The sequence below is a fragment of the Scatophagus argus genome, chromosome 1 (assembly GCF_020382885.2).
Source record: "Scatophagus argus isolate fScaArg1 chromosome 1, fScaArg1.pri, whole genome shotgun sequence".
Taxonomy (NCBI): domain Eukaryota; kingdom Metazoa; phylum Chordata; class Actinopteri; family Scatophagidae; genus Scatophagus; species Scatophagus argus.
Genome location: NC_058493.1, coordinates 18,668,336 through 18,795,314, shown reverse-complemented (window position 1 = coordinate 18,795,314; position 126,979 = coordinate 18,668,336). Strand labels below are relative to the sequence as shown.

The window sequence follows — 126,979 nt, the reverse complement described above, 5'->3', positions numbered from 1 at the left end:
TGAATATGTTTCTCTAGACTGAGGGAATAAAATAAGAGCAAATCAGTCACAAAAATAAACCAGGAGAACCAGCACGGGATGCTGGCTGGAGCAAAACTCAATTCAGCATCCTCCCTACAAGGTGATCTATGGCATCTCTGACCAGGACTTTGTCTCCAGGGATGACAAAGACAATAGGGTACAGGCCGGGACAGGATGGACATGAAGTGACGGAGGAAGGCGGGCATCAGCCGGCATCCACCGCCAAAGGGCTGAGCTATCATAACCACCTTGAGAGGTACAAAGCAGTGTTATGAGACAGGAAGGGCTAACTTCAGTAGATATCACTACAGCACTATGTAAAACATTTAGGTATAGGATATATGTGAAATATCACCCATAATTTTCTGAAAAGCCCATGAGAAGCTCAGTGTTGCTCTGGCGGTCGCCATCTTGGCAGTGTCTGACTCTGCCTAACTCCTGGCTAATCTGAAAATGGGGGAAAGGTAGAACACAGATTTTTTGGACCGTCTGTTAGTACAATTAACCACATGCTAAGCCATATTATTTATTATTATTTGTCTGATATTTGTTTGAAAAATTCTCCAAAGGGCACCAACAGCACAAACACGCCCGAGAGGTCAAGGATTGTCTTAGCCGAGGTGACGCACAGACCCATGTAAACATGTTTATTTGTTTTGTGACCAGAGGTTGCTGCTTGAACTCAACACGTAGATGTCTTGGACATCTGGACATTTCTGCATGTTCTGCTGGTAATTTTAGTTAAATTTGAATGCTTGAATCTAAAACTTTGACTCTGAAATGTTTGCCACGCATAGCGGGGAAAGACAGCCATGTTTCTGGGATAACGATCACTTGTTCATCGACCTCTGCAGATGAGCGGCATGAGTGGCAGACTCAGACAAGAGAAGCAGAAATGCGCACTCAAGTTTGCGACTTGAGCTGACTTGAGACTTGACCTCAAGAGATTCAAGACTTGACTTGAATTTGAGATGTGGGACTCGTGAACAACCTTGATTTTAATTTCTGGAAATGAGCTGAATGTCACTCCCTCCTGTATTATGTGAAAGTTGACGCGAATCTGTTAGCTTGCTACGAGCAGCGAGGGAAGTCAACTTGATCAGACTGACCTTTGCTGAATATTTTGAAAATATAAGGGTGCGTTTGTTGCTCTTGTTCGCACAGAGTGTTGACTGTGTCTCCCTGCTCTTCCATTCACTTGTATCTGCAGGATCTCCCGTTTTATGACTCACTCTGCACTGAGGTGTTTTGTCAGAGTGATTGATATCAGGTACTTTGGTTGAGTGCTCTTCCTCTTGCCTGTCTGCACATGGAGAGCTGCCTTTTCCCCCATTCTGCTCCCCACTGGACTGTTACAGTGTGTAAAGCTTAGTGTCTGCTTTCTCACAGCAGTGGACTTCATTTGCTCCCATTTCCCAGTCTTCGTATATTTATTTAGCTAAATATTCAACTGTGCTGTGCAGCTGGGATGCATGTGGAGTTCTGCAGTGCACCATTATGACACAGTGATTGAGCATAATTTTAAATTGCATTTCAACAGCCATATTAAAGTGATCATATAACAAACAACTAATTGATGCTTATACTGATGCTAATAGTTGATGCAGGGATGATAATACAGTACATGCTTTAAATTCCTTAGAAATTATAACAATTAGAGACTCGAAACTTGACTTGGACTTACAAAAATGAGCATCTTGGATTTTAAGTGCTTTTGTGCTACGCAGACTCCTGCGTGAAGTCTGACCTGCTGATTCTAGGCTGTAGACAAAGTCTGTCTTTATGAAACTGAACTTGAAACTGAGACAAAAACACACAACATTAATAACTATTATGCCAGTCACTCAAGTGAATCACATAATCGTTAGACCATGTCTCATCTGCCCTTTCACCGTGTTAATTAATTTTAATGTGTAATTTTATTGAAAAACTTATTTGTTCAACGATGTGCAAAACACTCCGAGATACACTTTGTGTGAAAATGGTCCAGTGTCAGCATTGACAGCTAATACTTCTCTTGCTCATTAATATGTTGATTACTGCTGCCAAGATGATGTGGACGGTAATTACACTACCTCAAAAGAATTATGTGGGTTTTTTTTTTTTCTTTTTTAATAGTAGCAGAAATCAGCTTCAGGGCCTCAATCAATCAGGTAGCCATCAGCTAACCCCAATATTCTTACCTCCTGTATGTGTGTGTGTGTGTGTGTGTGTGTGTGTGTGGTGCAGTCCCAGGTGTGGCTGCTGGTTCATTTGCGGTCTTCTCCCAGGGGACGAGTCCCTCATGTCACCATGTCTATCAGACCCTCCCCTCTTCCTCCGTCGGTACACTTCCCTGCTCATTTGCACGGGTTAACATTCAGCTATCTCACTTCATGTAACATGTATATAAGATAAAATATTCCAGTTTTCTATTAGAAAATAAATAACTAAATAAAAAAGACAAAATATTCGTATACATGAAACGCATTGTGCCACTTGAGTAAACTGTTGCTTCACAGAAGCTTCTGAGTCAGTGAATATGAGTCACATCCCGTCTGCTCCCCTCTGTGAGAGGCAAAGTGCCTTTGAGCAGGTACGGTTTGGCGGACATACTGATGAAGTTTTAAAGAGCTGTTAAACCAATTTAATAGTGACTCAGAAGAGAGAGTTAATAAATATGCCCTCAGTGTGTGGAGCGCAGCCTGGATTGTAAAAGGAAGCCAGACAAAACAATCAGGTATGCAGGTTTTTTAATGTTCTTTTCACAAGGCACAACTTTATGTATAATGTTGGTGGTGTTATTTGTTTGTTTTATGATCAAGAAGGCCCACAAACCAGACCAAAGCAAACAATGACAGCCTTCTAAGTGTCCATAGAGTTCATTCCTCAGTGCTTGCTAGAATCTACAGTGGCCAGCTGTTTTTCAAGATTTACATCATTAGGAATGAATATGTTGGGGTCAAAAATGATTGGGAGCTTTTTGTCGGTAATAACAAACAGCCTCATCCATTCAAGCAATAGTTTGACAAAACGCTCTCATTCACTTTTTGAATTAGATGAGAAGCTTGACACCCCTCTGAAATCTCAATCTTAACACAAAGGCTGAAAACAGGGAAATAAATCTGTCAGTCTGAAGGTAAGCAGCATTTATAAAGCTCACTAATTAACATTTTATATCTCATGTGTTCATCTATCTGGTTATGTGCCGGACTCCATCTTGGCTGGTAGCCAACAGTAGCTCACAGGAGCCTCCTGCTCTAAGGCGGAATAGACTGGTGCAAAATCTTCATTTTTTTAACACATCTTAACCAATGAGAGATAATGTGTTGAGTGGTGGGCTGTATTGTAGTTTGTAGGCAGATTTTGTTACTTATAGACAGCTGTTGTCCCCCGTTTCCATTCTTTATGCTATGCTAAGTTAAGTTCAGCTGTTGGCTGTAGTCTTATACTGAACAGACAAACATGAGGATGAATTTTAATAGCTAATTTTCAGGGAGAAAGGGAACAAGTGTATATTCCAAAATGTTAAATATATTTAACAATTCACCTACAGTTTCTGGGATGTGTGTGTTTTAAAGCTCTTTATGTTGATGGACACAGTCAAGTCAGTGAAAACCTGTCTCCACCCTCCTTGTTAAACAACATGCTGACATGGACTCTTGTATTTTAACAGGAGGTGTGTCTGGCAGTGAGAAAATGATTGAATTAAAACAATGTCTCTGCTACATGATGTGGATCAGCACACATGACAGATGGCATCTCAGGTTGCCAAGACAACCGAACCCTAATCCGCCTCCCTCTTATCCCCCCTGCGATGGTGGTGGTGGGTTGGGGGTGGCGGCGTTGATAATTCAACACAGGGCACCATGTGCTGTGTACCACTCAAATTGGTCCCCTGGGTCAAGAGGACCTGAGGCCCATCAGATGGGGACACACTTATTAGAGACTCACAAGTGTTTTATCATTCTGTCAGATTAAAGCGGATCTCATTTTGAGGTGGAATGAGCTGCTTTCATGAAAGTGAATAAATTTGTGTGTGTGCGTGTGTGTGTGTGTGTGTGTGCTGTTGGCTGGATATGTGCATGTGTCCAGTGTCTGTTCAGGGTTTGAAAACTTTCCAGCTGTGTCTTAGAAAAATGTGAAAACTGAGATGTGTATATTTTAGCGCAAAGCTAATTTTTTATATTTTACACACTTTTTCACCTGACAATACTTGTTTTACATAAAATTAAAGGGGAATTTTAAGAGGTTTACATTGTCGTTTTGTTGCACTTAACTTATTTAGGCTTGTATTCAAATCACTGAACAAGTCAGGGGTGTGGGTAGTGATACAGAGGTATGAAACCAGGTTACAGTTTTCAAATCACTTATGACTTTCTCATACAAAACATTTAAAATGTGTTAATATTCTTATTGTTAATACCAACAACAACAGTCGTTTCTAGACCCTCTGTCTTGCATAAAATGGATTCTGATCTGACAGAAATTCAATAAAATGTGATTTAAAAGCATTCAAAGAGGCAAAGGGAGTTCCTTAAAATTTACATGTACTTTCTGTTTTGTAAAATGTGATACAATTATCATATCATGTCTGATGAATAAACATGTCTTTTTCTTCATCTCAGAGGAATTTATTTAAATCATGCCACTGCATCACCTAATTACCACGGATTATTCCTGCAAAGCATTAAGCCTGTCTCACTGTCATAGCCTGTTGGTGGCTGTGAGGTGTTCATATAAATGACTAATAAATAATATGTCAGGCAGTCCTCCACATGACAAATGAGCTCTGGTTACCTCGGCTCAGACTGGCAGGCCAGGGGGTGAGTAGCTGCAGGGCAGACCTTTACTTTAATTAAACTACCAGTCACACTGAGTGTCAAAATGTGGAGCTTGTCTGAAATCAGGGTGAGGAAATTACTCTACTTACCTCCAAGTCTGCGGCAAGAACATGGAAATAAAGACATCTATAACTATTTAATTTACACAAATGTTTTGTTTTGTTTTGTCTTACAGTTTGTTACACAATATAAAGCAAACCAACATCCAATAACAGAGCAACGTGACTTGCATGGAGTGTGAACAAATGACCACTAGAGGGCAGCAAAGTAACTCAGTCGCCAGCTCTTGCTTGGTGGTACTAAACTGAGAAAGGGACAAGAGGAGCCATTTTTTCTTATAATGGAGTGCGGTGCAGCTATTGTGTAGTGAATTCATGCATCTGCTTTTACAGAAGAAAAAGAAAGAAAATAAATAAATCCAGCAATGTTCAGGTCCTTCACCTCATCCAAAAACAGCAAACAGGAAATGGACAGACCTTCTACGGGATCCAAAAGGGAATACCTGCATTTTAAAGTTCATTTCAGCACCTGTGTGCCCGCGCAGCTCCATGGTTACCTGACAAAAGCTTAATGCACTTCAGTCAGACGTGCAGAGGACTCGGCTCTCTAGACCACCGCCGCCGCCGCCTCACTGTCATTCGTCTCTCTGTCACTGTGATCCCAATCACTGAGATTTTAACAAGATTACTGGGAGCAAGTGGACGCAGTGGAGTACCAGTGTAATGTAATTATCAGGTGATGGAGTGCCTGAAACGGCTGTATTATCGTCGGCCAGGCGCTTAACTCTTGTCAACACGTTAGAGATCGCATCCCCTCACTGCCTGTGTGATGATGAACACAGGTTTATCAGCCTAAATGACTATTTTCATGTGTTACTGCAAAACGCAAAAAACAGAAAGCTGGATGGGTGGATGTCTACCACTGGCTTTTTATCTTTTTTGATTGAGGGAAATAATGAAATGAAAAAACAGAGCAGCAAGAAATATAATGCAGTTCACTTTGGAGAAAACCTGAATCGGGTAGACACACGCACACACACATATGCACACATACTGTGCAGGCACACTCTTTCAGCTTCAACCTCATGGTCCTAGAGTGTCTCCTGACAACCACAGTTCTCTCTTTTGCCATTTCCTTTTTACACAAGTATCCCTGTCTCCATAGCAACTCGTCTCAGTTTTAGAAAGATGGACAAAAGACACACACACACACAAAAAAAAAAGAAAAATAGGCAAGGACATACACAAATAATACATGTAGACGCACATTAATCAATAGAGCATCTACACAATTGCACACTCACATACTCCAGAAGACACACACACACACACACACACAGGTGTGCATGAGCAGAGATGCAGAGACACACACTGAGAAAGGATTGAAAAACACTGGCACAGTGTAGTTGTTGAGTTGAGTTGATTTAACGGTGCTCTAAAACATTGTCTTTTCTCTCGGATATTGGCAAATAATGTTGTGATTTCATTTCCTCGGTCACAAAGGGATCTAATATCAACGTCGACGAGACATTTGATCGTCATGATGGCATCACTCCAGCCTGAAAGCACACTGATGAAATGACTTTGCCTCTGTGTGCCTTTCTCATAAAGATGCTGTGTCACATCAGCTGCTTGACTTGTCTCTGTTCCTGTGAAAGTTAAAAAACCTTTGAGTCATTTCTTTATTCCTCTTTCTGCGGTCGCCATTCAACTCTTTCAGATGTTCTGTGACGGGGTGTGGAGCCACATCCACGATCAGACGTCATGCATGTGAACCTCTGAGATCTCATTCACCTTCACTTTGTGTTTTTAACACACTAAAATGTAGTTACAAGCATATAAGGACATTTTAAGTCTTAATTTATGGTATTTCTCAACAAGTACGACTTCTCTTATACAGACATATTTTACATTATTACTTCTGTGTTTTAAAACATTAATTCATAAAAAGTTGCCATTCAATGTTTTATGTGATTGAAGGTAATTTTGACAGCTTTATCAACTGATGTGTAAATCTATACCAAGGCATAATATTTTACAATTTCATCATATGTTCTGTGGGTAAAACTTAATACAGAAAAGTAACTGCAGCTGTCAAACAAATGCGGTGAAATAAAGAAAATACATTATTTCTGTAGCGCAGAAGAAGTTAAAAAGCAGCGGATTTTCATAAGAAAATGTTCTTATTTACTTTCCTCCACTGCTTGCAGGCTGTTGCTGAGCTTGACTGACTTGTTGAAGCCTCTGAAGCAAAGGTTTTGCATGTTTCTCCTGATTGTGTGTCTGTCAGGGCAGACTGTAGGGCGCAGAACTGGTTTAAAACTCACGTAGCAAATCGAGGAACTAAGTCTCCATCTGAGCAGAGGAGAGAAGGACTGACAGATGGACAGACGAAGAAAAACGTTGCCCCTCTGTGGAGCAGTGGATTGACAGGTTCACTGAGTGTGTACACATTCAGCAGCGGTCAGGGCAGTGTGAAGGCAACGCCATTAAAATCAGCTTGTTTGTTAAGTCAGGAGTGTAGGAGCAGAGGGGAGAAATAAACTGTTTGATACGTCCATCACCGCAGCTCACAGTGTGTTAAGTCAAATCCGCCAGAATCAGTCTGTCAGAGGTTACAAGCCCGCCAATGTGCCAATGTGCCTCTGTGCGTGTGTGTGTTTGTGCAGAAAAAATAAAATGTAAAGATGGACAGTGTCCGACTGGTGTGTGACTCATCTGATATATCATTCAGATGTGGCATCTCTGCAGTGTGTGAGTCACCATGCAGCAGCAGCAGCAGCAGCAGCAGCGACAGGGTGAGGAAGAGCAGCAGGGAGGGGGAGACAGAGAGACAGAAAGGAAAAGAGCAGATAACAAAAGGAGGCTGATATGATGAAAGAAAGATCATGACATTATCTTATCCTTTTCATCTGACTCTTTTCTGCAGCCTTTGCTTAGCTTACTTTAGTCTGTCACAGGAGTTATCCAGCTGTAGGACTCATATCATGTCAGCCTAAAGCTCACAGGATGTGCAGCCTTTGATGTTTTCAGATTTTTAAAACTGAACGAGAATGGTCAGCATCTGGTTTAAATACTGCGTATGTGTTTGTTAGGGGAAATGGGATCAGTGGACAGCTGAATATTTCTACAAAAATGCCAAGTTTTTTGCTTGGCTGATGAGCATTTTTACAAGTTTGTATGACTTAAATTAATTTTATATGAGCTAAGTGTCTGGTGATAACTGTGTCACTCAATAAAAAATGTAATATAATAGAATTAACCAGTCCTGGGCTAATTCTGCCAGTTAGGATATATTTGAAGCTCTTAGCTCTGTGTTTTCATGTAAAACATCATCTTTCCAAAGCAAATGTCAGAGGCAGCGTCTCCTGTGTGTTTGCCGCTATTTGCTTATTGTCTGTCCCTTTTCTCCCACACACCCGTCCCAAGGTGTCGCCTCTCACAGACTCGGCTCTTAAAGGCACCGTGCATCAATAGTTTATCACTGCAGTGACACAAAATGAGATCCATTACCTGAATGCAAATACGCGTCGTTAAGTTCTTGTTAAAAATGGCTGCGGGAAGTCAGTGACAAAGACTGAAATGAATTCAGTGGTCGTTTTCAATTGAGGAGCAATAGTGTGTAGTTGCTGCCACTGATGCGGAGTAATTGTCTGCAATTGTAAAGCAATTTCTAACCTTAATGGGTAAATTGCAGGGTGTTAAAAGGGGGCTTGGTGTTGTGCCTTTCTTAACGGCGATTACAACAAGCAGGTTATCATGTGATGATAAAGGGTCTGTTGTGAAGATTGAGATTGTTTAATGATGGTTTATTGAGCCTGTTTTACCAGGGTTGTCATTTTATGACACAACTCAAAGCTGTAGAGAATTGAGATTCATCTCGGCCAGCCGTGGCAGTGAGGAGTGTGTAATGAGTCACGTCTCTAATGGCAGAACAAAAGGGCAGACGGTGATAGTGTCGTCCTGGTCGTTATCCCTCCACTTAGACAGCTCTCTATCAGTGTCACCTTAAATAATGAAATCCCATGGATGAGTATTGATGGCAGCATAAAAACAATAAGGTATCAGAAATGTAGGAGAGTGTGTTATTTACCTCCTCAACATGAGTCTGTGTAATGTTGGTTTTCCTTGTTCTATCAGTATTAACACCATGTTGTGACTGTAACAACAGCAAGGTCAGTGTAGTCGTACTTATTACTGGATTTTAAATGCTCATATAACACAACAATTTTTGTATCAAGTTGGACTGTAATATGCTTCCTCCAGTCCCATTAGACATTAAAAGCCCTCCCCCTCATCTCTCACTTTTTAATGAGATTTGGAGTGTGTGTGTCACCCCACTGTGAAGCCATCAGTGACAGGCAAGAGGACAAAAGGAGGCCTGATGCTTTGGCTTTGGGAAATACCCCCCACCCCTCCTAATGAGACACACACACACATACACACACACACACACACGTCTACCATCAGCTCCCATCTGGTTATTGGACATTAGGCGATGAGCTATTGGCACACAAGGATGCATGTCCATGCACAGTCATACATGCACACATTTCAGTCGTGTGCCTCCCTCTTCTTCCTGCCTGTGTTCCCTGTGTTCCTGCTTTCTATTCACCAACACCTTAAACTGCAAAACCCTGTTCACTGGCTTTTGTTTCTATCCATGTGTCCAGTTACTAAAGCACAACAATTAGAATTTTAGCTGAAGGAGATAATATAAAGCAACTCCTGATTTTTTGTTTATATTAGAAAAAAAGACCAAACAAGGAAATATTCTTCAATTTGAAATCCCGGGAAGCAGAGACTAGCAAGACTATTTATAACAAGAGGTTAAGGATCTTCTGTGAAAAACACACCTATGAGTGTACTTTCACTGTTAAAAAGAAATTACTTTTTTGCATCCTTCCAAGATATCAAATGCGTGTTTTACTGGACATATTTATGATCAAATCAGCAGCATCAGTGTAGTATTTTAGGATGACCTTGGGCTTGTGATTCACCCACTTGAAAAAAAAAAAAATTATTTTTATTTTTTCTCCCTGTTTTGTCCTGGAATTTCATCATTTCGAGACAAAGAAGATAAGCACGATTATCATGTCTGTCTGCACATGAACTGTACATACACGTATCTGATGTCTCAGCTCCATGCAGACACTCTTGCATCATATCAAGTGTCTTTCTCTGCATGTGTGTGTCTGTTTGTTTGTGATGTTAAAGGAGGCCTGGTGAAGGAGAGTTTCTCACTTCATAATATTGGAGTGCCTCGCCCCAGAGGCTCCCCCTTGACAAGCCTATGACGCACTTCCTGGCAGGGCAGTGGAAGGCTGAATATGAGGAGGGCGTGTGTGTGTGTGCTAAATATACACCAGCTGTGGTGATAGTGCTGAAGGCTGGCATGTGTAACCAATCATGCCTCCTCACTCATGCAAGAGGAGGATCCTGCTGCTGTTTTCAGAGCCAATGGCCACTGCTTCTGTGCCTGTTTTTTGGGGATGGGGGGTGTTGATAAACTGGCATTCCCATAGAAGTGCAATGTATAGAATAGGATCTTTTAAGGTCTTGAACACCACAATGCAATGCTGTATTTTATCTGCACTCCGCATATCTATGTGCAGCTCGGTGAGCGATCCCATGACCGTGGTACGCAGTGATCCTTCACTGAGCACCACGGACAGCTCACGTGTGGATGTGTGTGACTGCAGACAGCAAGAGAGGCTGCATAAAATTCCAATTACTTTTTAAAACCCAAAACAAAGAGTTTTCTATGTCATTTTTACTGATGCGACTCTTGATAATGGAAATGATTCAGAAAATCCCTAATAGTTCATACAGCAGTAAATGCTTTTTTTTTTTTTTTTTTTTGTTATTTTGGGGAAGATAATTAGTCATACCTAAAGTGGTCTTCATGTGTCCTGCCTGATCTTAAGTCAATATCCCATCTAAAGACACAGGCTTTCTCATTATTGTGTGGCTCGATCAGAAGTGCTGCAAGCACATTGTGCAAATCAGGAACTTATTTATGAGCCACATAGGATCTCAGGGGCCCGAGCACAACATGAGCACAGCCCCCGAGTCATTAAAGAGTGATTTTGGCATCCACTTCCCCTCCTCTCGCAGCCACCCCTCAGCTCCCTTGAGGCTGAAGCAGCACCTGCCCCCCACCCACTTCTGAACAGTCATTTAAGATGCTGAACATATGCGCACGCATTCTCTCCATTTAGCATCCATGCTGTCAAACACACACGCCCACATGCTATATTTGTGTATGTGATGCAAATGAAAACACTGAAACTCAAGAGAACATTTAAAGAACTGCTGGATGACGTGCTTTTGCACAAAGACTCAGTACGCAGACACCAAGGCTCATGTTACCCTGATTTTTTTTTTAACCCTTTCAGTGTGAAGAGGCTGCAGCAAGATTTGTGTTCTTAGGCAGATTGTTGGTCACAAAGGGTTATGGGTCACCTCCCTCACTTGCACTGGGACAGGATGATGGTTCTGGCTGGTTGACTGTGAGAAAATACCATTTAGGAGTGGCTGGTGACACGTTTATTGAGCCTGTCAAATTAACAAAAGCAATGAGCTGAGACGGGACAAGGGTCACAATAACACACACACACACACACACACACACAAAAGGTACGGGAACGCTTTTAATATCGCCTTATCCTGGAGTTGTGTATCAGTCAAACACTGATCTCTGTGTCACCTTGGGCTTTTCACAGCTCCTGCAGAGTTGTTTGACGTCAGTGATGTTAGGAAAGCGAATGTGGCCTGAATTTGACTTAACTAATTCTGCTCTACAAAGAGCAGGAACCCATACAAAATGACTTTAAAAACAGACACACAGATTAATCTACATAGGAAAGAGATAAAGAGACACACAGATAGTTCTTAGAATTTAAAAGTTTAACTATCTGCTGTGCATGCTGGGCTGCATCTTGTATTATTTGATTTTTAATTTGTTAAAACTTATTAAAATTGCATCCACGCTTTCTTCCTCCTTACAAAATCTGGAATGTATGAATATACACATATTTTAAATTGAAAGTCGCCTAGAGTCGCCTACACGACTGTAAAGTCCGTTTTCACAGTTTGTGCCCTTCCAGATTCAACTTTCCACCTCACACTTACGTCAGCTGAATGTTGGATCAGGGTTGGCCACCAGACTATTGATGTCATAAATTCTTGTTCGTGACTACATATCATCTTTGACTCAGATTTAAGGTGAGCATCAAGAAACTTTCCACCTTCAGCAGATTAAAGGGAACATAGCCGGCTGATGTCAGCGTCGGAACGTACGTCATCCTGAGGCAACAAGTGAAGTGAACTCAGTGAGACATTAGAAGCTTAACTAAGAGCTGCTGCCTTCTTTGTCAAGTCTTTCTCTTTAACCCTTTGCCTGTTTTCTCAGCCGTTTGGTGAAACACATTGTGAGTTGTGACATCTCGTATATTTAAATCAGTTGTACACACCCTGACTGAACCATCTCTAAAACATCAGAGTGCTGTTGATGTTTGACATTGCCGGGGTGCACTCAGGAAGTTAGAAAAGTTGCTCTTCTTGCTGTTGTGTGTGAGTTTTGTTAATGTTGTAAAAACTTAATATTGTCATTCAGACAATACAAACTCTTTGCTTGTGTGCCACTGATAAGTTCCATTGTGTAGTAGCTGAAGGTCCAGTCTCATTCCAGCATTTGAGCTGCTTTTTTTTTATGTTTTCAACAAAAACATCATCATCAACAACATCAATCATTAATTGGGCAAATACACAGAGATACTGATAGTATTGGTTAATAATCAAACCAAATGCAATCACAATAACAATCTGGACATTAATTAAACTCACTCTTTCCATTCCTATTGCTCATATCTCATATAAATATCTTACTGCATACTGTGTGTTTTATGACTGCTGTCATTTTGTTTAGTCATCTTTGAAAAAATGACTCAGGGTTGTTACATGTAAAATGTGTTATCTCCTGCTTTTACAGATTGGTCTTGTCCATAAAAAAGATGAATTAATGTGTACTGGAAAATGAATTTCACTGTGAAGAAAAAGTAAATGTTCTCCCTGAGAACAAAAGCAAAGAAATACATTTTGTATTGTTTTTTTTTTTCCTGGTTATTAAAACTTAAAAGAATTGGATTGAAGAATTTGAGGATTTGAATCTCATTTACCTGAAAAGAAACAAAGGTCACGTATCTCCACTCGGGCTCAAATGTTCTGTTTTGTTTCGTTGTGCAGTATCTACTCCGCTGATCGTCTGTCAGAACTATGCGCCGAAGCCTTGCTGGTGCAGGAAGGTCTCGGCTCCTCAATCGAAATAACACCTCCAAATGGCTCAATAAGTGCTCCTCCTCCCTCTCATCTCCATTAAGAGGTTAGAACAGTCAATAGGTCCAGCCGAACACTGGGGACTGACCCCATTGATTTCACCCATGGGGGAAGGAGGACAGCCATTAACTGTGCACTTCCTGTGGCCTCGGTAGAACAGCTAAAATTCACTCTGCTGAAAACCTGTACTGTATTACCCACTGATCCTATGATTGTTGAAGTAAACTGAATTTGTTTCATTGATCATTCCTTACACTCAAATATATTTAATCCATAAAACAGAGATGATCTAAAACAATGCATACTATCATGACTGTTATAAATCAAAGCTCTTAAAGGTGCATAAAAAGGATGCATGCATCATTTTCATGTTCTTATTCTGTTTATATTGTCAAAATTTTAGTACAGGGGGGAAATGTAGAGAAGTTTTGGCTGTGGCCTGGCTGCACTGCAGATGTTCTTCGGACTTCAGATTCACAGCGAAGCCCTTTTAATTTTTCACCAGCAATCAGTCAACTCATTATCTGCTGGTGCACCAAGTGACCACAAGTAGTCAGAGATCTCCTCAGACCAGCCTCACTAAAACCCTCCCACAACATCAATTCCATTAAGTCTGTCATATAAAACAAGAATTTAAAATAACGTTCAATGGGTCTGAACACTCTTTGACAGTGGCGCCTCTCTTGTTGCCCGGCGGGATGTCTGGCCAGCCTCAGCAGGTGACTGGCTGACGTGAGAGGGTTGTCAGCTGATCTACTTCACCTGAGCCTTCCAGCCTGTACAAGCTGACTCAGATGCTCGCTTTGTCTGTCTGCCTGGTCACAGTTGACATTCACGCTACATCGCTTTTGTACTTTCAACGCCTCCACAGCATACATGCCACACGAAGCCCTGAAAACTCATCACGGTGGCTTCTGGCTCCAGAGGTTGAGATGTCCTGTTGACAAATTCATGTTTGGCCTTATGTCCCAGTGTCTGACGCTTTCTGAAGACAGCGGGTGTTGAGCATGTGTCTTCTTCAGGTGCTATCAATAGGTGGTGCTTTATTTGAAAACAGGAAAGTGAAATGGTTTCACTTTAGGTAGGTAGATTCCTGTTTTATTTTGTAGTTTTTCCTCCTCGTGTCTTTAACTTTGCATTTCCTGTCTTTGTCTGTTTTCCCTCCTTTTTTGATTGTTTGCTCCTCCCCTAATTACTTTCACCTGTGTGCTTTTACCTCCCCTATATATATACCTGTGCTCTCCTAGTGTCTGTTGTCAGTTTGTCTGTCTCTGTCCCTTGTGTTCACAGCACTTTTTGGATTATTCTTTGCTCAGACTTGGGCTTCCAGCTGCTTTTAGTTTGTTGTCCTGCCTTCTTCAGCTTGTTTTTTGAGTAAGTTAACTAAATTCTGTCTTTTCAGTTTTCACCTCATGTCCAAGTCTGTGTTTTGGGTCATCCATTTTGTGACTAACAGTACAACGTTAACACTAACAGAATGCCATTAGATGTCTCCCTGTGTTATTATCTCTCTTGCAAAAAATCCACTGTTTCTTTCTGGTGAATGTGTGGTTGAAGGCTGTTTATATTTCATTTGTTAAGAAGGGGAATTTTATTTTTCTTAGTCAAAACACAAAAATTCCATATGTTCCCAGCATTTCTCCCCCCTAATAACTGAATTTGTATGTAATGCCATTCCATGAATGAGCCACTGATGATAATCACTGACTGTTCTGTTGCTCCACTTGGAGAAAAAACATTTGATAGATCATTTAGCAGCTTTAGAGCCAGACATTACCAACACGTGGGAGACGGAGCTAAAACAGTGTGAGTGAGATGCCCAGAAATGCAACACCAAATGAATAATAGTGTTGGTAGTAACTGCTGGATGTGTGTAAGCATGATTTGTAATATCAGTTATTGTAGGTTTAATGTGTTATTAGTGACATGTGAGTATAGGATAAGTTTGAAAGTGTAGCAATGGTCAAATAGGTTTCTAAAGGAATTGCAAAGTTGAGTGTAAGCGTTCTTTAGTACTGTCTGACTTGTTCTCATATGATATAAATACAAATACTCGAGACAGTCTTGTTTGCTTTTTGTTTTTATCAAAAAGGATATAGAGTATTTCATTTTGACATCAACAAACCTCTCAATTTACACAGCAACAGAAGCCATAGAATCACACTGTAACTTCAGAGGCACAAAACAGGAAACTTTTAACTACTTCAGGCTGCACATTTGTCATTTTTGAAAACATAGAATCGCCTGTTTAGGCTTCATCTTTAATCTTGATGAATATTGTGACAATGAAATCAGGGTTGTAAGGAGCGAGGAGGACATACATGTGGTTACGTAGTGAAACGAGGGGTCCAGCCACTGAAATTAGAACATTAATCAAAGTCAAAACTGAGAAGGCAGGGAGGAAACAACAGCACACAGTCCATGTGGACCACACCTAAACAGAAACGGAAACATGAAGACGAGCGTCCGCTTCTCTAACGGAGCTCGTTTTATCATTCTCATCTGGTGAGCAGCCCCGTCACAAACTCCTTGCACTTCCTTGTTGTCAAAGACGTTTGTGCTGGACTCTATTACTATTGTTTCGTACATATATAGCTAAGTTTATTTTCTTTACAAGTGTTTATTTTCTACATTTTTTTTCCTTTTTATCACAAAAAACACGACTTTTAAACAAATGCATAAAAAACGGTTACATAATGACTGTTCATGATGTTTGACCAGAACTGTTACTATGGATTTATTGCTTTGTACACTGAGTAATGTTTGGTGCCACCTGCACACTGGGGGGTCCGTATGCTGGAGCCTCGTTGCTGCTGATGGTCTGTACTCCCTTTTAAAAATGTTTGATTTCCAGCTAAAACCCAGCTCTGCTCTTCACCTTTGGTTAATTGTGCAAAGAAATTGAAGCATCAGTAACAGTTTCTGAGACAAAGACGAAAAAGGTTGAAAGGAAAGGCAAAAAAAGAAGAAAACGACATACTACAAATTTCACTTTGTTCCATGCATAAATACACATCCACACACATCAGTATTGTGAAGTGCTTACTCAAGGTTTCCATAGACAATGACAAATGAAACAAAATTGGCCCCGTTTCAGACCAGTGCAGAATGAGGACATAACAGCTTTTGGAGGCTTGTTTGTGGTTTGCCTACAACACTTTGCATGACCAGACTCCCAAAGGTAACGACAGCTCATTACATTACACATTAATTCATAAAATGTCTCGTATCGCCTCCATTCTGTAAAGGAAATGGACAAATGTCAGTCCAAAATTGCACACCTTTTGTTATTGCCCCTCCTGTCTTCATCGTCTTTCTAAATGAAAATGAAAATCTCCCGTTTTGGTGAACTTTTTGTTAAGGATAGATACACGTAAACATTCAAATACTTGTTTAGGAATGTTCACTTTAACTTCTGTTATGTCATTTGACATTTTAAACATATTCTCTCAATCAGCTTCTCACTTTCTGCATGAATGCTTAGATCTTGATTGTGATTATTTGACGCAACAGATTTTTTTTTCAGTATTTAATTTTTTTTTTCTGCACTGGAAAAAGGTGATTTTGAGTTTAGCAACAAATCAGAACCATTTGACAGTTGTTTGTCAAACTGTATCCAAACAGTCCTGATGAAGCAGATAAACTTTCTGAGCTTAAAACTCTTAATAATACGTGAAGAAGCTTTGTTAAAACTTTGATTGTTTTAAGTCATAAATATTTGTTATAGAGAAATTACTCACTTATCCATTTTATTATATAGATATTTATTTCATACTATTTTAGTTATTCCTGTCTCTCTAAATATTATTAGTTCTGTTGCCCTAATATATCAAGACTCTTATACTGATTTTGGCTTCTATCCCAAAAGTCTTTGCATTGCACAAACCCTTCATAAGTTTGTGTACGAACATGAATCTCTTGGTTCTGACGAGGTCTGGATTTAATCTATAAGCTCTTATATGTTTTTACTCTCTACTTATCTCTGTTATATGTTCTATTTAAGACAAATCTTTGAAAAATGCATTGGTACAACTAGACATTTACTGGCTTGACAGTTGTGTGGAATATAATCATAAAAATGGCTTCAGTCCGGCACTACACTGCAGAGATGCGACAGGTTTCGAAAGCTAAAATCAAACTGCAGAGGTACTGAGTTATAAAATGGATCATGTGTACAAAACATTTGACAGACATTATTAACTTTTATGCAAGTGTAACCAGTCATCACAAGTCAATATATATCACTCGTCAAACCAAGTCGTTTACATGTTAGACTTTTACACACACACGCGCGCGCACACACACACAGAAGCCAGTGATAAGAAAACAAAAGTCATATTGTGCATTAAAAGGACACACTACTCTGAGTGCATTCAGGAGAGATACAGTACAATCTATATCAACAGAGTGTCTAGTTTCTGTTTAACAACGCTGTGCAGTGACATATTTATACACTGTAATGGCTGGCTTGTAGGACGTCGTACTGCGATAAATAAGGGGTCATTTCTGATAGGCAGCTTCTATGTAACCCTACGCTTCAGTGTAGTCAGGAAGCCTCTGCTGATGGGATGAGAATGTTCACGTTTATACACAATTGCACTCCAAATAAATATATCTATTATCAATATGCATAATAATACATTTACAGACTGCCAATTTGATATGTGTTACACCTCTATCAATTGAATATCTTGAAATTTTTTATTTTGGTTTACACATTTTAGTGATTTTTACATTGAGTTTGTACTTTTTTAATTCATTTTTAGGATTTGTGCAAACAATACAACAATGGATTGTAGTTTTTCTTGTTTCTCATGTGTTTAGATTTTTCTTTTTTCTGACTAAACTGACACACACTCAGAAAAATAAGTCTGCTCATGTGTTGGTGGTTGTGTGTTTGGTCTAGGAGTAGCCCTCATCCTGCCTGTATCCATAGCTGGCTCTCTGCGCTTCTTCCTGGACGTACTCCTCCGTCTTCTCCCAGCCCGAAGCCCAGCCTCCATTCACCTGTGTGGTCGCACCGTACGACTTGGCCGGACCTCCAAAGGCACCATAATTTTGAGTGATGTCACCCGTCTCCTCTGCCAGCTCGTCTTCGTCTATGAAGCCACACTTCTCCTCACTAGTCAGTTCTGGGTCAGCCCACGGCTGTTTTTCTCCCGAAGCAAAGAGCCCATAGAAGACCACGCCGCCGTAATGCACCAAGGAGGCGATTAGGAATACGTACTGCCACTCCTCTCGAGTCTGAACAGGAAGGTAAGAGGCAAGGAACACAAAAAAGCTGTTTCTAGCACCTCCTCTTGTCATCCAATTCCCATGAAAATATAACAATAATTATATGAACAAATGAATGAATACAAATAATTGTTCAACTGTTATCCAAAATATATCAAAAAAGATAAACCTTAAGCATGCTATATACCATACTCATTACCACAGCAAATGTGTATTAATCTGCAGATGAAAGCAGTCCCCAACAAAAGCGTGATTTACTCCCATTTAAGTAACGTTTGCTAAAAACTGGAGTGGCCGACTCTTTTATGGCCAGAGAATAATGACACAATAAGCATTTTGACTGATTCCCCGTAATCTCACTTTCACTATACAGTTTTGTATGCCATCAATCACAAATTTCCTGGGAAAATGAATGCCGACTGGAGATCCAGGCAGGCTGTGTGAAACAATACAGTATATTTGTGACCCCAGCTGAATTTTGGGTAAATCTGTATTGTATCCATTAAAAACGTCTTTGCTTTGAACATTGTATCCTCTGTGAATATCGTACTGTACTGTAGTTTAGCACGAAGCTTCAAGATCAAGCGGATACAGAATATATATGATACACATATACATATTTCTTATATATAATCAACCAAAGCTATAAGGTCTTTTATATATATGATATTTGGCAGATTGAACTTCTCCAGTAACATATTTCAAATTATTAGAATTGTTTCACTATATGGTCATTCATTATCTGTTCATACACCAGCCTCCAATCAGTTTTTGGCCCTTTTTAAAACTTACTGCACACATGAAGTGAGAGGATTAAACACTACCATGTTTGGTGGCTGAAGGGAGAAGCTCTCACCTTGTTCTTTGTCATTGTACCAACAATCAGTGGGCACACCATCCCAGACAGGGTACCCACACCATTAGAGATGCCCATTAGAATACTGGCATAGCGTGGAGCGATGTCCAGGTGATTAACATTAAAGCCTGAAGGGGAAAAAATACATAAAATGAAAACATTGTTGATTTTTCTTTTTTTAGTTTTTTTTTTTACACCAGGAAAATGTAAAATTGGAGTGAATATTGTGACAGTATGTATGATGTAATAAAAGCAGCAGAAGCAGGACAGAGCTGTAAATAAAAGCAGCACAAATGGTGACCATCTTATTGTAGAAATAGGCAGCAACTCGCCTCACGTTCTCCTCCTCCCCCCACTCTGACTGGCTGAATGACTAAGTGTCCTCGCGAGCTGCCTGCTTGGCTAATCCCCCCGAGACAGCTAGCACTGAATTATTAAACACTCCAGGAGAAACCTCAGGAACAACAGGCCAGAAACTGATTTTGCACACAGACCTTTGCATCCTCTAAAATTAAACGCAAACATGAGAAGATCTGTTGAATGAATGGCTGGGGAAAAAAAAGACAAACGGTTCATTTTGGCAGTCAGTGGAAATGTGTTGCAAACGATATCTGGGGTCTGATGCTCTGACTAAGTGTTTCAGCATGTGGCTGGTATTGATTAAGCTCAATGGTGGTATATACATTCTACATTTGCAGTGGTATGTTTGATATTATCCGATAATGTTGCATTATCTGCAACATTATCTGATAATATCAAACAAACATTTGTTTGTTATTGTATGTGTTTAAATACATGTCAGTGACGTTTGTAGTAATATTATATGCAGTTATCCCCACAGTCATAGTTAATATGTCTCTGGACATATGAGTCTGGACCAAAAACACACACAAACTATAAGTCTTATCTTAAGTCTTATTATCACTTCTACTCTAAGTTTGTACAGAAAACACACAACACAGTTTGGGTTTCCCATACTGCTGTGTTGATTTATTTTATTCTTTTGTTCTTCAAATGAAGAATAAAATAAAGTAAAATAAAAACACTACAGTTTCTCATTACTCCCAATTTCAATGGTGAGGGATTTATTCTCTTCTTTGCAAAACGTTAGATAAGATGGATACCACTCTCTCATCTGTATTGTAAATATGAAGCTACAGTCAGGAAATGGTTAGCTTAAATAAACATTAAGACTGGGAGCACAACAGCTGGCTTTTTCCAAGCGTCCAGATGTCTTCTTGGATGTCAGCTCTCCCTTAATTAAACGAGACATAACATGTTAATCATGAGCTTTAGAGGCGCGAGTTGTTAAATTTGGTCACCTTCAGACTAAGCTAGCCCTTTTCTGTCTTTATGTTAAGCTACACAAATGCTCTGATGGTGGCGTGACAGCTGCCAAGCAGGAGACCACCGTTCCAGATCACTTCAACCAACAAACCTTTTCATTTTAGAGACTGCTGGCACATTTCGGGGCAAAAGCAGATATTTTGAAGACCCTTTGGTAGATTTTCCTGCTGTATTTGTGGCAACTAATGCAAATATTTTAAACATCAGGAGAGTTTCCTGCTGTTTTTGATCGAAACAAAACCAAGCCAAAGTAAAATGTGATCTTTTCTTTTCTTTAACCCTAACCGAGCGTTTCTGTGCCTTATCTAACCAGACTTTAAGTACAGCATAAAACACAAAATTTAAAATGTTAAGTTTCAACATATGAAATGTAATTTTTGAACATATCCCTGGTTTACAGACAACCAACATGTATTTTGGCGATTGGGATGTATTTAGCATACACATATAGAGTCAAATCAATCTTGTCATGTAGCGCTCAGCTAATAAACAAGATAAGCTATTCCACCTAAAGTCATTGTTCACTTTCTTCACAAAGTGTTGCTGTATTTTAAAGATTAGGGAAAGACAGAGTACCCTTACACTGACAGTAACTGTTCTGAAAGTTATCCTAAATATTCAAATATTTATCTTCTCACAGACTCTCCAGATCTTCTGCTGTGAAAGCCACGCAACATTTGATCCACTAAAACACTTCCCCAACAGTAATCATAGAATTTTTAACTCAGTGCATTATATCCTAAATGGTATCTAAATAATTACAATCTGATGAAGGTGCTAACCTGATATGGCAAATCCACTGAAGCCCACTGCCAGAACCAGGAAGGAGATGGCCACCCCTTTGCTGTGGGAATATCCTACCACCAGCAGCAATGTGGCTTCCATGCCAAATCCTAACAGAGACAGACAGCAGGTCACACACACGCACAAAGAGAAACACACAAAGCCCACGGGCTGTTGGTCATCACAGTGCCAATTGAATTAAGCGTGATACATGGTCTGCACTCAATTACGTAAGTGACAGATAGAAAATCAATGCACAGTGAAAATCAGTGAGTCCACTGTGTGTCTGAGCTTCAAACAGATAGACTTTTGCAAAAACATAAACACAACCATCTCTTAAACCTATCTAAGAAGAGAGCAATATGGATCTAACACCATGAAAGCAACACCCTGTAGCTGTGCAGAGAGAGGTGTGGAAAATGATATTTCAGCCTCGGTTCAGACTTCTCACCTCCACAGTTCATGATTTTCCTGACAGTGGTGGTTGACAGGATGTTCCTGCTGCGTAGGTAGTCGGCCAGCTGGCCACCAATGGGCACGATGATGGTCATCACCAAATGAGGCAGGGCAGACAGTATGCCAACCTTCAAGCATATACAGAAAATCAAGCCAATCAGCTGCCGTACAACAGGGCATCACAATACGCCTTTCTCGCTAACTGCTGGTTTGTTAGTCAAAAGGAGCGTCCATTCTGTTGACACATCTTTTTTTGTTTGTTTGTTTTTCATTTTGAATTCACTCAAAATGAGCATGTCACAAAGATTAGCTGAATTTTCAAGCATTAATCTCTTAATAATAACCAAAGATGCCCTATCCCCCCAACCCCCTTTAACTTTGCTTTTTTGCTTATTTGGTCATGAATATTGAAGATCATAAATACTGAAGCTATGAAATCAAATTTTTAGGGACTTCTTAGGATTTTGTGTGCAGCATTAGACACAAAAGTTGCCATTAGGTGCAGTGTTGGCATTAAGTTTAAAGCTTACAATTTTAACAACAGTTACATTCATTTTAGAAACTCTATGAGTCATTTATTCCATGGTTATTTATTTTTCAAATTCAGATTTTACAGGCAACCAAGGCCATTTAACTTTCACTTTAACATCCTTTTACTTCTATTGTTAACCGATGCTACCACTGACATTGATTCTGATTGTGACTCATTCCGAGATTGCAAGGTCACATGCTCAGCTCTAACACACTGATGTTGTGAATCTATCACATATTGATCACACAGTTTGAGCTCCACGTTGGCTACTCATCCACAGACTTGTGTCGTATAGGCTCACCTTGCTTATCTCAAAGCCAAACACCTCCTCAAAGTACGCAGGCTGGCTAATCAGCAGCAGGTAAAAAGTCCAGCTCCTGCAGAAGTTGGCCACAATAATTGCATAGACGGGCATAGAGGTGAAGAATTTCCTCCAAGGGGTCTTGAATTTCTGGAATAGATTGTCACAATGAATTTACTTTTACACGTAAATATATATAACCCGTTTGATAGCATCTCACTGGCAAAAGACATTGGGTGATGGCAGTCGCTTATGAAACTACAACCTTTTACAACACAAACATTGAAATTGATTGAAAACTGGGTGGACTAAATTACTGTCTTTTATTAAGGGTGGAGGTAAGGGGTATTTTATGGAGGGTGTCCCCTCACCTCAGCAGGACCCATTAGCTTGGCACTCTCTCCAATGCTCTCCTCTATGTAGCAGCGTTCCTCATCGGTGATGGTAGGATGTTCAGCAGGGCTCTCGTAAGACACAAGGACCCAGAACATATACCAGACGATACCAAAACATCCTGCATGTTACAGACGGATAACATGTCAGAACTTCAGATGGTCACAGATAAAACACTGCAGCTAAATTTGCCCTCAGCAGTAAGTACAGTTGGGCAGCCTGATCTTTCCAAAATGCCCGAGAGAATTAAACCCAGACAGGAAAGCTAACTGTATTCTGTCCAAAGGGAGGGAGATGGGGGGGTTATTTATTGACACACCCAAACATTGCAGGGAGGAAATCAATACTCTCTACCCGCTAGTCTGCCTAGAAAAATCCATATGACTTTCACTGGACTCTCTGAGTGTCAAACTCTTAAGGTTTCTACAGGGCTTAAAAACACTGTATCCAAACACACACGCAGGTCTTACCATAAACGTAGAACACTGAGGACCAGCCAGAGTACTGAACCAGAACCCCAGCCAGAGGCATTGCTATCACAGCACCAGCATAAGAGCCTGACAGGAAGTGAGAGGAGAGGATCAAAGCTCAGAGGAATTCTTAACCAATATATGCAACACATCAATATAGATGTGTGTGTAATAGAAATATTTTATTATTTTGTTAATTATTATTATTATTGTTTTTTTTTTCCTTTACCACAGAATGAGATGGTGGCCAGACGACTCCTCTCCAGCGGAGGAGCCCACTTACTCCAGATACCATGACAGGCAGGGTAAGTGACTCCCTAAACACACCACACAGAATTCATAGAAAGAGTTAGCAGCCCACCGGGACTCCATATTCTGATACAAACATAAATGTTTATGGAAATGTATGAATTGAATGAGACTGGTCGATGCTCCATGTCAGCCATTTTCCCATGAAGCTGCAGTGTGTGCAAGCACAGTGATTTAAATCCAACCAGTGTATGTGTTATAAATATTTGCACAATTAACAAATTAAAGGCAGCATGTATTAATTAGTTTGCACCAATTCTAATGGCTCTAACACAATATTATTCCAGTAAATAATAGACTTGAAATCCATACGTGAAGAGAAAAAAATTGTTCCATTTTACCCATCCATTTTGAACATAATGAAGGCATTATATTGCTTTACCTTTCTGTTGTTTTTCTGGATCATTTAAATATAGGATATGCAAACAGTCTTTGAAGGGAATATCCTTTTAAATATGAACATAAACCAAAAGATATCTAACTATTATTGCTAGCAACAATTAACTTTTCCACCCCTGTAATTAACATGAACAAACTGCACGTGGCCATGAGCAGGGAGGACCTGATGAGCTGTTCATGGAGCAAAGCAGCCCTGCAGCTATTAAATGTTCATCAGCTGCTAATTTGAACAAACTGTGTTGGCGTAGAAAAAAAAAATACAATCTGCATGGACTTTCTGAAGAGGGCTGTGCATTGCCTCCAATAGAGAATAGAAAGAAAGGAATATTCGGTTATAATATTAGCTTGTTTTTATTTATTCTCCACAAAACTATCATTTACCCAGCAAAGATGTGCTGCAACATAAAAAAAAAAAGATCTCCTATTGATACAAGCGATGACCACAAACAACTTTATCTTCACATTTCATATGTAAGAACTGTAATTTCTTTAGGCTGTAGGCTTTCTATATTTTTCAATCAACAATCAAATTTCATCAGTGTGCCAGATATTTACTACACAGCGAGCAGATACCTGTGTCACATTTCACTACAAAGCCAGAGGATTTCCATGCTTTCGCTTATCAGCAGTTTGCTTTTCATCTCATTCCCGTCACCAGTACTTTGTTGTTGTGTTACACATCCAGGATACAAAATGTGTCAGTGAAAAGAAAAAAAACAAAAAGAAAAGGAGGTGGACTATCCCACAAACACTCAGCTGTAGTGGACTGGATCAATGCAGCTCCTCTCACATTTCTTCTGGTTGAATATCTAATTGACAGTATACTCCTTCCTTTGCTTTCTCGTATAGTAAAATTTGCAGGAATTCTCTTTGTATAGTGTTTTATTGTAAACCTACATCAGACACATATAATCTGTTATTAGTGAGACAATATTCAGTGCATCAAACACACTATGATTTTTATCGAAGGGAAAAAAAGATTTTAAAAAGATTTAATATACTTTTGGATATTCTCTTACCTCCACCAGACCTTGTAATATCCTCACAAAAATGACACACCCATAATGCACTCGGGCAGCCGAGGGAATGAACATGTTGAGGGTGGAAGTCAGGACAATGGCTGCACCGAACACCCTGAAAATGACAGGTGAAAAGGATAGAAATGTTTTAAATGTGGCATTTTATACACAGCAACTCCCTCATAGTTAACTCACTTGAACCTAATGTGTGTAATTTAGCTTAGTTCTACTGTGAACCGAAATATAACATAAGATTAACTACTCCCTAATTACTTTCAGGTCTGTCGGTCTTGATTTTTTTTAATCACAAGTTGCACAAAAAATGTCCATGAAACACAGTCGATTTATATTTTTACCAACAAAGGCCGTTTTAATCAATTTGTCTTTATTTCCTCGTTGGAAAAAGAGGATAAATCTGTCACGTTCAAACCCTGGTGCGTTATTATTGCACGCAACGCGCTTCGAACGTTGTGTCCTCGGTTCTGATTGGCCCTGCAACCGCACGCGCTCATCTGACGTCGGTGAACTAAATATTTCAAACGACTACGCCCCATTTACTGTAACATCGTTACGTCTATGTCGCTTAGCAACCGTTTTCACTTTGTTCAAGAAATATGGTTTGTGTTTTACGCGTGACGTTTTAGTTTGACGTTTAAACCGACGCAAACAGACATTGTATTGATAACTAGTTTTAGAACATTTGCTTAGACTATTATGACTTTACATTATCATTAAAATCCCAAGCCAGGTTTTCCCTTTTCATCGATAAAGGTAAGAGAAGGGAAGGACGTTATGTTTTGTTTCGAGGCAGCAGCTGAGTTGAAGCCAGGCGCAGGGGACGACCAGGCCGTCCATAAACACGGAGCTATTTCTCATTTATGTCACGTCGTCCTGTCCCCCTCATCTGCGCGCGGGGCGCGAGCCCCTAATCCGGTTGAGACTACCGCTGGGCACCAGACCAATTGATTCGATTACATCCTGGCGTCAATCAACAGAACGGGGGACAGACAACCGGGAAAACAAACATTTACAGAAAGAAAAGGGCCTGCATTAACATTAGGCTATAGCAGGTGGATTTAGTGGCTGGAATTATTATTAGCCTATTATGTAGTATTTGTTCGCTTTCTAATTTATATACGTCCATTATCATACTTTATTAAGGTCTCTGGTGTCGAGCCACAAGCGGAAACATTTTGCCTTTTTGTGGTTATAGGCCTACGTCGACATTCAGTCCCTAAAATGTGCGTATGTTATATTGTCTGTATAGCCCGGGCTAATCGTGATGGGTGACGCATTGGCAGTGCTCATGTGAATTAAAGCCTCTGGCGACAAGACAAGGTCTGGTGTCCATGCCCTGAGAGAGCGACAGATTAGACCCGGCTCCCCCCAGGGAGCTCATTAACAGGTGGCGGAGAGCCCTGACACCGGGAGCTGCAGGCTCGGTGCCCTGCCCGCAGCTCTGCATCACTTCAGAGCAGATGACTCTCTGCTGCCTTTATTGTACTCAGCCTATAACTGTGACCTGTTCATTCAGTACATAATAAGAATTATTCTTATTCTTGTGTGTGTGTGCGTGTCAGGCCTTGGTGGGTTTGGGATTTGAATTTGTTTCTTTTCTTTTTTGTAGGCTGAACTTATTCCAGTGCTCGTGTTTTCATTTTCGTTTCCTACGAATTTTAAGAATAACAAAGACGGAAAACGATAAAGAAATTGAGTGGGAGGAAGGCAGAGCCACGCCAAACTGTTCGATCGGTTCTTTTAAAAATAATAACGAACAGTCATAATGCTTCATCTGCCAGATGAACGTGACTGTGATTCACGGTGATTCGCGGGGTGTGCCGCCTACCTGTTTGCTGCCAGCCTCGAGGATATGTATCCTCCCGGGATTTGTGTCACGATGTAGCCCCAGAAAAAAGAGCCGTGAATCAGCCCCACCGTCTCTGGATCCCAGTTGAACTTGGCTTTCTGGTGGATGATATGGAAAACAAACTCGCTAAAAATAAAACACACACACACTGGGGTTAAATATTATTAAATGACCTCAGCTGGGGGCTATTACATTTTCAGCCAATCATTAAAAGAATAGTATTTAATAACATTTTATTCTGTGAATGACTTGATCTAAAGCTTTGTTTGTTTCGACGGTTTGTTTCGATCAGATGACATATTGTCCTCATCACCAAAATCGTTCATGTGTCCTGCACAGAAAAAAACTACCCAGAAGCTGAAGCGTGTAACAGCTGATTTGATTAATATTTGGCCTAAGCGCAGAAATCTGAAAATATGCTTCCGTTTTACCCGCATTTTGATATCACACAGGCCGAGGCTGTAGTGGATTCACATCCCGAGACATATCTTTAAACGCATGTGCCTCTTTTTTTTTTAAGTTTGCACATATTTGCCCTTTAGTAATCTGACGCAGTCCGGGGAAATTAGCTTTGTAAATAACGCGATATTAACGGTGATTAATTTCATTGCCTTCACACACATTACAGAGGTGACTTTGATCTTCTTAAAACTGCACCATATCGAAAAGCTACAGCTGACTTGAAACAGGACCGCGTCTATGGCGCATGAATGATCTAGGCATTTTAAATATATATATATATGTGTGTGTAAATATATCGTTGGCCTTTGCTTATCAGATGATATCTTACGCACAAATATCCACTAAATCTTTCTTTTTTAAAAAGCTGATCAGACCTTATTAGTGGGGGCATTTAAGGTTTAAGGCTTTTGGATTTGTGGCCTAACATCACAGCAGGCCTTAACATATCTTATAGGCCCGCGTCATGTGGATGAATCCATTTTTCTCCTGCTTCCTTTCCTTTTCTTCCTTTAAAATAAGACTCGGGCGTCTTGTGCCTTTACGCTCTTTTCACGTCAGGACGGCTTGGCGCCTTTGCCACACCTCTTTGATGATGATCTTGCCGTTCTGGTGGATGGTGCTGTTGTTGACCATGCCCACTATGGCCACGCCCAAGTTACACCGGATACCGAAGGAGATGCAGAAGCCCAGGCCGCTCAGGATGGCGATGATGTAGCGGCGGGGCAGACCGAAGCACTTGCAGTCGCACAGCGGGGGTTTCTTCTCCGCGGCCTCCCGGGGCCGCCCATCCTCTGTCAGCTCGATCACCTCCCCGGTTTTCTGTCTCTTTTCCATCACCCTGCAACAGCCAGGTGGGGACAGTGTCTAGCAAGTGTGTGTGTCCACCGACACCCAAATAAAGTTATCATCACATGAGATGATCTAAGAGAGATCTAAAATCCCTCACACAATGGAAAATCTATCCAAGAAGGCCAATTTTTTTTAAATTTATGTTTTGCGTGAATATTTGTTGTATGGATACTCGGGAGCTTTGGGTGTGCCTATCAGAGATTTCTTGTCATCTCCGTGGAAGAAATGCATGAATCACCACAATGAGCCAGCTGCGTGGACGCTGAGGCCTCCATCCTGTATTTTCCTTTTGACAGGAGAAGATTTTTTTTTTCTGTCAAGCTAAAATGAGCGTGATGAGGCTCACGTCAGATAACCCGAGAGAGACGGACAACCAGTTAAAACCACATATGTGTGTGAGTTAAAGAAATGAGATGAAATGAAAAGAATAACAACAGATCTCGCCCGTGGAGCTCGCAGCAGGCGAACATGACCCTGACTGTACCGCATTGCAGCAGCCCCCCTCACTTCCACTCTCATTAACATTCACGGGACCGAGCAGCAGCTCCAGCCTTCTGACACACGGCCGTGGGCTTTCCTCAACCTCCCTCTCCCTTCCTCTTTCTTTTTCTTTTTCTCCAGGAAAGCCACATTTACTCGCAATACGCGTTTCATTTCCAAATGCAAAAATGAAGAAAAAAAGATATTTAAATCCCTGTGTCTCGGAAAGGATGAAAAGAATCCGGGCTAATTAATAATAAAAGAAAAAGAAACGAATAAAATGCAGATTAATGTATGGCTTGTAGTGAAATTCACGGCCTGATTTATGTGTACTCAGAAAAAACAGGACAAACGAAAGCCAAACTTCAGCTCATCAGTAAATTTGCGTTACTTTTCATTTATTTCTCCTTCAGAGCTGAAGGTACTGTGCCCCCAAATATGCTTAAAAAGACACTACAGGCGAATTCACAAGGCAACAATAAATCTAACTGGCTGTCTACGCTTTTATTTCCTCGATCACAAATGCAGAAACACGCCTTGAAGAAACTCCAGCTCAATCCAGATGGCTTCCAGATCACGCTGTTAAAGATGTTATGAGATGCACTGCAAATTATGAATGAAACCACGAAATAATTCACTCGTGGCCTGCACGTCCTGTATAACCTGCCTGCTAATGAGATTCACGTACAGGCCCCGCATCGGATAGTGTGCACGCTGTCATTCAGACACACACACGCACACACACACACACACTTGATTGCATAATTTCTTCTCACTTCTAGAGGCGTGACAAGAGATCCCCGTCGGTTGTAAAACAATATTCGGTGTCCTGCAAACCCACACACTATCCTGACTCGTGTGTGGTTAAAATCACTTTCACAAATTGTTAAGCGCCAATCAAGATGATTAAATATATATATATATATATAAATAAATATATGTCTGTCCTTACCTCTGCATATGACCCAGGGCCTTCCCCGCAAATTCCTTCACCCCCGCCGTGGCTCTCATCTTCACAGCCTCCATATCCAGTTTGTGTCTGTGGGCCTATTTCTCAATACTCTCGTTGTTATTTTAGTTGTTATTTACTGCTTATTCGTCATGTTACGGCGCAGGATGGCCGACCGCAGCGGCTACGAGGAAAACAACAAACCAAGTTAAAATAAATCTGAGTCCAGCGAGGCGACGATCCAGAAGGACGAACCAAATTTTCACAATGAGAAAACACCTCCGTGCAAAGCGGGGCAATCAAACGAGCCGTGCGCCTTCATCCACCACCAACTCATCTCCTGCCTGGCGTACAGTAGCCGCGCCGAGTGCCATCACGACGACAACGAAAGCCAGCGTCGTAGAGCGGGATGGACCCCCAGCAACAAGGAGGGGAAAAAAAGGGCGAGAGAGAGAGAGAGATGGGGAGAGGAGGGAGGGGGGTGAATGGAAAAATAAAAAGCTCAAAGTTTAGAAAGCAGAAGTGGCTGTTTGGAGTGGCTTGAGTAAATCAAAGAGGGAGTGAGGCTGTTATCGTGTCTCCTGTGGTGAGCGCAGGTTCATCTGACGTCGTGTTCAGCACCGAGGTCAGCGGCAGCAGCTCCGCGTCCAACATCTGGCCAGCTGCACGGCGCTAATAACCCAAGGCTGGAGTAGAAATGTAACATGCTAGTGTACATGTACAGTATGGGTACGTTTCTGTGGGTGATTTTACTGAGATTAGGGAGGGGAAGAGGAGGGCATGTTTTATAGTTCTGCTCTGTCGCTTTTTTATCTCAGCTTTTAATAATATTAAGATTTAATACAACTCGCTTTAGTTTGCATGTTTTTATATGGCGGTTTTTTATGCTTAGAGAGTACATATACTTGTTTATAACAAAACAAAAACAAGGACTGTCAACCCCATGTATGAAAGCTGCAGGTCTCCGGAGGGCGGTGCTATGGAAACCAAATGAGCACTGGAGGATGCCCCCACCCCCCCCACCCCACCCAGCTCCTCTCCTCATCGTAGGAATCCATCAATAATTTAAGTGTCTCCTATATTTCCATGAAGCACATCTTCCCAAAGAGGCATGATGATTAACATTTCCCCCTTTTCCCCAAGCATTTTTGTCCCTCTTGAATAGGTTGGTTCATAAGATTTCCACCGATGATACGTGTCCGTCTGAAGGTTTTGAAGACCAAATTTAGCCAAATAATAAGAAGGCTACACCTAGACTTATAATTCACATAATCAAAAAATAAGATAAGATAAGATAATGATAATAATAACAGTTTAGAAGTTTAAGTGGACAAAAGCCAAAGGAGAAAAGCGATGTTTCTTTCTTGCCATTTGTTGGTATTGGGCGCCACCTGGTGGTGAGAGTGTTGGTGCTGAATTCATTTCGAGCCCGTTATCGTCGTTTATTTACTTTTTACATATTTTTGTGAAGCCATCTTTTATGAAGTAGTTATGTTTATTTTCGTCTAAAAGCCCCCTTTCACTCAATATGTTCTGCTTCTTGTTGTTTCACTCGGATGTTTGAACTTGGTGTATGTGAAGAGTTTGACACTTTAGCTCTTTTCACATCCACCTGTTTAAGGATGAATGTGAAAGTTACTCAGTGTGAGTTTAAGCTGACAAGAATAAGACTGTGTGACATATTAGTCTAGTAAACAACTCGTGTGGCTTTGGAAATGCTGAGATAGGACTTTTCAGTGAAGTAGGAAACTCCTCGTGTCCAGAAGTTAAACTTTTGAAATTAATATTTAATTTTCTTTTTCTTTTTTTTATTGAGGAAGGAGTATGTGTGATTTTATGAATCTATTATTCATAGTATTTCTTCTTTCATAGAGGGGATCTTTGTTCACCTCACCTGAATATCTGTTTTACTTTGTCTGGCAGGAGGGATGGGACCCAAATGCAGACAGCTTACTGGTGTAGATAGCAAGTTTGAACTGACCCAGCTGGAACTGGACAGGTTACAAAGTGCAGGAAGACAATGGAAGACATGGAAGTGACGTGAGCCAGATTAAATCCAGGGTATATGGTGGACAGGTGGAGAATGGCAATAAAGAATAATAGAAGTGCAAGGGCTCGAGAAAGTGGGAATGTGGCCTAAAGAATCCAGATTAATTTAACTGCTTTTACCCTGCACAAAATTGTATAATGAATCCTTACAGTTCCCTGAGCTACACTTTAAAAACAACAGACTATTTAAACCAGTGAATAAATAATAATGTCACAAAAGTAAACTTTTCAGAGGTGGAGTGCGGAGGATGAGTTCAGGAGTTCTCAGCCAATGATGTTCTGGTTGGTTTTAATCATCCGCTATAGAGACTTCCTGTCCTGGGCCCTGCACAAACCCACACCAGTTTGTGACGTCTCAAGTCAAGATGCTTTTTATTTTGCCTCTGTTAAAGCTAACAGGAAATCAGCACAGGTCCCAAGTTTCCCTAAGAAGTACAGTCGTTTCTGGACTTTCGTGGTGGAGATGTGTGACTTTCGTGGATGTCAGGCGTCCCTGTTCTCTGTGACTCTCAGCAGCCTAGATTTGTCCACCTGCTCCACCTGTTCTGTCGTTATAGACGGGTGTGAGTCTTTCCTTCCCTTTCTTTTTCTAAAATCAACAATCGACTGCCTTGTGTTATCTGCATTAAGCAGCAGGTTGTTGCCAGACGGCTGATTTCCTCCCAAAGTGAACTCCCATTATTATTTGTAATCTGTCCGATGATGACGGGAAAGAGAGGCGGAAAGGGCAAGAATAAACACAACTGAGGCAGATCTGGTTTTTTTTGTGCTATTACGAGCTATGTGCAAATAAAACTCCCATTAAAACTAGTTATTTCTCCGTTTATTGTGAATATTAACAGCTTTGTTCAATTTCCGGCAACCATGTAACTGCCAAAATATTTACAAGACAGAAATTCATGCACACCAAACCGGACAAAACAAATACTATGCAAAGACTAGCAGCAGCGACCAATGATATGAAACAGGTTTGATATTCAGATAGGAAACTTTGTCATTATAAAATCATACAAAAACAATAAACACAGACATTTTAAGGCATCTGTTTGTTGGGAAATGCATCATGCACCTCGCAGGATCGTGCTCTCATCCCCGCCCTGCACACCTCATCAACAAGTGAGGCTCAACGAACACTAGCCGATGTTTAATCCTGAGACTGGAGTAAGACATGCTGAGATTTTTAACTGTCAAATACAATCTACTGATAACTGCATCATTTTGCTGTGTAGATTACAAAGAGATTTCAGTATAAACACATAAAAATCCAAATGCACGTTAATCTCAAGAAGACAAAAAGCTGTACCATATCTGATAAAGGACTATTTTACTGAAAAGAAATAAAATTTTTGTAGCTAATCTACTAGTATGATAACTTGACAAAGTAGTAATTTTAGAGAATAACGTACTTGAAGAAATGCCTGCGTTTGCGCTGCTTGATGAGCATTTAAGAGGTGATGAGTAGTACAAAAGAAGAAACCAAATGCTGCAAGTAAAGTAATAAATAATAATTAAGATCTTTAAAAAGAGGATTATGAAGTAACTCTAACCACAAATGCTTCAGGCTACAGAACAGAAGCAGATCAATAAATTAATTGCACTACAGCCCATTTAAATAGATAAAATATTTTATCTACAACAAAAGTAAATGGCTACAAGTTTTTTTTTCCACTCAAATCTTCACTTCTTTGTCTCTCCCTTTTCTCTGATATGAAGCCTACAACTGATTATGGCTGCACAATATGGAGACACCAGTAACGTGAAATCTGAAAAACAGATGCATAGGCCTTTTTTTTTTTTTTATCATGCACACAAACTGATTGTATTAAAACACAGGATCTGCCAAGAGATCTTCCATCATCACCATCTTCTTCATGTAGCCTTTTCTTCAGATAGAAATCTTATAATTGGTCCCGTAGCAAGCTGCAAATACACGAGCCAGCAGCTGCTGTCTCGACATATCAGCATGGCAGCCTTAAGTCGGGGTGGAATGAATGGAATAACAGCACACGACTGATCTCACTGCAGTATGATGGAGGTACTTGGTTCTCAAATGCACAGCTTTTAAGAGCTTTTCTCTAAACATGAAAGACTCAAATGAAAAAACTGACCATCTCGTAGCCGACTATAAATTAGTACGTAGCTACCAATTTTTAAAAATGATTTCAAATGAAACATGGAATAAGCACCACCTATTTTTTTTTTTATTTTTTAAATTTGTGTTTCATATTGGATATATTCAAAATTGCCGAGAAGTTGATTTTTTTCCTACATTCATAGTTAAATATATGGCAGAAAACGGATACGTGACGTACAACATCCATCCCTGAAATGATTTAATCACAACTGCCATTCAAACATTTTTACAACTCGCACATATCTTCATGTTTAAACATCCGAGGGTTTTATCTTATTGGAAGTATCACATGCGGAAAATTAGATGGATCATATAGGTAGCTCTTTAAAGGGTAATTACACCTAATGTCACACATTCAAAACCACAAACTTTAAACCTGGAGTGCTGTGTGACCTTTTTCAGATAAATCACTGTCCATTAACTTCATGCCCAAACAAACAGACACCACCACCTGTATTTTGCAGTAATCTGGAGTTTTTAATTCTAGTGGCTGTGGGAAATTTCTAAGTTTTCCAGTCCTCCAATGCAGATTTAACTCTATAAGCTTGGTTTTATGTTTTCAGACATGACAAATGGAGAGTTTGAAGGCAGTACATGGGGAATGGTACAAGTGGCAGTCACAATCTTTTGCAGTTCTTTTCTATCCTAGCATCCTCCAGCAAAATATTTATGGCACAGAAAAACTTCCTCTACTCAGGAAGCTGATTTTTTTTGCTAGATTTTTTTTTCTGATGCCTCTTCTACACAGATCCTAATATAGGAATCTTTTCAGCAAGAGAGGATAATAGAATTTTTATCCCAAAGACAGAAGCCCCACTGGATGTTCTCAGTGAGGAAAAAACTCATTGACGAGTCCATCCTTGGCTTGGTGTTAGTTGGAGGTGTAGAAGCTATAGGCACTCAGACAACACTTCATGCTTGTCTGTCATCGAGGACATTTCTGACTGTGGCTCCGTGATGAAGCTGGCACTCAGCTGGAGTTTGAGCCTCTCCACCTCGTAGTTATACAGGTACTCTTGCATCAGGTAGCGTTCTCGCTTAATCCGCGCCTTCACATCCGACGGGACGTCGGGGATCATCCAGGCCACAAAGAACTTCACCACAAAGACCACATGCTGCACAGGAAGAATTAGTTGTAGCAAAGTTATAATCAGTCTCCTGTAATAACTCTGAGTGGTAAACAGTAAGAAGTGTGGGGAGAAAGCCATGTTCTCTTACTTCCATGATAATAATGAAGGCCATTTTGGCTGCCAGGATGTGCCAGAACTGCATGGTGTGAGTGTACTTCCTCTCATGACCTGGAGGGTAACGGTAGTCCCGATACCTGTACAAACCCACAAGCACAGGGGCCTCATACTATTAGCAATCTTTTAGTTGTGTCATCATTAAACAACCCGCACACACCAGCAAATACTGTAGGACAATATGTATGTGATGGCTCAAACAAAAAATAAAAACACTTGAATTAAAGCAAAAGACATTCATTCAGATGAGAAGTTGTACTTTATGTAAATCAAATGTAAATCTAAATCTTGTAAATGAAGGTCTGCGAGCTCCAATACCTGCAGGTGGTAGTCGAGTTATCGAACCAGTAGACTTGTTCCTCCGGCATGTTTTCCTCAAGTATCTGTGAGATGTTGTAAACTGACAGACTGTTGTTAACGTAGCCCATCATGCTGCCCTCTTTACTGTAGGCATACAGGTAGACCATACGGGGGATCATGTCAGAGGTGAATGCCATAATGAAAGCCTGGAACAAATAAACACAAAAGACTCTCAATGAAATGATTAACTCTGAACTGAAACTGCTGTGGGGTAAAAAAAAATTAGCACGTTCACCTTACATGAAAATGCAGAAATGGAATACAGAAAAAAACCTTAATGTTAACAGAAAACATACACACTCACATTGGTAACGACAGACAAAATGGCCACCGCATTAAGGATTTCCTGCCACGCTCCGATGTTTCGAGCCTTGGATGCCACCGGTCGCCTGAACTGGGTGGTGAACTTCCAGGCGTCCACCCTGATCTCCAAGATGTTATTGAACAGAGCCAGGAGTGGAGCCAAGGGGAAAGAGGCCACAAACAAAGTGATGAAACCAAACTGGACCACTGAAACGACAGAGCAGAGAGACTTAGCGATGAAAAGAAGACGAGAAGAGAGTGGAAAACGGGGAAACGTAATCTCGGAACAGAAAGAAAAAAGACAGCTGTTGTCCTGTCCGGTGAACTGTGCTTTGTGAACAACAAAGTCACTCACCCATTTCCAGGTACTCGTAGAACAATCCCAGCTGGCTGAAGTTCTGTAGGACGTGGTCCTGCTCCCAGCGGCTGTAATGGTTCTCAGGATGGTGCCGTCCCTTTCTGCCACTCCACCAGTTACGTATCACCCTATTAAGAAGCCCGTGAAGAAGAAACACGTCATAGACCTAAGAGAGGACTTTGCACAAAGCTACTAAGCATTTTTAATGATATATCTTCTATCTAATCCTTCTATAAAGCATCCCTTTATAACTTTTAGGTCACTGCTTGTCTGATATGTTTTTGACACATACGGCCTTCTGTGAAATTGTTGCCATGTGTAAAAATCTAACCTGAAAAGTTTCCTCATGACCACGCAAATGACGGCAGGTGAAGTCAGACATTCTCTAAATCCGCGTATCTTTTCCTTGTGTAAACCTGGCTTTTAACATCACAGCGTTTTTGAGTTACGTTTGTTGTATGAGATTCTGAGGCGAAGATAAAACTTGACAAATTTGAATTGGTGCCCTTTTTGATGAGGGTGTTTTACGAGAAATTACATTTACTGACAATGATTCTACTTGCACTCGCTTGAACGTGTGCACCCAACATGCCGATCTTGTAAAAATAGCAAATTAAATGAACGCATTAGAAATCACCAAGGTGCTAAATGTTACATAAAAACCGCTACTGAAAACTATCTTGTTGATAGGTGAAGGACTGGGCGGAGGACAGGGACAGATGGACTCACGGCAGCAGGGCTTCCTGGATGTTCCCCCACAGTTGTTTTCCTGCCATAACAATCACCAGCTGTGTGGTCAGCTCAATCAGACAGCCTCCTGGGTCACACTGGGACAGCAAGAGTTGTTTTTTAGCTTAAATAACACACTTTTATTTGATGCAGTTACAGTTGACAGCACCAGATTACAAAGCGGTCCTGAAAAAAAAAAAAAAAAAAAAAAAGGAAACTAAAAGGAAAGGACAAGGAAACTCACCTCCTCATTCCTCAGTTTGTTCCTTTTGCCAAACATATATGTGTATTCACCAGGATAACCCACAAATTTGCCTTTGAAGAAGGCCACATAGAAGCAGGAGGAGTAGTAGTTGACAAACTGGAACAGGTACATCTTCATGGTCAACCTGTTCTCATACTCCAGGTGGGTCTTTGGTATTTCTGCAGCATGCAAACAGATAATAAGATAATAATGAGATAAGATGTCCTCAGGTTACAATCAACACCAGATACGCTCTACCGTAACACCCCTGTCCTGTCACTTGTGTTCAGGCTCTCGGTTGTTCTCTCTGATTCAGCAGATGTCAGATTAAATCCATTTACCCATGTCAGTGATCCAAACGGCCACCCGCTCGTAAAAGAAGTTGAGGATCATGATGATGACAAAGTTGATGCAGGATGCGGTGACAGAAGTCGCCAGCTGCGGTGTGATGAATCTGCCCACCAACTGGATCTTCCTCATAGGGTCTTTAATGATACTTGCGAAGGCAGCATACACGGCCAGCCTGTATGCTATGACCCCGATGATACAGGCCACTATCAGTGAAATCTGTGGAGGAGCACGAGCACATTTAAAGCTGTTGATGTTATGTGATTAGGAGGGGAAAATGACTATGTACTGCGTGTACAGCGCACACCCACGTCCACAACATTCAGTTACCCAGAATAAAACGGTGGCTCCTGAGAGGCAGAAGCGAGCACACTTGCTGGTCACAGGGAGGTACGGCTCCATTTCCTGAAAGAGTCGTCATCGGTATCGTTATTATTTATAGTATTTCATGTTACTGCTCGAGAAGCACAGAGTACATAGTACTCGTCATGCTTATTTTCAAATGTAGGATTTGAAGCACCTGAGTGATCTTGTTGAGTCTCCTGTTAGTGCACTGGATCTCAAACTCGGGCCGGATTTGAAGCTGTTGTTGCTCCTCCTCAAAATCCACCAAGTCCCACTCGTACTCCAGCCGAGCTTGACGCCGTTTCCAGAACTCCAAAAAAAGAGTTACTGGCGAACAGATTTTAAGAATATAAGATCCTAGTTTGGGAGCCACCTCTAAAAAATACATTTTGCTGTACAATAAGAACTTCTGAATCTTTGTGCAGTTTTTAGACCTTTATGAGCTTCATCATCACAACTATAAACAAAGAGTCCCTGCGTTGGGAGTGTAATGTGTTTCAGCAGTGCCATGACTCTTGGCCTACAGTGTGCTGGGCAAGCTATTCGACTGCTTCATACATAACAACTTGATTGTGCTGGCATGTTGCAGGCTGGAACAGTATGGATAAAGACTGGTGCTTCAGTGTGAAAAGGCTTCTACTGTGAAAATCTGTCTCACATGAGGGGGAGTAAATAAGATCTGTAGCACCAGGTTAAACACAGGAAGGGCGGCATTCACTGAGACTTACCCCAGATCCCCATAAATATGGCAAAGAACACCGTTCCCTCATTATCAAACAGATGGGATTGCTGGAAGACAGAATGTGGAAAGGAATAAGTTCCTCAGAGAAGCAGGAGAACAAACTGGGCATAAACAGGGGTGACATACTGCTGACTCAGCAGGATACAATCTACAGCAGATATTTGTTACACATGGTTTTAAAATGGTGCTAAATTAAGTGCAGTCTTTTACCCAGGATGAGAGACATGTAGAGTTGAGCCTCCAGAAAGGACACTTTTTATCGCAAAGCGGACACATCATAATGCTGCCTCCAATACTGGCATCGCATATTTCTTTGCTAGAAGGAGGGGAAAACAAAGGGAATTTAAAAAGAATAAAAGTATACCAGTAGTTTTTTTTTTTTTTTTTTTTTTTTTTTTAACACAGTTTCATACTGTGTGTAAGTGCACAGCAGTATTTCTCAAAAGTGGGCTGTTTAGAACATTAATCAAAATCTAGCACCCATCATCATATTGGAAACTCACATGCTTTGGTGCATGAGGCTGATTTCTTGGTATTTGTACCAATAGTGTGAGTAAAACTTTGTGGTCAGAGATTGGGGGAGGTCCTTTCCTGTTTCAGTACAACGATGCACCATGAATAAAGAAAGACCCACAAAGACAGGCCAGCACGGAGCCCTGCCCTCAACCTCATCCAACACTTTCTGGATGAATTGGAATGAAGATTGTGAGTCACTGTTGATGTCACATGTTTCTCTTTCCCACATTGGGAAGTTGTTTTTCCGACTTCGGTGCACTCATGAGCTTTTAATAACTAATAAACAATGTGAAACCCACATGAACCCTACCAAGAATATGTTGTATCTAATAGGGTTACTGCTAATAGATAACTTTTCCAACAGCAACTAATGGTTGCAACCTAATAACAAAATAAAAATAGCGTTAGAAAAAAATCTAACAAAAAGTTTCTGATTGCCAAAGTCGACGAATCCAAAGCTTTCTGAAGTGTTATGACTTTGTGTGAACTTTACTTGTCAGGAAGCCATTTTTTTGATAATTACGACACCACATCAAAGTGCCATCAGGCCTTATTGCCATCACATTAGCAGTCAATCGCACTCATGCTCTGGTAGGCCAATGGGTACATATGGGTGTAGTGGTTGGACGTCCATATATTTTTGGCCACATGATTATCAGTTCCTTGATGCCTTCTTGTAATGGTACTAACCTTGATATGTTGTCATCATAACTGAGCACTCCGTAGGTGAAACATATAACACCCATGACGGCTGCGAAGAACAGCATCTCTGTGTAGAAGCCCAGCCAGGCAAAGTAGATCCCAATCTTTTCCCCATAGTACTTCCTACAACCACAAAATTCAGCATTTAATTCAGCAGTGGCATTTTAAGATTTCCACTAAAACAAGCTCCAGTGAAAGAAATGTTATATTCTGTGTGACAACAAAAGACGACAGCCTTCAGATGTTGCTTGGTTACCTGATGAGGTTAAGAGGCTGCTCTTTGTAAAAGCAGAGAAATCTGGCCCAGTGCCTGTACAAATTGTAGCGCTCACTATCACATTCAGCATTTCTCGCCTTTTTCCAGTATCGACACTGAAAGGAGGAGGAAGAAAGCGGCACGAACTGCTGAGTGAAACATCCATGCAGATAAAACAAAATGTTCTCGGAAGGACAGCGAGTAAGCATGTTCCAAACCCCTCCCCTCAAAATGCAACTATTTCTTTAGCTCTGAACATTTTTAAAACAGTTTCATCAACTTCACTGAGGTGGAAAAGATAAAAACGATAAAGATAAAAACCTCTATGCCCTTTTAAGTTGCCACTATGCTGATTAAAATATTAGTGTTTCGGAACAATTCATACAAATGTGCTTCAAATAAACAAATATCAATGTTTTGTAGGCCAAACCACTACAGAACCACTTACTTATTAAAGAGTACCACTAATTGTAGTAGTAAAAGAAGCATTAACAGTAAAATAAAGTCATTCTACGGAATTAGTGCGTTAAATAAAAATGTACAAGCAGAATTTTAATATGTGAGAACTAGGAAGCATCACTTTTTAGTACTTAAAGTTTGGTTGGATTACTTATCGGATGGTAACTTATCGTATCATAAGTCTTTCGTGTTGACTCTGAGCCAATAGTACAGTACAGTAGCTGAACACTTTTTGTCCCTTTTTAATGAAGTACATCCAAAAAGTCTCACTTTGTACTTGTGTAAATGTACTCTGATATGTTTGACCTGTGCATATTTATGTTCTTTCTTCCATGCGTCTTACATCATGCAGTGGAAAGGCTGCTGTATATGTCCCATTGCTGAGTAGTCGCTTGATTCCCGTCTTGTCTTTCTCTTGCAGTTCCTCTTTGTGGTAAGGGCAACGAGCCAGGATGTAGAACACCTGTGAACAAGAGAGGGGATTTAACAAGAGATTAAAGGATTTGGATTTGTAGGAACTTTGCAGCTAAATGCATTTTACATTTTGCTTTGTTGTTGCGCAAGCATTTTCAAAAGCTGCAAAGTGACCCAAGAGAAGTTATGAATGTCATAAGTGAATACTTGTTTTAGATCAGACACACTCACAATTCTGTTTCTTGTGGAAGGTGGGAAGAAAGTATCCTTGTCAGTGATGAGGAAGAAGTCGGTCTTGGTATTGTCGAAGGGGTAGGTAAAGTAGTCAGGTTTAGGGCGCATGATGTGTTCTGGCAGGCGGAAAGGCCGTGAGAGCCATTCCAGTGGGACATCCTGACCATGCGGGATATCACTCTCCTTGAAGGGAACTTTGATCTTTAAGATGTCAGCATATTTGGCCAGTACCTCCCACGGAGCGTGAATCTTCAAGAAATACGTCTTTTGGTCTTTAGATTCCTGATACAAGTAGAGAGAAGAGAGGACAAAAAATATATAAACTTCACTAGAACTGTTTTCGAACGGTTGCAGTAGTGTAATGTGTGTAATACTGGCTCATCCCTTTAAGACGTTTTTTTCTGCACAATATGATGTGCCTGAGCAAAATATCCACTAGGTGGCGCAAGTGCTCAAAGGTAAAATCTCTTACTGATTTGTCATCCATCTCCAGCTGTAGTCCTGCTTTCTCAAGGTTGGCCTCAAACTCTCTCCTCCTTTCCTGTGAATAAATACACAAACCGAAAAAAGCACGAGACACCGAGACTCAGTTTTAACACGTGTTTACCCATAAAGACATTTATCAAAGCCTCTTTCTGAGATTCACCTGAGAAAAGTTGTCTCTTTTAAGATAGCCAATTCGCTTTGCGGCTGTGGTTAAATCTTAAATGCTTACAAATGAGATCCTGGTCACACTGGAGGAATTTAGCAGGTATGATAATGGACGTGGCTTCTCACACTATGGTTACAGAAACAAGCTGCTGCTTTTAAATGGATTTATTAAACACAGGAAGAGGCAAACCCTCAATAACTAACCTAGTTAAATATTAAACAGAAAACACTGTAGAATATTATACATATTAGTGATATGGATGTTTTAGATGTGACATGGACAGAATAAATATAATAAATATTTAGATTAGTAGCTGGATGAAAAAATGTTCTCTTGGCTGGACACATGATAATGACTGTACCAAATATTGGCCCATTTTTATACATTCAATTCATATTTAACAAAGTAAAAGATGTCAAACAAAAACATTAAACTGAAATTAAAAACTGTCTCATGATAACAAAGAAACAAAATGACAGACAAGCTAAATACTTCTGTATACTAAATACTTGTGTTGTGTGGAGCTTCCAGGTGTGAATGTGAGTGTGAACAGTTCATCCCTGAAAAAGAGCTCTTAATGAAATCTCCCTGGATAAATAAAAGCTGAAAATGTTGCCCATATGTCAGCCCAGACTTCTACTAGTGAAGTCTATGTGCTTTGACCTTTTCAAGAAGCTGACTGATGATGATGATAGCTATAACATGCTCAGAAAACGGAAGGATTCACTATGTAAGTCAGGCCTCAGCTGCGCAGAGAGCTAAACGCACTTCCACTAAGCATTAAAGACAAGGAGTCGGCCATTGAGGACTTGAGCAAACTGTAACGAAAAAGAATTGAAATTATAGAGAGAAGAATAAAATTACAGAGACCAAATCAGAAAATGATGAGATTACTTAAACAAAAGTTATGATTGTAGAAAACATAACTTTTGAAACTAGATTCACAGAACTACAGAGCAGCAAACTGTCTCATTAGTCATGATGTGATTCATACTAGGAAGCCCACAAGAGTAACAGTTGAGAATAAGGGATGCTTCACTCAAGTTTTTTGGCTCCTTTAATGTAACGTATATGTCAGTAACAAATATTACCCGATGCTTATATTTGCCAAAATGTTAATTTACACATAGAGGACTTACAGAGCAACATTGTCATTGATTTCAGCTTAACAATGAGCTGAAACTCGCTGTTAAAGTCCATAAGACTGAGGGAAGCTGCATATTCAGGTGATAATTCTCTGTATGTTCATCACTACGTGTTGAATTGTCTATACATTCTCATTCTCAACATTTTAAAATGTAATGGTATTAAGTTATCTTGGCCAACCAGTCTTCACCTTCGTCCTCCACTGACAATTAAATGTGTGCATTTACAATGTTCCTACTAAACGCTCTCTAAGTTACGAACAGCAAAACACTTTAAAAGCCAGTAATTCCAGTAATTGCTTCAGGCCAACAATGTCATGTGTCTATGGAAAATACATCATGTGAAACTCACTTCCTTTTTGTAGTATCACGTTTTTCTCTTCTGGATATAAATTGCGTAACTGTGTAAAATGCTGAGTAGTCAACTAAAGGCAACTTGTCACTTGTCCGTCACATTTACCTGTTTCTTTTCTCCATCTTTGTCGTCTACATAAGACAGCACAAAGTCTATTCTTCGAACTCCGTCCCTGAAGAACACGGTGTCTTTGTTTGGTTGTAGTTTGTCTGTCTGAAGGAAAAACAACAGGCACAAATTAAGACTTTTAGCTTTCAGCCAGAAGGGGAAGTGAAAGCAAAAACACACATCACAAAGCAACGCGTAACAATAAATAAATAAATAAATAAACAATCAATGCAAGAAGACCAAAAGCTGGTTGGTAAACAGGAGACAGACAGAGATGTAAAGCTATATGTTGAAAAGCACGTTGTGTACCAGAATAATACATGTAATTTAGGTTACTGCATGGCACTGATTGGGATGATATGACATTCACTTGTTAGTGCATGTGATAGTATTGAAAAGTATTTCCAGAGAATGTTGTCTCTTTTGGAGAAAAATTTCAAGGGAGGCCGTGATGACTGCAGAAAACCACATAAAACATGAAATTATGGACACTGTGCAATCCCAGCCTGTCATTATTCAAAAATAGCTGATGGTGAAGGAGAAACGGGCTCCACATGTTCTATAACGTGTACTTCAGTCTTCGTCTCAACTCCCGAACTTCTTTGGTGTTATGTTTTATTGTCCGTTCATTTGTGCGATGTAGTGTCTACAATACGATACAGCATGTGTTTGTTATGCTGTTACAATAGTGTGGATCGATACATCATTATGTGTTTCGCAACCTTTAACCAAACTCTAATTTAAGATACCACCATTTTTTTTTAAGACTGATGGGAACTTTTGTCAAACTAAAATAATATTTATTTGTCCACACCGTCAAATGTTCTGATTCTAACTATTACTTTAAATCTGCATTACATTTAGTTCTATGAAAATAGGCAAAATAAAGTCATTTAGTTAACTGAATTCACATCAGTGCATGCTTCATGTTAAATGACATTAACTTTCAGTTTTCCAGTTGGATTTATGCTGTGTGTGTTCCCAGTCCAAAAAAAAAAAACAATCATCGGAAGAACAACAACTTGTTTAATGTTTAGTGGTGATAGCTTTCTCTTGAACGCCAAAGCAGACTTAGAGAGAGCTGTGAAGGCTTATCCAAGCATGGAGGATAAACATGTTCAACAGTTTACTGTTGCTACTTTACCCCACCCAGTCTTTTTATCAGATCCTCACATCCACTGACAGACCTTCCTGTCACTGGATCTTCCTGGGTTGTGGATACTGCTCGTTATATTGTTATTTAATTATGTTTTGACCTCAGGGGAACTTTAGAAAGTGATTGATAGATTAAAACTGATAAGATATAATCACTGTTAGGGATTAAGGTGAGTAGACCATCTGTTCGTTGGCCTCTCTGTATCAACTGACTACAGGTTCCTGTTTAAGCAACAACAGTTTTTCTCAAAGAGGTCCTGTGACTCAGCAGAGGGTGTGATTCAACACAAGGCCACTTGTTTAAGCCTGTAAAATTGCATTAACATAAACATCTCATTGCTGTATGCAGAAAATAAAACAGGCTTTGAAAGTATAACAAAAGCCATGTATGTGAGTTAGCTTCATATGTACCATATAGTAAAGACAGTGAGATCAATAGTCTCATCTGACTCTTGACCAGAAAATGAATAAGCTTATTTCCCAGAAAGTCAAACCTCTTCCTTAACAATCTGTGAGTACTCTGAAACATCTTAACTTACTTCTGCATGTCCAGGAAGCGTCGACCTTTCAGATAATGAAACACCATTTCCACCATTTTCATCTGTGGAAGAAATTAATACAACAAAAAATAAAATAATGGTAAAAAAATAATAATGATGATAATAGTTCAAGAAAAAAAACCACACAGAATACATGGATACATAAAATATGTAAAGGGTGTTATGTTTAGTGTGTATGTGTCTTATAAACAGATGTTTTCTGGGGAAATTTTACATTTGAGTGGCATCAAATTTACCAAATCCATGTCAAACTAAACCATGTAGCAATGTATGTATTATAAAGTTGCAGAATTTATGCCACAATCCTCTGCGTTGAGGAAAAAGGTTGACTTCTCAACGATTCAACATCAGATTTTCATAGACCTTAAATAAAATGTTCATGCTAGTCTAACAAGTAGACAGTACAGTAATAAACCTTTGAAGCAATGAAGTAGGTGTTATTCTCTACTCTTCCCACTGACAATTTATCCGATTTAAGTTAAGCTCTATTTATGTCGAAGCAAAACATGTGGTATGCAGTATAATAATAGCAACAGTATAATAATATGGTTCACTCAAAGCTAAACTATCCCTTTAAGAGTAATCAGCTGACCAATAAGTGTTAAGCATGCAGATCACACAAACTCAATCTAACAAGGGCCCCATAAAAATCCTACAGTCTGCTGGCAGCATCAGCAAATGTAGACTCTTGCCATAGTGGTAAGAATTTATAGGAGATGAAAGACAGAGATGAGCAACACAAAGGCAGCAGCGAATACACACACAAACACACCCCTCTTCATCTCTAACACGACGACACACAGCATTACAGCAGTGCCTCCCTCTCCCTGCGTGGCAGACTCTGGCAGAGGGAATGTGCTCATGTAGCACTGCTCTGCTCGCTGCCTGCTACCGTTAATCCTGAGTGGTGGGAAAGCAGCACTTCCTGTGGGGGGAACTGCATGAAGACATCAGCGAGGGGGAGGGGGCCCGGGGATCCGGGGTCGCGGTTGTACCAGAGGCCTTGCCTCCCCCTGAATGAAACACAGTCAGCACACAAAGGACACAAAGTTCTCCAGCCTCCTTCAGCTTCATGTGAGCCACACAGGCAGCCACCTCTGATTAGACACAATGATCTGACGAACAGCAAAGTGAGCCAATGGCAGAAGGACTGCAGTGTCTCCATGTGGAAGCCCAACGACTCACCAGAAAGGAATGGAAATATGCCATATCAGTTAGAACGTAGGAATCCCTGAGCACAAAGGTCAAATGACACTGTGATTTTTCCACTGGGCTCGTGGGAAGAGTCAGTGACTCTGTAGCTGAATTTTTCATCATTCTCAGCAGCTTTTTTTCTTCCCTTTCCTTTTTTGTCTCACTGTTTTTGGTCTTCGTCCAACTGTGAACAGCCAGTTATCAGAGACAGACTTGAGCAAACAGAAGCAAAGGGCCAGCAGTGTGTTTTAACTGCTTCCACAGAGAGACAAATAAATGGCGAACGGGGTCATGCATGCAGAGCAGCTCTTTGATTGACTATTCAATTCAATTCAGTTTTATTTAAAGCGCCAATTTATAACACAGTTATCTCAAGACACTTTACAGGTGTGTAAACAACACATTCAAAAAAAAAAAAAAAAAAAAAAAAGAGAGAAAAGAAGAGAATCAGAAAGAAACAGGTCCCTGGACAAAACCCTACACTGAGTAAGCATTTGGCGACAGTGGTGAGGAAAAACTTCCTTTTAACAGGCAGAAACCCTGAGCAGAACCAGACAGCACAGATGAAGTGAAACAGTCATCAATGTTCTTTCACAAAAAAAAAAAAAAAATCAACCAAATTTCTTCTATGTTTTCTTTAACACACTTTCCACCCAAGCGACCCAATTACACTTGAGCTTCTGTCTATTTACAGTAACTTAGATATTCTGGCGTGAACAGGCCCACCGGCAGAATGCCAACTTTGAGAAGAAATATGCCAACAGCCTCTAGTGGACTCTGAAACACGTTTAACCTCGACCTAAGAGGGAGCTAGTGTCCCAAATGTTCAGCAGGAATGAATAAGCACCAGATTCTATGAGTAGCATCAAGTGAACCTCTTTCTCTTTGCATCACCAAACTGATGTCTTACTTAAATTTGTATCCATCTTCCTGCCACCAGTAGCATAAAACCATTTCCTCAGACACAGACAGGCTGATGAGTGACTTCAACCACCTTCTGTGTGTGAACCTTTGATTCCATTGCACCTTTTAAAACAACAATTAAATATTGAATAATTTGGGATGGTGGATGACACTCTCACTAGTAGAAAGGTGGAACAGAAATGGATGAAGCTTCAGGTGTATTATCAACAAATGGAAGAGTTAACAATTTCTTTTAATGAGCAGGTTAGAAATGCAAAACTATGTCAACTATATCTTTTATTTCATACTAATAAGCGCAGGGCATCTTTCAACACTGTTCACCGTCTGTGCATTTCAATCACTCGTCAGTCATCCAGTGAGAAGTTTGAACCCTTTTTAATGACAAAATCAGTGAGATACAATCCAAAAATCTTTACTATTGATTCTTCATCTCTTTTACTCTTTAAATAAGCTCTTGATCACAGTAGCACACCTCAATCGCTCCTCAAGCACTGAGGATGTAATTCTTGCCAAATATCTCTGTCACACAATGGCTGTGACTGCCCCTTGGTCGCTCTTAATAATTAACAGTTCTTCACATTTAGGCAGAATACTTGAGGACTGTTTGTGTGCAACCGCTCATTAAAATAAATCTGTCCTTGACCCATAAGAATGCAGTAATAACAAACCCATGTCAAAATTTATGTTTACTGCTAAAATCCTCGAGAAGATTGTCTCCATGCAGCAGAAGAACTGAGACAAGTCAGGTTGTAGACAACATCACCATACTGACACTGTGATTATTAGTGAAACAAATAATCTTTTAAGAATAGCTGATACTGATGAATCCTTTGTTTCTATTGGTGAGCATGTCTGGCCTCACTCCTTACTAAACTGCGGAGCTCCACAGGGGTTGATACTGGGACCAGTTTTATTCTCACTATACATTACCACTATATATGCTCCTCTATGCGCCACTTGGCCACATTATAGGGATGTAACATTTCATTCCACTGCTACACAGATGATAGGCAGCTATATCTCCCGGTAAAGAGAGATGAAATCCCAAACCTCCCCAGTCTTGCAAACATCAAAAAAACAGATGAAATTTTCTCAAATTAAATCACGGGAGGAGAACAGCCCTCTTCTGTGTATCCCAAACTGAGTCATCAAAACAAATGTATCTTTTAATCTGAACTGACATCCTACCATTCAACCCAACAACAGGAACGAGCAATACATATAAGCTTATAGTGATATACAAAGTAACATGGTTTTGTTTTGCAGATAAAATAACAGAGTTGCCACAGTATTAACGCTATAATATTAAGTTTAAAGTGAGGAGATCAACTTTAAATTCTCTATTTGCTATTATACAGCACATCTCCTCATGGTACACAATGTCATATCGCCCAGCCTGACACAGCTGACACATTATCGCACTAACATGCATCTCCATTCTATACGAGTGCATGCATGCATCAGTGCAGATATGACACTTCAACCACAAGAACAACACACAGCACACTTTACTTCCAGGAGCCTGGCTCTGCAGATGAAATGAGAGACATCTGGGTTTGATTAGCAGATTGACTGGAAAGCAGTGTAAAATGAACAGTAACAGAAAGAAGCAGACAAAAAGAGAAGAAGCAGAGGAGGATGACGAGAGGACGGACAGACAGGCGTCACATAAAGCCTTGAATCTGCCCGTACCTGAGTGCAGGTTTATCCTGAATGCAGTCAACACTGCGGGACCATCTTGAGAAGGACAGACAGACAGACACGGGTTAGTTTTTAACTGTTGGTCAGGAGAGGTGAATGTGCATAGCTTACAAAGCTCTGAGACACTCTGATTGACTGCAAGGGTCTCAGAGTGTAAAACAGCCCCCAGGGTCTACTTAGATGAAACATTGCAGAGAAAAAAAAATCAGACGGTGGCTTCTGTTTTCCGTTATAACAATATATATAATATAATATACAATAATGGTTATACCAGAGGCAGTGTACGTTTTATTTAGTGACAAACCAAGTTGTTTTTGACCATGCAGGCTGTGGGTGTGCGCTGCCTAAAAAAAGGACCAATAACAGCTCTTGTGTTTTTCCCTCCACAGGGCCGACACTCAGCTAGACCGCCTCTCAAACAGATACACCTGTTTTTCTACTTGATTTCAAACTCATGAGATCATAATCTGCACTTCAACAACTGCAGATTTACAAACCACAGTACCGCATTATGACAACGTAAACACTTCTCGAGGGAAATGATTCAAACATGTCTCAGAGTGCCCTACAACTTCCCCTCTAGGCAGGAGTTACGTGTAGATGTGCGCCAAACCTGGTCACACTGACTGTCATTCACTATACAAACAAGATGAGTGTATGTCTCGATCATTAGGGTGCATTAGGCAAATGTCACAGGCACTCACATATGACATGGCAAGACATTAGACTGAAATATACCAAAACATGTGCGTGAACTGAGTGCTGATAATGTAGCAGGCATAGTGCATAATGTAGGGAAACCACAACATCCTGGGTCTTCTGCAACAAGACACCCTCTCTATCTCCCTACGCATGTTCCTGTCGAGTGGGCCAGCTATCTGCTAAAGAAAAAAGTCCATAAACTATTACAGCCAAATATGAATTTTAATATTAAAGCCCTACAATGTAAAAACAAAAACCATAATGAGTCTACAAAGTTCATCCTTGATCTTGGAAACAAATCAGTCTCACCTCAAGGTCTATTTAGCAGCTATTCTGGGGCTGATGATGATCACGTGATACGGCCGACAGCTCCACAATAGCTCCCAAATTGACTTTGAAGTGAAAATAATTTATCAAAGAAATGTATTGTAAAATGATACCACACAATACCAACGAGGGGCATATGTAGCAAATCGTGGCTAATAAGCCATACTTTTTTTTATTTTAGCACGCAATGAGTTTCAAGTGTGAGTTGTGTTTTTGTGTTTGTGGCCTGTATTGGCATGAGTAATACACACTTTGTTATCACAAGGATATTGTGGTCAACAAGGAGAGGTTTCCTGACAATCCCTGGAACAGTGGAGCAAAAATACCACAAACTTTTATCCAGGGGGTCATATGCAGGGCAGAGGGGATAATGCATTATCTTCCTGAGACACAACATAGCACACTGAAAATAGCGTGTTTAATGTTGTTGACAGTATTCCAGGAAAGGCATGTATGGGAAAACAAAAGTCTACTGGTCATCCAGATTAGGAGACAGAAAGGCGTTTCTTGCTTGCACGAGATGTAACACTTGGTCTGTTTGTTTGGTTTTGGTATGATTAATGTGAGATGGCAACAGAGTAAAAGGAGACTTGTTTCTGTTTTACCAGTTGCTTTACAATCAGATCAGGGAACTTTTATTCACAGAATCTGTACTATGTGACAATACAGGTCCCATAGATCGTCCTGTTCCGTAGACACCTCATATACATAACACATAATTTAATAACATAGGAATGTGTTTGTTTTCCTCTCGTCTAAATGTTTCATGCCTGTGTGCGCAAAGGCCAGGCAAATAGGTCAAGGCAGAGGGGAGGTGTACTGAAGCCATGTTCTAAATTCAGACCAGAATAATTTAATCTAAAAAAAAAAAAAGAAGAAAAAGAAAAAGAAAAATGAAGTCTGAAACTTGTTCTGGCAACACAAACAAATAAGCTCAAACAACAGTGCTGTACTTGTCCTCTAGTTTGTCAGTTGCTTTCCATGTCTTATATCATACCTCCATAAAAGGGGAGGTAATTCAATTACAAGGCCTGTTTCTATAGCAACTCTTTGGTTCTCTGACTGGAAGATGATGTCATCGGCTAGCCTGCAGATAGCAAAGTGGGATCATCGTAGATGGAAGAAAGTCCCTTAAAATATGAGTAATCACTAATGAGATCACTTAAAAGGGGAGTCACTTGATAAGAATTGCTACATGACTATCCCCAATGGATGCCATAAAACTGGCAACATGCTTCCCAGAAAGCTTTGAGTTCAATTAAACAGCGGTGTTTAAGTGTTTTATGTTCAGACAGCCATCCAACAAATTACATGGCGTGTCAGAGAGCATCTGACAGAGTGCGTTCACTAGCAGGCCGTGAGTGTCTACAAATCAGCGTTTAGGCAGCTGTGAATGAGGTGACACACTCCAAACACATATATACCAAGGTGAGAACAGACCCCTTCCTCCTCTTTCTTTGTTTCCTCTTCACCGCGTGGCAGGAGGTCTGCCCCGATAAGAGCCTGAGCAAAGCCTCTCCAGAACAAGAACAGTCTATCAACTGACGAGCTCACTCCAGATAAGCAGGCACATGTCTTCAATAACAATACACTAATGAACACAATAAAGGGTATGAGACTTACAAAGGGAAGAGGCCTGAGCTGAGATTTCATTATGTTCACTCAACACACTGCAATTCAACCTGAATGGTTGGAAATAAATTCCCTTTATACTTCACTTAATGGTCAGGGATGCAGTGTTATGGGTGATTTCATCCAGCTGTCAGGTAGGCAGATGTAGAGTTATGGTACAGGTGAGCGAGAGGTTATCGTACGCAACTACAATTTCATCATGATAAAATATCGAAGTAACTCAAACCTTCAATTACATCTCTAGAAAAGCAAATAAAAAGAAGCCTGAAACAAATACGATAAGGGATTTCAGAACTTTAATTATGTACAGGCTAAACGGTATGAACTTTATTGTATATGTGCTCATCCATTAGGACCCCTACTTTTAAAAAATATGCAGTTTAATTTCCGCATTAAATGCAAACTTTAGTCTCTCATTCTTTGAGCCATCTTCATTAAAATGCAGCGCTGCTCTTATCACATGAGCAAGAGACTTTTCCAACGCAGGGGACAAGCAGGGGTCATAAGATAGTAAGTGTCACACACTTCCTGTGTATCCTCCATATGTGCTTTGCTTTTCATGTTATGGACTCCCAGCCTCCATGTTTCTACAGGAAACCATAATGTCCACGGTCCTATTTGATATTGCACAATAAGTGGACTTTGGACTAAAGGCTACATACTTCTGTGTTTCAGCTACTGCTGTTTTGTTTAGCACGAGGCACGGATTAAATAAATGGGGATACAACCGTAAGCACATCAAATCAGAGTTTTAGTACAGAGGCCGTATTAGCAAGACACTTCTGAGCCATTATTTTATTACTCTACCTCACACTAATGTGCTCCCTTGGAAATGGAGACCAAAAAAAAAATCCGGATTCATGCCTTGTTAATGAAAACTTTTAACGTCATGGCACAGCAATCAGTCTTCCATCATGTGAAATGAAAACGCTATTACTTATCTCCCGATCCTAGTTATAAAACAACAGTACATTAACACAGACTGAACTCTCTTATAGCATATACGCTAACAGTAAGCAGTAACCGTGTGTTTTCCTGTTTGACGGCTATATTGTGTAAGATTGCCACTAATGCCATCTAGGCAGCTGTGGGAGTCATAATGCAGGGTCAAACGACCACAGCCCTCCACTATTATGACATAAGGAGCTCCGTGGGAGAGCACACTATTAGTCTTTACTCATTTTCTGGTGTCCTTGGAGATTTATGTACATGCAAACAATAAATAATGGCAAACCAATTAAATCCCACCACACTAATGTCTGAAAGTTTATCGGCTGAGGGAGCTGCCCACACTGTTTACCTCCAAATGGATTCTGGTGAATATGCTGCCGCAGAGCAAAGAGTGAGTGAAGCCTGACTGGCTCAGAGGAGCTAATTCCATTAGATGTGGACAGACATCATTTATTCAAGCTTAACAAATAGCAGAAAGGAGGAAAGGGGATTTGTTTACTCACTTTGCTTCACTTATGAGCATTTTGTCCTTTTGTGAAGTTAACTTACTCAACAATGTAAAAAACAAAACAAAAAGAAAACAGGGAGATGAACGTGATTCATGGGCGGGATTTTGTGCTATAATATCTACTGATGCCTGGTAGATGTGACTTAAATCAGCAAAGATCCTGCAAATCTGACAGTTTTGGAAATAAGCTAGCAGTGCGACCTCAATGCCCCCTGCGGTCTGAGGAATGTCCCCAAGTTTTGAGGGACATTCCTCTAATGCAAAGCAAAAGACTAATGCAAACACCCAGCATGTCTGTTTTGCCTCCTGGCTCTTCATGGGATCACTGCTAGCTGGCATTAAAATGACACAATCAGCCAGAATAAACTGTTCTGCGTGCAGAGTTTGTTTTTAAATGGTGGGGTTTATCCTCCTGCTATGCAACATTTACTTGGATTTGACGGCCCTGACCTCTGAGTGAGATGACTCTAATTAATCCACATGCTGGCCCCACACTCTCTCCCACTTTCTGCTCGCGCATGACGTCACTGCGCGCAGTCTCAGTGCAGAGACCAGCTGCCAAATTGGAAAAAAAAAAGAAAAAACCTGTATAGAAAGTTGTTTTTTTGTTGTTGTTGGTTTTTTTAATGAAGCAATGGGAAAAACATGCGCATGCCAACTTACCAAATCATATGTAACAGAGTGCCACGGTTTAGCTTTCTGTAGGCCTGTTTATTTCATTCTAATGATTTTGTAGTGGTTCTAATATTAACATGGAAATATGCATCATTTAAAAGTTGGTATTACGTGGGTTTTTAGCTCATCCCATCCGGCCCAAGACGATCTCCAGGGTTAATTAGTGGGTCTTGGTTTAATTACCTGCAGTCTGTGAATCCGTCGCGTTCTGCAGCTCGATCAAAGTTTCATCCTTCGCCTTTCCCGTTATTCGTCTCATAGCGGCTGTTATTCCGAAGGCTTCACCTTCTCGGTCAAAGTGGTGTGAAGGCGGTGAGGATGCCGCTGAGATCCCGCCGCGTCGATGAAGACTCCACCATGCAGGTATCTGCTGATCACACACACACACACACACACACACTCAAATCAATGTGTCCGATTCAGATTACACGTTGGTAAATGGACCATATTTACAGTAAAAACTGGCCCTCTCTGAAGCTGTGCCCTGCTGGGCTCTCAGACGATACCCGAGAAGCCCAGTCACACTCACATAAAGGGGAGTGGCGGAGGGGTTTTGTGTCGGCTAAATCGTGTGTGTGCGCGTTTGAACGAAGTGTTTGTGTGTGCGAGCAAAACAGATGGAGAAAAAGATGAGAATTTGTGAACCTATTAAACGTGTTTTCGAAGACGGGTTTGTGAGTCACGTTGACTGGTTGAGTCAGTCGTGTAAACCAGCAGCAGGACTTGTTAAGACTGAAGATGGGCAGCTTACCTGTATGATCTTATCAAATCAAGAAACACGCACCAAGTCTTCAACACGACGAGGACACCTTGTGGCCATTTGTAACATTGCACACCCGTACTGAAATTAATTCTTTTAAAAAATGTATGCTCATTTTATTATGTTTTATAGTCCATTGTGCGACTGGGAAGTAAACCATTATATGCAAGCTGTAAATAATATTTGGGTTGCCAGATTGCGACTAGTCTGTTAGACTGGTCTTTATCGTCCTCCAGCTGGACTCTTCAGTCCTGTTCAGTCTTTGACGTTTGACTTGTAGCATCACAAAACCAGAAAAACCAAAGATTTGGTTATAGTAACAGAATGACAATAAAACAATTAGAAACAACCCAGCTAACCCCCAAGTAAAAGCGAATGACCACAGGTAAAACCAGCAAATATGAACAAGTTAAAAATAATAAGGATGGCACAGGGGGGTGTCTTTTGGTAACTATAATTATAACTATAACTATAATTTAACTATAATAAAATATATATATATATATTTTTTTGCTTTTTTTTTTATTTATTTTTCTTGAAAAGACCATTTTAATGCTGACCCTCTGAAAAGTGTTGCAGGGGACCAGAACAACACTATTTACTGCAGAGTTGGTGGATTTTTCAATAAAACTTTCAATGATTTTTTTAACAGCCAATAATTGCTTGCTATAAAACGAGAAACATGATTCTTCATTAACAACTTGTATTTCGTGGTTTACTGCAGACCAGTTTATTAACCTTTACTGACTCATGAATACTTATTTCTGTGTGATGTCTTATTAGAAAATGAAAAAGTGATGAGCATTTATGAATGACTTGTCTATTAAATACTCATCAACAGGAGCTTTTTCACAACCTGGGAACACAAAAGTTGCTCAAATGATCAATAAAGAATTATAGTAAATTATTAATTAAAAAAGACATTTCTTGCAGTTTGGAAACCATTTATAAAAGGGGGCTAATGAGAAAGTGGTACTGTGTATCATTCATCTAATTATATCTATTTAAATATGTATGGCACTGCAACTAAGCACTTCAGTTTATATTTTGCTTACAACATCTCAAAGGATTTTTTTTATTTTTTTTTAATCACCATTATCATCAACAGCATAATTCCTCTCAGAAAAGCTCTGGGATTGCACCGACCTGCTCTGCATCTCAGAAACCATGCTGTACCAGTTATTAGAGGTTAATGGGATGGCTGACCTTTCTGGTTTAAAAAGCCCCTCTCAGCAGATTAACAAATACATGATGGCCTTAATTGGTGTAGGCTGTCTTTTAACTAAAATCACGACTGCAGTTTTTAGCTGATACTGAAAGCTCTCTTTATTACCCAATAGAGCCCCTGGTCATGAATCCCATAGTCCCTGAATAATAAACCAGAAGTGAAGACTATTGCAATTTTTTTTTAAATTATATATGTACCCTTGCTGCCAGAAGACGTACTCATCCCTTAGGTCAAAAAAGTTCTAGTACTCATTGAGAAAGCGGCTTAGAATTAAATAAAAAGTACAATTTCTCTCGGAAAATAAATTTGGTGCTAGCCTGACTTTTCCACAAACAGGCCAGAAAGATCCACTTTTCTAACACTTCTGTTTTTGACAAGTTTCACCGCCAAAAGTAATGAGTTTATGAGTTGAATCACATTAGCTGTGTTAACATTAGTGTGCTAACACGCTAACCATTTGTAGAGGTTTTAACACTTGCGAAATGGCTGGCTGGACTGTTTCGTAAATGTACACAAGATGGGTTTTATATAGTGGAAAACCATCTCAGTAAATGTTGTAATTTTGGCAACACAGCAATAAACAAAACTATACTTACTATATCTATAACTTAATGCTAAATATGTTGAACACTAACTAACATGCTAAACATTATATGCTAACTGTTTGGATGGTACGTCAGCTAACTAACATCCAAACTGTAACATTACATGTCACCATGCAGGGAACTTATTAGATTCGTCAGATTTTGGGGTGGTTATTTGATTATCTCTGGGGGAAAAACTACACTGCATGGGACCAGGATCAGCTCACATTGTTATGAAGTATGACAGTTTTAAACTTCAGGTTAAAAGGGTGACTGTATTGGTTCTTTGGTATACATGATTTCACGGTTTTTATTAATTAAAATTGGTTTTGTTGGCATACCACGCTGTTTCAAGGTGTGTTTATCTGGCAGGTTTTCCATTTGTGATGGGTTGTACAAGATATCACACAGGTGCATTATGGGAAGAAGTAAAGACAAGCTATTATGTTATGCAAAAATACCCTTAGATTAATGGGAGTGGACTGGATAACATAAAATAGATTATTGTTTTTCTTCAGAGTTGAGGTACTTGTTTGATCCACTAGGAGGAGCTCGAGTACAGTAATAAGTACATCTTTGTTACACTTGAGTGAGGTTTACCGTGTTTATCATGTAATGCATTCACTTACACTCAAATTAAAGCAACAGCACAAAAAATCCATATTTTGTTGTTAGTGTTATTAAATTTAAAACAAATATTGAAGCATTTAGGACACATTAGAGCTGAGTGAGTTGCTCCAAAAATGAGTCACATTTGCCATTTTAAGCTGTTTCAGACCTTCACTCAGAGGTGTTAGAAAACAGCAGCTGATAAATACCAAGTGTGTCAGCTCATTGCCCCAGATTGTCCCACTTCTGTCTATTCCATAATACTCCTAAAAGATGAAATTTTTATTTAAGATCACACATATTGACTGATGCCATGATTAATGAGAGTCTAAATGACTTATTTGATTATTCATTCAACAGAAAAGGTTGAATGATTCAATTATTTTCCCCGTTTAATCATCTGGCCATTTTAAAGCAAAAAATAGAAAAGAAATGCAAATCATTCTCTGGTTCCAGGTTCTCAAATGTGCTACTGCTTTTCTCTCTTTTATAGAGCCGTAAAATTAATATCTGTGACATTTGAAGATGTCACCTTGGACTCTGGGAAACTGGAACGGGCTTTTTTTTCAGTAATTTATAGTACTGTACAGACTAAAATGATGAATAAATGAATCCAAAAGGCTTCATCTTATCTCTTTAGAAAATAATGTTACATTATTTTGTGCTACAAAGCTTCATATCCAGGTCACCTGTACGTGGGTTAAAAGCACAAAAACAAGAAACCTTGTCAGCACAATAATTATAGCAAGTACCAGGCAGATGTGATGCTGATAGGGCAGTAATGCTACACAGGACTTGGATAAGATTCCTGCTGGTTGCAGTGATCGGCTGTTGGCGGCCTGCAGGCTGGCCAGACTGCAAGTGTTAACTACAAAGTTGGAGAATCACTAAATTTAGACCAAAGAGGCATCGCTTGGATTTATTTTTCATCGGCTAACTCTTGGGCTGAGTCTTAGCTGAACCGTTTTCTTTTGAGCACTGGCTACCTCCTTGGTGCAGGCCTAAGTACAGTTTTTAGTCAAATATTTAGTTATCATTATGAATTTCCCATGTTTAGTTAGGAGTCTGTTCATACTGGGCAAACATTAGAAAAATTCATACATACTTTGCACACATGCTTCACCTGCGTCCTTCAACTGCAGGTAGCATGTAGGAGACAGATGCTACAACTCCATCCCAGAGGAAAAACTGATATCTATTAATCCACCACCAAAAGCATTTGTAGCAGCCCTGATTGCTATAGTCCAGTAATTTTGTTAATCCAATCTGATTACAGATATGGGAAAAAAAATGTTTTTGTATTATTATAGCTGTGTCAAGACGTGTTTGTCAATAAATCACCAGTCTTTTAGTAGTCATTTGTAGATGCTATTGTTCATCCATTAGGATTATAGATTGAACCTGGATCTTGGTCACTGCCAAAGCATAATAGTTAGATTGTTTTTTTTATGTTGAAATCTGAAATACATGCTTTGTCCACTAGGGGGAGCTCGAGTACAGTTAAACAAGCTGCTGCTTTGTTATAATTCAGTGTTAGAGGTCTCCCTTGTTTATTTATCAGGTTGACATGTGCCGAACCATCAGCTTTAAATAAAACACATCCACTTCACAGAATTCTGGTGTTTTCATTGCCCTTATTATTAAACTGAAGCTAATTAAATAACAGGCCACACTATCGACTGCCATGTGTTCAGTGTGGTTGCTTTTGGCTGCTGTTATTATTTTTGTGTCATTTATTTCATCGTATATTGTGCAACCAACGACGGAAGAAAGATTTGTTGGACTTCACCAGAAACCGCACATGTTTTTGATGCAGTCTGTTAAAGTGTCGGGATACTCGTCACAGGGATTATCAGTAGCCTATTATTACATCATAGTTCTGCCATTAGGTTGTTGAGATCACTTTTACTTACTACTGTGATAAAGATTTCTTAGTATTGTTGGTTGTATTGCAAATAGTAGCCCATGTGTGTTGAAGTAGTATTAGTAGCGTCTGCTTTATTGACATGCAGAAATTATGCAGTTTTTGCAGTTTTCTCATGCGTTGGGAGCGAAGCGGTCGGGTCTTTTGTTCCGAGAGCAGATTCAGCGAGTGTATGTGTGTGTGTGTGTGTGTGTGTGAGAGAGAGAGAGAGAGAGAGAGAGAGAGAGGGAGTGAGTGAGAGAGGGAGTGAGAGAGAGCCTGCCTTTGGATACAGCAGAGTCAGTGAGGAGGAGAGAGAGCGGGATGCTGACAGATTCCTGATAGATGGTTAAAATGGCGAAAGCTTGTTCGACCCCAGCGAGCCACCAAACTATAGCACTGTAGGTCGGAACATGTAGGCTAATAGCTGGAGCTGGATACCATCTCTCTGTCTACCTGTCTGTCTCTCTACATATATATCTGTTGTTTTTTTTTTAAAAAAACAAACTAACAAACAAAAAAACCCTCCGTCTATACGCCTCACTTTGTTTTCCGCAAGTGCTGGAATATTTTCTTTAAATGTTTAAATGGCATCCACAAGGCGACGCCGCCTTGTTGCGTGCTTTTTGGGAATACTCCTTAACGCTTTAATCGGTAAGTGGCACTATCTTATCACCGCAAATAACAGTAAGAGGACAGACCCTGTTAATGTGCTGCTCTCCGGAGCACGGTGCATGCTGAAATGCAGCGATAAGTGCGTTGCTGACCAGTAACCCTGAACTTGGCCCCTCTCCGGTGTCCATTAGTGTCTGGCCAACGTGAAGACTAAAGCTGGAGCTTTGTGCACTGCGGAATTTGTACCTGGGATGTTACACACGGATAGCCTGCTTACGCAAAAAGTTACATGTTGTGCGTTCAGTTGAACAGTTGAATTATTCTCGTGAGCGGTGCTGGTGTTGCTCCATGTGCGCAATGTGTTCAAATGCATACGAATTTTGAGCTCTCGGATGTCCACTCAGCGTAACGGTAGCCACGTGCAACGCAGACATCAGAGTTTCTGGGTTGTTTTCATACGTATTTTCATGAGGACACGATCAGAAGAATGTAAAGAATGTCCAACACAAGTGTGTCCAACCAGTGCACCGAGAAAGTCACTTTTTTGGGGGGCTTTGAATGGTGCAGGAGACGCTTAGTGGTCCTGTCTGTCAGAAGAGGTTTCCTAGTTCTCCTGGTGACTGCCTGTTAATCATGTGTCCCAGTAAGAGTAGGACTGCAGACTTGGAGCCACTTTCCGTCTCAGTATTAACAATTAAACACTTGGAGGGTTGATTAAAACAGATATAAGCAGAGTATATTTTTTACAGGCTCACATGTTTTTGAATTGCAGTGCATCGTTGTCAGTCTGTCTCTTAAAAGCATTTGCTTAACCGTTTAACTTAACTTTTAAAACTTTCATATGTGGATGGAGTTTAGTTTCATATCAGGGCACTTCTACAGCCGATGGTGGTTCTGGACTGGCCCGGTACAGCAGTACAGCACATCGTCCCACGGATGAGTGGAAATGACAGTGGTTAATGCTCGGGGTATCGCTTAAAAGACTGTGGTTATTGCCTGCTGGGGAGAATATTTGTACAGATTAAATGTCAAGGCTGTCCCTCTCCTCCTTTTCAAATTTTCTTTTTTGGCCCTTTGTTCACTATGACAGACAGTTTCTCTCTCTATGTGAGGCCCCTTAATTCAAAGGCAGGAAAGAGTATTGAGTATTTGCAAAGCATACCACACAGGGATCCACAAAGGCCCCCACTGGAATCATAAAGGCCAGTACACAGTGGTTCATAACATGTTTGGTCAGAGGACTGGGAAGAAAAAGTTGAGACGCTCGGCTCTGTGATGGATGTAGTTCTAATTTACCCACCGCATGACAGAAATGAAGCTCTTTCAAGTGCTTGTATGCCTCAGAGATTAGATTCAGTTTGGATAAAAGGCACTTTTTACGACATTTAAAGTCGAGCTGATAAGAGTCAAAGACGCAATAAGGAGGATATCTGCATTAGATCTCTTATGGTGTGAAGAGCTCAAACTCTGCAGTAAAATCCAATAGACCACACAGAAGATCTCATGATATGACAACTTTAGCTCATCAAAGGGTAATTGTTTGCTTTGAATAGAGTTAGCTTGTGCCTTTAAAGCTTCAGGGAAACAAAAAAAAAAGATGTTATGAATATGATTGGAATATTAAGTTAAAGCAAAGAAAAATTCAGAGAACTTTCAATCACAACTGTATGCCCTACTGTTTTCTGAAGTTTAAACTCACCTTTGAATCTAAAGCTGCCAGAATGTATTTGGATTATTTTTTATGAGGATCTTAACTTTAATAAGAAAATACTTAAAGTGAATTCTTCTGTGAGGGGAGACTGTACAGTACATTGACACTGGGGAAATTGCTCGAAGTGAATTTTCGCAACAGTTGCCGTACATCTACAATCATGCCTACACACCGACTGTTCCTCAGCGTTCTCATGTTGCATTTTACTGCTGTAGCCTACATAAGTGTTACTTTGGAAGCAGGTGAATACTGTGCTAAGATAGCTGTGAGTACTGATTAATAATTTATCAAGCAGAAACCTATAGGAGGGAAGTATCAATGCTGCATGCACAGCATCCCCCTGGAAATAGCATAAATATTGCTTTTTAGACGACGCTATCAAAATAATAACCAATAAATACACCTAATAAAACTTATGAATAAGAAACTGAGCGATTGTATGCTGTTTTTCATGGTTAATTTATATTGGTGACTCTATGGTCTTTCATCCATGCACACATACTCGATGCGAATGCAAATGTATGCCTTTTGCTGTGCATGCTGGAAGACACCTTTTAAAGGAATACTTAATAAGTTTGTACATCTATTCATGTTTAATACTCTTCACAGTGGGAGTGCAGCTTCAGCTTTCCAGCTACAGTTCAGTGAAATGAATGGAGGATAAAGCCACAGTTCTCGTACAGCACAGAAAACATTATTACACTCATGCTTTGGCAGTCTGTTACAGCAAATGAAACTGGTTGTTTAGGAATATGTTGTATTTATTGTTGTGGTGAATAAGAAGGGCCAGTCTGACTGCAGATGATGGATGCTGAGAGAGTGAGGAGAGAGAGCAAAGTAATTTAGCAAAGAAAAAAGACTCTAAATCTATAACTCTGGAGTTTAAGATCCCAATATTTACGCTAAACCTGTCAGGTCCAACAGAGTTTGTCCATAGGACTATCATATGATAAGATGCCAAGCAGCTGCATTGCTCACGCTGCTGCCTGTAGGAAGCCAGGGTTGTGTCCTGTAAGCTCACTTTGCTTCGTCAGTGGTGCTCCTGTCTGCTAAGTACATCTGTCTGTCAGTAGCTAGTGTGTGATCCTCACTTTACTGTTGTAGCAGTAAATCTCTGTGCCAGCCAGCCACACTTATCTGTCAATAGTAAGCCAGAGCATGAGCCACACTTAGCCAACACTTGTCTCTGGTCTCACTCGGTAATCCTACATGCTAGTGTCTCTTTCCTCAGCATGGAAAGAGCATTAGCGTGCGTGTGCGTCTCTCCTTATCTAACCCTGAAAATTCCACGCCTGTATAGATTCATGTCTGTGAACATGTGTTTTTGCGGATAGGCGTGTTCTTGTCACCAGAGCCTCCAGCTCTGTACACCCCTGTCGACGCTCAGCGTTCACAGATGACCTGAACCTGAACCACGACAAGTCCAAGTGCAAAATCCAGCGATGCGCTCTTTCTTTTGTCGTCTTATCTGCTCTTTCTCACTGGATGTGTCTTATGATTCCAGTGCTGTCTGCCAAATGATTTTCTCTGACCTTTTTTACACCGCTGTTTGTAACCTTCTCCCACAGCTCAGGATTGTGTTAGTCAGTCACTCTACCGACACGATTTATTCACAAAGGAAAGCCAAAGCGCAAGAGCCTTGACATTGTTCTGGCTAATGGAAGAAACTGATTAATTGAAGCCATGAGGAAGTATATACAACATCAATAAAGCTGTTTAATCAACTCCAAATCAATGACATTGTAACACACTGAGCACTGAACTGTTATTATCCTGTTTGCTGCAAGGCTTGATAACATTGACTAATGCCATTTGACAGCTTTGAAAGCTGAAAATAAAAAGCCTCCAATAAATTTCAGTCAGTCTGCGCAGAGGAAGGCGAAATGTAATTCTTTCATGTGTTTTATATCCACAAATTAGTCCAGAGGTATTTCCCACAGTATATAATACTTAATTGAGAACTACCCATGTTTTGTAACTGTGTGGCTGCAGGTTATTTGCACGCTATTTTTTTTCCCCTGCTTCCTGCTTCCTTTGTGAAAATGCGATCTTTCCTGGACTAAATGAGATGGAGCTCAGTGGGCAGCGTCATTTTGGAGAGCAGCAGCCCAGACAGAGGGATCACTGGCTGCCAACTAAGGGTTAAATATTTCTACCACCACCACCACCACCCCCTTGTTTTTGCACAAATGGTAGCACTGATGTCTCTCTGGTCCCATGGCCATTTACTTACCATGCTTGTTGAGTGGAAAAAAAAAAAGAAAGGGGTCCACATAAAGAAAGGATACAGAGCAAGCAGAGAGGAAGAGGAAATGTTTCTTTGCATTGTACTCCATATGTGATCTTCATGGAGGAGTGTGGAATGAATTCCTTGTATGCACCTAAGGGGAAGGATTTCTCAGCTGGAATTTTAGGGATGAAGCTGGAGGTTCTCTGCTTTGACCCTTGTGCTTTAACCCCCCCAGATTCCAGGGCCTGGGGCAGAGACTGGTAGTGCTTAGTCCATCAGCAGTTGAAACATGATACCAAGAGAGCCTCTAAGCTCCTCTTTTATAGCACCAAGTCAGGTCAGACTGTTTACATCCTTTATTTATTGTTCTTCCACTGGGTTGTAATAAGTGGGTATGGAAAAAGAATGAATGGATGAGTTAATGCAGCTTCAATCAATAACTTGTCAGAAATGAGCAAGATAAAATGAAATGAAGCACGTGTTACCTTATTGGTAAAATAATCAACGCAAAATAAAAACTGTGCATGAGCAGCAGCAGAACGCTAATACCGCAAATAGAAAGAGATCACCTAAACTCTATTTTAGCCTCTTTGCATTGGTCCAGTTGGTTGAATTGATTTTCAGAATTTGATCGTTTCTTTCAAAGCTCTTGATCTGGCTTCTCCATACATTTGTGAGCTTCTGTGTTCTTATGTAGCTGCACTCAGCCTCAGATCCTGAAGCACAAAAAGGCTGCTGCCAACCCTGTGGTCTAAACATTACAATAAAGGTGCCTGCTTATTTGTGGTGAAGGACTCCGCTCTGTGGAAAGTGTTACTCTCTTCTTCATATGTCTAGGAAATTCAGAGGTCTGACTTTTCTTTAAATTGCAACAGGAACACAGACAGCGCTTATGCAAACTTATGTTTGATTCGCTGAACAAAGTATGATATGACAGTGACAGCATCTGTTCACAGTCACTTCTGAATTAACTTATATTTTGAAAAAGGAGCATATTTTGGTACTATTTCTGAGGGATACTGAGGGCAGTATAGCACATACTGGACTTTGTAAATGTAGAGACAGATTTTTAAACTCATCTGTAAAGCTGTCTTTATATTGGGGAGTATTTATGTATTTATTGGATAGTGAGAGCGGAGAAGGATAATACGAAGAGAAGGATGGATGAGTAATAGGGGTTCCTATCACATTTGATCCAGGGATGATGTGGGCATGTTGTCCCTCAAAGCCACAAGGGTGTCCCCATATGGCTGTGTTTCAGAAAAGGTGTCCACTTATTGGCCTGTTCTGAAGCTTTAATGGAGTTTGATCAAGACAACTGAGAAAACTCTATCTGCTGAGAACAACCATGAGATGATAAAGCTAACAAGTAAAATTTGTGTTTTTTTTATAATCTGCTTTTTACGAGGTCAATGAATTTTCACACTCATTCATATAGCATTCATTTGTGCGTGTGTGTGTGCGTGCACGTGTCTCTTCAGGTGTGACATGCGAAGCCGAGCTCTCCTTCACACTGGAGCCCAGTGACGTCATCGCCGTACAAGAGCAACCCCTCATGCTCCACTGCCAGGTGAACGGCATCCCCCCCATTTCCATACAGTGGAGGCACAACGGCCTGCTTTTAACTCAGGATCAGCATCACGCCACCTTCGTCAATGGTTCGCTCCTGATCGGCCGCTTCCAGAAGACCAAATCTGATGGCTCATCGGACGAGGGCGACTACGAGTGCGTGGCCCAGAATTCGTTTGGGCTGGTGGTGAGCCGCAAGGCCCGAATTCAAGCAGCCAGTAAGTCTTTTGTCTCATAGTGATTAACCTTTGAAGGGCTGTTTGAGCTTTACTGTGGCAAGAAAGGATTTCCTTTAAGTTCCATACTGTGATTATGTACTTTCACTGTAAACCCAGTTAAAGGAAATAGTTGGCAAAAGTTGACATTTTGGGAAATACACCTACCGTATTTGCTTGGTTGCCACGAGTTACAGTAGGAGAGAAGATCAATTACACTGCTCTTCTTTCAGTATGCACCCGGTTAGCTTAGCTCAGCATAAAGAATGTAAAACAGCTAGCCTGCCTGGAGTCTCCAGTGGTTTTCTGGAAACCACATGCTGACAACAGGTTCAGGAAGTCACTGTGCCTGGCAAGAAGTCCAACATAAGTTTTGGTTTTCATACTTTGGTTTTTATACAGATTAAGCAGACAAGATTATAATTTGTTAATTATTTAATAAGCTTCAAAGAGGCTGATAGGCAGACTGTGTTACCTTTGGGCAGACTAGTTCATTCAAGTCTATCTAATAATAATAATAATAATAATAATCTAAGCTAACAGGCTGCTGGCTCTAACTTCATATTTAACACAAGAGAATCACAATCCTCTGATCTAAATCTCCTTAAAGGAAATGACTGTATTTTCACTTAGTTTTTTGATGCTGGGTGTGTCAGTCAGCAGATAAATAATAGACACCAACATGGTGCCATGCAGTCTGGAAGCAAAGAATACCTGTCTGCGGCTTTGAAGTGTGTTAAGTTTTTTTTTTTTTTGAGTTGCCATCTTAAAATACTGATCATCTTAAAATCTTTGTCATCTCACATTATCTTTTCATCTTGAAATATCAGCTCAGTAGTTTGTCTGAGACTAAATGAGCATGTGAAATGTCTGCATAATAAATCTCGATTTAGGGTTGCAGATATGACACAAGTAGAAACTGGAACCACAGTCATGTGCTGACAATTGAGTAAGTTGTCATATGTGTTCTCCACAAATATAAACTTGTTTTTGTTTAACAATTCAGCCCCAGTCTTCAGGATATTGTTGTGCTCTAAATGCACTTAGTATCAGTGGAGTCATTTGAATATTTTCATTCTTTCAGTGTAATGAACTTGCTGCTGCTTAGAAATTCAAGCCTTTGAGTTTAGCATTAACAAGCACTCATGCTGTGAGTTTCCAAGTTGCTTTGTAAGAGTGCAATAAGCTTGATGCATCCCAGCAGCCCACTCACTGGTAGAGCACCAAGATAGATTTTCTCTGGCTTGACCACTAAATCTCTTACTGGAATCATTTTTATAATATCGTAGTGAGACTCTCTGTAGTAACTCTTTGTACTCCTCTCTTATCTTTTCTCTCATACATATATAGTGCAGGGTCTAAACTTACTTTAAATCAAAGGCATCAAGGATGTGCACATTCGTTTGTGGACACGCTGAGGTGTTGCAGCTGTGACTTCAGTGATGCTGCACTGTTCCACACTTTGCTGAGTTAAGACTATTTGAATGCTCTGTTATATATATTCTGTAACATAGCGATGGACAAAGGCTTCCAGAAGCCTGTTGATTCCCGGGCGGTGTGTAGACAGCATACTGCTGTGCTGTTGTGGCCAGTACAGCTTTTCCACTCAGTGGGATAGGGAGGCTAGCGTGGTCGTTTCATTGGCCAAAGGGAAAAGTCACTCCTGCTCAGTGGCCGGCCCTGTCCAACACATGCAACCTTTAAAGGCTTCTCCAAAGGGTCTTGTTTTGCTCCAAAAGGCAGATTGTAGCCACTATTTTATCCCATTTATTATTCTGCGTCAGGGGAAAAGTCATCAGATGTGGTCTCAGTATTTTATTATTTTATGGAATTACTTTGATAAAAAAAAAAAGAATGAGGAAAATGAAAAACCATAGATTTATCATCACAGAGTTCATAACCTGAACACGGCTCAGAGAAAACAATGAAATTATACTGATGGTTTGTACTGTAGCAATGTGCAGTATATTATTTATAGCTTCAATACCATTGTAGCATTCACATCATACACTCGAGTCGTGGCTTAATATTTTCTTGAAATCTTCAATGAAACATTTTGAATCAGAGTCAAAAGTGAGCTTTTTAATATGTTTCGGTGAGAATAGTGCTGTGCAGTAACAGTATGTAAATATGAGTTTGGAAAAAAAATTGTTGAATGCAATAATAGAAAAATGGATGTCTTCACTTAGCCAACCACAAACCACACACAGTTGGTTCCTTCACTAATGAGTTCCACCAACAACTGAAATTTGCTGTAATGGATGCAAATGAGTAAGTAAGTGTAATGTCAAATTGTATCTCGCAAATGAATCTTTGATTTGATGTTTGATTTGATGCAAAATTCAACTTTTTAATTCAAGGTTTGAATGCTGAATGAGCATGAATAATTAAGAATTACAAAGTGTAGAGCAACACCCCATCACTCATCTGTTTCTGAGAAATTTAGTGTGGAATGTGATGTGAATACAGATTTAATCTTGGTAACGGAACCTGACCTGGAGCACACCTCAGGTTCAAACTCATTCATCTTGGAAATGTTCTGTTTTGTCTGGGCTTTGCTCTCCTGCAGAGCCTTTCCAGCTTTTCTTCTTAACTTGTATTGATTAGGAGGAAACTGATGGATTACTGAAAGTCACATTCTGACCCTTGGCCTCTGACCTTTTGGTGGGTTGTGTTGAGGAGGCTTTGGGTGAGGCATTGAATGGCTGAAGGCTCTGCCATAATGATGCTCAGTGTCTCCTTAATGGAGTCTCACTTCTATCAAGGCAGCAAGAAGCCATCACTGTGAAAAAAATTTCTCCAGAGACCCTTCAATAGGACTCACAAGAAAAGAACCTCTGATCATAATAGGTCAGTGCCATGTTACTCATCATTGCTCACTAATTCCTGCTGTATCTTGTAAGATCTGCCATAAAACAGTAATGTTGTTATTTCATTGTACATCTAGTTAGGTTTTGATTTTGCAAATGCCTGACTTCTTAAGTTTAATGAGGCTTTGTTGCACCATTAATAGTTTATTTCCGTTGTTCATAAGTGGGCATAAGCAGCTTTCCTTTGTTTCTGTTAGGCTTTCCGCCTGACCAAAATCATCCTTCGGTGCGCAGCCTCTCCTCAGCCCTCGGGTTGCTCAATACAGAAGTGCTCCCCTGTTGATCGGACGATTATGTTTTAGGTCTTTAACATAAAGTCTTGAAGGAGGCGAAATATACCCTACAGGGGTCTGGGCAATCAACTGGCCCATTTCATCATATTGTCATATCCTGCATTGACCATAAAGAATTCAGGAGAAACTTTTTCAGTTGGTTTCTGAAGAGAAATTGCCCAAAACAAGTAAATACTCCCCTCACAAAGATCAGTGACTAGTATTTGTTTCTTTTTCTGTTCCAAGTGTTTGTTAATGTTGGTGCTCTCTTTGTGTTTTTTTAGGTAATTTGCTGTGTTATAGTCTCTCTCACAACAGAGCTCTGACTTGTACCAGTGTGATGCAATGGGTGGTGTGATTACTGAAGTGTCTTTATAGCCCTCTCAGTGGATAAAGCTTCCATCTTAGCCTCCACACTACCTCCCTCCATAAATTTCACTTTTTATTTGCTTGACAACCATTTGTGTGAGCTCACTGTTGGGGGCTGGTGTAGGATGGACACCCCGTTGCCCCTCTAAATCGCCAGTTGGTCCAAGAAACCCTTTTTTTCTCCTAAATGTTATCTCTTTGATGGTCAATTTCTCTCCGTCCATCCATCCCCCACCCCCCCACCCTCGGTTTCTCTTGGAGCTCCTCATTAGCTTACGTTCAGGAAGCATTTCATCATTTGGATGAATGACAAGCCTTGTACAGTGGACCCAGCTAGGGCTTCTGCCCCTCCCCCACAGCACACCCGCGTCTCCAGGCAACACACCACAAAAGCCCCCCTATTACAAAATAGCTTTTAGGATAATTGAAATGACTTGCTTTTGTCTGTTTGTCTGGAATTAGTTGAGGCTTTGTTAGGAAATAATTTATTTTTCTTACCCAGTCCCATTCATATGGGGAGACTGCAATTGACCTCAGGGACCGTTCGAAAAGATTTGCAAACACAACTTGAAGTGTGCTGAGAAAAGGCAAAGTCAGTACAAACATGAGAAGGGTGAAAACACAGCTAGTAAAAATGCAATAAAACCAAGTGTAATAATTGTGTACTATATGTGTTATTTATTTTATAGACCATTTCAGTATAGCTATGGTCCTCTTGACCGCTGGATGATAATTTCCACCTTGTTTAATTCTGAGATCGTCACAGTGAATTGTGCTGCTGTTACAATGGTAGACCTCTGAATGAGACTTTAATGAAAAAGAGGAACCCAGGGGGCTGTAAAGGATGAAATAGGAGAAGACAGAGGATGCCTGTAAAAGTGTCTCAGTCAATACCCGCCTCTCATTTGTGCAAATTTAACTCCTTTCATGGATGCAAGTGTAAGTGTGGTGTCAAGCAGGAAGAGTCTGATTGAAACTGCATGCGTAGCTGAGGCAGAAGTTGAGAAGGTGCAATGTGCTGCATTTAAAAGCTGTGTGGATGGCTTGCCACTGGCAGCCATTGAGACATTTATTGAGAGTGATTTATGGGGAGCTCACGTTAGTGTACGTGAGAGTGCGTGCACGTGTGCATGCATGTGTGCATGCGCATGTGTCTGGGGAATTGACGGTGGCTCTCCATCACCCTCCGACCTTCCTGTCCCCACCCCTTTCATGGCCTCCTGCCTGGGTGAACGCTGAAGCGCCATCCCTACATCTCCTCGTAGCTCCCTTTGTCTGCCAGCCAAACCCCGCCCTCAGTGTGTCTCCCCTCCTACCCTTTCTCTTCTCTGCTCACTCTGCATGAAGCAAGCAGGTGATCTCTCTGTCATATAGATTAGCCAAACTGGATGCCATATCAGCATGTTTTGACATTTAAACATGAAGCGGCTTAGTGTTTTCTTTTGATCTTTGCAAAATCAAGATAATTTCATAAAAATTTAGTACTGCGTGTTGGAAACTGGAGCAATAAGTCAGTAACTTTATCTAGCACGGTTTTTGAATCATGGTCTCACGATTTTATGTCACAGAGATAATACAGATGGTCATTGTATTATTCCATGGCATATGACTTGCGCTTTTACTTCCTTCGGGCAGCTATGTGGCTGATGTTAAATCAGAGTGTTCCCTCCTGCTGTACGGTCAGCACCCCTCCATCTGTCCACCAGTGTGTCAGAAGGACTGAGAAAGAAAGGACTGTTTTGTTTTGGTTTTTTCCTGTACTTATGAGGCGGGCTGACGGGACGAGAGCTCTGACCTCTGCTGTGTAATTACACTTGAAACTGATTTATTACCGTACACCTGCAAACTAAATGCTCAGATCTCATTACCTGATTGTGCACGCTCTGTTTGAGTTGATTTAGAATCGGCAACAAGGAATACAAGAGGTTTTATTACTCGTTTTGGACTGCAGATTTCTTTGTCTTCCTCTCTGTCCCATGCCTCTAAAGATGCTGTTTCTCTTCTCTTTTGTTTTCTTTTTTTTGTATAAATCAGAGAGCAGAATAAAAAAACTGAACTTAAATTGAACTGAAATTACTGAATGTCCCTAATGCCGACTTTGGATATTTGTATTGATAGATGCTTTAAGCTTATACAACCAGCAGGAAGCATTGTTATTTCTGAAGATGGCACATCATTGACCTTGAAGCAGTGGAAAATCACCAGGGGATCCCATACTGCCCACAGTATGCCTTATTGTCTTAGTTTACTGTACGTGTTAACACAATGGGAAACAATGTGATGCGGTGTAAATTTTGGTTTTGATTAGATTTCCAAACCACATTATCCATCACTTGTTAATTAAATACTAATTAAATATTTATTAAATATACTAACAGCTATTTACATAAAATTTGGCATAAAATTTCACAGAATTGCAGTCATTTAATCTTCTCTGTCTCCAAATGTCAGGAATGAACAGCTAATACAACAAAATTCAGAGCACAGAGGTTGCTGCTGTGCTTACATCTTGAGCTATGTGGAGGGAGGACTTGAGCCATACGCAGAGCACGTATGTGTGGAGAGCTAGAACAATTTGATGTTAGAGGGGAGCCGCTCCATGATACTGTATAAGGCATGAGCTGCGTGGAGCAGAATGGGCACCTTTATGCTCTAAAAATATCTGCCTGTGTAAACAACATCACTTGGCCACTAAACAGGGGAAGGGATACTGAGGAATGGCATAAAAGCTGCATGATGGGAATGCTGAACTGCTCAATAAGCATTTTGGTTATTCCTCTAGCTGTCATGTTTGACACGACTGTAATCCTATTTTTGTCTTTCATTCTGTGACGTAACAAATACAATGATGGTATAATTTTGTTCATATAGTGCTTTAAATAACAAATTTGTGGCAAAAAGCTTTTTAGACCAGAGGAAAACACATGATACACACGTTACATGTGGCAAATGCCAACATGTTACAAATACAAGTTAGAGCACATAGGTTTGGAGGCACTTATGGAAACAAGTACAGCACAACTGAGGGCTTTACATGCAAATAGCCTTGAAGTGCTCAGAAAGAGGATCTTGGTTCTTTTTTTTTTGATCGGCAGTGCCAGGTTTGAAAGTTTCAGCTGAAACTTTCACATGTTTCGGCTGAACAGCTCTCAGAGATAGGTGATGCAGTAAACAAGGCTTGATTCGTATTTGAATTTGATTCAGCACCGTCTGGTTTTGACAGTTGGATCTCAGTTTCTGAGATGCCCCACTGTGAAAGGGAGGTTTGGCTCTCTCTCTTTCTTGTCCTCTTCGTCTTCTCTTTGTGTCCATGAAGGCAGGCATACAGAAAAAGCCACCTAACACTTCTCAGTTTCAGCTTATTTTTTAATAAGAGAAGTTTACATCTCGAACCTTCCTAAGAAGATTAATGTGTTCCTTTGCTCCTGTCTTGATGCTTCCTTCTTTAAAGCTGTAATGCAAAGAGTTTACTAGTTGTACATTTTTTTTCCCCTTTTAGATTATGTTTTTTTTTCTTTAAAAAATGTGCAGATTGAAAATGAAATATTAACATGGTGGACCTCATCACTTAAAAAGTAAGTAAAAATGTGAAGAAAGTGAGGATTGAATGGATGTAAATAATTCAGTAATTCCATTTACATTTTGTTTTTTCTTTAATTGATGTCTTCTAAATATATTTAGTTGATACTTAGCATTTATTATCCAAAACAGCGTAAAATGTTGTAAACTTTGGCCCTGTTGTTGCATGATGCTCCCTGCTGCCACCATGCCAACTTTTCCAGCAGCTGCTCACATCAGCTGAGTACACAGTAGCTGATCGTCCAGATAATACCCACTCAAATAATGTCTTTTCATTTCTTTGTCATACAAAGCAGTGTTAACTGTGGAAAACATTATATTTAGATGGACTGGAATCGTATTTTTAGAAAGAGAAAAGCTTGTCACTGTGTAGATTCTCACAATGCTAACAAGTTTACTACACAAGGAGCAGCTTAGGTCTTAGTTGAAATTCAAGTTCGCTGTTGTGTTTGTCTGTGTGTTGATCTCCGGATCTCTGGACCACCCTGGGTATTCTCAAACAAACACATGAAAAGCGGAGTCTAAAATTCCTGCTGCCTACTTTTAAGGCTCATGGGAGGAATTCCTCAGTAATAGAGGTGAAAGGTGAAAGGAGGGAGAGCAGAGGCCCGGACCAGAGGTTGGCCGGGGCAGAGCAATCTCCAAATGCTGGAATCTGACTTTACAATCTCTACACAGCAATCTTGCATTAACTGGTTTGATTTGGGCAAATCCAGTATGAGATCCTCTCGAAGAGTGTGTTAGTGATGAATCCTGTGTTTCCATGTCAACATGTGCGTCTTTTTGTTACCTCTTTTCCACCTGGTGTTCGAGTGTTTGAATTTTAGTCTTACAGAGTGGAGACAAAAGTAGTATTTTGTTGAGTTCCCACTTCTTTAAGATTCTATTTTAGACTCATCATAATCAAAACCATGATCAAAATCAGTTTTGGCAATAGAGGGTCTTCCACAAAGGTATGTGGGCGTGTGCTGAGTGTGTATGATTCCAGGCTTCACTACAGGCTTGACTAGCTCTCACTACTGCCCCGTCACCGCGCTTCAGTACACTTAACAGAGCCTTTATGGCCAGATTGTGCAGTTAAAAGCCTTTACGGGGTCTGCACCATCCACCAATAAAAGCACCAAAACTCCCTCTTCCTGTCTTGTCCTTTGGCAGACATTTTATTTTGCATGTGTGAAAATGTGTAATAAGGACGTAGACAGACAGGAGGTGGAGCCAGTTGTGGCCATTAGTTGGTTTTATTAGTACTAGAGAAAATAGTAAACATAATAGTGTTATCTCATAACGTATTTGCCCCCACAGACAGACTCACACATACACAGACACGCACACACACACACAATGGGCCCCTTAGTTCAGTTCTCCATTTTGTTTAAGCAGGGATCAGGAAATCTTTCTGTGGTGGCCAATAAGCAGAAGAGCCGGAGACAAAGGCCAGTCAGTGATGGGTAGGCAATGGCTCTCCTTTGGGCCTCAGCTACCTCTCCTGTCTCTATCCCGTGTGCGTGTTTGTGTGTGTTAGGGTACCTCTCGGAGCTGAGCAACACCTTTTGTTAGTTTGAAATGCAGGGCAGTGGAATGGCTGGGGAGAAGCAAAGGCTGTGGAGATGTGCAGCCTCTGGTGGCTCTGCTTTGTGACGGTGGCCTGAGCGCTTGTTCTCCTGACCGACTCAGCTAGCTGTGGCTGAGGCCCCCTTTTGTCACTGCTGACTCTCGGTGGGTGTGTTTCCCCCTGTGCCCTCCCTCCCCCTTCCTCTCCCTCTGTTTCAGCATTGACTCAGAAATAGAGGTGTCAGAGGTCGCGAGGGGCTGGACGATGGAGGGGGTGGGGGGTTTATCTGGGAAACTGTGACCTTTTTGTGTGCACTAGGGCAGAATACCCCTCCCAGTTTTTTTTATTCTCCTGCCATGATGCTTCCCCTCCTCCAACGCTCAGCCTCCTGCTCATTCCCCAGTGGGGTCCCATCCCCGGTCTGATGGCCTTGGGCAGTGGCAGTGACCTTGGCTTTGGCAGTGAAATAAGGTGGCCCAAACCTGCCACAACATCACAGCTCTAACCCTGCCCTTTCCATAATGAGCAACGCAGCAGCCTGGAACAACAAGAGCAAAATAAGCACATTTTCACTCACTCAGAGAGGACGTTTATTTGTCTCTGTCATGTGTTTTCTTTTTTCCATGAAGAAGGCTTCCCGCTGTCTGTGAATTCAAGTCAATTCTGCATAACAGTGTAGTTCTTTACCTTTATTACTGCTTCAGACGTGTGCCATACAGTACACGACCAGCTGATTGATTGAAGTTGGGCTTGGGGAAATGTGTGGCGATATTTCACTTTCTTCACACAATCATAGTGATTAGGTTTAGCTTTTGTTTGACCAATATTGACTGGGACTGATAGCCCACAACACCTCCTAAAGCTAGGCTTGGTAATGTATTTTAGAAGCATTTTTCATTTTATTTGTTGAAAATCTTTTAACATCCAAACAGCAATCAATAAATCAAATGCACATAAAAAAGAAACAAGTCTAGTGTGTGTGGCTGTCAACAGAAGAGTAACCCCCTAAGCCAAGGAGCAATCACTATGACAGTGATAGTGTTGTTCAGAAGCTAAGTAAGTAACTTGCTACTAGAGTTTGTTTCTCCAACTTTAACAATTTCAGCTGTAAATCCTGTCCTCAAAGTAGCACTAACACTATATAGACAAAGGTAATGAGGCGCCATTACACCAACAGAGACTTTAATGACACTGCACTCTACACATGGACACTTTTGCAGCTGTATTTGCAGCTTCAATTCTTCTAGGAAGGCATTCTTTGAGATTTTGGAGTGTGTCTGTGGGTTTTTGGGGTTTTTTTTTTTGCCCGTTCATGCAGTAAAGAATTTCTGAGGTCAGGCACTGATATTGGACAAAAAGACCTGGCTCACAATCTCCATTCCAGTTCATCACAAAGATGTTGGATGGGGTTGAGGTCAGGGCTCTGTGTGGGCCAGTCAAGTTCTTCCACACCAAACTCATCCAGCCATGTCTTTATAGACTTTGCTTTGTGCACTGGGGCACAGTCATGCTGGAATAGAAAAGAGCCTTCTCCAAACTGTTGCCGCAAAGTTGGAAGCAGCATTGCCCAAAATGTCTTGGCGTGATGAAGCATTAAGGTTTCCCTTAACTGGAAATAAGGGGCCTCACCCAGCTTCTGAAAAACAGCCCCATAAAGAGGTTGTCTGGATACTTTTGTCTATATAGTGTAAGACAGATTTGCTGGAAGGCATTTATTTACAGAGAACAATGAGAGAGTATGGCACTATGAGAGAGGAAAGAAACAAGTGCATGAGTTTGGCTTTAATAATCATCTTCAAATGAAATTCTGAAATTTACGGTAAAAACACAAAACAAACACACTTTGGGATCAACACCGAATGTGAAAGCAGGGTTTATCCTGTTTCCTCCATGGTTTTCACACGGGGATGGAACACCTGAAGTTTTTGGGGTTAAAAGCCTGTCAGGCTCGGCTGTGTGTGCAGTTGGTCACCAGGGATAAAATGAATTCCACAGGAACCAATTAGAAGAGGTAGCTGCTGGCATAAGATGAAAGATTTCTGGGATGGCCAGTTTCCTCATGACAACCTGTTTACAATATCTCCAGATTTGTTGGCATGTATCACTTTTAGTAATCTGGTGATTCACAACATGTGGCGTTCAAGAGGATTATATTTCCATTTATTATTACAAATTTGATTTGAACATTCAATGTTTATGTGAGATTTAAGAATGGATGTCTGACATCTCAACAGCAGATAAAAAGGTTGCTTTATAATGTGAAAGAACCACAGATTATGAAGAAAACCTAAAATTGTAATATACTAAACTGATTGGATTGGTGGCTGGATGAAACAAGACATTTTTATTATGTCATTTTGCTCTTTAGGAAATTGAAATCAATATTTTTTCACTATTTTCATTCCATAAGGCAGACGGGTACTTGATAATCAAGAAAATAACCTTTAGGTTCATCGATAATAAAAATACCTGAAATACCACGTGCATTTACTTTAAAGCCTTGTACTGCACAATAACACATGATTGAACACAGAGTTATAGTTATACCTCTGCAATCATTTAATTTACTTGTTTTTTGTTCATTCGGCCATGATGTAGAAGTGTGGGTGATTTAGTAGCATTGATTTGAATATAAAGAGATAAGCTGCCATCAGTAAAGCAAGCAGGGCTAGATGAGAGTGAGAGGGAGGGAGGAAGGGAGTGAAATAGATGAAACATGTGTTGGTGGTCTCAAGTGATCTCTGGGCCCCTCTAGCTCTGGAGACTGGACCTTGAACCAAGAAGGAACATTCCATTCCGATGCTGCGCCATGACCTCCTGACCCCGGCGGCTTTTGACAAGCGGGATGGATGCAAAGCAAACGGCAGTGGGCCCGCTTAGCTTGAAGAAGCACGCCTCTGCCGTTTGAACATGCCGGAAAACCATTCCCCTGACCCCACACTCGTAATTCCTCATCGTAACATGCACATTACCTATGCTTCACATCAAATAACTGCACTAACATGGACATGTGCATACTTTGGCATGGGCTCATGGTCAGTGACTGTACATACTTAGACCTGCTGCCAGTAAAAACCAGCAATTAATATGCAATGCGTGTTCCCTCAACACACAGACATGTTACTTGGGTCTTTTTTTTTTTTCTGTGTGAGAGCATCACTGAAACATTTAATTCGATCCCCACCTCAAATGATGTTGTAGCAATTTAAGATCCGTCATAAGAGAGGTTTCAACTGGACCGCCTTCAGTAGCGGTTCAAGGGATGAGATGTGTTTACTCTATAATGATATAAAGAATCTGTATCATCCATCCCACTCAAGTCTTTAATCATATTTATGAATGTATCTTTCTTTTTTTCTTTGCAGAAGCGGTTTCACGTCGTGTGTTAGTAAGTTGTAAGGCGGACCGTTTCACTGCCTCAGTGTGAAAAGATGAAACATGATGCGAGTAGCGTAATAGCCCTCTCCATTTGCCACCATAGGCACTATTTGTTAGTGGGAAGACAGTTTTAGGGGGCGAGCTGGCTGATGGCAGGTTGGAGGAACCAGTGATATGTGCTTATGCCTGACAGCTTATGGTGGTGCTCCTCCTCCCATCCACTGCAGGGAATAGATGAGACAAGAGCATGACAGTCAGAAAACCACCACTACACCATGTTTGTGTGTTTTTTGTCAATCTTAACGCTTTGAGGACGTTATTTTACATCACCCAGAGTACAGAAACACTGATGTGTGATTGAGGGAAACATCCCAGGTGTTAACTTTCAGTTAAGGAAACACTGCTGCAACATATCAAAATATTCAATTGTACCATGCTCAGCTCTTTCAAATGTTAAAAACAGGTTCTAAAATCAAATCTAAAACCAAATCAATCAAATAGTTGTTTCACAGAAAAGGAGAAACTAACGTGAGGATTTGTAACCTTTTAGAAACTGTTTATCTTTGGGTTTGGGTCAAGCACTTTAAATTCATCATTTTCTGACATTCTGTAAATAAACTGATTAATCAAGAAAATAATTGACAGATTAGATCAGAGATTATTTGCAGTATCACACCTAGAAGAAAAATATACAAAGAGGTAACCAAAAAGGAATGTTTTGAGGAGCTTGCAACCGCAGTTAGTCAGTTTATAATCCTGATTAATTAGGAGATACTTCATATGAAGTAAAGAATTATTATAAAGACAAAGACTGTATTTATTCTATTGTTCATGAGTTCTCGCCTTGGGATGGTTTTTCCATCAAAAAAAAAAATAAAAAATGTTACTCTCAGTTTATGTAAATCCAGAACAGCTCATTGTTTACTGAAATCCCGAATGGTATTTCATTATCTGATAGAACAGATATGCCATCATAACAAATACACTATCTGCACAGTCTTTGTTTGCACGCGTGCTGTTGGAGGCCGAGACAAAGGGCTTTCATTTCTCACCCACTGTATTGTAACACTAAGTGGTTATGACAGGGTCTGCGCTTGCCATTCCTCTTTCTCCTGTTCCTCTATGGTAATTTTTTGACCACAAATTGGTGTGAAGTAGCATCGGTGCAGTGGGTGTGGCAGAGGAGGTAGCACATGTGCGTACAAAAAGAGCCAGGGGTTACTGACTGTGTATTTGCATAAATTCATCAGGATTAGTCAGTTTGGAGGCGAGTGGGGGGCTGGGTTCTTCACATCACCAAGGGGCAGTAATATCCCTGGTGATCACAGTCAGCTGGCAGCCTGAATGGAGAGAGAGAAAGAAGGGGAGGGAAAAGATAGTGAGGAGAAGAAAGAATAGGAGACTGACTGAGAGTTTCCAGGTGTCTCAGTGTGGTGGTGACAATATGTTGACATCCCAAAACGAGGCAATCACAATTCTCCATACATTAATAAGGGCTACTGTCACTTTAGCTGCTCTGACATTATTCAGTATTTATTCCTCTGCCTCTCTCTTTGCTCAATGTTGTGTATTTAACTCTAAAACACACACAACATCTCTCTGTTTACATGTACGTGAGTGTGTGTGCGTTGCTGCTAAGAGTTCCTAAAGGCATGAAGTGCTGACTGAAGTATGTCCTTCCCATCTTGTTGGTCATGATTGATGTTGCAGCATCTCTGCTTCCAGTAATTCAGCTCATATTTGCAGAATAGAACATGTGGGCTTTTTATACTTCGTGTTTTTAGCCTCCATTTATCCCAGTGTGAGCCAGGGCTCAGACTTCCTCTCAGAAAAATGATATAATTCACCAAATCACAAATCAGAAGCAGAATTCCTTTATTTATCTCCGAGGGGAAATTTTTTTTGTACAGACGTTGCACTTGCAGTTTTCCCGACCAAGAAAGACAGTGAAAGATATAAAAAAAAAATAGGATAAACAACAAGATAAGTATAAATCTAAAAAAAATACAGGTATTTACAAATCAAACATTTTCTTTCACAAGCACTTCTGTTTTTGAGGTCTTTCTCATCTCTTCCTCATCAGTCCACTCCCCCTGTTTTTGTCACAGTTGCAAGCTCCTCCTTTTCTATGTTGTACTCCTGTTGCCCACCACGAGCACATCTCAGTTTGCCACACACATGATGGCACTGTGTTGCCCAGCATTGTGATTAATGGCCACAATTCAGCCTGAAAAATTCCCTTGAGTGGGTGCCAGTTGGCTTATGCAGAGAAGAAACTCATTACTGCTGTCAGTTGAGCTGACGGAGCAGGGAGGGGTGTGAGTGATTGTATGTGTGTGTGTGTGTGTGTGAGTGCACGCGAGGGAGAGAGAGAAACTCATTTTTGTGCACATCAGTAAGTGCATGCATGCCTGTCCACCTCTGCTGTGTATAAGCCATCATGCGTGAATAAGTGTGTCCAGTGTGTTTTAAGCTGAGTGTAAAAGTGACAGCTTGTCTCAGGGCTGGTAACCAAGTAACGTGGATAATTTCTCAGAAATGACGGAGCCCCTTTCCGTCAGCACCATGCGCACACAAACACTCCAACTTCTTAATGGATAGCCTGCGTGCGACATGCTGCTTTATGACTGCAATTACACACTACAGTAAGTCATGTATGCTTGAAATGTAAGGATTTTTGGTTGTCTACTTTTACACATCCTCCATTCACAGGTAAAGTGTCTCTTATTTGCACTAAGAGTGTGCAGGAGGTGGGGATATTACTCCTGTGTATTAGTCCAAAGTCAAATTAATGGACAGGCTTTTATTCTAAACACAATAATTTCCTGTCGGTTCTTATTAAAGGTAATATGACAGTGAGAAAGTAAAGCAGAAGAGCAGAGAAAAGGCAGAGGATTTCTGAAATGAGGGTAAGCCTGCATAATACAGATTACCATAGTGTGCATTCACTGAGAGATTGCTATCTGTATTCACTGACATGCTGCCAAAATGAAGATTTGAGGACATATACATCGTTCATGTGGAAAGTAGGTCCACATGCGGCTCAGGCTTTTGCTTTGCTGTGTAGTTTGAAGAGACTGACTTATCATTTCTGTTAATTCAAATTTTTTTGTATATGCATGAGGTCAAGTGAATTTTATTTATATTGCGCCATATCACAAATCATAAATGTGCCTACGAGGGCTTTGCAATCTGTGCAGCAAATGATACCCTCCTTGAAAAGGTTAAAAAAGATTACAGTTAAATATGTGGGCCAAAAGGCGCAGAGACACAACTCTTGTGCTTTTAAACAGAACAGAAGATTAGAGACTGGTCGATGATTATTCAGAGATCCTGGAAGAAGGTGTTGTCTCTTCAGTGGAGGCTTAACCACAGCAGTCTTAAAAGTAGTGGGGACAGTGCCAGTTGTAGGTGGAGGTCAAAGCAGCATGTAGCTGGTTCAGAGGCCAACACCAGTTTAGACGATTCAACATATGAATCCACTTTTGCAGAAGTAGCTGGAGACGAGAAATTAATTTCGTAGAGATTATATACATATATATATATATATTAAATATTTTCAGGGCAAAATTTCAACACAGAATAAATAAAAAACAAAACAAACAAACAAACATTTGCAGTAGCTGAAGGCCAACTTGTATTTGCTGGCACATAGTTTTCAATGACTCACATAAATCTTACTAAAAGTCTGTATTTTACTGATTTGTCTTTGGCTTGTGAAAAAAAAAACACAAAACAAGCAAACAAACAAAAGCTCTGGACCATATTGGGACATTCATGGAGACATACATTACGTGGACAACTGCATATTTTGGACTTGTTTGTGTGAATTTTTGACAGGATTGTATTTTTGGAATCTGTGATGTGAGTTTTTGGAAACCCAAAGGGACTCTGGGACACATATAAATGCCCAGTGGGAACCACGCAGCTGAGGCACAGTGGACCTCCCTCTTACAGCTACCAGTGTGTGTGTGTGTGTGTGTGTGAGACTGAGTCAAGAAGGGATGAGATTTACAAAGCCATTTCAGCCATTTGGGGAGCCCAGTTTTCTGAGATGCAGTGGAGCGCATGGGCCGGTCCCGCCCTGCGTCTTTCAATGTCCCGTGGGAGTGCCAGATGTGGGGTCATCCATCTACCCCAGGTTCAGACCAGCCCCCAGCCGGCTTCCCCAAAATCACTGTCACATGTATAGTTAACCCTGCGTGGTACACTCTTATAAGTAAACATGCACACATCGAGGTAAATCTCAGAAATTTCTCTAGACTCATATTTTTACCACCAGAGGTATGTGGTCAAGAAATAGCAAAACAAAAAAAAAGACTTTTCGGGAAAGATTCATCCTGTCCTCCTCAGAGTGTCCTCCTTACCCAACAGTTGTCCTCTAATGAGGGGGAAGTAATGAGTGTTGGACTGAGGAGAATGGTGATGCCAAATGTCCTTCCAGGTTGTTATTCAGAGCCACTGCTGTCTGCAGGCCTCGCTTATTTTTGGCCTCACAAAGCAAGAGGCGGAGACAAGCCAGAGAAGAATTTAATGGCATTTCCATTTGAATATAAATGTTATTTTACCCCAGATGTCTCCTAAATGTTTTGAAATATTTCAGACTCTCCAGCACTAAGAAGCGACAAGACAAGACAAGGATAAAACAGTTGTGGAATCTTGCTTTTGTGCACAGAGCAGACAGTGAGTGAGCTGAATAAAACACAGCTCATAATTCATGTTGATATGAACTCATATATACTGATAGGATGACTTGAGAAGCATCTCATCTGAATTTAGAGCAGGCAGTTTCATGCTAAAGTATTGGCGATATTAATTAGATATGTGGCCATGGGGCAAGTGGAGAATGGCACTGTGAGGGTATAGCTTGTTCACAGCAACAATCAGGTGTGAAAAGAAGAGTGACATTACTCTCTGCAATAAATGCTTGGAGAATGATGGTTTTTTATGAAAGCAAGAGAAGAGGTAAAGGATTTCTTTTGTCCTATCTTCCCTTGATGACACTGTTGTGCTGAGAACTGCATAAGTGAGTGTGTGAAGAGAGCTTGTGCCAGTAATGTAAGTGAAATTCTTTCTCTAGCACCAAATGATTTTGAGCACAGACCCTTAAGGAAAGCTTATTGCCCCCTGAAATGCTCAGGAGAAAAGAATTTCATTAACTTAAAAGAGTTACTCTCTGCTCCCCAGCAAGTTAAATAGAAGGGAAAAGGTGGAAAATCAGCAGCCCAGCGACAGCCCAAATCCCAAACCACTCAAGGTTAACTTCTAATATAGCTTTCAGTTTCTCTTTCTGTTTTCCGATAGAGGTTTTCTTTTCCTTGTCTTTCTGAAAAGATGTTTTTTGCCCAAAATCTGAGTTAAATGGACGCACGCCGTTGCGCCGGGAAGTGAAAAGCACAGCGTTTCTATGTCAGGGAAAGCACCTTGCAATTTTAACCCAGATCAAAGAGTGATTATTAATAAACGTTCAAGAACTGATTCTCACACCTCAAATGAGACAGGAAGAAGTTAAGTGTATATCACTAGTGTGAACACAAGCAAACAGAAGCCTATAAAACAATACATCATCTCTCTTACAGTACCACAGTACATCAAGATGAATTGATTTGTAACCCTTTCATCATGATGTTTATCATATCACAAGATTAATACACAGCTTTACTCCCATGAGTCCATGAGCCACATGTGTACTACCAGCAAACAAACATTGTCTGATTGAGGCTAGTTGAGCATAAGCTTGAAAAGTTGATGAGACTTGAGCTGCCTGGAGCTACCCAACTTGCAGTCTCCTTATTAAGGTGGTAATTTGGCGGAGGGACTAACTAAAGAGGCGGGCTAGTTAAGAGAGGATTCCAGGCTGAGGTAACGGGGGAGCGTGCTCACTGGCTGAGCTGTGTCCTCAAATCCACCTTATTTCTCTGTTTTTTAGCTCGTTAATTCAGGTGTTGGCTAGACAGCAGAAGAGGGTAAAAACACAGCTGTCAAAACAGCTCAAACCTGTCCTCTATCCTCACCTTCCACTGGCCAATCAGACCTCCCTTCAGCATCATGAGAGGAGGTTCAATGTGTTTAATAAGTATGTGGATTTACACCCAGTTAGTCCTGCAACGGAACAAAAAGCCTGCTCTTTTTGTTCTCACACATCAAACCCCTTCGTTGTTGCTTGAGAGTCTCCATAACACAACAACACTTTTTTATTTATTTATTTTTTTTAAATAAAGGAAACAACAATATCAGCGTGTTTGACACCAACAAGCAGAAACACTTGGCAGTTCATTTTAAATCAAATGCCACTTTTCATGGCAGTGATGTGTCTGTTATTTTAAACTCTGTTGTCGCCCCCCCTCCCCCACCCCCCAGCTCTCACTCTCTCTTGTCTCTCTCGCTTGTCTCTAATCTCACCCAAGCCGCGACTGGGAATCATTTAAATAATCCTTTAATTTTCAGCATCTGTTGTGCTTTAATGGGTCTCTCTTTAATTATGGTGTGCATGCTGAAGTGAGTGTAGGAGGCTTAGTGCGGAGATTTGAGGCTACTGGGGCAGGGCAGGGGTGCAGGGGCTCGGCGTGCTGGAGTAGGAGCAGACAGAGGGACGATGGGGTGTGGTGTATGGTGGAGGGGGCTTGACGTGGTGCAGGAGTAAGGGGTGTGAAAGAGGCACAAGCAGATAGCAGGGCACCCGCGGAGGTCCAGGCTTTGTCCCTGCGGTGAAGAGGTTAGGGGCGACAGGGGAAAAGAACTTGAGCATTGAGCAATGTGATCCTTTCCCATCATTCTCTCCTTGTGCAACAAAAAAGCTTTGTATCTTCTTACCTTAATTACTCTCCTACTAATAGCTGATGCAGAAAAAGCGATAGCTAACTTTGTGCTTACGTTGATATTATTCACACTGCCTAATTATGTTGTTTCAGTGTTTGTTCAACATTGGCCACCTTGGCAGGAAGTATTATAATGTTTGCCTCGACTATAACTAGACAACAGTATAATGTTGAGACACAAAAGAGATTACATTATATGCATTGTTATAGAGTGTAATGTATCACTACTGTATGTAATTAATGCCGAGCAGAAAATAAAATTGCTTTACCTTATATACTGCATGGATGAGCAAATATTAAAACATTCTCGTGTTTCCAAAGGCAGTAAGTTATGACAGAACTGGATGACAGAACAAAATTTTCTTGTTACCCTGCATATCGTACCATACCTTGCATTCACTCTCTTAGTTAAACAAAGGAGATATGTGAAGGATTTTGTGAGTGATAACTACTGAAGCATCACTGCTCCCTCCACCTTCAACAGAGAGCCTTAATAGCAGCCATCAATCTTACTATATTTAACTTAGTGCACACAAGCTCCACAGTATTGATCAATACAACAGACTAAGGATAATCACACCCCTGGAAAGCCTAATGCAAACAAGCCCGAAACATAAGCTGAAAAAGCAATTAAATTCCAGTCAAAATAATTTCAAATGCGATGCAGGAAACTCGCTCATGTAAGAAAATCTGTCATGTTGTGCAGTGAGTACAGGAACTCAAATAATGGAGAATCAAACAAGACAATTAAACAAAAGCCTGGGAAATCATGAAAAGAAATACTTTTTCTTTGAATGTTTAATTGTACAAAATATATGTGTTTTTGGTTGACATTTAGACAATCCATGTGTTCAGATACGCTGTTTTTTTCCAACTAAAGACACTCATGCCTCTGGGTTTGATTACGTTGCAAGAGACTCATGCTATGCTGTTAGATTCTTCTCAACATCCTGTACATTTGAAATCAAGTTACAATCCGTACAGGTAGTATGTCAGTGTAGGTGTTTCAGTCAGGTGGTCCAGTTTGCAATATTTCTACAACTTTTCTACTATCCTAATGACTTTGGTGAGCCCCAGACCTTTTCTGTAGCGCCACAATCTTTCTATTGGCTGTTGGATGGTTTGCAGGCAACACGGTGGTGCAGTGGTTAGCTCTGTCACCTCACAGCAAGACGGTTCCGGGTTCGGGTCTGGGCCTGGGCTCTTCTGAGAGGAGTTTGCATGTTCTTTCTGTGCCTGCGTGTGTTTTCTCCGGATACTCTGGCTTCCTCCCACAGTCCCGAAAAAAATGCACATTAGATTAATTGGCTCCTCTGTGTTGCCCCTAGGTGTGAGCGTGTGATCGTCTGTCTTTGTGTGTTGGCTTTGCCATTGACTGGCAACCATTCCAGGATGTACTGCGCCTCTCGGATAAAGCAGCATAGAAAATGGATGGATGGAAGAATATGTGTATGTGATAATGTTTGTAATAACAACCATCACCTGACATTTTGTCTGATACCATCATTAGGTCAAAATTGAATAGATTTTCACTAACTACCCACAGAAATAACAAATAATGACATTCTCTTCTCTTGTTATGTTTGTTGTGACTGTGCTGCATGAAAATGTCAGGACACATTTTTTAATGTGAAAACCCACTTGCCAATAAACCAGTTCATCATTTTGAGTCTAATTCTGGTTGATCAAATAAATGTCTCCAACCATATTTACCTGTAAAGAACCAATGTTGATCCTATGCCAGATACAAAAAACAACTATAGCGTATGACAGGAGATGTATTTATATACATTATGAAGTAAAACAAATAATAACACGGAAAGCTGGACTATAACAAAGAAAGCATACTTGTAAGGTGCTGCTATGTAAGCCATGTTACTGTGGCTGGAGAGCTTTTAGGATAAATGATCAACAGGTCTGCTTCCTGAGCTTTACTGTACTCATCCCCATCTGTGCATGTGACACCTGAGCCCGAGTGGCAGATGTGGAGTTCGTTTGATCCTTTTGCACATGCAGGTACTGACACAGGAACATGTTGATATGCTGAAGTATTAAAGGAAACAAATGAGTGTGCGTCAGTGCAAGACAGGGGAACAGCCCACGCACGTGCAGCCCTTCCTTTCATAGGTGATGAGCATCATGCACCACGAACCAGCAGATTGATCACAGGAGTGCTCAGGCCTGGTCGCAGGGTGGGGATGGAGGGGGGCCTACTGGGACCGGAAGCCAATAAAATATCACATCTGCATTAAAATGCCATCTCTAGGGTCCAAGCACAGGGCGTGCTATTTCAGGGATGCCTATTTAAAGGCTGTTGAAGTGTGGGCTCTTCACACTGGAATAGCAACGTACGCCATCTCCATTATTTATAGGCCTCATCTCTATTTTACTGGTTTACCGGGATGGGGGTGGGGTGCATACGGCAGTCATCACCGCTGCTTGAACAACATGTGCTTAATGATGTCACAGGCTTGAGAGGGCTCATGGGGGTGGGGCGAGAGGTACAACGAAGAGCTGAGGAAACGGTTGAAATGTACAGTGGAGATGGGAGGGGGAGGCGTGAGGGAGGGCGATGACATTATAACATGGGGGTTCAATGAAGCTTTACGCCATAGCTGCAGGTCTGAATGGTGCTATACGTCTGTCCCTCGACTGGCATCATTACCTCTGTCATATCAATGAATCATCCCCAGCACATGGAAAAAATATCCACATGTGACCACAGGTCTGTAAAAAAAAAGAAAATACATGGAAATGTCTCATCAGATTTGGTCAGTGCAGCATGCGGGACTTGTCACAGAAAACAGCACAGTTTGGGCTTTTAATGGTTTTTAATGCTAGCTTTTCTATGTTGTGTATTTGTGTGTGTGTGTGTGTGTGTGTGTGTGTGTGTGTGTGTGTCTAACAGACCAATAAAGAAATGGTTCATTACTTTAGAGCCATTAGGCAAAAAAATGATTCAACCGGGGATCATTCCAATAATCACCATTTAATCAACATTTCTTCATTAAATAGATCTTACACACTCAGAGAAGCCAGAAAAATGCGCTAGCTTATGTTTCTATTGTACATGACCAGTGCTGTGGAATTGAGGGATGGGGATATTTGTCAGCATTGACTGACCTTTTAGTTTGTCATTGGCCATCGAACCCAATCAGCAGTAGCACATTTGCACTTGGGTTCATATTTCATCCTTTGTCTCTCTCCACGATTTCAGGATAAGTATGTGAAACTTCTACTTTTAAGGCAGATTTTCAAGTCAATTTCTACCTGGTTCTGATTCCTTTCAGAACTATTCAGTTGCAAAAACAAACAGCAGGGCAGAGTTTTGACAACAACTGATTAGTAGCTCAGCTACACGTCTAAATCATCATGTTCCACATTTCCTGTCTGTGACCTTCCCTCATATTAGACCCTCAATCATTCTTCTTTTGTGGTTGTCGCAGAGGAACCGTCAAACATATGTTCAAGGAGCAGTCTCCTTCCTGTGCACTTTCCTATGGATTTCTTTTTAGTATGCACCCCAACCATTCCCTCCCTTATTGCATTAATTAGACGTGCTCCATTTATGCTAGCAATGTCATGCTGGTAGTGGACAGTCTTTAATCATGGGTGAGTGTCTGTCAACACTTAGCAAAGAGTGGAAAAAAAACAATAGAGGAACATGTCTGTTGGGGCTGGGTGTTGGGATGAGTGAGAGGTCCTCATTGCCTTGTGCGTCTGTCTTTTCCTTCAGCGCAGAGGGGGATCGATATAGATGTGGGTATCTGTTGAAGCAGCCCTCTGCATTTGTTTGTATGTGTGTGCTGTACACGGGCTGCATCACTTTAGATTGACTCTGCAACCTTGCAACCTCTGTGGCAACAAAAGGTACATGCACAGTTCAGACGGCTGCTTTTCTTTACATCCAGCACAGATGGTTAACGAGTTTCTCTGCTTCTGTATGAGTTTATCTGCGTTTGTAACCCTATTGTGATTTTTCTGATTGTGTCTGATTCTGCGAGTGTGTCAATAGTCGCAGGGGTGTGGGCCTCTTAGCGAAACCATGTTTTATGCATGAGGGCCAAGGGTGGGGCCCGTTAGGGGGGGGGTTAATGTTGGCGGACACACAACGGCCAGATCAGCGGACACCATGACTACTTGGCAAAGATGCACAAGAAAACTCCTACAGGCACTGGTCCTCCTTTTTAACTCCTTTGTTCTTCAGCATTCGAGTTCAGTTTAGTTTCTCTCTCCGTGTTCCCCGGAGTTCCCAGTGCACATGGATGGTACAAACAGCACTTTGCATGCATCTGTGTATCTTAATTTCTGACAGTGAGCCTCTTTGATCACATTAGTCACACTGAACTCCTTGTTTTCTGTTCTATTGTGTTCTGAAGGATTCCTATCTGTTTCACAATAGCTAACCTTTTTGCATCAGCGGTGACAGTACCTTCAGGGCTTTAATTCACCGCTACACTGTTGTGCCGGTCACTGCTCTGGGCTTCATATTACGGCAGGCCGAGACTGAAAGTATTGCTGATTGCTTTTGTTGACACTCAGTCTCAAAAAGAAGTGAAAATGTTCTTATGGGCCAGTTGTCTGTACTTTGAAATATACAGTTATTTGAGACTATGGTTTGCATTGGTTTTCATTGTTTTTCAGCTTTAATTAAAAAAGAAGAAGTTTTAGAACATGTAAATAGCTGTATTTGTACCATAGTAATTGTTTGTGGATGAAATATCACTGATGTTCTCTAGGACTTTTAAGCCATCTATGCGCTGCAGTGGAGTTAGCCTAAAACACTTTATGGCTGTAAGTTTGTGAGTCCTGTGTGGAAAAATTTCACTTGGGCCCTTGAGATAGGCACTTAAGCTGAATTACCCCTGTAAGATGTACAGCTGTTTAAGTGTGGGCTTAGAGTATAGAGACAAAATAAAAAGTATGAGCCCGGGAAATCTGTCGGGATAACAGTCAGATATTCTAAGCGTTTCTTTTTATCTTGAGACAAAATAATGGAAAGTGAAAGTGTTATCTCGACTCACAGAGAGCCCATGTCTTCCGAAGAGTGAACTGTCACTACTGGAAGAATAGTAAATTAGCATGTTTAAATTTTCATCAGTGCTCCATACATCCACTCAGAGATCTAAGGTCAAGACGTGTTGGAGAATGCCACACTTCTCATTAAGCTCTGAAATGGAATAATCATGGTGTTAGATCACTGATGCAGCCACAATGGTCTGAAGCATTGGGACTTTATATGAGGTATCTGTTTCTCTCCATCTCTGGTCCATGAACATGAATGTTTATGGTTCTATTTAAATACATTTTATATTGTACAGTGTGACCACTACAATCCTTTACAGCAGTATAGCGTAAACAAGAAAGACATTAGCACATTATCTGCAGGGCAAAATAAAGACAAGGGGAAACATACAGGAGAAATTAATGAAGGGACAACCATGCATAAATAAAGCCCCCTGTGTAGTTCTGCTTCCTACTTGCTTGTCCTGTAAGTAATGAATTAATGCAGGCTACAGGTTGGAGGAGTGGGAGGTTATGAAATAATAAGGGGTCCGTCTCTCTTGTTATGCTAACAGTATTCAGAAAAGTTCCTGTTCATCCAAGTTAATTATGGTTGACATTTAAATGAGCACACTTGTCTTGAAGAAGGTTGGAGAACTGAGGAAGAAGAGGGCCTCCTTCTAATTGAGTTTGTCCCTGGCTCCAGCTTCGATGCTTCTTTTGTTCTGCTGGGAATAGCTGAATGACGCTCTCTGTAAGGTTATTGATACTGGTTTTGCTACATGGCGATGTGTGTGTTGTGTCTGTGTTGCTTGTGTCAGCATGCAGTTTTTTAAAAAAAGTACCCAACCTGCATGCCAAATGTTAACATATGGCAGGAATCCATGTGCCTGCCCTATACGTTGCATATCTGCCAGCTGATTGATTGTGGCTCAGACACACTTGTAGCCTACATGTACAAGAAATACAACAGTGAGTTTCTTTGTGATTACATGTTCAGTGAAGATTTTTTTGAATGTTTTCTAAGAAATAAATGTAGAGTTTAGAGCTGAATGTATCCGGTATTTGGATTAAAATTCCGACTGGAAGAAGATGCCTGTCATTTTATTGAAGAGGTGTGCTCACAAATGCCTATTGCAGAGGAAATTCCAAATGTCTCTGACAAGATTTAAAAGAAAATTGAACTGTAATCTACACAACAATACCTTTGAGAAAAGTAGAAATAGTTTTCTCTTTCAGTGGTGATGACAAAATAGCTGTCGATCAGTGTGTTATTCAAGGCATTTTCTGAATGAGTCATGGCTGTCAGTATAGTTTCAGCCTCCATATACAGTATGTCCTTCATGTGGGCACCTCAATTCATTTGTTTTCAAGTTATGGGGGAAAACAAAATACATTGTTGCGTTTCAGGTCTGTTTCCTGTTTACACTGACTTTTTGCAAACAAACCAAGAGGAGTTATAAGTTATACAGACTGAGAGGTACCTCATAGATTGGTACTTCAGTTTTGGCGAGTGTCATCTTGCATCATCAGCCATCATCAAACTCCTGTGTAGTATTGTTAGGCTGCCAGTTGACAGTATGTTATGAATAAATGAGTAATAAGCAGAGACAGGAGGAAAACGAGGCATCTTGTACAGAAATGATTTGGGGCTTGTAACTGTGGGATCCCTGTCACACACTTTTAATGGATTTAATGAACCGACAAAGTACACAGGGAAGGATACCAGTACAGCAGTATTACCTGCTTTTGACCCACTGATCAGAAAAAATACCTGCACTGATGTTCATATGTGTTACCATGACCACCAAATGATTTGCATAAATATATCCATGGCTTGTACAGATCAATTGTAAGATCACTTCCTGAAGCGATTTCACAGCCAGCAAATGGATTTCTCAGTAGTTAAGCTTTTGAAATTTTAATAAAAGCACATATTTACTGTCATAAAATGCTGTGGTTGGTTCATTTGCTATCATACCACAAACACATTCTTCCAAAGTCCACCCGACAGTGCTCCAAGACCCATAATAATAATAATATAACCAAATCAAACAGGTTAAGTGTGTCTGACCCCTTAGACCCATTAGCTAAGGATCTTTCTGAACCACAAGGTGTTGACATAATGGTGAGATTCTAAAGGGCAACATAAACTTGTCATGTGAATTCTGTGTACTTTGCTTGCTCTATAAATACACATTTATATATATAGTAAGCGGCCAGGCTTTTGGCTGTGTTGTGACGATATTCCCTGTCCCCTCTCCCTCCCTCTGCAGCCATGGCAGACTTCCATGTCCAGCCAGAGTCTGTGCATGCTGAAGAGTCTGGTGTGGCTCGATTCCAGTGCCAGATCCACGGTCTGCCAGAGCCTGTCATCAGCTGGGAGAAAGACAGCCGCCCAGTGGACACCAAGGACGAGAGGTTGGAACAAACCCCATCCCAGCCCTGACACTTATTAGAGACGACAGCACTTTACAGGGTATTTACCAGGTCTCAGTGAGTTTGTTTCCCTTTGTCTGATATCTTTCTTTTCTCTCTTGTAGGTACACCCTCCTACCTACAGGTGTTCTCCAGATTACAGGAGTGCGTGACGAGGACAGTGGAAAATTCTGCTGTGTGGCTCATAACAGTGCAGGAGTGAAGCACAGCGCTGAGGCAGTTCTCACTGTTTCAGGTTGTTATATTTAATGAATCTCACAAGTGCCTACTATGAGCAGACTTTGTTTATTTTCACAAGGAAGCAAAGATAATTTACCCTTACTGTAGATGAACTCTGTTGTGTACTGGTCTTTTGTTCTTTATGTAACTGCTGAAATACAACCACTGCATTGTGTTTATCTACCAAGAATATTCCCAAGATTTTCCAAACCTATTGTTCCTCTGTCTGATCTAGGAGATACAGCATATCGAGTTAATGCACTCCAGAGAAATCCAATTAAAGGATGCCATCCATCATGCTCATTCCCGTCTTATGCTCCCCCTCTTTCCTTTTTTTCCAGGCTCCCAGTCATCTGTTTACAAAGAGCCTGTGATCCTGGTCGGTCCCGAAAACCTTACCCTCACTGTTCACCAAACCGCCATCTTGGAATGTGTTGCCACTGGATACCCTCAGCCCATTGTTTCTTGGAGCAGACTAGGTGAGAAATATACGTGATTGGGTCCAAGGAAAGGCCCCAGAAGGCGCATACAGTGTTTTCAGTCCAGACTATGTTGGAGATCTTTTTCTTTTTCTTTTTCTTTTTTTTCTGAAAGTAATTTTCCAAGTGGACATCAGCCTTTTCCTGGTTCCAACTATATCTTACATGCCTTTAAAAATTTGCTATCTGTTGACCTTCAGTTTGATTTTTTCACTATGTGTGTATGTTTAAATGAGCGGGAATACGACCACAGAATGCAGTCATGCATGTAGGAGCTGACTGTACATGTTGGTCGTATGCACTTCCTGTCCTCATGTGTTTGTATGCTCTTTGTAGCACAGCTTTGATCTGTCCTGCCTGCGTTGTGTAATGTACACATGTGTACAGAATCCATTTGATATAGTAGAGCATCCATTGTGTATACATGAGGCAATGAGATCCAACATAGGCCTTAGGGCTAAACCTTATGTTCGACTCTGTGTTGATAAATGCATGTTTCATCTCCTCATGAAGTTGAACCTCCTTCGAAACCACCGGAGAGCCTCTGAGTAATTGCTGTGAGGTGCTGAGACAGATACGATTAGTTTCCCCTGCCTCAATGTGCATTTTTTCTTGACCATCACTCAAAGTCTGTCGTGACCAATTTTTCAATCTGTTATCTGTTTTCTTTACCTATTATCCAATCTGATTTGCTGTTCAAAATGTAAATTGCTGCCCCTCCCGAGCAGTTGGGCTTAATCAGATTGAGGGTATTTCCTTACACAATGTCGCAACAATGAAATGCTAACACGATGGGATTTGTATGTATTCGATTACGGCAGGGAGTCTGGGATAAGCTGCATAATGAATCTGATAGTTTCACATCAGTCACTCCTTAATGCCAGAGTTTGTTTGTATGCTATTCATTGAACAGCACCAAGGCCTGCTGGCTTGTGCTCTTTCTTCTCTGACACTAAGTTAATTAGTCCCTGACAGAGAGAAAGGATGGAGGGGTATAAGAGAGAAAGAGAAATATTGTAGAAAAAGACAAGAAAAGGACAAGACTGCTTTTGTTGAGAAAAAAGCTCGCTGAACTGTGACTTGACAGTCCAATGAATTAGATAGTGATAACGGAAAAATGCAGAAATAGCAATAAAACACATCATAATGACAAGCACAGAGCAAAACCACTTGGCAGACAACTGGGAGTGATTTATTTAATTTGTCATGATTAATTACAAATATTGTTCTCCTCACAATCCATCAGCACAAGATTACATCTTTTTTTAATGAAGCTACACAATTCTTTGCAAAGACTGTAGAGCTCATATCACAGTACTGCTGCACTGGCTGCTAGTTAAGTTTTTAACTGTTTTTAAGATTCCTCTTATTACTTCTAATAGCTTTAATGAGTTATTTTTGAGTCATACTACCTTCCATCATGAAAGCTGTGAGAGAGATTAGGCCTTCATATAAGGGCCTTTTTAAGGGAATGTGTGTTTGCTGTGATAATTACTTTTTGCAGTGTAGAGCCAGTGAATATATCTGTCCATCTCCAAACTCATCTTTTCACATCATTTTGCACTGATTTTATTGCATTATTAAATTGTCTTTCTCATTTATTTGACAGATTTAATTGCATGTCTTGTTGTTCATCCCTTCATTTCTATGTTTCTTTGTTTTATATTGCTGCATTTTGTAACATTTAGACACAAGCAGCAGTACAAGTTGTTGTTGAAAGAAAGATTTTCATTCGAAACTGTAATATAAACTTGCCCTGTCTTAATTATTTTTCAAACATGAACCTGAAAGTACACTGCTGACTGGTGACCATATGGTTTGCATCTCTGGCTGGAGTTCCTCCCTCTGCATGTGTCCAACATGGAGCCTATCTCCCTGCCTCCCTGACTGGCCTTTTCACACATCAAATCTGGACCATACAGGCTTGCATGCTGCAGTTGGAAGTCAAAGATGGGATTAAAATGCCCCCTTGGCCCCATAGCTAATATCAGAGGCAGGCTGGAGTCATTGTTGGGGTTGAGACTGCAGATAGGGAGCACAGGAAAATATGAGCTTATCATGTAAGCACAGAAGCAGTTATGGATTGTGCGAGGAGATAGGAGTTGCAGTTAGAGTTTAACGTCCCCCGGTGGCAGCTGGAACGTCTCCTGAGTAACTGTTGAAAATCAAATGCACCGAAAGGCTTTGTCAGACAAGATAAAGGTTCCTGCTTAAGTGTGAAAGCTTTAATTAAATGAACACCCATTTGAGAAGCTGCACTTACAATAAAACATCAATTGATTGTAAAACATTAGAAAACCCGATGACTCTTTCTGAATCGAAAAATACTCCTTAGAATGGCAACCATCACAAGCCTGCAATGGGGATAATTAATTGCATGTGCGTCATTTACCCAGCAATGGCAAACTCAGTGACCTGAGCCTCTGTCCTACCTTTGTGTGTGCTGTGTTGTCAGCTTCATCACAAGGCATCACAGCTGTGAGAATCAGACACTTCACTGTTAAGGCTACATCCTTGACCTCTGGGAAGCCAGAAATAGCACTGCCTATGTCAACTTGTGGCTGTAAACGTACAGCACATCTAATTGGTCTTGCTTGCTAGTGGCTTAAGCCCACGCTGATCTTATTGTAGTATGAACAGCCTGTGCACTCCCACCTAACATGAGCACATTGTGTACATGGCTACACCTGGTCCCTTTTTTTCTGCCCTGTTCAAATTCTTTCCCATCCTTCTTAACGGCTCTCCCTCTCTTTTCCCTGAGCAGACGGCCGTCCCATCGGTGTAGAGGGAATCCAGGTACTGGGCACAGGGAACCTGATGATCTCAGATGTTGGTGTGCAGCATTCAGGAGTCTACGTATGTGCTGCTAACAAACCAGGGACTCGTGTTCGTAGGACTGCTCAGGGTCGCCTTGTAGTCCAAGGTGAGTTATAGATAAAAAGGAATCAGAAATTTTGTTGCAAATGGAAAGAGCACAGCTGTGGTCAGGTAATAAGATAATGCTTGTGAGTTTTGTGGGTGGAACTGGGTGGGTGCAGACACCCTGACTACCATATGATAACTTCACTGACCTCCCATCAGCCAACACTTTCAGTTGTGTTTGTTGGAATGCAAACCACAGCTGGAGGCACTTCTGGCTTAAGTTAAACCACAGTCCTCTCCATCACAGGTGAATGTTTTAGCTTCCTATCAAATGTACATGTGCATAGACTTCAATTTAAATCTTTAATTATTACTATTTATGGATCCTACATATTTTTCAAGAACATTTTTACCATACAAAAAACAATATTAACATTTTTTTTTACTAGAAATGTTTGCTTCTAGTGCATCAGGTGCCACTAAAATATTTTTTAGATTTAATAGATAACAAAAGAAGCCATACCTCACACAGGGAGGTTTTAAGGCACTGCAGATAGCTGAGCTGTCAAGCTGAAGCTGTGACCAGAGCGTCACAAACATGAGAACAATAGCACAAGATAATGAGTCGGTGATCCGAAACAGGTGAGTACAAACAGCTTATGAGTCTAATTAACTAATCACAGTGTCATGATTCAAATATAAATCACATCAAATTCATTTATTAGCATAATCCCTTGTGCCTTTATTGCGTTCATTTTCATTTCTGTAACATAAACTGTCACAGTTTCTAAAATGTGAGATTTTACCAATGCCACATGGAAAAGAAATCATATACATTACAGTGCATTTGTGCAGACACGTGTGATTACATCTTTTATGGCAAATTGCTTTTTAGGATAGGATAGGATGAAGAAAGATTGTTTTTAGTTTAGAGCAGTAAGCAAAGTGTCCACAGGGATATATATGATTAGAGACGGGGCTCAGAGGAGTCCATTGGGAGAAGGTTTTGAGCTCAGCTGGACATGAACTCCATAATTATGGATATTCCTTCCTGTTTGAAATAAATCTTGATAAACATATTTGTCTATCTTTAAAAGACGAGTCAGAGGATAACATCTGCCATTGGGTTTCTTTAAATCTGTACAACTAGTAAAAAAGAATTGAGAGGAACTGAGAATCCTCAACTCAGTGTCGCAAATGTCACAAAAATGTCACAAATTCTACAAAAAGAAGGTATTTTTACCTGCTTCTCATGGTTTTGTCGCTAGTTATTACAAAAGAGAAACTATTCTCAGCAATTTTCTCTATGAGAGTAACCCTGCAACAGTGCTAAGTTTGTGAAGTGCAATTCTATAGACTCAACACAAACACGACAGGGCACTTGGCCTTGGCAGAACAGAGCTTCAGTTCCAGGAGATGTTATTAAAATGAAATAGTAACAAAACCAGTAGTGGAAATGATTCACAGTTCATCATTGTGGGCAACATTAATCCTCATGCCTCATGGGAGAACTGGTACAACTGTATCATTCAAGTTAATAAATCACAGTTTATTTGTTTTGACTCAAGTAAAGTAATTTTCTGATTAAAAAAAAAATGTTTTTTGGTAGCAAGCAGCCATGTTCATTTCAGCTTGAACTTTTAATATGTGTACATATGTAGATGTTAAGAATGTAAACTATTCACAATTTAGAAATACATAATAAATGCAAACCTGAGTTGATGAGGCTTCAGGTAGGCACAATCACATTTTCACACAATTCTGATACTTCTGGAAATATAACCAGACACGTTTAGTGGTTGTGCTTACAGATTTGCACATCACAGAAGACTTTGATTGGACTATTGGCGGAGGTCAGCGCTGTCTGCGTGCCTTTCTAGTTCACCCTGTTATCATTCTATTTTGTTCTATTATTCTCAAGCATTGTGGTGTTTACCCTGAAAATGTTTGATGGTAGGCTAGAGAGATGGATGCTTTTGTCCAATGAGATGAAGCCAGGTGTGGGTGGCCTTGTGTATTCATTGTCACCAAGCATGAAAGAATCCAACATGTGCCTCACTCACATATTGATCAGATGGACCACACCTTGCTTCAGCCCATAGCAATATCGATCCTGATCAATATTTCATTTTATCTGCCTGTCAAGTCCGAGACAAGCCTGTACCGTGGCAGGAACAAATAAGAAAAGCCATGGATGTTAATTACATGTCAGTGTCTTTGGGTCTTGTGATCGATTTGTGGAAACAAAGGTGATCTTTTAAAACCAAATAATTATTGCTTACTATCTCATTGTAAGAAAAAAAAAAACTTACAGAATGTCCTTGAAAAATTGTTCTATTAGTGTAATGTAAATAAGCCATTTGACAGTTCTGTGATTACGAGATAGTTTCAGTCGCTGTCAATCCAGAAAAGCATCAGGAACTCAACTTCAAATTAATGTAGACAAGGGTTCTTATAAAACCATCACACATCAAACAAGTACAAAAATGCAGAAAATCGGGTTGTCTTGGTTGCTTTTGGATATAAAAAGAGAGACAAGACAAAGAAAGACTCAGGTAGGAGTCAACATGTGAGAGCCAGAAGGGAAAAAACAAGAGCAAGATGGATGGATGGTGCTGATGATGTAACCCACACCCATACAGGTGCAAATCAATATCTTCCTGAGCTGACCTTCACCTTTGAGACAGCCCTCAAAGTACACAGCAAGTGAGGGAGGAAGACAAAACGAAGTCAGGAAAGAGAGAGAAGTACATGAAGAGATCATCACACGCTGTCAGCAGCCTCCATTCAAGTGCCTAAGGGTCCCTTAGCTTTTCCAATGGAAAAAATGGAAATGTTTACACTGAAAAATGTCAGACAACATTTTGTCTACTAGGGTGGGAACAAGAGGAAGGACAGAGCAAAGGGGGAATTTCTCTTCTGAATCAGAAGGGAAATATTAAACTATGCAAATGAGAAAAGTAATAGGCAGAGAAACAGATACTGGAATGATTGAAAATACGGCTGTTTCATTATAAGAGTGGTGTTATTCAGTTTTTTTCTTGTTGTCAGCAAATCAATTGAAAAGACTAAAACTAAACAGTAAATCAACCCTAGTAACAAGTATTGTCTGTTTTGTCAAAAGTGGAAATATTTCTGTGTGCCAGAGAGCTTCATTGTTGACCAAAAGTTGATTTTGGTGACATGTTTCTTCATTATGATGGACGCAGCAGTTTGTTTCAAATCAAAGAGATGTTAGCAGTGTTTGGCTAAGGGAGCTAACAGCTAATAACTCACAGCAGGACTGAAAGTTTCTGTTCAGAGGAACAGGAAGCGTGTAGCACTGTACTTCAGTTTAGTGCATTTTGAGGTTAAAAAGACACTGAGGTTGGAGTTATAGACACTTTACATCAGTTTACATTTTACCAAACTTCTGTCAGAGATGAATATAACCAGATTCAAGCAGTGACCAAGTGTTCGAGTAGAGGCTTCAGGACACAAGAGACATCAGTGCAAAGACTGAGACAGCTGAGACACAGAATTATCCTGACAATTTGTGTTACCAAAGTCTGGGTGGTCAAATAGATTCTCTACAGATAACCTTTCACTTCACTTTCACAAACTCGTTTTTAACCTATTTTTTGAGTAGAGCAAAATATATTTATTTCATATATGTGTTGTTATGTCATCAGTGATGATCAGTGATCTTCAACTGCTGACGCTGCTTTCAGCAATCTGTGATTGGCTCCAAAATTCCTGATCAGAGCTCCCTTAGAGAAAAGAGATGTGCCAAAAAAAAAACAAAGCATCGCTTTCAGTTCAAGTGTCATTGTTCAAGAATCACCACACTGATCCAGGTTTCTCTCTTTAAAGCTCTAATTTTACTATTAGAATCCACTTGCTCAGTCCCAGTGATTAGTGTGAAGATTAGTTAAATGATTGGGACGGTGGAGCTTTTATTTACAAGAGGCAATATGATATGCTCGGTATTCCAGCATTTTACCCTCTTGTGATGACTCTGAGATGTTATAATTACCATCACATTTTTATGAATTAATATGGTTATAAATAATTCAGGTTATGAAATCACTGAGAACCTCTGAGACAATAATGAGTGCAGAGGAGATGATACACTACCTCTCTGACTGTTGGCTCAAATGAAAACACCCACCCAGGAATTAAAACTCCAGTGGATGGAATCATAATTACTCTGTGATTTAAGTAAAGTACCTGCACTTCTAAGAGAACCATTCACATGAATAAGTTATTACCATTAATTGACCATAGCTGGAGGCCTGTAGAGTGGGATGGGACAGGATATGATGAAACTATAAACTGCATCGCTTTATTTTCATCTAAGTGCTGTTATTACAGCCGTTAGTCCTGCTGTTGTTGAGCTGGACATGTCCTGCAAATAAATCCTGCATCATTTCTATACATGTGTAATACAGTACACTGCTTCTTACTAATAAATGACAGTGACCTAGAAAGGCTCTCGTATTTTTCTTCTCTCATTCTCACTCTCTGCTGTCAGCCAACGTATCTGATGTATCGGTTTCTCTCCTCTTTCAGCTCCAGCTGAGTTTGTCCAACCTCCGCAATCCATCGCCCGGCCTGTCGGCACCACCGCCATCTTCACCTGCCAAGCACAGGGCGAGCCTGAGCCCCAGCTCACGTGGCTGAAGAACGGACAAATTCTGGAGCCCGGGGGACATGTCAAACTCAGGAACAACAACAGGTAAAAAAAAAAAAAAATAGATATGCAGGAATATCCACTGATTCATAAGGGGGTAAGGAAAAAAAATAACAGGCTTTTTAAATGTTTAGACTTCCAATTTATTGTTCACATATAAATATTCTACAGGAAGACATGCTGGTACCACTTCCTAATAAGTCACTCTTTATAAATGCTCTGGAAGGCTTAATTAATGACTTTATTAATGGTTATTTTATCACTTACAAATATGTATAATTTATGAGCCATCAAAAAGAGTAATGTTTGGGCTGCCAAATTGTGAATAATTATTGTGGCTGCTGTTTACCCTCCAGCAAGACATGTATTTTTAGTCCTTAGATTCATCAGAAAGACCCTTTAACAGACCCAACCCAGATGCTCTCCCAACCGTCACTACACTCACTGTAAGCTGGGTCACAGTTGGAACCAGCTCACAGAAGTAACGTGGATGTCAGTACTAACCACTACTGCCTCAGTTTGACCATTGGCTTCAACAAATGCACAATTTCTCTGCTTCTCTGTTGCTAACACAGCAGCTTCAAGAGTGTATGCCTGCCAAGACATGAGCCTCAATTTATTTGTGTCTTTGTAGCAGTGTATTGACTAGATGTTGGATGCTTTCCCATGGCAGTCCTCAGGAATGTCATGAGGAGGAGGACCCAGCAATTCGTTAGTTAGTTAGCTACTGTTCTGAGCATTGCAGTAACTGTGTCTGGCATTTGAATGCCGGACACATCTAAGTGATGATATTGAGGATTAATTAGGGGTTCGACCTGGTTTTCTGCCACCCATCCATTTTCTTTCCTCTTATCTTGGGATCACAGTGGCAGCATTGCTACGCAAGGTATTCCGGGGGCAGCTGTGGCCTAGAGGGTGGAGAAGCAGCTTGTGATCGGAAGGTCGCTGGTTCGATTCCCCCACCGGACGGGCAGGAAAAATTTGAGTGTGGTGGAGTGATAATGTCCCCACCCCCCATTAGCCGACTGATGTGCCCTTGAGCAAGGCACTTAACCCCCAGTATATGCTCCCCGGGCGCTTGATGCAGCCCACTGCTCCTGTGTGTTTCACTGCATGTTGCATGTGTGTGTGTTTCAATCAGTGATGGGTTAAATACAGAGAAGTAGTTTCCCAGTTTAGGATTAATAAAGTAACTTAAATTAAAAAAATAAATTAAAAATTAAATTAAAATTCCAGATGTCCTTCTCCCCTGCAACGTTTTCAAGTTCCTCCTGGGGGATCTTGAGGCGATCCCAGGCCTGATAAAGTATATAATCTCTCAACCACATTCTGGTACCAGTTGGATGTGCACTGCAAATCTCTGAAGGGAAGACACCCAGGATGCATCATGATCAGATGTTCAAACCACCCCAACTGGCTCCTTTCAGTGCAAATGAGAAGTTGTTCTACTCTGAACTCTTCACCATATCTCTTAGGCTGAGCCCATCCATTCTCTGGAGTAAACTCATTTTGGACACCAATATCCCCAATATCATTGTTTTGGTCACTACCCAAAGATAGTGCTTAGCTGGAACGTTTATCGACTGGCAAATCGAATGTTTTGCTTCAGCTCAGCTCCATCTTCACCACAATTGATTTTTATAACGCCTGCGTTATTGCTGACACCACACTAATCTGCCTGTCCATCTAAAGCTGCATTTTACCCTCCCTCATGAACAAGACTCTGGGATACTTGAACTCCTTTGTATGGGGCAGCAAGTCACTCCCAACCCAGAGGGGGGAATCCACCACTTTTTACCAGCAGAGAATCATGGCCTCCAGTTTTGAAGTGCTGATTGTTATCCCAACCAATTAACACTCGCTTTCAGTCTACCCCAGTGTGTGCTGAAGATCATGGTCTGATGAAGCTAGAAGAACAACATCTGCAAGAAGCAGGGGCACTGGTCCCCGAACATGACACTCCCCTTGCGTTGACTGCTGCTTGAGCTCCTGTCCATGAATACTACGGACAGGCGCAACCCTTGCGCGGTCTAATACCCACTTAAAATGTGTTTGACTTTAAGATTTTGTACACAGGTCTCACTTTGGTTACATTAGAATGGGACAGTTCGTACTCCCGCAGTACATCCTACAGGGCAGACACACTCATAGGCCTTCACCAAGTCCACAAACACATGTAGACTGGATGAGCAAATTTGCATTGCTCCTCCTGGATCTGAGGTTGTGATGAATGTAAGAGTATAACATCTCAGAGAAGCCTCATATGAGTTTTAATGGCTGATGACCTCTTATGACGACATGGAGGTCTAGCCTATTGCTAGTACTGCTGGGTGCTATAATCCGTCCATCCATCCAGCAAATGTGTTGAGTAAATTCTGTTATGCATAAGTGCACACGGAAAGTTCAATTTTTCCAGTTGACCCTGGCAACCAACCATCCGTGTATGTTGTTATGATTCAGAGAGAGAAATATGAAGTGAATGTGTTAAATATGCACCAAAAAAATCAATACATGCACTCTATAGCAGTGAGTGACGGGAGCAGACACCTCCATCGCTCACAGACACCGCTCCACTCCCACTTGCCTCCACCAGTCTATATTAGTCAGAGAGATGGAGTGAGGGACTAACAAATGAGGAAGGAAGAGAAGGAAGAAATAAATGAGAGGCCAGACCAAAAAAAAGAGGGAAAGTTAATGGGTGGTCAAAAGAAAAATGATGAGTCAGCTGGATGAACAAATGAGAAGATAGAGAGAGAGAGAGAGAGAGAGAGAGGAAGAAGATAAAGTGGGCAGTCAGGGCATCACAGTGTTTCCGCTTACCGCTATTGGTGTATGCTTAAGACCTGCTGTATTATGGATCTCATGCACCACCACAAAGCCCGCTCTGTGAGGATGCAGGCCTCAGTTTGAGACCTGCCATTAGCTAATTAGCCCATAGACTCAGCTAGTTGATCAAATGCAGTTAACTATTTAGAGAACAGAGCGACTTGATGTGCATCCAAAGAGTTCACTGAACTCTGAGATGAGCAGAAAAATCTCTTAAAAATTTGATTCATTATCACTGTCTTTCTCCCAGTGTCGTGTCTCCTGCACGGTATTTGCAGTTGTGGAAGAAGTATTTAGATCCTTTACTGATATTACACTCCACTACAATTAAAATGCCTGCATTTGTATTTCAAGCAAAAGAATGTAAGTATTATGTGCCGTAAAATGTTATTGTCAGTGTATTACTGTTATACATATTATTAATGAACAAATTGTTTCAGCTCTCTCAGCTCGTAAAGTTTTTTCCAATCCAGGAAGTGTGAAGGAGATCTGGGTTGTTAGGTGTGCATTACGCTGGATCAGGATCTGTATCCCGTGTCTCCTCTGTTGTGTGCTTTATACCGCCAGTCCAATTGGTGAAAGTTAGAGAACAAACTGGGATGAGGTTGCACATTTAAAAAGTCAGCATCAGCTTAAAGCACAGGATGCGATGTTATTAATTTTTAACCAGAACCACAATATTTCACTAAGAGGAAAGTGCTTTGAGTTGTCTAAGCATTTACCTTTTGTGAGGAAAACAAATTAACTACATTGAGAGTGAACATTTTGCTGACTCTTTCAGTGTGAACATTTTACTCAGTAGAATCATTAATTGTTAAACAACAAAGTGTTGTGGCATCTTGTGGTATTTGCATTTCTTACAAAATGCAAAGTTCTTACTGTAAGATTAGATTATGTTAACACTTTTATCCAAAAAACATCACTTATATCTAATGTGCATTAACTGGAGGAGGCACAGGTACAACCACCAAGCCCTGTGATTAAAGTTCAACATGCTCTCCCACCGAGCTGAGCCGTAGCCACCTCATAAATTTTAGTTGTATATGAAATTTTATAAAAGACCACGTTGGGAAATTCATAATAAGGTGAGTTTTAACAGAGACTCCCAAACCCTTGTGGTGTATTTTCTAGTGTCTTGGATATCCTGAAAGGAAGGAGAATTATATGGCATGAGGCACAATTTACTTACTCCTGAACCAAGCCTAAACAATAGTAATGAAATGCAAATGCTATTCAACAACTCCAGGCAGCAAAATTATTCTGTTCTTGTATGTACATACTCTGTCTAATAGGGGGAGCCTGGATATGCAGCGAGTGCAGCATACCTCGCAGAGAGATTTTAATTAATGTGCGTTGCTGTGTAAAAATATACGCACGTAGAGGTTTCTCCGCTCAGCCGTCTCTCATGACGCTGACCTTCAAAAGCAAACCGGACAAGCGAGGGAAGGGGAATCGATTGTACATTTCATTCACACACACGCATGCACACACATTAATCAAAACACAAGTGAGCCCGTATGTGCACAAATATCCCCGTGGTGCATGCCATCATTCATTTTGTGCACACGCATAATCAAACATGAAAATTCTCTAACGTGTTGCCCCTGAACGTCTCCTGTGCACGTACACAAAATACACAAAACGCACACTGAGAAGACGCAGCTACAGCTGAAATGCTGTATAAGATGATGTCAGAGGAGAGCTGATTGGCTGCTTCTGTAAACAGACATTTGTGGCTCAGGGCAAAGCTGTGTGTTTGGTACACACACCTGCACACATGCTCAGACACAAACACACACACATTATTGTTAGCCTGTTCATTACTGGACTTTGCAGACCAGGCTCCTGTAAAACATGCTGTTATGGCTATTTAAAGCCTCTTTGAGAGCTGTTGCTAATTATGCATAAGGCCTCGGCTCACTCTTGTGTCTCTAAAGCTGACAAGTGTAATCATCCAACATGTACAAACTGTGATCTCACATCAGACAGTGCGATCATCTTGAGGTTGAAAGACAGCCTGTATTGCTTTAAAAATGGCACTGTAGCTGATGATTCTCAGTTTTGGTGGCTGAAGGTGTGAGACAAAGATCCCATGAGCCTTTTTCAATTCACTTTCTTTCCCTAAGTAATTTAGAAAACCTAAGGTCATTTTTACATTTGTGTGTGAAGACTTTAAGCTGTGGTTGAAGTGTGTGTGTGAGCGCCGTGGTGTGTTTTATAATTAATGGCCAGCATAAGAAGGAACAGGCCTCCACACAAATCTGGGCATTTCGATGCAAAATCCTTTCAACTGTTTTCTTTTTTTTCTCTCTTTTCTTCTTCTTTCTTTTTTTTCCGCCCTCTTTCGACAAGACCTGCCTTTCTTGTTTGCGGCCCCTTTCTGTGCCCCACATCCCCCTTCCTGCTCCCATTACAGAGAGTTGGGGCCTGGGCATTGGCCTTGAACTCTGACCCTGCCTGTAATCAGTCATATCCCTGGGCCCTTCCCTCCTCTCAGGCCACAGGCAGCTCATCCCTACTCCCCTCCCCCTTCCCCACCTCTTCCTCCTGTTCTCTCTTTGTCCCTGTGTTTTTTTTTCTCCCTTTCCCTCTTGCTGGATCCAGAATGGCCACGCTGGCTATTGATACGGTGCTGCTCTGAGACAACAAAGAGTAAACAGAGCCTCAGCAGCCGAACAACAATCCCAAGGTCCTTATGTCAGCCACTCCTTTGGCCCACGGCCTTACCCATCAGTCTGTGAAATGACCTTGGACTGATGAGTAAATGATGGCGTCAACCTGTCATGACAGGACAGCTTTGCTTTGGAGCTTATTTAAGATGAGCACACAGCTTAAATTTTAGGCCACATACCACCCAAATCCCCTCTTCTGCTCTGCTGTTGCCTATGAATATAGATCAGACGTTTGAATCAAAAACACCCCTAAAAAAGATTCATAGAGTCTCTTGAATTGTGTGTCATTTTGTAACAGGAATTTTGCACTTAAAAGAGAAAATCTGGATGCTTAAGACTTCCCCTTTGACCTTAGAAATGAGAAGGTTGTCCAGACAAAGAACCTTCTTTCATTCATTCATTTTCTATACCGCTTACCCGTCAGGGTCACGGAGAGCTGGAGCCTATCCCAGCTTACTACGGGTGAGAGGCGGGTTCACCCTGGACTGGTCGCCAGTCAATCACAGGACTGACACACAAAGACAGACAACCACACACTCACACACCTAGGGGCTATGTAGAGTAGCCAATTAACCTAATGTGCATGTTTTTTGGGATTGTGGGAGGAAGCTGGAGTACCTGGAGAAAACCCACGCAGGCACAGGGAGAACATGCACACTCCACATAGAAGGGCCCAGACCAGAACTCAAACCTGGAACCCTCTTGCTATGAGGCGACAGTGCTAACCATTGCACCACCGTGCCGCCCAACAAAGAACTCAATTAATACAATAAATACTATGCTATTTTTTTTCTTTAAACAAATTAATCATTCAAATCATTTGACAATCCAAAGAGAAAGAATTGTGCCCAACAGTGCTGCTCATTTGTGTGTCCAAAAACCACCAACACTAATGTATTTACGTATTTTGAAGATGATGCCAAAGTGAAACAAAAGCACAGAATCTTGTGGACAGCAACTTTAAAATTAGCAAAAAAGAATTTCATTGCACGATTTATCTTAAAACATTTAAATTGCTGCAGTCATCAATGTGCTGTTATCAACTTTATTTACAAGAGTTAATTTTTTTAAGAATTATTTTTTCTGATACTCTAAAATGCCGAAAGCATTCAAGCTTTCACCCTGGAATTTGGAAAGGAAGTTTTGACTGTAAGTGTGGAATTTCATAAGCTACACGTCAGCAGGGTCAGTCGGCGTGTATGTGTATGTAGCTAGGCATGTGTTTGTGATTGAGCATGCGATTGGACGCTACTGTACCTTCAGAAACAAACAAGGTCTCGTGAAATTTCCCCGCATTCCCCTTACATGCTCTGGGGGCCCGGTGGCATTGGGCAATGTGTCCCCGGGGGCCTCTTGGCTGCTTCTGCTCACGTCTACCTGTCTGGAAACACTCCATCCATTGCTGATATGAAAGGCTGTCAGAAATGTGATGGTTGAGTAGCGAGGTGAGGGCTGGCGACTGCTGCCACCTCGGGGGTCAGAGGTGAGATTGGCTCAGAGACGCTAAAATACAGAGGGCCTCTTTGACCTGATAATTATCCAGATTGAATCCACCTGACAGACTGGAGAGAATAGTAACTCCTTCACGTGGCAGCCAATGCTGACCCAGATTAGAGACGTACAGTAATTGTATCCCTGCACATCAATTTTGTAAAGGAAATGGAATGATTCACTTCTCCAACCTGCCCGCTGACCCAGAAGAGTACTCGCCTGTCCTTACAAATTCATCCTCACAAACCACGCTGAGGCTGGTCTGAGGTCAGCTCCGTCTTTCGAGAGCGGAAATATCGCTTCCCTCGTGTGCCATTTCACAGGTCCTCAAGGTGGCAAATAAGAACCAACAGACCTTTCACTTCTGTTTTTTTTCCTTGCAGGAACTATCCTGGCATTTCTTAATAAAATTTGATCTAATACATCAAGGGTCCAACCTGCCACTCAAAAGACGATGACGGTCTGTTTTGCAGGTTCTTACAAATTGCAAGTGACAGTTTAACACTGTGCCTCAGGATATGTTGAGCTCCTGTGACATTCAGTTCTACTTTTTCAACTTAAAGTGCAGCGTGAGAAGCAGAGTTTAGAGGGGTTTCCTCCCTTTATTTGAAAAATACTTATGATCTCTTAAAATGCCACGACCAAAAGGCTTCACCATCTTGAAGGAGAGAAAATGCACAAGACTCCTCAAGCCCATCCTTCTTCCCATTTAACTTTTCTCCTACACATGTTATACCTTAAATAAAGCACAAATGACCTTGGCATGAAAATGGCCTGAAGAAATGTTTGTCATTTCCATAGTATGTTAAATGCTTTATTTTTATTTTTACCACAGGAACAACACAATGAAAGTCGTGGTTTATGTCATCTAATAACACCTACTCAACAAGGACATTCATACACACAATGCCACCCTTACATTCTCCAGTAATGGATGGAGGACTAGCCAAGTTAGAAGGAAGAATAGGAGGAAGAAGCAGAGATTCAGTAGAAAGACTGAAGCTGAAAGATGATTTACTCTGTGTGGGAGGTTTTGTGTCAGTGGGTGTGTTTGCATCTGTGTGCATGGACAGATGAATTCTGCTGTCTGCACACACACACACACACACACACACACACACACACACAGAGCTGACCACAGTACCTCTTGACAAACCATCATATTCAGTCTCTTGGCTGTATGCAGTCTTAATCTGAGGTATGACACACCTACAGTAAGTCCTTGTATTCACATACAGGTAATTCACTTGTGGGAGAATATTATACAATCTACCATGTCCTCCCACCCTGTCCGAACGCTGCAGTCGCAAATTACTTCTCAAACAAATATAAACAATGAACTTTGCAGTGGATGGAGTTAAGTTACCGCCATCAAAGAAGACATGTATTTGGTGTTGTATGTCAGCATAATATTTACAAGAACTTAAACTCATGCATAAAGATTCATACTTCCCAAAGCATGAAACAAAAAGTTTCTTTTTTTTCCGTTGATGTAATACAATTCAGCCAGTGTGCAATGCATAGTGCAGGTGTTGTAACAGAGTACTTTGAAAAAATGTATTTTATTTTGAAAAACTGAATTTCAATTAACAACTATTCAACATAAGAATTTACGTTTTGGATTGGGACTGTAGACTTCGCACATACATCCTCATACAGTGGCTCTTATGTTTCATTTTGGTGTTGGAGAAACTAAACTTCCCCTTTTCCTTTTTTCTTTTTCCACCTCTTCTCTCCTCTCACAGCACACTGACGATATATGGCATTAGCCAGGATGACGAGGCCATCTACCAGTGTATCGCTGAGAACAGCGCTGGCTCCACGCAGGCCAGTGCCCGCCTCACAGTACTCTGGGCTGATGGACTGCCCGGTGTGCCCACACATGTGCAGGCCAAGGCCCTCTCACCAACCACCATTCGGGTGTCCTGGAGGGAGCCTGATCAGAACACTCAGGACATCATTGGTTATGTTCTCCACATCCGCAGGACCTCAGGTGAGGCTGCACTGTAGGTCCAAATAGTTATGTGTAGTAGATGACATGAAAATATGTTACAATAAGATAAATTTAGGTACTAAACAAGCTTTGACACAGGAAAACTTTTTCAGTGGCTATATGAGATGAGGAGAGGCTAAAGAAAGAAAAAATAATCTTTTGTGATCACTCCAGATGAATGACCTTTGCATTGTTAATAAGCCCTACAGAGAAGTCAAAAGTCCTTTCCACTGAAAAAGTTATGCCTGCAGCTAAACAAAATTGTGCTTAATTATAAAATCCAAAACAACAAATGAGGCTGACAGTGTTATCCAAGAGGCCCATGTCACAAAAGCGATTTGCTCACAGCTTAAGCACAGATTGCAAATGGCTCCCCGTGTCACTTTTCACAAATGATTCCTACTTCCAAACTGCAAGTGTGAGCTCTCTTGCGTGCTTAGCATGGTGTCACATGTGTCAAATGTAATTCACAAGGAAATGATCTCCTGTTGCGAGTTACAGACCGATACAACCCAACAACTCTATGAACCGTCTCAGTTATGAAATAGGAATTATGAATGATGAAAATCTGATAAAGTCACAGTTTCTACTGTTTCCCATGGCATTTGCATTACATTCACCAGGCAAATCCCCACATTCCATTTTAAAGATGGTGTAGTAGGATGACTGAAAAACAAAATCAATGCTTGCGTGGATTTTTGGGATGATGCTTTCTGTGTATGCACCTGTGCATGCTAGCCCGCGTGCTTGCAGTGTGTCTGTTTGCAGCTTTGGGCAAGTGTGTGGCTGTCTATGTGTGTTTGTATTACTGTGTGTGGTGGCAGTTTTGTAGCACCAGCTGCCGTTTTCCTCTGTAGTTCTATCAGGTGGATAATGAAGGGCCTCGGGGGCCAACCAATAGGATCTGCAGTAATTACCGTTCCAAGATGGCATGGTCCAATGGTTGAGGGCTGGAGGTAGATAGTGGTTATGGTTGGTTGTCTCTGGATTAAGAGCAATAAAATGCTTTAACACATTCTTTATAACTCCCCCTTTTACCCCCTCCATCTCCTCACTCCACCCCGGCAATTCACCCAATCACTGTCATTCAGGCTCCTAGGGCCAAACTAGATTAGCTATTACCTATCAGAGCTGCTCTGATAAAACCAGTCAAATAGGCAATAACCATAAAATGGAAACAGATTGTATTTATTGTGTCCTTTCTTGATCTTATTTTCCATCACTTTAATGGCTGCTCCTCCTCCTCCTCCTTCTCCTTACATCATTTTCTTCTCCCATTTATGTCTTTCCTTTTTCCTTCTCTCACTTTTTCTCCACCCTCACCTTCTCTTTCTGTTTCTCCTTCAGACCCAGTGGAGATGGAGTATGAGGAGGCTGTCAGTAAGGTGACAGTGCAGCAGATCATCAAGGACCTGGAGCCCTCCACCAGCTACACCTTCTACGTCAAGGCCTACACGTCCCACGGGGCCAGCAAACCGTCGGACAGTGCCACGGAGAGCACTCATGGGGAGGGTGAGTCGGGAACATCAGTAAGGGCGTCGCAAACAGTTTGGGAAACTGGAGAAAAATACAGCTGGCATCAATGAAATGTTCAGTAACAGCCATCACACTAAAGGTTAAAACTGTCACTGAGCTTAAGATAACAGAAAAGCACCATGTTCTGAACAGGCACATTACAAACACTAACAAAAGTGGCATTTGCATTTTGGAGCATAAAACAGAAAGCTTAACAAACTAATCAGTCCAGTAAGGAAATGTTGGCCAGCTTTAACCTGCATTACAAACTGGAGCAGCACAATCTGCTCTGCCAACCTCACTTTTGCATGTGTATTGTCAAAACAAAAATAGACTTGAGGCTTAATTAAACACATGAGGTCATAGTTATGCAAATGAGACAAAGCTGAGACATGAGCCTGCATGGGGCTGGTGCAAACAGCAGCATAGATAAAAACAAGAGCCGATCCGCTGCTTGAGACACGGCTGTAAAACACACGTCTGATATGCTTGCCATCTTGACACATTTTATTTGTGACTCCTGATCAAAATCCTAATCTAATTTACATTTCTTTTGACTCTATTGTAAGACATTGTCAACTGTGAAACATTATCAGAGTAAAAAAATGCAAAACTTCATCTGGTAACATTTTTAATGCGTTTGTGCAAAATGATGCTTTTATCATCATTCACACTTCAAAGACACAATCTAAAATTTCCCCTGTTAACTGGTAGGTGCTGTAGCTATCATGTTGTCGAGCCACTTTAGCTGACAGTCTGTATTGTGCTGCAGTGCCCGCGCCTCCTTCCCTCTACACCAAGGTCGTGAACAGCAGTGTTATACAAGCGACGTGGGAACCTTCCTCCAAGATGGGCCAACATCAAGGCTTCAGGCTGTATTACAGAAGAGCCCACACACCACTGTTCACTGGTCCCCTCAACTTTCCTTGCAACGTCACCCAGTACAACATCAGTCAGCTGGGTGAGACAAATAGTTTGTTAGTCATACAGTTATGTCATGAGCAGTTTCTATAATCTTAATCTCAACCGTAATCTTAACTGAAGATGGATCAAGCACATGTCACCCTGAGAAATTATGTCCAGTTAATATTGAGATCTTCTCTGAGAAACCTGTGCTTCATTCATTGTGTGGATATCTCTTTCTGTCTTTTGTGCTTGTTCAGATCCTACGCTGGTCTATGAGATAAAGTTGCTCGCATACAACCAACATGGAGATGGCAATTCCACCGTGCGATTTGTTTCACTTCGGGAGGCGGTGGAGAAATCTGGTGATTGTCTGCCTCAACCAAACACAGTCACACATACACACTGCTCCACACCTGACTGAGTCACATATCTCATCTTCTGTCTCGAACAAAGTGCTGCTGACAGTTGATGTTTCTCATGCACATCAGGTGACAGGTGTGTTAACTTTGGTGTTGCTGTGACTGTGAGATGTGTTGTATCTCCTCAGTGCTGGACGGCTCATGTGACTGCGTGAAAGACGAACAGAGCAAAACATCCACTACCGGCATCATAATCGGCATTCACATCGGAGTCACCTGCATCATCTTCTGCGTGCTCTTCCTCGCCTTCAGCTACCGCGGAAGGTCAGCACAGACATGATGTGTAAATCCGTAACGGCCGCAAATGGAAATAATTAGTGTCTATCCTGTATCTGCAGCTGACGGGTGTTTCATGTGGGTATGTTCATGCAATCCCCAGGTTAATGATGTGTAAGACGGTTCAGGCCACCCCCCAGGCAGGGCACAGCGCAGTGCTGGAATCCTCTTCCTCTTCCCAGGGGGTCTCTGGGCTGAACGGGGCCGCCAGGAGAGAGATGGAGGTCAACGGCGGCACAGCAGGGAAGAAAGTGGCTGACAGCAATGAGCTCGAGAGACTTTTCACTCAACCCAACATACAAGATACATGCATGGTGAGTCCTGACTGTGAGAACTGAACAAGAAGTTTTGGGTTTTTTTTGGTTTTTTTGGGGGGGGTGGTGGGGGGGGTTGTGTTATATGTGTTATATTTACAGTACAGTACAGTTGTTGTGGTGAAAGACATTTTAAATCAGATTTATTGGAACTATTTTTGCAGCCCAAGCCGTCAGTTCTGTCAGTTGAGAAAAAATATATAACATTTCTGATTTCTCAGAAGCTACTTTGTTGAGTGCAGTGTTATCATAACTAATAGAATCAATGCCTGAAGCTGCGGGGAAAAAATTCCAGCTGTTATAAAATGTAGTTTATCTTTAAATCAATTTCACTTTAATTGTCACTCATGCTCAGGCTTTCCAATAAGCACAGAAACAATTTCACTGACTGTTATCAGGAAAAAAGCAGTTCAACAGTGTGAGTGAGAAACTGAACTGATGTTGATGATGATGATAATGATTATTATTAGGCTTTATTTTATTTTTTTTTTACTTTTTTAAGGAACTCTAATTCTTTTTTTTTAAAAGAGACACCAGCAGATTTATGTTTGCTTTTCTTTTGTTCCTTTCCTCCAGCTTCTAAAACTCACAGCTTGCTAACACCACTTAAAATTGATCAATAGAAAGCTAATTATTCGCAACAAAACAGTGCAGTATAGACAACACAACACAGCAAAACAGGATAAATGGTTTTCTATAGATCTTTAAGGTTGAGGCTGAACTTTATAACACCTGCATACGCTTTGTCCATGCTTCATGTATTACAGTGTAATATAACAGCTAAAAAAAAAGATGTCAGGTGCCAAGTGCACTAAAATTGATCCTCAAATGAAAAAGAAGTGATGCATCCTGCCATGTAGCCACTGTTTCTCGTCTCCTCTCATGTCATGTTTCCTGTCCATTCCGTATGTAAACAAAGCAAAAGTGAATGCAGTGCGTTCTCTATCTAACTCTGTTTGATTACTATTGCTTCTATGCTTTTCCAGTCCGACTCGTACATGCTGAACGACACCCAGCTGTCTACGATACCGCTGGACGAGTTTGCGGTGGAGCGAGAGACACGGTTCCAGGAGCCCCCTGCAGCAGGAGCGGGTCAGCAGGACCAAGGCTAATCATGAATGAAGGCCAATTCACACGGCACTGTCCACAGTGTCCACTTAGACTCTTCTCTCACTCAGGTCAACAAGTGTTTCCTTTCAAAGCATTTTTTTTTTCCTTTTGTGCAAAGATTTTTTTTTATTGGTAAGTTAAGAAGTTCTAGAGGATCTAAGACTGAATATGAGAGTTTTTGGCCTGAGGCTTGGAAGAGCTCTCCTCTTAGGGACGGCTGTCTCCAGCTCAGCAGGCCACTTAAATATTCGGTATTTGTGTAATTTGGTCTTTTCGTTAATTTTCTGATGTTGGGCAGCACACAGAATGGAGACCCCAGAATGTCCTTGTTATACAATGATGATTTTATTTTTAAGTTTATAAATATATATATAAAGATACATATATATCTTTAGCATCTAATATGTCAAAGTGGTTATAAGTTATTGGTCTTACCTCTACTTTTCTGTGGATGTCAAAGACTCCTGCTGCCTGCTCTCAGCTACCAATGATTCCACCTTCTCGCTCACAGAAGACCTCAGCCTTCGTCCAGGGATTCAATATATTCTGTCTCAGGACTTTGTTTCAGCGATATCAACATTTTTATGAGTTCTCGGCCTTCATACAGGCATTAGACTTGGCTGTGTGAACCTTACGATTCAACAAAAACCTACCTCAGCCGGAATGAATGTGTTGCGGGAAGCTTTTAGGGACTTTACCTTCCCCTGTGCTCACAATTACTTAACATGCGGAGGAACTGATTGGTCTGAAAATTACAAGATCAGGCGCCGCACTACCTCAGATGTCAAGAATCGTCTCTGTCTCTCTCTCTCTCCCTCGCTTGTCGAAGCAAAGAGGAAAAAGTATCCAACATAAAGCACTTCCAAATGCTGAAGTTAATGTTCTACCTCACGATAGCAATGTTAATGTTGTCGCTGTTGTTGTTGTTGTTTGTCTGTTTATTGCATAATGAAACCCCCCCCCCAGTGAAATCCTGGCTTCCCTCTGGTGATGAATATGGTGTTTGTAGATAAAGTATGAGTACCTCATGCAAGTTGACAGACTGAAAACACTGTTGTATGATTTACAGTATCTTAAGAAAATGTATGAATTGATGAGCTATTCTATTATAAGCTTCTTTATTTTATTTTATTTCACTCAGAATATTTAGTTGCTTCAATTGAATGAGAATACCATTAGAGATACACTGCACTGCTAATTTTCAGGACAATTTACTGCTGAATGAGACATGATACTTAACGCAATTTAATATAATATGCATACATCATATATGTCTAAAATTAGCGCTGTGATTGAATTCTGTGTGCCTGTCTGTGTGCAGATATGTTTTAATCATTTAATGTTTTCTTACATATATGATGCATGTAAAACAAGGAAAAAAACAAAATAAGCACAAAAGATTATGAAAATGTCCCAACATATTATTCCACTCTTGTAGGGTAATGACTTAAAGGAATAGTTTGCCATTTTGGGAAATATGTGCATTGGCTTTCGATATCATGATATCAGTCCGTGTTAACTGTGAAGCACACAACTTCTTTCAAGTACAGATTTGAAAAAATGAGATCTAACATGTTAATTAGTGGGCTTTAAAGATGCTGACAGATGATGATGGACCAACACAGGCTAGCTGTTCCAGTCTGTATGCTAAGCTAAGCTAATTGCCTCCCAGCTCCAGCTTCATATTTAAAGAATTAGTTTGGTTTGTTTTCTTTCTGGTAAAAAAAACAACAGTTTGCTGTTTTAAAAGTTGATTATGTGTTACAGGTGAACTACTCTGAGAGTAGTTAATTAGAGTATTTTACAGAGATTAGAGTGGTATCCACCTTTTGATAATTGTCTTCATAAAGAAAATGAGCAAATTTCCTAAATGCTCAACTATTCCTTTGGTTGAAATTGGCCGCAGTGTATTTCTAACCTCAGTCTGGATCTTTTTTGTTGCTGCAGTGCTCGTAGTGATTTTATTTTCACATCACATTATCTCCCTCCTTTTTTAAACACAGTAACATCTGGTGACCAGGAGACGTGACAGTTGCTGATCATGCTTCACTATTGTTATTCTCATCCCAAAACCACAACTGCTGCTCAGCAGTCTCTCTGCTGACAACACTGAGTAGTCACAGTGCTTCAGGAACATTGTGGTTATAATAATGACCACAGACAGAGAGCAGGTTGAAGGAGATAGACGGCTGCTGGGCGGTTCCACGACCACAAGGCCTCTTTCTCCCGCTCTTTGCTCTCTCTGTGTTGTCACATACTGTACAGGACTGGCTCTGATGCATTAAAATTACCAAGGCCTACCTCAAACCTGCTTTTGGCCTTTCTCTCAGGTCTTAAAGGAGGAAACATAAAGAGTGGAGGTGTACACACACACACACACCTATAGAAATGTATGTAGTGGTATACTGCAGTTTTCGACACATGCTGGACAGACAACAAAATAGTCAGAAAAGGACACACACAGCACACAAACACACAATTGGAGGGAGAACTTTATTGGACCTTTATCTTGTGCACTAAGTATTAAAACAGTTTAAGTTCGCGTTTAGTTTCTAATGGATGTGAATGTGTAACTTTGGTTTTCATCAGATATTTTTTTTTCATATCACAAGTTTAGAACTTTTTTCACTGGTGTTTGACTCTTTATTCCATATGGAAATTTAATCTGTGAATTAGTGAAGGAAACTCAGAAAAGTAAAGCAATTGGCACCTACAACCACAGTTTGTTTATTGGCTGATTTGTGTTTCTGGCTCCTAAATCTAAACATGGCGCAGTAACTATACTGCATTCATGTGATATCATTATCATTGGTTTTATGAGTGAGAAAAACGTTTGTTTTTCAGTGTTTGACTATACAGAAGTGTCAACAAACGGTCACTTTTTCAAAAAAATCTAAATGGATTTAGAATAAACAATAAAATTAACTGTAAAATGACACAGCAAAGTGTAATAGTGTGCAGGTGCCACTGTCTTTATCCACTTTTTTTTCTTTCTTTCTTTCTTTGTTTTTTTTTTTACATCTAGGGTGTTGAATCCAAAATGTTTCCTCACATCACCTCTCAGATATTTCAGTGTAATCAAGCTAGTTTTCAGTACATTTGCTATCTCTCGACTGGCAAAGATAACAGTCTGGTTACAAGCTGCAGGTCATGCAGTGTTTCAGAAAGACATGCCATTTTGATTGCAATTCGTTTAAAAGTGTAAAAGATGTAAAGAAGTATCTGAGTTCACACAACTGGCTAATTTGGGCTCATTGGGGCTAACGTGTTGGGCTACCGGTGTTGGGTCAGAATAACAGGTTTTCCAGTTTTCCCCATTTGGATGGCATTGCATGAACGCAGAACGCGTTTTCAAAAAGGAGTCATGAAAATACAAGAGATTGGAAAATTATTTTCAAAATGCATATTTGACTGATTTTGTGTCTATATACTGTGTCATATCTCCTTCAATCATTCCACATGTTCGACCTGCCCCCACAGCAGAGAATCACCTTCCATCTTTGCGTGTTCTTCAACACTGAGTTATACACATCTTAGTGACCATCGTAGGTACTGTAATGTTCTGCCTTTGAAATGTATTTTTTTTTTAATTATTATTATTCTTATTTGTTTGCAGATTTTCTGCCTTGCATCAATTCCTTCTATTTAATTGTACACTTTGGTGTTAATATCCTTATCAGTAATGGTATTTGTCAAAATAGTAGATCAAATACTCAACCTAAATGTCTCCTGCTTGTATATTTATTAACTCAGAATGTGATATTTTCTCTCCAGGGCTACTGCAGCCTCAATCAGCATTTTTACTTCTGTTGTTTTGAGTAATTTCAATGGGGAAACAAGCAGCACGTTTTCCTTAATTCCTTCCTTCCTTCCTTCCTCTCTCTCCTTCTCTCTCTCTCGGTGTAATCTAGGGTTAATCTCCTACTGCAGGAAATTGCCCACATGTCCCACCTGTGGATGTGACAGGTTTTAGTGCTATACTCTTTAACCTGATTCACTGGGGATGTGGTGCAGTGATGATCATGTTTACGTGATTAGACTTTGATAGGTCAGGTTGTCATTTTGCTGTATAATATTAGAGCTTGCGTGATTTGATGGAACCCTCAAAGCTATTTCTCAGTAATCCACTGGTGCTGTAACTACTTCAGCAGAGGACACCAGATGATTCCTTCGCTCACACAGTTTGACAAAAGGGGGCCTTTGGTGTTGTACATTTTGCAGCCTTAGGAAGTGCGAGTCTGCTCAGTTAGCCAGTGTCCTTTTTCTTTCATTCAAAAATCCTGACCTTTGGACAGGGAGGGTGTGCACTCAGGGACTCTCTGATCCTTTTTATGTATATCAGCAGGCCACACTTGGCCTTCTGGAGGTGATTTTTCTCTTCACATTCTGCTTTGTGCCCAGTTCAGACAGATTTGTTGTCAGGGATGTCTTCTTTGTTTGGTTAGGGTTAATGTATGCAGGCTGTGCTATGCTATTGTCCTTGTGTATAAATGTTTGAGTCAAAAAGTAGTTTTTATGGTAGAGTGTGCAGGATGGGTGCTAGTTTGAGCTGACTAAACAAACAAATAAAACTTGCCAACTTGTTCAAATGAGAGAAAAACAACTTACCATTCTGTTGCAGACTGAGAGGAACGAAACTGATTTATAGATAAACCATTGTCCTCTGGCTGTCAAGTTCTGATGGCTCAAACATGTATGGCTGTTGTGGCCAATAACGCATTTAGAGGGAGCGTCCATGTTTCAGGTGGCGTTTGACAGTTCAGAGAGGCGGAAACTTTCTGCAAGTGGGCGTGGTTTCGGCGGCTTTAGGGGACAGCGTTTCAGAGCAGACGGTACTACTAATTTTTTCACAATTTTAAAACTTTTTTCATATACTTAGTGATATTTTTAATCATTCAGATTAGGTGGTTAATAACATATTTTTCTGTGGCGTGGAAAGCTCAGAACACAGACTTAGTAAGTAATGGCAGGGTAATGATGACCTTGCAAACACAATGGGAACATTTCTCAGAAAATAGTTCAACTGCCTCCTTTGTGTCCCCAAGAGTCAGGAAAGCAAGGATGTAAAGATTATACATTAACATGAGGTTACAGAGGCTGTGGAAAAATAATCTGCGACAGTTTCAGGGAAATCACATTAACAAGGAGGATTTGGGTTTTTTTTTTTTTCTTTTTTCAATTTTTCTCAGTTAAAGATTACTGCGTTATGTTGACGTTCATTGTAGAGCTGAAACAATTAGTCAATGGATCAGCACATCAACCTGCAGAAAATTAATCAGGAGCTATATAGATAATCAGTTGGTATTTTAAGTCATTTTTCAAGCAGAAATTAAAAAAACAATTACTTCGAACATCTTAGGTGTAAGAATTTGATACTTTTATGTATCATATGTGATAATGAACTGAATATTTAGGGGATTTTAGGCTGCTGGATTAGACAAAATAATATTTTAAAGAACTTGGCTTAAGCTTTAGAAAGTTATGAAAAATTGTTTTTCACTATTTTCCTACATAGACCAAAAGATTCACGACTAATCAATAATACCAACAAGATTTAGTTACAGCTGTAAGTCATTTATTCATACTTCTTCCTGTACGCCTCAGGTTCTCACAAAGAAGACACCATGAACTGGGCATATGCAGGATTGGTTTTACACTGATTACGGTGCCAGTATGTGGTTCTAACTGCTCGAGACTGTACATCTATCTGTGCAGTTCTCTCTCTTTCTCATATGCATTAACTGAACACAGGTAACCAGATCGAGGATCGAGTCAGAAGGACAAGATAGGCTTCGACTGGCTAGACTGACGTTGTATCACTGCATAATGTACATTATGGATGTAAGTACAGTGTTTTGACTCAGTGGTGGAGGATGTTGGGGTAACCTCAATTAGGCTGAAAAAAAATTCACTGCCAACTCTTTCAATAATTGATGAATCATTTCATTTTGCTGGTTTCAGCTTCTTAAATGTAAGGATTTGCTGATATTCTTTGTGACTTACAGTAATTGGCAGTAAATAAAGAGTCTTTGGGTTTTGGACTGTTTGGACAAATGATGCAATCTGACACCTGTCACCTGGGCCCTGAGAAATTGTGATAGGCATTAATCACAATTTGTTTGACATTTTTTAGACCAAACGATGAAGCCATTAATCATGAAAAAAAAAAATTGGCAGATTAATTGATAATGGAAAATGAATCATTAGTTGCAGCCCTAACCTGAAAAACCCTGACTTGGGTTGCTCCAGAAGTCCAATGCCTGATGCAGCTAGCCTCTTCTTGAAATGCTCTTTACATTATGTGGCATTGATTGTTGTGGCACCAGAAGACCATCCGATATGATTGTGAATTGATTACATTTCCCATGCATTTATCTTTGTAGTGTTCTGCTCTGAGACCCCAATGCCTGTACATGTCAAATGATGCTGAGTTCAGTCAAATGGTGATTTAATGTAATTGTACTTTAATGTTTTGAGATCGGTATTATATTTTATATAACTCTGTCAAACATGCAGATTGAATCCAATGTGTTGGAAGGCGTTTTGGCAGAGAAAAACCTAAAGTAGATCTGCATGAGATACAAAAAGTGTTAGTTAATCATTATGTCACTTGTGATGGTAACACTGTGATATTTAGCCAAATAATGGCAAAAATAATGTTGTGATCTCAATATGGTGCTATTGATGGTCCTGTCTCACATTGTCGGTCAGTCTGTTTTGATGGTTTGTATTGATGAAAATAGGTTGAGTGACCTTTTCCTTTGACAACTCTAACCATGTCTTGCCCTCACTGATGCCTGATGATCACCTCATCCTCATCCTGTTCCCACCAGTCATCTACGCATGAGTGACTCAGGGTGAGGTCCTGTCAGCCCTGTTACCTTTAAAGTGACAAGTTGTCTTCATTTTCCCTCATGTGCTGTGAGGAGAACGTCTGTTCCGTATTGATGTTGTCAACACAATCTAAAGCCGTTCGGTCAGCAGTAATTTAGCCACTGAAATAAGAAAAGTGCTCCTGACTAGAATCTACTCTGCAGGTGATTGACTCCCCACATCTGTCCCTTGAAGTTAGTGTCAAGCATAAAAGTCAATAATAATGGCTCCTCAGTAAAACATTATCATTTAATTCCACTTACAGAGATGTGTGTTGTGAAATCCTCATGTATGGAGCACCACGTACCAAATTTTCTTCACATTCCTGATTCACAGTCAAAGCCTCAATTCTGAAAGGCAAAAGAGCATTTGATCTTAAATGGAAAATGACGCCAATACGTTGTTACCGTTTTAAAACATGTTTGCATAAGAATATTTGACCCTCACTTGCCCAGGGTTGCTGGTTTGTGCCAAGAATTTTGCTCGTATGTGTAAAATGTAAGAACTGTGTGAGATTGATTTGATTTAACTTTAAACTCTACATAACTTAGTGCCATCTCTGATGGTAAGAGGAACAAAAACGTTTATTGTCCTTTACTCCGGAGCTGAAAGCCAAACTGTGTCCTTATAACAATAAATATTTATGATTAAATTTAAACCAATAAAAAAAGTCTGCTTCAGCAAGACAGATTTGATCTGGCAAAATAACCAACCAACCCCACAGCATAAAACAGTCTTTTCGTGCATGTTTCTCATTGTATGAAACTGATTGAGAATGTGTTGTCATGGCTGCATGTGATGAAGAGCCGTGTAGTCAGTGTGCTGCCTCAGTTTTTAACTCGGCAGCGTCAACCACCAGTGAAAATCTGGCTGTTTTTGTCTTTATCATTCTGCTGTATATTAACATAATATAACATAAAACATCTGAAACTAGCTGTAAGTTGTGGTGGTAATTTCAATGCACGCACGACTTGACCTGAAGGCCAGTAGTTGGGTCCTGACACGTTTCTAGAAATTAAAAAAATCAGACTCTGTACAAAACACTTCTGTCATGAATGCCTTTACTTACTCAGTCTTTTGTTTCTCAAATTAACTTTTATTTCCCTCCGTCATAAAAATATTGCTGTCTTGTTTTCCAGTTCATTGTGTGACGCTCATTGGAATATCTGAGGCAGAAAAGGGAAATGGCTGCCTGCCGTTTAATTCTCACTTCACCAGTGACTTTTCGAGTCATTTAAAATGAGTGAAACTTCTATTTAATCTATGCAGTCTTATTTATTTTTTTAATCCTGCAGGGTTTAAATGTGGTGCCAGTCTGAAACCAAAAACCATATGCATTGCCAGCTGTGTAAACTACATGTTAATGTCGCAGAATAAGCCTCATTTGAAGTGTTACATGTGTTAATGTGATAGCTTGACCATTATGGATGGAACAAAGGGAACGTAAATCTGTAACGTCAGCCCATGATCGCACATCTGTCTGTCTGTCTGTCTGTCTGTCTCTTCTTATGTCTGTCTGCTGAGGTCACTGCCTCTTTCTGATTTTACGGTTTAATTCAGGTCAATATGAGATAATTTAATAAGCATTCTCAGAGCATTGTCAGGGATCACTACTGTATGGTTCTACACTCTCTCTAGACAAAAGTGTCGCAATTATAAATCTGTATACATATCCACATATACAGCGTGCACTGTATGTGTGTATGTATGTATGTGTGTAAAAAGGCAAAATAGACCATTTTTAGTGGTTTGTATTGTTTTAGGGTTCATTGTGCAAAACTGAAGAAAAAAAACAATAACAGTGATAATAAACTAGCTCTAGGAATAATAAATGCAGTGACTGTCTTTATTGTGTGTGTGTGTGTGTGTGTGAGTGAGTGTCTGCACACGTGCCTGAGAATTGGGCTTGGTGGATAAAGAAACTTAATTTACAGCATAGATGTGTGTTAGCTTACTTGCTTCCTGCTGTCCGCTGAGATGCAGCAGATCAATCTGATGCAGGCTTCTCCTCTTCCTCCTGACTTCACCGTCCTGTTCTACTGTTCAGCACATTAACTGGCCAGACAAAGAGTATTGAGCACGAGACCCAGAGCTCCTGGTCGATGAAGGCTGGTGCCGGACTTCTAATCACTGTGAATCCCAATGCATGATTGAACTTCAGGACAAAGTAAAAGGAGTCCAATATGGATCAGATTCCTCTTTCTCTTTCTCCCTCTTGCACCAGATAATTGCGGTTTTGTTTGTTTGTATGGTTTTTCTTTTTTTTATTTTTCTTTTTTTGGTTTTTTTTTTTCAGTTTTGGCTCTGATTCTTACTGGTAGTGATAACATAGTATGGGAGTGCAGCAACGTCACTAGAAAGAAGTCCAATGGAGCAAGACAAGACAAACCTCCAGGTTAGCCAGACTTGTTAGGTACAGGAAATGAAGGTAAATGGGAAAATTATCTGTCAAAACAGTCTCACTACAACATCCATGTAGTAGCTGTTCTGGACCTTTGAATTACATCCCACAGTAGTCACCAGCAGATGACAGTTTGCAGCAGAAATTTCCGCTTTTAAGGGCACTTAAAGGGCTTCCCATCTACGTTGAGATTTGCTGTCAAGTTTGCTCTTGATGTTGGTTCAGTTATTGCCCAAACTGCCTGTGGAAACATTCATCATCCATCACACTTTGCCCGCTGACTTCCTATGGTTTAACTTTGACCTTTTGTACTTACAGTTGGACAATTTTCCTGTGCAGTGAGGGCTTTACTAAGAACACTTCAAGTGTGTTCATGTTCAGTTTTACCTCAGTTTTCCAAGTATTGGAAGGTATACAACCTGCCTGAACATCATCTTTTTTGGTTCAGGACTTCTCTTTCAACTTTATTTCTGTTTAAAGGACTGATGGTCTGCTGGTTGCTAAAATACTGTAGCTTGGATGTACATTGATGGGCATGAAAATGGTATAAAAAGTGAGCTTGTTATATATGTTACTTAGCTAACTGTAACAGATTTCAGAAAAAGAGGACATGATGTGTAAATATGTTTATTTGTGTGGGATGAGAGGTGTGTGTTGTGTGGAAGATTTTAGTGGGACATGAAAGGCAACTGTGATCATTACAGCAACTCAGTTCTTTATCTGTGGTGTTGATAGAGAGACAACAGCAGAATGGTTTTCCACAAACAGCTTCCACTTCTTTTCCTCTTGAACACACACACACACACACACACACACAAAACAGTCCAGACTGGCCGTGTAAAGCAGTGAAACTCTATCCCTGCATGGCTGGACCACCTCAACTGGGCCCCGGCTCCTCCTGACCCCACAGCATTTAAAGCGAGTTGAGAAAGGGGACCTCAGTTTCCCAGAGAGAGCCCAAAGGAGGAGAAGGGAGGGGGGTGCAGCTGTCTTCTGGCTTCTCACACCACACGCCTTTTAGCAGCTCAAAGGGAGCAGCCAAAAGAGAGGGAGGCCAGAGGTCACACCAGCCAACTTTCATACCCGCCTACCTCTGATGTTCCCCCCTTTCTTTTTTTTTTTTTTACTGTTTCCAGATTTCCCAGCCGTAACACACTTCCCAGGTGACATCCCTTCTCTCACGTCGCAAATAATCAAAACTGTCATTTCAGCTCCTGTTTCTTTTTAAAATGGTGTCCTTGATGTGTGTGTGTGTGTGTTATGCATGTGTGAGCAGTCTTACTCACTAATATCACAAAAGTTTCACAATCAAATTTAAGTTAAAGTTGAACATATTATCACCAAAATCAGACAGGAATTATAATAACTTTCATGTATCAAACTCTTTTTAAACATTAATTGCCATTCATCTATCTGCATTCTGTGACTGCCTGTCTATGTTGAAGTTTGCATTGCTACTAGCAGAGTCTGCCCTTCCTGTACAAGATTCAGTTGCTCAGAAGAAACAAAGTGGAAAGCAAAGGTTGGTGTGGACAAAATCAGTGACAACCTTTTTTTCTCTATTAAAACTACATGACACAGTGACTTTTTCGGGCCCCAGTTTCTTTGACAGTGCTGTAAACAGAAGATGATGCTGCCGTCACTGGAAGAAACAAGTTGTGAACACAAAATTAACATATCATCACCTTTTGAACTGACAGGACAAACTTCTTTGCAAAAAGTTGCTCATTTACACGTCCAGCAGAGAAACATTGTAATTAATCTGAAGTCGTGTCTCATGGGGGGAAGGGAATGTCTGTCTCCTTAGCTGCTAAGTGCTCCTCTAAGTTCACCATCTAGTCTCTAACAGTGTCTGTTGTTTGATGCTGGGTAGAAATGTATTGTGGTGGATTTTTAGAGCTCTTCTGCTGAATAGTTGCCTGCTGTGACTGAAAACGGCGCTCATGAAAACAGTGACAGTAAATCAAAACAGTGAAGTAGCAGGCTGTAAAACTAAAACAATCTGCTGAAAGACACTAAAATGTTCCAGAGAGCTGAGGGGAACTGCAGACTCAGGTTGCATTAAGCATTTGTCAAATTTAAAGTAAGTGTTCGTTGTGTATGTATTATGTTTTTGGATATTTTGGGATGATGTGGGAGCTGATCAAGTTGGGGACAAATTTATCGAGTTTATGTACGTAACTGCTGAATAGTTGAATCTATGCATCCACGCTGAGAGAAACAGCAAACATGCAGAGCTGGTCGTCCCTGTGTTGAAGTGTCCCTGAACAAGACAATGAACTCTAATTGCTCCTCATGGTTAGACCAGTACCCTCTGTGGTAGCTTCATATCATCTGTGTACACATTTTACAAGATATCTTTTTTTTATGTAAAATCTGAATACAACTCATAATTATACTGAACTCTTCAGGGTTGTATAAAATGTGCTCTCATGGATGTGTATGTGTTAAGGGTGAAAAACACAATATAACTCCTGCCACTTCTTCCTTCTCTTAGCTCTCGCCTGTGATTCCAGTTTAAGATGGAGTGTCATGTGGTGGAGGGTGACTGATGGAGAATGTGGGCATTAACATGCTGAGGCCACAGGAGACGTGGCACTGAAAGCATTAATGGAGTGACTGTTTCTGAGAAAAAGAGGGCTGATGTGATTGCAATGTGTGCCGGGGGAATCATTCTGTAGGAGCCGACCATGCGGGCTGTATAGCTGCCCTTATAACACATTTATATGTATTTGAGAGATAAATCGGATGGCCTTTGCAATGGCACTGAGTGCAGGGCTCACACGCAGATATATGCAGTCATCATTTGTGACATGCCCCCATGTCCCTCAAGTTTCTCTTCATTTGTCACTAAAACACACACACACACACATGCACACGCTCAGTACTCGAGCAGCTACTCACCGGTTAACACGTGCAATGTACCCGAGCACCCTCAAGAACGAAACAAGAGGGGGGAGGAGGAGGAGGAGGGTATAGCGTGGGGGAGGGGGAGCAGCAGAGATATCACATCCCCCGTGTGCACGACGGCAGCGGTGTGTGGAGCAGGACAAAGAAAGGATGGAGGGTGGGACAAAGGGAGCAAGGGATGGAAATGTAGGGGTGGCTTTGAAGAAAGAGAAGCTGAGAGGATGCTGGAGGTAGCAACGAATGGCAGAAGGTGTGAGGATGGAAAACCAAAGACAGACAGATGGCCTTTGCTGCTTTGAAGTTCAAATTACAAAACATGTTTTTTCAACTCTAGTCGTATCTAACCATGTAGATACATGAGACCTCCAGCGATTAACTGATGTCAGTGGGACAGCCCTCAAAACTCTGTCCATGTTTTTGATAAATATTATTACTGCAGAAAGTAGCTCCTATGAATGTCAGCATGTTGACTTTAGCATTTATTTCAAAGCATCACTGTACAGCCTCGCATCAGTCTACATTTCTGGACACCACTAGACACACTGTTGGGCATTTCCACCACTCACTCTCTCATTCTCTCACTGTGTCCCCTTTTTCTTCTTCTCCTGGTCTACATTTTGTGCTGCTGCCTGCTGCCCCAGGCCTGTCCCTCTCCATTAACCCCAGCCTTCACCTATCTCTAATCCGCCCTGAAGAAGAAACTCACTCGGGGACTGTGTTCTGCAAACAGGACTTTGTTCTACCAAGAGGGTCAAAGCTTTGCTCCAACGCTTGCATTTGGCCTTGAGGAAGCCTTTTTTTTTCATAGCGAATGACACGAATAAAAAAGGTGGTTGTCTCATTGATTGCCTCAAACATTTTACATATTGATTTTTCATGGTCTAATCACTCTCGTTTTGTGCCAAGGTCGGCTTCCTGTTTCATTGCCCTGAACTGAGTACAGTTGTTGCAGGCGCAGGGAAACAGCCAATGCAGCAATATATTCTTAACCATCAATGAAGGAAACACGGAAGAGTGGATGCCGCCTGCAGCCCCGCCTCATCCTGTCCTGTCTCTCTCCCTTTACCCCCCTCCTCTCTCTATCTGTTTAATCACACTGAGCCATATGGATGCACAGTGTGTTGTATTAATTAGACCCCAGGGCGTGGTCACACACAGGGGACTGGAGTGGCTCCAGCAGTTGCTATGCTGGGTGAAGAAATTCACCTCCCAGCACAAACTGGACGTGGAGTGGGTGAGCTGGAGGAGATGGATAACAGGCAACAAAATATTTTTCTGGTACCACTGCTGCCAAGGTGGAGACCTGTTGTTTTTACAGAGCGGCAGATGTGGCCTCAGATCAGCTGTGCTAGCATGCTGGCGGCTGGCTGCTGGAACGGCAACAGAGCAGAAAGTCTCACAAGGGAGGAATGAAATTAACGTT

At 40.8% G+C, this 126,979-nt stretch overlaps 3 protein-coding genes across 6 annotated transcripts; 1 reads left to right on the top strand and 2 right to left on the bottom strand.

Moving 5' to 3' along the window:
* Positions 1-16,286: 16,286 nt before the first annotated feature.
* On the bottom strand, positions 16,287-30,813 carry slc17a6b (solute carrier family 17 member 6b). Of its 2 annotated transcripts, XM_046389141.1 has the most exons (13): positions 30,167-30,813; positions 29,891-30,071; positions 28,192-28,447; positions 27,127-27,245; positions 25,281-25,395; positions 23,783-23,870; positions 23,554-23,640; positions 23,062-23,204; positions 22,691-22,840; positions 21,853-21,985; positions 21,401-21,511; positions 19,272-19,399; positions 16,287-18,424 (listed from the first exon to the last, which is right to left on the bottom strand). In XM_046389141.1, the coding sequence occupies exons 2-13, from the start codon at positions 29,962-29,964 to the stop codon at positions 18,083-18,085; spliced, it is 1,746 nt and encodes a 581-aa protein (XP_046245097.1). In that variant the 5' UTR covers positions 29,965-30,071; positions 30,167-30,813; the 3' UTR covers positions 16,287-18,082. The 2 variants fall into 2 exon arrangements, with proteins under 2 accessions (XP_046245097.1, XP_046245087.1); XM_046389131.1 differs by lacking the exon at positions 30,167-30,813 and having other exon boundaries at positions 29,891-30,108.
* Positions 30,814-32,744: 1,931 nt separating this feature from the next.
* ano5b (anoctamin 5b) lies at positions 32,745-54,230 on the bottom strand. 2 transcript variants are annotated; one of them, XM_046389094.1, is made up of 21 exons: positions 54,097-54,209; positions 49,110-49,154; positions 45,279-45,340; positions 43,582-43,689; positions 41,797-41,865; positions 41,322-41,606; positions 41,020-41,139; positions 40,218-40,333; positions 39,950-40,084; positions 38,954-39,059; positions 38,730-38,790; positions 38,177-38,328; positions 37,987-38,061; positions 37,650-37,875; positions 37,309-37,487; positions 37,065-37,162; positions 36,333-36,463; positions 35,979-36,184; positions 35,633-35,820; positions 35,289-35,394; positions 32,745-35,185 (listed from the first exon to the last, which is right to left on the bottom strand). In XM_046389094.1, the coding sequence occupies exons 1-21, from the start codon at positions 54,170-54,172 to the stop codon at positions 34,961-34,963; spliced, it is 2,769 nt and encodes a 922-aa protein (XP_046245050.1). In that variant the 5' UTR covers positions 54,173-54,209; the 3' UTR covers positions 32,745-34,960. The 2 variants fall into 2 exon arrangements, with proteins under 2 accessions (XP_046245050.1, XP_046245057.1); XM_046389101.1 differs by lacking the exon at positions 49,110-49,154 and having other exon boundaries at positions 54,097-54,230.
* igdcc3 (immunoglobulin superfamily, DCC subclass, member 3) lies at positions 54,158-122,062 on the top strand. 2 transcript variants are annotated; one of them, XM_046389118.1, is made up of 14 exons: positions 54,158-54,276; positions 65,035-65,340; positions 91,456-91,600; positions 91,723-91,853; positions 92,179-92,316; positions 95,081-95,239; positions 99,730-99,895; positions 108,585-108,832; positions 110,180-110,344; positions 111,120-111,308; positions 111,511-111,615; positions 111,801-111,936; positions 112,052-112,262; positions 113,249-122,062. In XM_046389118.1, the coding sequence occupies exons 2-14, from the start codon at positions 65,109-65,111 to the stop codon at positions 113,372-113,374; spliced, it is 2,151 nt and encodes a 716-aa protein (XP_046245074.1). In that variant the 5' UTR covers positions 54,158-54,276; positions 65,035-65,108; the 3' UTR covers positions 113,375-122,062. The 2 variants fall into 2 exon arrangements, with proteins under 2 accessions (XP_046245074.1, XP_046245066.1); XM_046389110.1 differs by lacking the exon at positions 54,158-54,276 and adding an exon at positions 59,516-59,651.
* Positions 122,063-126,979: the final 4,917 nt, after the last annotated feature.

Excerpts from the sequence above, each read along its gene's own strand:
- slc17a6b (XM_046389141.1), bottom strand. The coding sequence starts at position 29,964 with ATGGAGGCTGTGAAGATGAGAGCCACGGCGGGGGTGAAGGAATTTGCG. Across the intron at positions 21,986-22,690 it reads TTGGCTTTGAGATAAGCAAG|GTTGGCATACTGTCTGCCCT; the intron begins GTGAGCCTATAC and ends ATATGCTTGAAG. Across the intron at positions 21,512-21,852 it reads GAAAATCATGAACTGTGGAG|GATTTGGCATGGAAGCCACA; the intron begins GTGAGAAGTCTG and ends TGTCTCTGTTAG.
- ano5b (XM_046389094.1), bottom strand. The coding sequence starts at position 54,172 with ATGAGACGAATAACGGGAAAGGCGAAGGATGAAACTTTGATCGAGCTG. Across the intron at positions 41,607-41,796 it reads TGGAGATGGATGACAAATCA|GAATCTAAAGACCAAAAGAC; the intron begins GTAAGAGATTTT and ends TACTTGTATCAG. Across the intron at positions 39,060-39,949 it reads TATGATGACAACATATCAAG|CAAAGAAATATGCGATGCCA; the intron begins GTTAGTACCATT and ends CCCTCCTTCTAG.
- igdcc3 (XM_046389110.1), top strand. The coding sequence starts at position 59,585 with ATGGCATCCACAAGGCGACGCCGCCTTGTTGCGTGCTTTTTGGGAATA. Across the intron at positions 59,652-65,034 it reads ACTCCTTAACGCTTTAATCG|GTGTGACATGCGAAGCCGAG; the intron begins GTAAGTGGCACT and ends GTGTCTCTTCAG. Across the intron at positions 91,601-91,722 it reads GTGGACACCAAGGACGAGAG|GTACACCCTCCTACCTACAG; the intron begins GTTGGAACAAAC and ends TCTCTCTTGTAG.